The sequence below is a fragment of the Xyrauchen texanus genome, chromosome 4 (genome assembly GCF_025860055.1).
Source record: "Xyrauchen texanus isolate HMW12.3.18 chromosome 4, RBS_HiC_50CHRs, whole genome shotgun sequence".
In the NCBI taxonomy this organism is placed as follows: domain Eukaryota; kingdom Metazoa; phylum Chordata; class Actinopteri; order Cypriniformes; family Catostomidae; genus Xyrauchen; species Xyrauchen texanus.
In genome coordinates, this window is record NC_068279.1 from 28,629,711 (window position 1) to 28,757,630 (window position 127,920).

Consider the following 127,920-nt stretch of genomic DNA (forward strand, 5'->3'; position numbering starts at 1 on the left):
AAAAACACAGGGAAAATATTGTAATGTTAAACGATGCCAGTGACTGGGAGAGGTGTTGCTAGCTGTGTGGGCAGGCTGTGTTTTTGCTCTAAGAACTTGGAGCTGCTAAAGTAGTAATGTGTGCTCTCTCAGTGGATCTCTCTGGTGGGCAGACTGGATTATGGGCAGTGTTGGCTTCATACTGTATGTCCAATCTGAGCTAAATCAAACTGGAATGGTCTGAATTTCTCCATTAGCCCTCATAAAGGACAGTTAAAACATTACATGTCTTATGTGTTGCTGACTGTTTACACCTTCTGATCACTCAATGAAATACAATGGTAAGATTGTACACAAATTTTACCTAGCACGTTTTCTGATCTGCAACCTCAAATATTAGAGCAAATTGTCAAAAAAATCTGCTCTAAAATTCTAAAAGCTGTTCTGGGCTTCAGATGACACAAAGCCTCTATAAACATCATTAAAATAAACTCTCCGTGCCCATTAATTGAACTTTTCTGACCAGTGGAAAGATGACTTCTCTTAGCTGCTGTAAGTTCCACCCTCGTTTTATTAGTTCATTTTGGACTGGCTGAGAGACTTATCAGTCAGCTTGTGTGCATGCTGTGTGGACAACAATATTTTTTGATCCATAAATAAGCAGACACTTGTATTTTGTTTTTTATCATTAACAGACAGAGTAATTCACCCACCCCCAACCCTCCCAGCACTTAGGTGAGTGTGATGGCGTCAGGGTCAGCTATGCCTCATTGTCAGTTTTTTTAATGCTTTTTTGAGCTATGCTGCTGAAAATAATGTATAAGAGATTAAAGTAAAAAATAAATAATAATAATAATAATAATTTTGTGTAAACTTACTAAAACAAATGATAATAGTTCTAAGTGATAATAAAACATGGAGTAAAAAAACAACAAAAAACAAAGGAGTAATCCCCCACCTGCACTTGCCACATGTTGCACTGTGCAACAAAACAATTCACAATAGGAGGAGGATTACATTTATTCACTTAGAAATGCAACGCATAAAATGAGGTGTTAATCTAACAATATGGTCTTGATTCCAGCTGTCATTTCTGCAGTATTTGAACACAGTTACCCATAAAAGCTTACACAACAATGAAAACAGTTGGATAACCTGTAAATTTAGACTGGCTTAAACAGATAACAGCATTAATCTGCCCTTTCAATAAAAGAATATTGAGGAAGTGAGGATTTTGTTTAATGGCAGTCATTAGGTAAAAAAAAAAAAGAAAAAAAAAAAAGACTGTTTTGTTAAGAATAAGCTCCTCTCATGCTTATTCACAATTTACATTTCTGCATTTAAACATGTAGGCTATTTGATGTCGCAAATCTATAGATCACCTACATCGCATATTCTGTATATACAGAATATGCGATAAACCAATGGAAATTTTAAAGATTTTATGTCCTGAGGAGTAAAATTATCTATGATGGTTTGAGATAAAAGAGTACACTGTACTGTGTAAACATGTTGTAACATTTAGTAAAACCTCAAAAATGCTAAACTTCCTCCACCATCCAGAAAGACCATTTTAAGCTTTAAAATGTATTTTTCGGTCCCTTTTCATATTTCAGACAGATGAAAACACTAAACGATTGTCCATTTACATGTCAACAGTACCAGTTCAGTGTTGTGAAACTTGCTGAGGTAATGAGGACGTAGAACAGATTATCCCTGAACTCCAGAACCAATGATAAGAGTAAAATGTCGTAAAGTCTGTATAACTTTATGCTGTTCCTGGTTGTGTGTACCACCTGCAACTCTGCATTAACTTCTGAAGAATCCCAACGTTTGGAATAAGTGGTTGGCGTTTCTTTCTAAGTAAGTTTGACCGCAACAATTTGTTTGTCAAAATTCGGCCCATTTGCAGAACCAGCATCACATTTTTACAGGTTCACAAAACAATATGTGCTGGTATCTTTGTGCCAAAACTACAGTGGGAGGTGGTATTCAAAGTAACATGATTAACACTACTAACCTTAACATGATTCTCATAAAATGCCATTAAAATGTGGACCATGTTGAGCATGTTTATGCTCCCTGGATGCCTTGAACTAACTGAAATCGTCTAGGTTACGTATGTAACCTCCGTTCCCCGATGGAGGGAATGAGACGTTGTGTCAGAGAAGCGACACTAGGGGTCTCTCTTGAGCGCAAATGTTACTTCCCTACCAGGGAATTCCTTAAAATTCTTCTTTATAAAAGAAAAAATAGATATTTATATAGCTTTGTACATGTATATACACAAAGAATGGCCTAAAAGAAATGAGTCCTAAATTAGACAATGACATTCAATGATATTCACCTCTGAACTATGAAAAAAGGCCAATGAGAGTTGGCAACCAGTATTTGCATGTCCCGCCCCCTGACATACGGGTATTTAAGCGGCGCAAATACGGGAGTTCATTCAGGATTTTTCTGAGGAGCCGGAAATGGTCCGGCCACAACAGGGGCTCGGCTCAGCGACGTGGCAGGGGAGACACAACGCCTCGCTCCCTCCATCGGGAACGGAGGTTACATACGTAACCTAGACGTTCTCCTTCTGTCGCTCTCTCCACGTTGTGTCAGAGAAGCGACACTAGGGGTCCACTTAAAAGAGCCATGCGCTGAGCTGTGTACGTGATCCGCTGATACAGGAGCGAGCAGGTATTCCTATGTGCAGAATGACCAACTGTATCAGGCTGCACGTACCCTTCCCCAATGCCCCATTTAAGCCATCAGGATTCCTTATCGCTACCCTGGAGGGGGAACAAGGTGACGGCCGCCAACATGGGAACGGGCCAGCCTGGCTGGGCCTCTTTCTCTCTATGTTTCTCGCGATAGAGCAACCACGGCCGGGCCCTTACACGCATTGAGGGAAGGGTGTCTTAGCCCTTATTAGGGCGGAGAAGACCCTGCGGAGGCCACACCTACCCGGGAGGGGAGGCAAATTTTGAGTGGCAAATACATCGCATGGCCTATACTTAGGTCTTATGCGGAAAAGTAGTGCGGTGGTAGATCCAGCCTCGCAGAGGGGGGAAGCATACAGCACGGCAACCGAGGCAGCTGTAACTGCCAAAGGGAAACACGGAGTCAACTCGTGAAGGGACAGAACCGTGGTTTTACACAGGGGGAGTCCGAACAGGAGGCCTTACCTGTGGGGCACCTATACCAGTACAGGGTAGCTTGCGGTACCCGCAGTGGTTTGGGTCGTGCAGTTCCTCCACAGAACTGCGACCCACGAGGGCTAGGGAGGAGTCAACCAGTGTCCCAAACCTGGGATCTCCTGGGAAAGAAGGCGCACTGTTTCCCCTGGTTAGGGGAAGGGCTGGGTGCAAGCTGATTCACCCGGTCAGATCGTGGACATGCCACCGAAGTTCTCACGGGCTCGGTACCTGAGAGAACACGGACGATACTGACTCAACTCGGAGATTGTTGAATCTCGCAAAAGTGTTAGGTGTTGCCCAGCCCGCTGCTCTACAAATGTCTGCTAGGGCAGTGCCCCTAGCCAGTGCCCACGAGGACGTAACACTCCTGGTGGAGTGGGCTCGACCCTCAAAGGGGGAGCACGGCCTGGGTGTGATAAGCCAGGGAAATGGCGTAGACAACCCAGTGGGCGAGTCTCTGCTTGGAGACAGCATTCCCTTCTGCTGTCCCCAAAGCAGACGAGCGCTGCTCAGAGCGCCTGGTGCTCTGTGTGCGGTCCAGGTAAATACGTAAGGCACGTACTGGACACAGCAGTGAAAGGGCTGGGTCTGCCTCCTCCCGGGCAGCGCTTGCAGGTTCACCACCTGATCCCTGAAGGGTGTGGTAGGAACCTTGGGCACGTAGTCCGGTCAGCGGTCTTAGGATCACGAAGTGTCCGCCGGACCGAACTCCAGGCAAGCATCGCTAACAGAGAACGCATGCAGGTCCCCGACCCTCTTGATGGAAGCGAGCGTGATCAGCAGGGCGGTCTTGAGAGAGAGGGCCCTGAGTCCAACTGAGTCAAGCTGCTCGAAGGGGGTCTCCGGAGTCCCATAAGGATCGACCGAGAGATCCCAGGAGGGAAACAGGTTAGGCCGGGAGGGAGTCATCCTCCGGGCACCTTTTAGGAACCTGACGATTAAGTCGTGCTTACCAAGAGACTTGCCGTCTACCGTGTTGTGGTGGGCCGTGATAGCGGCAACATACACCTTGAGGGTGGAGGGGGACAGCCTCCTCTCCAGCCTTTCCTGAAGAAACACGAGCACTGACCTAACTGCGCACTTCTGCGGGTCTTCGGCTCGGGAACAACACCAGTCCACTTCAGGGCGTAAAGATGCCTGGTCGAAGGGGCTCTGGCTTGGTTAATAGTGTCTATGACGGCCGAAGGTAGGCCGGCTAGATCCTCCGCGCCCCATCCAGGGACCAGACGTGGAGATTCCAGAGGTCTGAATGCGTGCCCCGTCCCTGAGAAAGAAGGTCCTTCCTCAGGGGAATTCGCCAGGGAGGGGCTGTCATGAGGAGTGTGAGATCCGAAAACCAAGTCCGGTTGGGCCAGTAGGGGGCCACCAGAGTGACTTGCTCCTTGTCCTCCCTGACCTTGCATAGCACCTGTGCAAGAAGGCTCACTGGGGAAAAGCTGCATTGCGCTAACCCCACGGGCCAGCTGTGCGCCAGAGCATCTGTCCCAAGGGGAGCCTCTGTGAGGGCATACCAGAGCGGACAGTGGGATGTTTCCTGGGAGGCAAACAGGTCTACCTGGGCCTTGCCGAACCTGTCCCAAATCAGCTGGACCGATTGGGGGTGGAGCCTCCACTCTCCGCCGGGCAAGTTTTGTCTTGACAGCATGTCCGCTATCACATTGAGGTTGCCGGGGATGTGAGTGGCGTGCAGTGACTCCAGTCACTGCTGACTCCAAAGGAGGAGACGACGGGCGAGCTGTGACATGTGGAGGGAGCGTACTCCACCTTGTCGGTTTATGTAGGCCACCACCGTGGTGCTGTCCGTCCTGACTAGGATGTGCTTGCCACGAATCAAGGGAAGAAATTTCTTCAGGGCAAGAAACTCTCTTTTCCCAGTTGACCTGAAACCCTAAATGGCCGAGGTGCTCGAGCACCTGGTCTCTGTGTGCGCATAGTAATTCCTGCGAGGAGGCCAAAATGAGCCAATCGTCGAGGTAATTGAGTATGCGTATGCCCGCTCCTCGTAGCGGGGCAAGAGCCGCCTCTGCGATCTTCGTGAAGACGCGAGGGGACAGAGACAGGCCGAAGGGGAGGACCTTGTACTGATACGCCTGGCCGTCGAACACGAACCTTAGAAAGGGTCGATGTCGAGGGTGAATTGAGACGTGGAAGTACGCGTCCTTCAGGTCTACCGCTGCGAACCAATCTAGATGCCGGACGCCAGATAAAATTTGTTTCTGGGTAAGCATTTTGAACGGGAGTTTGGGCAAGGTCCGATTGAAAACTCGCAGGTCCAAGATCGGGTCGTATGCCGCCTTTCTTGGGTACAACGGTAAGGGCTGTAGAAACCCTTCTTCGTTTCGGTCGGAGGGACAGGCTCTATCGCGTCCTTGATTAGAAGGGAGGCGATTTCTCAGCGCAGGGAGTGGGCATGTTCGCCGTGCACTGCGGAGGAACGAACGCCCATGAAGGGGGCGGAGACCTGGCAAACTGAATTGCGTAACCGAAGTCGGATGGTCCGTGCAGCCACCGTGACGAGCTGGGCAGTGAAAGCCATGCCTCTAAGCTCCGTGCTAGGGGCACCAAGGGGACGAGTATTTTGGACGCATCCGGCGGGATTCGCAGCGGTGCGGAACAGGTAATGCAGCGCCGGAGGCGCTGTGGCGTCCCGAGGCTCTGGTGCTGAGAATAAACTCAAAGCACTTACCTTGTTCCGCGCGACCGCAGGGGCGGGTTCGTGACTGAGGAGGAGGTCTGATGCTGGCGCCCTCTGGACTCGCCTGAACCGGCCGGCCAGGGAACAGTCGTGGGGCTGAGGGCGGAGCACCGCATCCTGGGCGCTGAGACTGTTGAGACCTGAAAGCACAGTGCCGTGGAGAACGGCATTTGCGGGCCATGTGACCCAGAGGTAAAGGAAATAGCTCTTTATTGAGAATTTGGTACCGCGAGCCCCGGCCAGGGGTGCGGCAAATGAAAAACAAAAGATTCTCCTCCCGCCCTCCACCGGGGACGGAGTGGTCTTACCACCTCGGCGCTAACTTCTTGTCCTCTGGGTCCGCTGTCTCAGGGACGCTTGGGAGCCTTCCGGTCCTCGAAGGGGTCCGTGGAGGCAGGGGCGACGCTTCCTGCGGTTTGCTCGACGCCAGGGCTGAGAGCTGGGCCCAGGTTGGGGCGGAGCAGAAGGTCTTCTGGCCGCGGCAGGACGCCCTCGGGGAGCAGGTGGGGCCTGGGCCGTGGCGGCAAGCTTGCGGCGCGGCATGATATGCGAAATGGCCTCCGTCTGCTTCTTCACCAGGGAGAACTGCTGGGCAAAGTCCTCAACGGTGTCGCCAAAGAGGCCGAACTGGGAGACAGGGGCGCTGAGGAAGCGAGTCTTGTCAGCTTCACGCATCTCAACCAAGTCCAGCCATTTCTGACGTTCCTGGACCACCAGAGTGGCCATCGCCTGCCCGAGTGCCTGCACTGTGACATTCATCGCTCTGTAGCGCTGTAGGCCTTCGCGGTGAGCGAGGATGTTGCTCTACAGGACCGGGAAGGGAGTACAGGGCGGCCCCGCCAGGTGGTAGTGCTTCCGGGACATAAGTGGAGCGCAACAGCTCTATCCACCTGGGGATCTCCGTGTACCCGTGGCGCGCTACGCCGTCGAGGGCGGATGAGCAGGTGGCGGTGTGACGAGTGGAGAGGGGTGCTCTCCACGAAGACGCCAGCTCATCATGCACCTCCGGAAGAAAGGAACCGGGGCAGGCTGTGAGCGCGCTCAACGCCCAAGAACCAATCGTCCAGCCGTGATGGCTGTGGGGAGGATGGAGGGTTCCAATCCAGACCCACGCTGTTGGCTGCCCGAAAGCATATCGGACATCTGTGCGCCAGCCTCCTCCTGGGCGTGCAAGCCCGAGGCGGCAGCCCAGAGGAGCCCTCAGCATCAGAGCCCACGCCTCGATGTCGCTGAACTCATCTGCTTCCATCGCAAGAGGGTAGGCAGACTGGCTGTGAGGCGAGTCGCCGCCACCTCGAACGGGATGGGAGTCAACGAGCGTGCCGGGCGCTGGTGGTCCGAGGGGCGCATCCGGCGGAGCTGCACCTGCTGCCATCCTCGGATCGCCTCCATCGCCAGCCGCATCGCCCTCAATCCTGTGGGAAGGAGCGACGCTGGGGCGGCTGGAGTGGCCTGCTTACGGTTGTAAGCAAGCCGCGATCGCTAACGTTGTCATGGTCATGTTCTCGCAATGAGAACATGAACCATCCACAAACGCAGCCTCAGTGTGATCGCTGCCCAGACACACGAGACAACGCCTGTGGCCGCCGGAAGCGGAGAGTAATCTATCGCGATCCAGGAACAACACAGGGGCGGAAAGTCATCTTTATAAAGACGCCGTCCTTAAAAGGACGCTCAACGCTGCTGTGTTTTTGCTCTTTTAGAGGAAATTTCTCTTTAAATAAAATCACTCTTTTATGAATGAAAGAACTCGTGAGAGATCTTTCTTATCTGCAACTGTCGATGCGCTCAGGGCAGGAAGTGCACAGCCGCGTAAACAGGAGAAAGCCGCTGTTGTGCGCCGTAGAATCCAACAGCATGCAGCAGAGGATAGCAGGAACTCGGTGTGTAAAACGCAGCAGTCTGCAAACACGCACCATCGGCTCCAAAAAATTTCTGAATGAACTCCCGTGATTTGCGCCGCTTAAATACCCGTATGTCCGGGGCGGACATGCAAATACTGGTTGCCAACTCTCATTGGCCTTTTTTTATAGTTCAGAGGTGAATATCGGCGCTCAAGAGAGACCCCTAGTGTCGCTTCTCTGACACAACGTGGAGAGAGCGACAGAAGGGGAACAAAGGTTTTAGATCTCAGAAAAGGATGCAAGAAGCGTATCAATGAAGCGAGTTGGCTGGATACGTGCAGTTTAAAAAAAACTGAAGCATACATCTTATCTCTGGAAGGTGAATGGCATTAATGCCAACTAACTATAAATTTGTATAGTTATATATAGATAGGTAGAGTTCAAAAAAGAGATTATAATGAATGAAGCTGTGCAAGTAATTTACTATTTCATCAAGTCATTTAGCAGATGCTTTTATCCAAAACGACTTACAACTGAGTGACATAACATGGAATTTGTCACACAAAATTCAACAATATTTTCAGTATTGAACAGCAGGTTCTCAAGAGTAGCTGAAGTAGCAGAAAGAGACAAGAAAATTATATTTATAATTATATTTAGAAATCCTTACCTTGTCTGCCGGTTATGCAGACAGCTTCATTGAACGGCTTCATTGATTATAGGAGCGATCCAATTTACCCGATCTCTCTGTTGAGGAAACTATGAATATAAACTACATTTAAACTATGATACAATTTCATCACCTCCCTCCGCGTAGACACTCAGTATCAACAACATATCTGGATAAGTCACTATGTTAACACACAGCCTTATTTAAAGGGGTCATGACATGAGAAACCAAATTTGCCTTGATCTTTTGGTATATAAGAGGTCTTTGTATCATTAAAACGTCCTGCAAGTTTAATATTTTAAGACGTCCTCCCCATTCTAAACGAATCATTTATTTAATCAAGCTCAAAATACAGCTCGTTCTGGATTCATGGTTAGAAGTGACGTGACGGTCAGAAGTGACGTACCAGCGTTTGCATATGACCGCCTCCAGCACAAGATAACTACGCTTTAAGCGCAAGACAACTACGCTCATTTCAGTATCGCTGTCGCCTCACAAGTGTTCAGTAGATGGACAGCGAGCTCTGACAGAGACTACTTGTGCACAGGAAAATTACGATGCCACACAGATGTGCTGTTCCTGGCTGTGGTCAAACAAAACCTCTGAATAAGCTGCCGAAAGATCCAGACCTCAGGGAAAAATGGATGCAGTTTATTTTTTGCGGACGTCCCAGTCACGGCAGTGTTAACTTAAGCGTTTGTTCTGGACATTTTAAGGATGACTGTTTTGAGAACAAATCTCAATATGATGCTGGCTTTGCCAGAAAACTGTTGCTCAAAGATAAGTCCGTGTCGACTATTCTGGGAACAACGACGACGCAAACTGTAAGTAATCTATTTTAAACTTTAAACTACTTTTTAAAGCGCAATTTCATTCATTATGAATAATCACAGTGTTTTTACTTAGTTTACTTGCATATTGTTCTGGCTGGGAGCGTCAATAATTGATACATAGGCACTGACGCTAGCCAATCATAACAGTGGGCGTTAACACTGAAGTCTTAAATGGAAAACGCCCCCAAAACAGACTGTTTGAATCAGAGGATGAGAAACAGGGTGGGAAAAGGTCATAAATCACTAGATTTTAAAAGTTTTTCTTAAAAAAAAAATATATTAATACTATAATTGCACCTAAGGGAACATAATAATACAATAAAAAGCCCATGTCATGACCCCTTTAAAGGATCCGGTCATGAAACTGGATATGCTCCCAGGCCAGCAGCATTCTAATTCCGTTGTTATTGTTTACATCCTTGATATGGTCTATATTGTATTAGATCCCAAGAGCAAACCTGCAGCACGCAGATGATCTGTTGACATGTCGCCATGTTGAGTTGGCATGTTGCTTCCAAATGTTCGTGTACCCTGAAATCAATCCCATTCTGACTCTATTACAATTTAGTTAATTTACAACTGAAGATGCTACTTTTTGGTGTCACTTTTTTTTACATTTCACCAGGAAACTGGAGCTCACTTGTGCATCCGTTCAGTGACACTTCAAGCTTCGGCCACTGGAGGCACTGGTTCAGGTTTCAGAACGCACAAAAAAACGCAGCAAAACTGTTGCCGAATTCACAGTGAGATCAGGCTGCACTGAATCTCATTATTATCTCATCATGCAATGAGGCCCTTTATGTATTAGTCATAATGGGTGGGGCAGCAAAACACCGCCCAATGAATCGAGTGAGAGAGGAGACAATGTTCATACAGTAAAAAAACAAAATTATTTTTGGTTCCCTGTTAATAAAGCTATAAGTGGATTGCAGGGAAAGAATTCAATAATGAAAAAAGTGTGATATGGCCCTTTAATATACAAACTTTGAAGTTCCACAATCAAATTTTTTAGTATGAATGAATGTTATAAATCAGCATTTACACCCCATAACACATCTATCAAACAGTGCAAACCCATAATAGAATAAAGAGTCATAATATTCAACTCAATCAGATTTCTTAGCTTAAGTGGAAAATCTTCTTTTCGTGAGCGTAGCATTTAAGGCATGACTTTAAAAAAAGTGGTTTTACAGCCAAAGCCAGGTGCGTGAAATTTATTTTATGCCTTATTTCAAGGGAAAATGATGAGCCGCTCTGACCAGTATGAAGCTTTTGGTCACACATTGTTGGGGTATGGGGCACAGCTGCAGAGCAGGGATATGTATGAATTAACAAGGGCCTTGAGAGGCTGGATGGACAGAGCAGAATAAGTTTTTGTGTGTAAGGGGGCCTAGAATTGGGAGATGGACAACCTATAATGTCTCCAAATGATCTACATGAACTGACCATGTTAGCATGGGTTGTATAACAGAAAAGGGTGCAGTTCAGTACACAGCATTTGACCCAAAATGCATATTCAGAAAAAGGCATTCTAAATATTGTGCACTCAAAATATCTTTAGCTAAAGAGATCTGTACTTACAGTAAAACTACTCAGTTTATGTTACCATATAAGCAGAATTTGTGGTTTATGCTGTTTATTAAATGAAAAAAATCAAAAGCATATGAAAATATGGCATTTAATTACTAACTATAACTTCAATGTGTATAAACTGTGCAAAATACTCTAGCTACAGTGAGTAATCTGCTTAAGTGTGATGCCTGATGAATCATGTCAAATTCAGGGACACTATAGAAAGGACAGATTCATTTAAAAAATGTGCCATTTACTTGATACAAATTAAGTCAAAACACAAAAGATACAAACATTTCTGGATTTCACTAATGGCTGAAAGAGGATTTTGAAGGTGAAATTCATGACACAATCCTTAATCTGAAACATGATGTGTGCTGAAATGTTTTTGTGTTTATTGTGCTATAGCAGAAATCTACCACATGAAAAAGAAACCCCCCCCAACAAGCAGTAGTGGCCATGCTGAAAATCATGCTATTCATCTGTATCTGCTTCTGAGCATTGAGTGTCAAATTGCTAACAGTGGATTTGATTGTCATATGCTCTCTGCACTTGAGCTTATCAAATATATTCTTTGTATCATTTGATGTGGATAAGAAATAAGAGTAAGTAACAAATATCAAAACTGTAAAATTCATGCATGTAGTTTGCATAAAATATATAGCCCATGCCAGTATGTACTGACTGGCCTATTGTAAGGGCAAATTCCCTATCAACGCCATTTTGTACATCAATTTAATTTATATATATATATATATATATATATATATATATATATATATATATATATATATTTAGTTACTATTACTCATTTAGTAGTACTTTTTAACCACTACACTTATTAAATCTGATGAGCCAATATTTTAAGAACAAATTATGAAATGACATTACACTGGCAATATAAATAAACATATGGATCTAATAGGAAAACATGGTAGTTATTCCATATTTGTTTATAGACTATGAAGGAAATAAATTACAATATAAATTACATGCACTGGCCAAACTGCAGTGTGTACATGAGGCACACGGTCACCAGGGCTGCATGTACTACTGTAACTTACAAAATCAATATCAAAAAGGAGATTATTTTGGGCTTTAAGTACATTAAATAATTATCACTATTAATACATTTTTACTTTGATTTAAATTTACAAAACATTGTGCACAGTTGTCAACATTCAGTTGTTAAATTTTTTTTTTATAATTATATTATGCATACAACTTTATGCTGTAATCAACCATAACATATTTTATATAAAATACTACTATTATTTTTTAAAACTGGTGCTCTTAATTAAAAATGACAAATAATAAACAATATTCTTCACAAATATGACAAGTTTAAAATCAGTTAACAGTTAACATGATTTGGCACACACAACCATAAAACACACAAACAGAAACCTTACATTTACAACAGTCAGAGTGAATATAAATCATAAATATAAAAACATGTAAAAACAAACAAACAAACAAACAAAAAAAAATATATATATATATGGATAAATGGTAAAGATAACAAGAGAACAAGAGAAAAAGAGAATGCAATGTTCTGATGTGGCTGAGGTGGAAAGATGGTTATGTAAGGAGCTGGTTATGATAGTGAGCCAGGTTTAACTAAAATCTAATAAAAAAAAAACATAATAAAAAAAAAAACAGTTAATAGATATCCTGTGATCTCTGACATACATAAGGAAATACATACAAAATAATACTGAAAATTAAACTCACCTAGCTGTCCAAGAAGTGCAATTGCTTAACTTCTAAGTGCCACTCAGAGAATTATTTCAATGTTTAAACTTTTCTTAATATGTATATTGTTCAATCATTTATGGGGAGGGGTTGGGGGTGGAGGGGAGTAATAATGAATGTCCCTACAATTATGATGAGCAACAAAGGAATAATTAAACCAGGGATTTTTCCCCCAATGGTTCTGCCATCTTGCACACTTGCATGCCCACCAAATGTGAGCCACCGCGCCCCATTCTGTTCCCCCCTCAAACTTGATGGTTGTTGGACTTATTTTTAGTGTCATTTGATAAGCTTCTCGGCTTGCACCGAGACATCCCACTGACCCAGCCACTGGTCATTGTCTATACCACTTCCCGTCAAAGCCGGCACGCTTTGTCAGATTTCGACTCGAATATCCATTTTGCATCTGAAGTAGCGTATCGAAAGTGACTGGATCGTTCGAGCCTTTTTCTTCAGCTGCCGCCCCCTTCCTCCCCCACAGTGATTCTATTGACACTGACATCATTCGCGATCGTCGTCATGACAGCGCGTTAAAGAAATCTAAAATAAATATATATTGCTCGCTTTTCTGTGCGCAAGTGGAGGGGGAAGAGTACAATGTGGATCATTTCTGGAAATGAACAATATTTATCCATCCGTCGCCCCTTTCTGTTTGATCTTTCGAGTCAATTGGATGAGAGCTTTATGTTATCAGAGCTGAGAAGCTGTTTAATTTTTATTAAGGCAAGTCTTGTGAGAGGTCATTCAAAGATGTACCTCATAAAAACCTTCAGAGGCTGCTGCTTGCAGTTGCCTTTAATTAGTTCAATGAAACTTTCATATTCCTGTGCCAAAAACTTCTGGACAAATTTCTTGGGGGCCTGGTGCTAAGAGCAGTGAGCAGACAGCTGTATTTTGGTCTTAAATCCTTTATGGGCATGTGTATGAATTGTGATGGTCTATGTGTTAGTGAGCACAGAACAGACTGCCAAATAAGTGGAGAGGAAGCATCAACCAGAGGGAAATCTGTCCCTCAAAACCTTGCCGGAGCACTTTGGTCACAGGGTGTCTTGCAGTGCGATAACGCTCTATTAATTTCTCTGTGCTGTGCTTGCATAGAGCGAAGGTGTCTTCGCAAACTAAAGGGCAAAGTCTTACTGCGTCCAATACCTTAGGGTGTTCTGTCTACAATTTGTCATGCGTGTGCACTTCTCAGTGTTAAAATGACAAGATCTCCAGTCAAAGAAACCCCGCTAGGCATCCGTTGATAGTGGGCTTGGAGAGATTTTTGTGAAGAGACATTGCCAACAGGCAAAGTACTTCTGCACTCCGTGAGCCTACTGGGATTAGTTCTACTTCCCAGCCAACGGCAAACAGCCTTATCTCATTCAGTTTTTTTTTTTTTTAATAGCCGTCTGTGTCCGTCATTTGCCCCCCCCCCCCCACAATGTCTGTGCTGTGCATAAAAGCTAACCAGATCTGCAGCAAAATCAAACACTTTTTTTTTTATGTATTTGTCATCCCTTTGACATTAGTGGCATTAGCAATACCATATTATACTCATTTAAGTTTTAAGCAAAATGGATTTCCTTTGTGCATCACACCAACTAAAATATCCATATGTGGCCAAAGACAAGCTATGTCATCAAGAGGAATTTTTTTTTTCTGTTGTCCCATCTGATATAATTGGAAGTCCAAATATTGCAAGGACTGGAGATTGTCGTCTATTGATGCTGCACACGGCTGAAATTTATACACCGTCCCTAAAAGGAAAAGAAAGGTCAAGACGGAATAATTAATTGATTGCATTATTTTGTATTATCATTAGTAGTAATAAAACAATAAATGGTTACTATATTAATTATATTTTTAATAATTAATTATATTATAGAATTATTATAATATAATAATAATAATTCACCAAGTACTATGATTATTTTGCATATAAGTAATTCATTATGACAGGGTGGTAAATGTTCTGGGAAATAAAACACACAAAAATGTAAAATAATACTAAAATGTATTAATGTTTTTTTATTTTTTTTTATTTTTTTATTTTGCAAGCTCTTTGCAATAAAAACATTTTCCTCACAAATAATAAAAACAAATCATATGCTCTACCCTGCTAGCTGCTAATGAATACACATACAAATATTAAATACTTCTATATTAATCCACAAAATGTTTTGGCTCCATCTTTCATTATAGCCAAGTGTCTGAGTGAATCTCTCATTGTTGTACAATGTGTGTCTAAATTGAGCTCATGTAAATAGAATGTCCAGCTAGTACACACTCTATTGCTGGTCTGCTGGGAAACTCGGTGCACTGGCACCAAGAGGGAGCTCTCGGCTAGCGTATTGCTACCACCTCTACTACACACACACACACACGCACACACACACGCACACACTATCATTACACATTATTAATGTTGTACTAAACCCAAGCACTTTTATAACTGAGAGCTAATATATTTTTTCCTCACATGTATGTTTGATAACTAGTGTGCATCAACCAATGAAACGGCGAATAACTAACATAAAATTCCCTTGCCCTAGTTTCAATTGGCATTAGATATTGGAAGAAACCCAGAGAAATCCATGAAAGTGCGGCTTTACGTTGTCCCTGCACTGTAAGCCTAGCAAGGCGCACCCTCTGCGCCAGATCTCACTCCGTCAACAAATAAGGCGCACAAGATGAAGTCCTGGCCACCACCGATTGTGGGGCTAAGTTTATTGGATTTTGCTGGCTTTAAAGTAGGAACTCTGAAAAGCTGTCTCCCTCTGACACAATGGCTGTAAAGGGGCTCAGCCATAAGAGTCGGCCAGGTGTGAAGCAATATACTTGAAGCCAGATCCACAGTCGGACCCATTTTAACCCCATCGCTTCTGGGTAAGATGCAAGGATTTGGCATTAGAAACTATATCTATGCCATGTTGCATTGAGACAGGCAGAGCCCTGTGCCACTAGAATGGAAGGACCATGGGCTAGATGTAACCTAGGTCAAGGTGATCTTACTGAATAGTGTGTTATTAGTAAATGTAGAGAGATGGCAAGCGGAGACATTTTCTTGTTTTTTATTCTCTCCAGAGACATGCAAAATGCAATAGTCATGTTGTAAAGGGGAGATATCCAACTAATACATTTTGTTTTGCTACATAAAATATTACAATATGAGCAGAAATGCAAGCTTTTGATTCTCAATGTGGAAGAACTTGTGGAAGAATCTTTGTGCTAAATTGATAAATATGAAAAATATCATTCACAATAGAGTGCAAGAGTTGAGGAGAAGTAAAAATCCCATTCGTTTTGATCATAGAGAAACTGATTCTTAACAATAATGTATAAACATTTCAAGACAGACCTACCATGAGCGCTGAGCGAAGAAGTATACTATATGAATCCTGAAGAGAGCTCCACAAATTAGAGAAGCTGTAACCACAGAAATATCAACCACTGCGAAATTTAGTAGTAAAAGCCTGCTCCAATGAAGATTGTTGAAGGCGTTATTGCATCTCCTTACACTTTCTAACTATATTTTCAAATAAACACTTTGTACATATTTAAATATCTTGAAATCAACTTAAAAAGATTGTTTTTATGATAAATTAATATAAATAAATTTTTAAACAATTATTTAATTAGCATTTTAGTTAATTTCTTCATAAAAGACATCTTGCAACTTCGACTTTTTTTCTGATTTTCATAGCTTTTTTTGTGTGCTTAAAATCAAAGCTTGTAATGTTGTGATTCATCTTTGTTTCATGGCTTAGCACTCTTTATTGAAGAATATTTATCGAAAAATGGAAACAATCAATGAGAAAAAACCTTCAGAGCCACGGCTGCTGAAAAAGTGGCTGGTCCCTATTGTGCTTTATACCAAAAAGCGTCACATATCAAACAGTGGAAAGTTGTTTAATATAGAAAAGCCACAATAATTACACCACACTGAGCTTATTAAAAAATGAAAGACATTTTTTTTGACTGATCAGAGATTTCTCAAGGTTTCAAGCCATCTTTAAGAGATTACACAAGGCTAAGTTATTTAAGAGCTTCACCTCTGTTACATATGCTACACCTATGCAGATCAGTCGAACAGAGACTGTCTTTTGGGGCCATTATTAGCCCTACATCTCTGCAGAGCTCTCCATGCCACACCAGTTTGATGGCAACCAGACTTCATAGAAAGATGTCTGTTACACTTGGGCACCTGCCCAAAGTAGGAGTCTGCATGTGTTTTTGCATCTAATCTTCTGCTAGCCACTCTCTGGAACAGCTTGATTCCCCCAACCCCTAAACTCCCACAGGAGTCTTGCACTTTCTGTTCTGAAAGCGAGATCCAGGAAATGAAGGTGGAACTGAGAGCTTGGAGAGTAGCCCATGTCCTCAGGAACAAGCTTCCAAAATGCTCCCAAAAGACATACCATTATAATTGTAAGTACAGGGATTTTAACCATTGATAGGGGTTGTGATATGCATTGTTGTGGATCAATAAAAGAGCTTTGTGTCAAAATGGCATTTGTGTTTCTTGGAAAGTATTCCTATAGACTTCATATAAAAGCCCTATTAGGCTTTTTCTTTTTTGTTGAATCAGATAAGCAGTTTAATGTGGTAACCTGTGTTTATTTGATTCAACAAAAAAGTAAAAGCCCAATATTATAATGTAAGGTTAGCAATAATGTTAAATTGCAGTACATTTACCTGTCTTTTGTCTATGCTTCATCTGTAAAACAAAACTACTGTGACTTTACACAGAATATGGTCTTTCCACATATTGAACATTTTAGAAGTTTAAAATGGGACAGGAAGTGCAGCTGCAAACATGCCTAGGGAAAATGTGAGCAATCCCGCACTCTAGAGCCAGCCTCCACTACCTCCACACCCATAGTCCATACACGGCCCACATAGCACCGCCATCTGGTCTGGTGGAGATGCAGAACCAAGCCAAGAGAGCCTAAAATCTTATGCCTGCTGACAACTTGGATGCATTTTCCAGTCATTATAAAGTGATATAGGCACTGGAACAGTGAATACATTAAAAACCTCAAGAAAAAGACAGTTTGTGCTCTCAGAAAAAGTACAGAAGCAGCTCTTTATTTCTTTATGGTTTAGAAACTGTAGCTTTGTCAGTGCTGAATCAAAATGGATCATCTGATAAACTTTAAAGGGATAGTTCAGCCAAAAACTTTAATTATGACATACATCATGTTCTTTACCTGCTTGACTTACTTTCTTCCTTGCATCACAGAAAGCAGAATCACAGCCTCAGTCAATATTCACTTTCGTTGTATGGAGTAAATATCCAATTAAATAAAAAAAAAAATGTTCAATCTCCATTTGTGTTCCATGGAAAAAATAAGGTAATACAGGTTTGGAACACAATGAAACAACTGGAATGACAACAAAATGTTAATTTTTGGATGAACTATCCCTTTAAATTTTGATAAAAGCATACAGAAACAGCATGGACCTTAAAGGCTCTGGAGGGTCTAATACTGTCTACCTGGAGCTCGCTTTGAAAGTGCGAGCTAAATTTCGACAGCGTGGTGGTGATCTCTGTAATTGAACTCCATAGCCACAATGAGCAACAATGTCTTTTGGAGCTGCATCGGCACCATAATGTACAAGGGTATAAAACATCCCCTCTCGCTGATTTACAGCAAGTCCTGCTGGCTAAAATCAAGTCTTCTAGGTAAATAAAGTGGTATATGATCAGCAATAAAGAGCTGATGACTACCGGATTGACCCGTGAGACAGAAGGAGCATCTCCAGATGCCAGTAACATATCCTGCGTTGGCAATAGGTGTCATGATGTTTACAAATTGGTCATTCATTTCTCACAATTTTAGAGTAACATTAGAGGTAAAGTTTAGGGTAAACAAAATCAAACTCACCATGCCATTAATATGGCTAAAACTAATAAATATTTTGCTAATCGATTAATTGTACTTTCTTGAATGGCCTGGAAGACTCACTGACCCCGTTTACACCTGGTATTAAGATGCGTCTCGAGTGATACGATCACATGTAGTAAGAAAAGAGACATTGCTTAAATGCGTCTCCTATGACCACTTGTGTTTGGATTTCAAGAGGAGGGTCTCTGATTTCATGCTGACATAAATCAATCACTATGTCAGTGTGTTACTGCATGATAAAAAAAAATAGCATGCTGTTTCTTCCAGGTGCAGCTGAAATGTAATCTAATCACAAACGCAACATTTCGAACAGAATTATCAGTTATTGTAGTGGATTACTTGTATTAAACATCATCTGTGTTTTTGCATGTTAATCTCAGGTAAACAAGAAGATCCGTGAAGTTCTCTTGCATGCGTTTGTATCTGCTTTTTTAATTTTCCAATCCAACAGGTTTTTCCTTTTAAAGGAATGTTCCGGTTTTATACAAGTTAAGCTCAATCGACAGCATTTATTGTATAATGTTGATTACTACTAATGTGGAAAATTTTTGGAGGAGCTTATATTAAAGTTGTTTAAATTGTAATTTTTACAGTCGTTTTAAGGTTTGTTGATATTACATCATCATGGGAAGTTGTAAAATTGGCTCTAACTTTACACAGAAAAGTTTAGTAAGCGATTTTATCACACTAAAATCATGTTTATACATATTGTTTATGTCTTGTGGCAGTACTTTTGAAAATGTGTATATTTTAAAATTGGCCCCCATTCACTTCCATTTTTTAAAGAAAAGGTCAAAATTCATTTTTGTGGAAATCAACATTATGCAACAAATGCTTTCGATTGAGCTTACATTGTATTGAACTCGGAATATTCCTTTAAATTAGCTAAAAATCTGCAAAGTTTAAACTCTTGCTTTAGCATAGTGGTTGATTGATGGGTGAGGGGTGGCGCTTCGCTGCTGCCAGGCCATATAAAGGATGGGTTAGCATTTAAACCTCATTTTTGACTACCTTCATATGTGGTTTTTGTGATCCGATCACAAAGCGTTTTAGACCCTGTTTAGACCTGTATTTAATGCTGACCACATGCGATTGGATCACCTGAAATGCATCTTAATACCAGGTGTATACAAGGTCACCAATTAAGCATAATACTTAAGTTTCAGTCCAGCTAGTTTATAAAGATCAGTGTAGAACTTTAGCATTTCTTTTTTGTTCTATGGAAGAAAGAACATCATATGATTTTGGAACATGAGAGGAAGATAATGAGGATAGAATTTTTAATTTTGCATAAACTATCCCTTAAGAAGCAGTTCTTGATTCCAAAACCTACTTGAATCTTCTGTCCTCTAGGTCCCAACAAAAATGTATTGTGAACAATATTGTTGATCATCTGATGTCTGGAGATGATTATTGCTCAGTGGAAACAATGAGTTGGAATAGCTCAAGTTTACATTCCAAAGCTTGGCTTAGCATGTTCACCAGAAAAGTGTTTTCCTGTGAAAGCCGCACCACATGTGCAGATGTTTTTTCTCTCTATCTTGTCTATCTTTCCATGGTTTTGCCAGAATAAGAGCACATCATTGCCAGCTTGCAGCTCTGGGCACCATCCCCTGGTTGTTTGAGAGAAAATGCCAGTCATTTTGGCGGAGTGCGGGCACTCACAGACGGCACAGGGAGGCACAGATGGCACTAATGGACAAGCAGAATCCAACAGAGAGAGCAGGGACGAGCCACTGAGGAGAACTATTCCAAATAGTAGCAGTGTAAGCCAGGCCCTGCTCAGCTTTAGCAAGGTTACCACTGCAACGTTTCATCATAAAGAATTTAAAGTCATAAAATAATAATAAGGGGGAGAGAGAGAACTCTGTTTGGCAGGATGCCAATGGATCAAATGTGGAGGAAATTGTTCATAGTTATCAATGTTCCAGTGAAGCAAAATTTGAGTCAGCAGGTATCCACTCCAGTGTGCCGTTTGAGGAGCAGGGATTGTTGTTTGTGAATGACGTCAGTCAATTCACATTTCATGTTCCCAGGTTCTATACTTTAATGATGCTCATTTTAGAGATTAATGTACTGTTCATTATAATTTTGATTGATTGACTGATTGATTAAAAAGTGGCATAAAGAGCCAATTCACACTACATTCCAATTACAGTGAAACCACTGGAACAAAGATCAGATGCTTACTGCTTGATACAGGTATTGCTTTACCACAAATGTGGACTTTTACATCAATTTGATTTTAATTGATTTAACCCAATTCAGTTCAGTTAAATTTTTTTTTTTTATAAAATCTTTAATTTGATCAAATCCTCTGAAAGTTCTATAGAGCTCTTGTTATGATGGGTGTGGAAACAGGACAAGACAGACGAGAGGTGCGGATCCAAGCGCGGTTTTATTAAGGATTAACACAGAAACACAAAGGAAAGTCCACGATGGGAAAACAGGAAACTAAAACACCACGAAACAGATTTAACACAATGAAACAAAACTAAAACAAAGCTAAGAACTCGGTTAGGGACCACGGACCAAGCTAGACAACATAAAGGAAACGAACAACAATCGACAGAGACTAAACAAAGAACCAGGGTTTAAATACACAGACAAAGTGGAGACTGAACGAGACACAGGTGGAAACAATGATGAGTGCAGTCAGTGAGGGAGGCCGGGAATTGTGGGAAATGTAGTTTAACACACGGACAGTGAGACTCAGGGCGGACAACAGGGAAAACGTGACATGGACCGGGATCGGTGACGGGTGAGATGGGCAATTAGGCAGTCCACGGGGGCACAAGGGGCAATTAGGCAGTCCACGGGGGCAAAAGGGGCAATTAGGCAGTCCACGGGGGCACAAGGGGCAATTAGGCAGTCCGTGGGGGCATAAGGGGCAATTAGGCAGTCCGTGGGGGCACAAAGGGAAATGGGACAGTCCACGGGGGTACAAAGGGAAAGGTTTAGGAGACCAGGGAGGTATCGACCGGGCAGGGACAGGTTTCGGTGGTCTGGGAGGTGTTGCACGGGCAGGGTCGGGTTTAGATGGCCCGGGGGCTGGCCGTAAGGCAAGGGCCGGTTCAGGGGGCCTGGGAGGAGGCCACAGGACAGAGGTCGGTTTTGGTGGCCTGGGAGATGGCCGTGGGCCAAGGGCCGGTTCAGGGGACCTGGGAGGTGGCCACAGGACAGAGGCTGGTTTTGGTGGCCTACGAGATGGCCGTGGGGCAAGGGCCGGTTCAGGGGACCTGGGAGGTGGCCATAGGACAGAGGCCGGTTTTGGTGGCCTAGGAGATGGCCGAGGGGCAAGGACCGGTTCAGGGGGCCTGGGAGGAGGAGTGGCCACTGGGGAGGCCGGCGGAGCCGCATGAGGCGGCGCCAAGGAGGACCTCTGAGGCGGAGCCGAGGGAGGTGATGGCTTAGAAGGCTCAGAAGGCGGAACAGAGGGAGGCTCTGTAGGTGGAGCTGAAGGAGGCTCAGGAGGCGGAGCCGAGGTAGGCGGCGCCATAGTAGGCTTTAGGAGCGGAGACCTGGAAGGCTCTGGAGTCTCGGGGGGCAGAGCCGTAGGAGGCTCTGGAGGCAGAGCCATAGGAGGCTCTGGAGGCAGAGCCGTAGGAGGCTCGGGAGGCTCAGAGGGCGGAGCCGAGGTAGGCGGCGCCGTAGGAGGCTTTAGGAGCAGAGACCTGGAAGGCTCTGGAGTCTCTGGGGGCAGAGCCGTAGGAGGCTCTGGAGGCGGAGCCGTAGAAGGCTCGGGAGGCAGAGCCGTAGGAGGCTCTGGAGGCGGAGCCGTAGGAGGCTCGAGAGGCTCTGAGGGCGGAGCCGTCAGAGGCTCGGGTGGCTCGAGAGGCGGAGCCATGGGAGGCTCGGGTGGCTGAGCCGAGGAAGGCTCAGGAGGTGGGGCCGAGGAAGGTGGCACCGTAGAAGGTTTCAAAGGCGGAGCCCTAGAAGGCTCTGGGGTCTCTGAGAGCAGAGCCGTAGGAGACTCAGGAGACGGAGCCGTAGGAGGCTCGGGGGGCGGAGCCCTGGAAGGCTCGGGAGGCTTGAGGGGTGGAGCCCTGGAAGGCTCGAGAGACTTGAGGGGCGGAGCCGTAGGAGGCTCGAGAGGCGGAGCCGAGGGACGCGGCGCCGTCGGAGGTTTCAGAGGCGAAGACCTGGTAGGTTCTGGAGTCTCTGGGGACAGAGCTTTTGGAGGCTCGGGAGGCGGAGCCGTAGGAGGCTCTGGAGGCAGAGCCGTAGGAGGCTCTGGGATCTCTGGAAGAAGAGCCAGAGGAAGCTCTGGAGACTTGGGGGGCGGAGCCCTGGAAGGCTCGAGAGGCCTGAGAGGCGGGGCCCTGGGAGGCTCGAGAGGCCTGAGAGGCGGAGCCCTGGGAGGCTCGAGAGGCCTGAGAGGCGGAGCCCTGGGAGGCTCGAGAGGCAGAGCCCTGGGAGACTCGAGAGGCCTGAGAGGCAGAGCCATGGGAGGCTCGAGAGACGGAGCCGTAGGAGGCTCGGGGGGCGGAGCCCTGGAAGGCTCGAGAGGCTTGAGGGGTGCAGCCCTGGAAGGCTCGAGAGGCCTGAGAGGCGGAGCCCTGGGAGGCTTGAGAGGCGGAGCCCTGGGAGGCTTGAGAGGCTTGAGAGGCAGAGCCCTGGGAGGCTCGAGAGACGGAGCCGTAGGAGGCTCGGGGGGCGGAGCCCTGGAAGGCTCGAGAGGCCTGGGAGGCGGAGCCCTGGGAGGCTCGGGAGGAGGAGCCCAAGAAGACTCGACAGACTTGAGAGGTGGAGCCCTAGGAGGCTCGAGAGGCTTGAGAGGCGTAGCTCTAGGAAGCTCGGAAGGCGGAGCTCTGGAAAGCTCGGGAGGCGGAGCTCTGGAAAGCTCGGAAGGCGGAGCTCTGGAAAGCTTGGGAGGCTCGGAAGGCGGAGCTCTGGACAGCTCGGGAGGCGGAGCTCTGGACAGCTCGGGAGGCGGAGCTCTGGACAGCTCGGGAGGTGTTGGCCCTTGGATGGTCATGGCTGCTGGCGCTGGCTCTTGGACGGTCCTGGCTACAGGCGCTGGCTCAGGAACGGTCGAGGTTACCGGCGCTGGCTCAGGAATGGTCGAGGCTACAGGCGCTGGCTCTGGGACGGTCGAGGCTACAGGCGCTGGCTCAGGGACGGACGAGGCTACAGGCGCTGGCTCAGGGACGGTCGAGGCTACAGGCGCTGGCTCAGGGACGGTCGAGGCTACAGGCGCTGGCTCAGGGACGGTCGAGGCTACAGGCGCTGGCTCATTGACCTCTGAGGTGACAGGCACTGGCTCACTGACTTCTGAGGCGACAGGTTCTGGCTGGTTGACCGTGGTATGCGTGGGTACACTGTTCCTGGTCGGCGTGGCTTCAGGCTCGCTGGCCGTGGCTGGCAAGGGCTCAGGCTCGCTGACCGTGGCTGACGTGGGCACAGGCTCGCTCACCGGGGCAGGCGTGGGCTCTGGCTCGCAGACCGGGGCAGGCGTGTGCCGGAAGGCAGAAGCCCGTCTTCTCACCCTCCTCCGGGCTGACGAAGTGGGCTGCGCTGGCTCGTGGAAGGTGACTGGTGTGAGGGTCGGTTCGCTGACAGGTGGGGCTGGTGTTACTGGGGCTGCCGGAGGTGGTTGAAGGGACTCCACTGTGGATGGTGAGGTAGGGTCCTTCTCGGCAAGGCCCACGGTTAACGGTGAGCCGCAGACCCGCAAAGTCATCTCCACGAAGCTGCAGAGAGTGCACTCGTGCGTTGCCGGTGGCAACCGTTCCCTCAACGAGGCGTTCAGGTTGCCCCTGAAGTAGACCACCAGGGCAGAGTCCGGGAAGTCTGAGACGCTAGCTAGCTTGAGGAAGTCGCCTATGTGGTTCAACGCCGGTCGGTCCCCTTGCTTTAGACAAAGCAGCCGATAGTTGGCCTGTTGGACCGCTGGATCAATTCTTTGGTCGATTGTTCTGTTATGATGGGTGTGGAAACAGGACAAGACAGACGAGAGGTGCGGATCCAAGCGCGGTTTTATTAAGGATTAACACAGAAGAAACAAAATGTAAACACAAAGGAAAGTCCACGATGGGAAAACAGGAAACTAAAACACCACAAAACAGATTTAACACGATGAAACAAAACTAAAACAAAGCTAAGAACTCGGGTAGGGACCACGGACCAAGCTAGACAACATAAAGGAAACGAACAACAATCAACAGAGACTAAACAAAGAACCAGGGTTTAAATACACAGACAAAGTGGAGACTGAACGAGACACAGGTGGAAACAATGATGAGTGCAGGCAGTGAGGGAGGCCGGGAATTGTGGGAAATGTAGTTTAACACACGGACAGTGAGACTCAGGGCGGACAACAGGGAAAACGTGACATGGACCGGGATCGGTGACGGGTGAGATGGAAAATACGGAGCGGACAACAAGGAAACGTGAATATAATCGTGTTAGTTAAACCGAGAACAAAGGGCAGACAACACAGGAACGTAACGGCTCTTCACTACGGATTTGGATGTAAAAATCATATTCATTTAGATTTTTGATTGAATAGATTTTTTTGCGATAATGCATATACAATGCATATACGTTCAAGATAAACATACCAGGAGATTGTTTTGTGTTTACTAGCCAAATTTCCAATGAAGTAAACACTACCCATAATCCTGAAGAGAGATCAACCAAACAAGAGATGTTGCTGTCATTGTGGAAAATGATAAATACGTATACTCATATAATAACACTTTTATGTTCTACCGTTATTTTATTACGTCTTTCATCAATTAGCTTAATGGTATTTTACTTAATTCCTCATAAAATAATTATACAACATTATAAAATTATTAAACAAGTATATTATTAAAGGTGCATTCAGTAACTTTTTTGTTTGTGTCATCTTCGACTTACACTCGCACCTAGTGGCTTGGATGCAGCATCATTCAAAGTCAATAGTTTTCAGTTTCAGATGCAGGGAAAATTACTATGCGCACAGTCAGCCATTATTACTCTAATCCATGAGTAAAAGTGTCAATCAACAGGGAAGTTACTAAGTAGCATTCGGCCGGTCATGTGATTCTAACATGGCAGCCCCAATGTGGGGACCCTCTTCATGTAGAAAAATATGGCTTTTATAAGGTTACTGATATGAGTCTTAATCTCATGTGATTGCTTATGATTTTTGTACACATTTTAAAATTACAATTAATTTCTAAATGTGCACCTTTGAAATAATTATATATACAGCTTTGGGCCTTTTACCTTTTTCCGATTTCCAAGTATTTATTTATTTTAAGTCAAAGTTTGTTATGTTGTGATTCAGGCCATATCCACACTAATCCATTTTTGTTTGAAAACACCATTTTCAGTGTCTGGTCATCATTGTTTTTCAAAGTATGTGGTAATGGAGAGTGTTTCGAAACAAGTGTTTTCATTTTCAATGGAGGGAAACGTCTAGGTTACTGTCATAACCCTCATTCCCTTATGGAGGGAACGAGACGTTGTGTCGATGTAGTGACACTAGGGGTCTCTCTTGAGAGCCTCGGTTGCCTCTGAACTTTGAGAAAAGGCAAATGAGAATTGGCGAACAGAATTTGCATGTGCCTCCCCCGGACATATGGGTATAAAAGGAGGAAAAAGTAATTTTTAGAAAAGGAATCACTAGACCAATCAGTCATGTTCTTGATTAAACTGCTGATCTATGTTTTCATCTACTGACTAACAAAATCCCAAGACTGATAGTGGCAGATGTAGAGATGAAATTACCATATTATGTTAAATATCTATTTGAGTGCTTGAATCGGTCATTAAGAATGGCTGTTTATCAAAACAGGTGATTTAAAAGAATATTTTATTGTGCATAAAATAATTAATATTGATGAGTTTCACAGCACTGCCACCCAAAGTACAAATTTCCTAGAGTTTTTTTTTTATTTAGAACAAACTTTGTGTTAATGTTCCCTTTCAAATGGCTTATTCCAGCTGTTACAAAGTTGATAGGCCTACAGGATTTTAATAGCAGAATAACACTGGGTATGCATGCACAATCCATTTATGGGTACACTAATAGACTGCCATGTTTATGTCAAGCTAAGGAACATTTAGAATTTGTTGATGTGTTTAATAGACAATGTCTTGATACTCTGGAGATTTTGTCATGTTGACAAATCAGTAGCAGAATGGTTACTATGTGTGGTTCCGGTAGAAATGCAGTTGTATTGCAAATTCATGGATATTTATAATTTGTTAGTGATGCCAATTAAGGAACTAGTGCTTGTTGCAATGAAGTTTGGTACCTTGATCTATAAGAACTTAACATGGGCGCATGCTTTGGTGTTGCCACTCCTCATAGTCTGCATGCCACCCCCTTGCCACCCCATGAAGTAATTTCTAAATCTGCCCCTGCTTTGAGCTCCTCAGGCCAAAGAAAACTCAACTTCCTCACTCCTCTGCTTGTATATGACCATTTCCCCACTTCCTCAGAGCAATCTCACGACACAGCAAGTGAGCATCCAGAAAGCAATTGGGCTCATCTGTACTTTTCCATTTCTGGCCTGTCTCTGCAGCTTCAACTGGCCTGTAGTCAGGCCCCAAGACACCATAAACATTCCACTGCAGTGGCACAAAAACCATCCGCTTGCACACAGGCTCACACTCCAAGAGAAAGCATGCTAACTAAAAACTATCATCCATCCAAACAATCTTCTATAGCCACTTGCCCTATGCAGGGTCGCAGGTAGTGCTGGAGCCTATCCCAGCTGTCTCGGGCCGAAGGCAGCGAAACACCATGGACAGGTGGCCAGTCCATCACAGGGCAACACACACAGATATACCCATTCACACTCTCACTCACACCTACAGGCAAGTTAGGGTCTCCAATTCAAATAACCCACATGTCTTTTTGGACTGTGGGGAAAACCAGAGCACCTGGAGGAAACCCAAGCAAACATGGGGAGAACATGCAAACTCCACACAGAAAGGCCCAGTTGAGCCAGGGCTTGAACTCGGGACTTTCTTAAGGTGAGGCGACAGAGCTACCCACTGAGCCACCGTGCCATCAATAACTAATATCTCAAAGATTAAGAAATTCCACAGAGTAGTTGCTTAGAAGCAGAATATGCAAAAAGCAGCGAAAGCATCGGAGTGTCGTTGTGTGCCTCCCTTTCCACTCAGACTCCTCTGTCTCCCCTTTTGCTTCCTCCAGCGTGGCAGTGGGAAGGGTCACATGCGATCTGGGCCAGGGAGAGATGGGAGGCATGCGATAGGATTGGAGGTAATTGGAGGGAGCTGTCAGGATGGAGCAGCGTTGTGCCCGCGTGAAATTCCTGCCATTTGGATGCAAGCACTCACACGTGCCAGGGCGCCTACCATCCCGTTGGGTGGCATGCATTAAAGCTAGTGATGAGGCTAATGTGTGCGGAATTGTTTCTGGCACCCAGCCCACACAGAGGTCAATGGTTGAACTGTTAGAAAAGCTGTATTGTAAAGGGAAGAATACAGCTCATTAAAAAATACTTAAGGTGCTATGGATACTATGGATTGTGATACTCCATTTAACTATAAATACAACTTGTGTTTTTTTTGCAACAAGTCTTGCAAATAATAAAAATAATATGACCGTGGATAGTTTAGACATTAATATTGCATATCTTTAAATGTTATCTAAAGAGAAACTATCACTGGATGCATGCAGTTTAAACCTTAAAGAGCTATTTCTACTTGACCTGACACTTAAATTCACTTTCATTGTTGTAACTCAAAATAGTCAGGTTGATTTAGTCATATTAAATAATAAATGTGACTTTACTATTTAAAGTCATGTGTATAACTAAACTAGACTGAAAAAAATACAATTCTGAATCAACTGGTTTATTGAAGTCAAAAATATTATTAAGATCACTTAATCAAACTGAATAGATTAGGATACACCAAAAAAAATATTTTTAAGGGGAAATTCAGATAGAAATTATTCCTTAAGGTAACACTTGCAAGTTACCACTTACTGTCTATAGCAGGCAAATTATTTGAAATTATAAAAAAAATATTTTAATAAAATGTCCAATAAATTTTGGGTGTTAAGATATGAAATAAAATAAGAAAATATCCAAGATAAAATGCTTCCATATCCGTACAATAAAATGTTTATAAACATATTTATGATGCTTTTATGAACAAGTTCCCCTCCTTATTTAATGCAAAAAAAAAATTTAGCTTTAAATAACAGCAGAGAAAATGTATATTTACATGGTGCTATAAAGCATAGGAGTGTAAATACACACTGGCTGCACGCTAGTATTCTGTAGTAACCCTGGTGATAAACCATCTTGTTATGTCTATGGGGAAAATATGCTTATCAAGCCTCATGGTAATTTAAGCAGTAAATAACTTGATTATTGCACAGCAACAGTGGAAATCTAACAGCATGTAGCAGCTTCAGGCCACACTACATTACTAAGGAGTGCTGTATGTGTGTGCTTTTTCTTTTTGTAGACCACAACTGTGAGAACTGGGTTAATGTGACCTGAGTTGGTCAGACAACAGACTGGTCAGGCAGAGAACACCCACACATAAAAGCATAACACTAATACTTTAACAGGATATCATTCTTAAAATCAACACAGATATATCTAATAAAATTAGATATGTGAACAACTACATATTTTCAAAATTGACCAGTCATTGGGTTGTCTGAACAATTAGTCGACTCGTCTGTCTAAGGAAGCCTGATACAATAAGGGTCAACTGGACCCCAATCAAACATATTTTATAGGGCATTCACACAGGACACATTCTTGTGTTCAAAAACATCTAAAGAGATAGCAACAGAACAGAAATGTTTAAATGCATGTATTTTTTATGTAATTTTTTAAAAGTTTATTGTCTTAAAAAAATGCAATGCAATATTTGGTTGTTGGAATAGTTAGTATCAATAACCAGCATCATTAGCCGACTATGCTGCAAATGCCTAATTAATATTTTTGAAAGGTTGCAGAGGCCTGAAATCTACAATACCCATTTGAAAGGTTCCCTATTCAAGCACTTCATCTATCTATGCCAATAATCTACAGTATGTGCATAAGACTGGATCCCATTCAGCAAGTCAAAGCCTTCTAATCTACAATGTTTAAGACTCCATACGAGACAATCAGTGACATTTTCCTCTAGTGTCTGGCACCAGATATTATGTCACACCTACAAGTCTACTTATTTGCAGACCTTTCCTTTGTCTCCTCATCAGGTTCCATTCACTCGTACCCTCAAGCACAGCTGTATTTCATTGAAGAAATGTGAACAGATTCTACAGTTTCACTAATATTTACTTGACACAACACTGCACATGAGGGAAATGAACAAAAAATGTAGCGTTTTCAAAATGTACCTTAACTACACTGTTAGTCTGATCACTCTCACTGACCTAAAGTTGCCTGTATTCAACAGCACATGACTCTAAAGGCCGAAGGTTTGTGCAAACACAATGAAAATAAGGTGCTTTTCAAACTGTTCAGAGACCAGTTCCTTAAGTGTTCCATTCATTCAAAACAGTTGTCCCTTAAGCCATTAACTGATTAGACATTTTCAGATGCAGCCAGGATGTGGTAGATGAGTCGATAGTTGAGGAGTGTGGAGAGAAATGAAGAAAATGTTTGAATGGACTGGGGACAAAAAGTCATATATATTTTTCGAAAAGGTTCAAATCAAATTGCTGCCCGAGTCCGCCATGACAGTTGTTGATTGAAAGACGAAAATCTGCTCTAGCACCCCTTGCAGCAATGCTGAGAATGCAACATGTACTTGCATTGTGTTATGAATTGAGCGCTGACACATTTCAAAATGCAACGACGCGTGGAATCGAGCACGCATTAACGCACAGGGCTGTGGCTGCATGGGGGGCCCCGAACTTCCAATGAAGGGCATAGTCACAGCATCCACCACCGTTTTTTACCCCGTCGACGTTCACGGGAGGAAGCGCATGTAAATGCGCTCAATTGGAACCGTTCATGGAGACAGCAAAACTTGTCATTGAGTAGTGCATGGTCACAGAGTAAAAACATTCCACTGCCCACCGGATCGAATAAATATAACTTGAATATTTTATTGAGCTCTCTGAAAAGTGCAAATTCAGTATTCACATTGGGACATGCACAACAAAATATAATACAGAAAAATAAATTCCATAAAAAATAAAGTCAAATATATGTGATGATCATTCGTTTGATGACAGCTCTTTGCCATGTGGAATGAGGAAAACACTAAAGGGACAATTTGTCATCTCTACAAGTGTCAAGTAAGCCTTTCAATCCAAAATACTTACATACCCACAACAGGAGAGTATGTGGTATCCATGCTCTTCTTGGCTCCAACTTACAGTTTTTAAAGTTACAGTTTACTGTGAAAATAAATGTTAGTAATAGTTTATCTGCGCAAAACAATATACATGATTGTGTTGCAGAAAGAATGCATCTCTATGAGAATGAAGCTGTAACATGGCTCTGTCCCCATTGTATCAGGAGGAATGACTGTTTCAGCAATGCAGATGTCATGATAATGAGCTGCCCACTCAGGCTGGACTTATTGTGACTGCACATCTCTCTGCGTGTGTGTGTGTGTTTCTCCAACTAAACCAAACATTGTCTTTGTAAGTGGCAACGACCTGTTTCACAGTCATTCTCTTTAAATGCAGTTTGCAAATAGTATTCAGCCTGCTAATAGCACATGACAAGGGGGTGGGGTGAGCATGTGTCCTCTAACAGTAGCTTTGTTGGTTCAACCAGTGACAGTCTTTGAGACTGTGTATGTGTTAGCAAAGGAAAGACCCTATGTATGTGGATTTTTTATTGGGGGGAGGGGGGGTTGGCTATTAAATGGAGGCTGACGGGGAGCAATTATTCTAATGCGATACTTTGCAGTGCGGCTGGGTTAAGGTGTCAGCTGCGAGTCATTAGGCCTGACGTGTGCTGGATAGTGACGAGACAGCTGTCTCCCTCCCAGGTGGGCTGACCCACACCGCTGCCACCACACGCACCGGGCCACCACCAGGGTGCCCGCTAAAACCCTGGTAGCAGTTATACCCTAAGTTATATATACATGCAGTGCATCTGGAAAGTATTCACAGCCTTTCACTTTTCCACATTTTGTTATGTTACAGCCTTATTCCAAAATGGATTAAATTATTTTCCCATAATACCCCATAATGACAATGTGAAAGAAGTTTGTTTGAAATCTTTGCAAATTTATTAAAAATTAAAAATGAAAAAGTTCATAAGTATTCACAGCCTTTGCCATGACACTCAAAATTGAGCTCAGGTGCATCCTGTTTCCACTGACCATCCTTGAGATGTTTCTACAACTAAATTGGAGTCCACCTGTGGTAAATTCAGTTGATTGGACATGATTTGGAAAGGCACACACCTGTCTATATAAGGTCCCGCAGTTAACAGTGCATGTCAAAGCACAAACCAAGCCATGAAGTTCAATGAATTGTCTGTAGACCTCCGAGAGAGGATTGCATCGAGGCATAGATCTGGGGAGGGGTACAGAAAAATGTCTGAAGCATTGAAGGTCCCAATGAGCACAGTGGCCTCCATCATCCGTAAATGGAAGTTTGGAACCACCAGGATTCTTCCTAGAGCTGGCCGCCTGGGAAAACTGAGCGATCAGGGGAGTAGGGCCTTAGTCAGTGAGGTGACCAAGAACCCGATGGTCACTCTGACAGAGCTCCAGCTTTTCTCTGTGGCGAGAGGAGAAACTTCCAGAAGAACAACCATCTCTGCAGCACTCCACCAATCAGGCCTGTATGGTAGAGTGGACAGACGGAAGCCACTCCTCAGTAAAAGGCACATGAAAGCCCACCTGGAGTTTGCCAAAAGGCACCTGAAGGACTCTCAGACCATGAGAAACAAAATTCTCTGGTCTGATGAAACAAATATTGAACTCTTTGGCTCTTTGGCTCATCACCTGGCCAATACCATCCCTAGAGTGAAGCGTGGTGGTGGCAACATCATGCTGTGGGGATGTTTTTCAGTGGCAGGAACTGGGAGACTAGTCAGGATCGATGGAAATATGAATGCAGAAATGTACAGAGACATACTTGATGAAAACCTGCTCCAGAGCCCTCTGGACCTCAGACTGGGGTGAAGGTTCATCTTCCAAAAGGACAATGACCCTAAGCACACAGTCAAGATAACAAAGGAGTGGCAACAGGACAACTCTGTGAATGTCCTTGAGTGGCCCAGCCAGAGCCCAGACTTGAACCCGATTGAACACCTCTGGAGAGATCTGAAAATGGCTGTGCACCAACGCTCCCCATCCAACCTGATGGAGCTTGAGAGGTCCTGCAAAGAAGAATGGGAGAAACTGCCCAAAAATATGTGTGCCAAGCTTGTAGCATTATACTTAAAAAGACTTGAGGCTGTAATTGGTGCCAAAGGTGCTTCAACAAAGTATTGAGCAAAGGCTGTGAATACTTATGTACATGTGATTTGTTTAGGTTTTTATTTTTAATAAATTTGCAAAGATTTCAAACAAACTTTTTACACATTATCATTATGGGGTATTGTTTGTAGAATTTTGAGAAAAATATTGAATTTAATCAATTTTGGAATAAGGCTGTAACATAACAAAATGTAGAAAAAGTGAAGTGCTGTGAATACTTTCCGGATGCACTGTATATATATATATATATATATATATATATATATATATATATATATATATATATATACTGTATACAGTATATATCAGTCACAACATTAAAACCACCTGCCTAATATCATGTAGCGCCACCTTGTGCTACCAAAACAGCTCTGAAACATCAAGGCATGGACTCCACAAGACCTCTGAAGTTGTCCTGGGGTATCTAGCACCAAGACATTAGCAGCAGATCCTTTATGTCCTGTATGTTGGGCCTCCATGGATCGGACTTGTTGGTCCAGCACATCCCATATATGCTCACTCAGAAGTTGGAGGTCAAGTCAACACCTTGAGCTCTTTGTCATGTTCCTCAAACCATTCCTGAACAATTTTTGCAGTGTGGCAGGATGCATTATCCTGCTGAAAGAGGCTACTACCTTCAGGGAATACCATTGCCATGAAGGGGTGCAAGTGGTCTAAAACAATATTTAGGTAGGTGGTACGTGTCAAAGTAACATCCGCATGAATGTTAGGACCCATGTTTCCCAGCAGAACATTGCCCAGAGCATCACCCTTCAGAGGTCTTTTCTTTCCAGCCCAACGACACCACAGTGACCGCTCGAATCGCTGCCTGTCTGGCAGACATCTCAGCCTGGATGAAGGAACACCACCTTCAACTCAACCCAGCCAAGACCGAACTCCTTGTCTTTCCAGCCAACCCTGCTGTTGAACACAACATCACCGTGCAGCTGGGTCCAGCTACAGTTTCACCTTCCAAAACGGTCAGAAATCTAGGGGTAAACATTGATGATGAGCTACATTTCACAGACCACATTTCAAAGACTGCAAGATCATGTAGATTTACATTCTACAATATCAGGAAGATAAGACCCTTCCTCTCTGTACATGCCACACAACTGCTCGTTCAGTCCCTTGTCATAACTAGACTGGACTACTGTAACGCTCTCATTGCAGGCCTTCCTGCATGTGCTATTAGACCTCTCCAAATGATCCAGAATGCAGCAGCACGTCTGGTCTTTAATGAACCTAAGAGAGCACATGTTACACCACTTTTTGTCTCTCTCCACTGGCTGCCGGTTCATGCACGTATTAAATTCAAGGCCCTGATGCTGGCATACAAAACAGTCACTGGGTCTGCTCCAGCATACCTAAAAACATTTATGCAGAGCTACGTTCCCACCAGAAGCCTGAGGTCGGCTAAAGAACGTCGCCTTGTCGTACCAAAACAAAGAGGCACCAAAACACTTTCCAGGACTTTCAGTTTCATCATACCACGGTGGTGGAATGACCTTCCCAACTCAATCCGGGAAGCTAACTCACTCCCTATCTTCAAAAAACGGCTAAAAACATCTTTTCCAAAAGCACTTAACCGGTCACAAAAAAAATTAAATAATAAAAAAAAAAATATTATTTACATTTCTTGTTGCACTTAAATCTGTTTTGTATACTATTCTGATGATAGTGAAACTTTGTAATATGGCACTTTTTGTACCACTGTCTCTCTAAGATGATTCGCTGATGTTTTTCCTCTTTTGTAAGTCGCTTTGGATAAAAGTGTCTGCCAAATGAATAAATGTAAATGTAAATGCATCACACTGCCTCCACCGGCCTGCCTTCTTCCCATAGTGCATCTTGCTGCCATCTCTTTCACAGGTAAACAACGCAGATGCACCCGGCCGTCTACATGATCTAAAAGAAAACATGATTCATCAGACTAGGCCACCTTCTTCCATTGTTCCATGGTCCAGTTCTGACACTTACATGCCCATTGTAGGCACTTTTGGCGGTGGACAGGGGTCAGCATGGGTACTCTGACCGGTCTGCGGCTACGCAGCCCCATACGCAGCAAGCTGTGATGCACTGTGTGTTCTGACACCTTTCGATCATGGCCAGCATTTAGTTTTTCTGCAATTTTTGCTACAGTAGCTCTTCTGTGGGATCGGACCAGGCAGGCTTGCCTTTGCTCCCCAAGAAGATCCTTATGCTTGCCCATTTTTTATGCTTCTAACACATGAAATTCAAGAGCTGACTGTTCACTTGCTGCCCACCCAAGTGACTTACACCGTCAGTGTAAGGTTACCTTCTCTTCACTACCTAAAATTTCAATATCTACAATGTATTAATTTATAATAATAATAATAATAATAATAATTATTATTTATCATGTAATTATTATATTAATGAACATATTATATTATATTACTTTATATTGAAGAAATTTAAGTGTAGTCTGATATTAACACCGTTTAGAAAACTTAAATTTTCAGGTCCTTCTATAACTTCATTAATCTTGGGCAATTTAAACAAATTATCTAGGTTTTAAACAAATCAAAGTCTCTGTCTTTAAGAGCCCACAATATAGCAAGCACGATCTTAACTTTGAATAAGATAAAAATATCTATAAATATGATTTAATATTTGCATATGTTCTGATTCTAAAGAATCATTGTCCCTAGCCAGGCCTCAGACAACAAACAAAGCATTAGTGCTAATATTTGCAACCATAACAAAGTGCAGAACTTTCCATATTCTTACGTTACAGAGGATCATATCAACTCTTACCCGCTGGCCTTACTTATGAAAAAATCAAGTCTGTGCATATGCACCTCAGAGCAAAGTTCACAGAAGAGACCTAAGATGGTAAAACAGTGTTAACCTAACTGAAATGTGCCTGCAATATCTACTGACAGAGACGAAAAGCAAGTTGAAATGTTCAGAGAAAAATCTTAATCTTTCTGCTGTTCTTCATATTCTTCAGAGCTGAACTCAAATGTAAATTCAAAAGTTTTTGAAGGAAGGTACAGCATATTTTGCATATGATAACATGGGACAAGACTCAGGATTGTGTCAAAATAAACATCATGGGAAAATCTCTCAACCCTGAGTATAAAATGGCATTATGATGTAATGAAGATATTACTAACATGCAGATTAAAGTAGACACAGCTTTGATCACAAACAAACTTTGCCTCATGATTCCACTGCGCCCAAAATCAGAATACATGCAAGGCCTTCTGCTTCTAATCACCATAACTGTTGAAGGCTCAGAATGTGCAGACACACACACATATTTCTATTGTTTTTATATAAAACTAATTATATTTATTATATTGTAATGATATTAAGATTTTAACCCAAACCTACCCTTACAGAAAGACCATTTATGTATTTGCTCACTTATTCATATATGTATAATGTTTTCCAAATTATGACATCTCCAAGTGTCACGAAATGGATATTTTATCAAATTTTGCTCAATTCTGGGGTCAGATATGCCCCCAAACTACAGCTAAGTACATATGCGCGCACACGCATGCACGTACACACACACACACACACACACACACACACACACACGTTGGGTTTCCATGTTTTATGGGGACTTTCCATAGACATAATGGTTTTTATACTGTACAAACTATATATTATATCCCCTAATCCTACCCCTACTCCTAAACCTAACCCTCACAGAAACCTTTCTGCATTTTTACATTTTAAAAAAACATAATTCAGCATGATTTATAAGCTGTTTTACTCATTGGGACCGACAAAATGTCCCCACAACGTCAAAACGTTTGGGTTTTAATATCCTAGAAAAAACTAAAAAGTAACCTAGATTTATGTCTTTATTAGTGCCACTATCAATACTGGAAATGCAAGAAGACAGACTAAGACATTTTGAACTGCTTCGTCATATTGGTTTCTTCAGTATATTTGGAATAACTAGAGAGAAATGTGTGTAGCCTGTGTGAATGGGGATGTAATGTGCAATGCTGGATTTCTACAGTGTAAAGCATTTGTGTTGGACAGATAGAGAGAGCGGATGGCTAAAATACTCAGAAGACCTTGGGGTAGGAAATTTATGCGGCTGCCATTCTGAAAGGGTTTGGGCCATCTGATGGGTTATAACTATTAACACCACAAGAGCAGTTCTGCATCTGTGCACACAAAAATCAGGATTCAGAACTACTTAAATGCATTTGTTTTGAGAACCACAGATACATATCCAGATGATCAAAACAAAAGAAAGTAAATCTCTCTGCTGATGAAAAACACGGAGTCCTTTTGTTCCTACTTGATATGATGATATATGGTTTAATAGCTGGGGCAGAATGACCTATATAACTCATTAAGGTTGACATCATCATTAAACTTACTATGTGCGATTATAAACTGTTATGATGATCTATTATGATGATGAATGTCCTGTGGATTGCGATTCGCTGCTCTTTAATTTTGATAAACCGAGAGATCGTGAGCAGAAGTTTTCGAGTGACACTAGAGAACAGAAGCAGGACTTTTTGATTTTGTTTTTTGAGGGCACTAGCTTTTCTCCTCTGAGAGAATGTTTGACTGACAGGATGGAACAAATACATAAATGAATAAACCAATTTTTTCAACAGCTGCACGATAATTGTCACATCTGTGTCCTTTCTTCCCATCAATTATGAACCACAAGTTGTCATTTATTTATGGCCAATTCAAGCTCTAGCGATGAAATGTTAAAGACAATCCAAAAACAAAGTGATATAGGGATGCCAAACTTGCCATCTTAAAAAATACATCTTCTCAAAATTACATGCTGCATTGCATCAGACCTGCAAGAAAGCAACTTTCTGCCCACATTGAGGCACCAGGAGTTTTTCCTATAATATGATGTGATACAAGTTCTATGGGGAGACTCTGGGGTGCTGTTTCACAGTGTCTAGCCAAAAACATTGTTTAGATCACAGCAAAAATCAAGCCATGCAATTAAATTTACACTGTTAAAATCATGCTTTTATGAGCACAATGAATTAGAGTCTAATAAATATTAGAACTACATTTAATATTGCGTGGACCAACGGTTTAAAATAAAGAGGCCTCCCAAATTAGCATATTAAAATGAATTAGCATAATTGAGCCGCTAAAATCCAGTGCATGTATTAAGAAAGATGAAAATGTGCAGTTACATATTGAAATAACCCATAGTGTATTGTAAGCTGTGGTTGATTCTACCATCCAGCACTCTCTAGAGAAATTACTGAACATATTGCTTTACAAATACAGTTATTTTCTAAAGGTGTCAAAGCTCCAGGTTCAATATCCCTGGTATGAACATAACTTTTTTTTCTATGTCAATAATAGGTGGATGTTTTGAATTAAAAAAATTGCAAAATAAATTTGAATACTACCACTCTAAATTACTCTTTTCTTATTTTTTATTTTATTTTAATTTGACCATTGTTGTGAAATATGCATATTTAAATATCTTAAAAGCAAACCACAATATCAAAGTAAAATGCCTTTCAAGTAGTTGTTTTCTGTGTTCATCACTTTAAATATTCAAATTGATCAGACGGCGTGAATTACAATTACTGATTACCTGTATGATTTTCAGAAGTCTGTCACACTTAAGGAGAAAAATCAATGCGACAAAGCAGCCCAGGGAATGCCTGACACTAACAGTAATGCTGTTTAATTAAAGCCAAGATTCCAGCTCTCATTACAATGGGCATTTGATTTTAATAGACGATGAAGAAATGGCCCACGCGTTGACGCGACCACACTTGTAGCCAGTCTGGCCAAGGGAAAAAACAAAAACACACACGAGCACACACAAACGCGGCAGGACATCAACTCGGATTGAATCAGGGGGTTAAGGGGAAGTACACAGAAGCTTGTGCCTGTGTTAAACAGTCTGCTAAAAGGGGACAGGTACCAGCCACCCTGCTAATCGGCAGAATGCACTCAGATACTGTAAAAAAAAAAATTTGTGAGCACATGCCTTTGTCATATACATCGCTAACATAAATCTATGTAGGCTATAAAATGCTTGACCTCAATATGAAAAAAATGAGAATGCAAACCAAGAGGAGGGAAAAAAATATGATTGTTAATGGATTGTATTTTGTGAAACTCAAATCAAGCATACAATCCAGAGCAGAAAGTGCCATTTTAAGACAAATAAAGCCATGTTGAAAGCTTATAAAAGGGATTGAAAGCATAAAGAGAAATCGTAAAGAGATGACACAAAGAAAAATATAAACAATTGCTGATAAACAAAAAATGTTTTTAAGAAAATGGACATTTATCGTCAGCCTGCACTGCTGAAGATTATAAAATGACACTAATGACTATTTAATAGCGGTTAATGTACTGGAGACAATAGCTGCAGTCCTATCAAATAAAAAAAAAGCTCTCTATCCACATTTGTGGACATGGTAGTTCCTCTCCAAACCCATCTAATGTTTACTTCAACCCAAGAGCCCTGTTATCCTCCAAACCAGCTCACTGGGGTCCCCAATCTAATCCTGTTACCAGGAGGTCTGGCTGTTTGAGGAGGCTCACAGATTAACACGGCAGACATTGTTGAATTTACAACCATCCACATGGACATCTGCCCTACTTTCTGCAATTCGCATACCAAAACAATAAATAAATATATAAATAAACTGTGAGAGAGACCTGGTTCAAAGAGCAAGGGGCCATTTCATGAAATCGGAAAGCCAGTCATTGTTGAAGCTGTCATTTCTACTCTGGGGCCAGTGCGGTTTAACTGAACTGTCAGCCTTCTACTTAATGCTTGTTAAGGGTAATGGGCCAGTCTGCTGATAGCACTAATGAGGAGCAGAAAAAAAAGACACAGACACTGTTTTGCAGTGCACAACGATTGTCATAACAAAATACATTGCACACTAAAACACAATAATGTCCTTAATATCCAGAAAAAATTACTAAAGAATTATAGAGATGTGAAGATTTACAGCAGATGGTCAAAGACTCATACTTCTATAAATATGTTAATGTTTTATTATGCGGTCAGATCTCTGCTTTCATAAACAAGTGCTTTCTGCCGCTTTATTATTTGTGATGCTCTGATTTAATTCCAATTACCCCATTAATTAGAAATCTTGTGCCCTCTGATCTAGGGTATGTTTCAACTTAATAACATTTGCCAGATTCTTTTGTACACAGACACCAGTGCTTGCTTGCATTTGTTTATACATAGTGTAACATAAAGGGGGGTTGGGGGGGGGGGTGTTCTAGAGCAAAAAATCTGAGCTGTTTCTGTCTAATCACATGATAACACAATCAGAGAGGAGATTAACTGAGTATCATTAAATATTATTAAACACACTTATCTCCTTTCATTTGTCTTGAGATGTGATTCTACTATTTGTGTTCCTTTTTAATCAGCACAATGATTATACAAAATTTGCATAACAATAGGACACATCACAAAAGGACATTATAGGGATAGCTCATTGAAAAATGAAAAGTCTTTCATTATTTACTCACACTCATGTCATTATAAGCCCGGATGGCTTTCTTTTCTTCTATGGAACAAAAAAGGACATAAGATGCAGAAATGCAAAGTGCTTGCTGAAGGTGTCATTCTACCTCCTTTTATGCCTGCTGTCTCACCTCTTTTTGTGTTCCACGAAAGAAAGAAAATCATACATGTTTTGAACATCATGGGAGTGTTTTAGAACAGGAGATTGAAAGAAAATAAAAATATCACAACCTTAAATAATTTCTGATTTTCATTTCACAGTGTGATTCAGCACAGCTCAGTTCTGCTCATTAGGCAGTTGTCCCTCACTGTATATTGGCCTTGCTAGTTCATTAGGACAGAGCTCACTCTCTTGGTTGCCAGGGTAAAACACAAACAGTTCGGGGTCTGTCGCTCTGCACCCTAATCCAGTCATGAGACTGGGCTCTTAAACACTATTGCGGCTAAACCCAGCCATGTGTGCCTACGACCTAAGGGACCTGGCTTGCCAGCCTAGTCCCGTAATCTGTCCCCAACTTTCTCCTTTTTATCTCACTGCCTCATTCTCACTCTCTCCTCCGTCCTCCACCCCGTCGCTATTTCTCCATGCCAGCATTGCCTTCCTCTCCTGCCTCCTCCAATGGGATTCTTAAAGAGTTAGCCCCACCGTGCCGCCCGCTCACAGTCTCTTAATTAAAATGCTCCCACTGCTCTGTTTATGTGACCAATGACTGTTAAATTAAGATACTGTCACACTGGGCCACGGAAGCACATTCACATTTTTTTTTTATTGCCGAGGAGTTCTGCCATGAGCACTAGGCCTCGGGACCGCTAGCTGACATGTTGTCTTTGTCTGAGGTTGGAATTTACACCATTTAAAAATACACTCCAGCTCATTACAGCCCTGCCCTAAGGAGGCAAGCAGTCTGCATGGGCTAATAAGGTATGTGTTATACAGAGACTGATTTTAATAGGGTTTAATGTATGCGTAGCCTGCACTAAAGTGACATTATATGTTTTGGACATTAGTGAAGAATCCTTTGTGGGAGCTATTTTTTCTATATCTTCTGATGTGCAGATCCTATGTCTGTATTACACATCAAGTCTTCTTTGGCCTCCAAACATCTTACAGTAATGGCTCAGCCTGAGTAAGGTAGGAGTTGAAATCAGTAGGGAGGGGAAAATGAGGATTGAATTCCTAAAAAAAAAATGGTCCTGCCGAATGACTTCTTGAAAACTAACATAATCAAACCACCATACCCTAATCACCACTGGTTTTTATCATTACCCTCCCTACCACCCCCATAAGTCTCAAGTGAGGGAACCAAAGCAAAAGACTATGCAGAGATTCAGCTTAAAGGGATAATTACAGGATACTCATTTACTGACCGCCATTTTGATCCAAACCCGAATTACTTTATATATTCCATGGAACACAAAAGGAGTATGTTTGGCAGTTTGTAATTTCATATTATCATTGCATCTTTCTTCCATAAAATGAAAGTGAATGGTGACTGAAGCTAGCATTCTGCCTAACATCCCTTTTTGAAATAAAGTCTTATTGGTTTGGAAAGATATGTATGACATGTGAAACATCCTGAAGGTAAATTATGACAATTTTAATTTTTGGGTGAAATATCCCTTTTAGTTCCACATAACAGGAGAAACAAAAGCCTTTTCTGCTGGTCTCATCTCGACTTTGCCTTTGTGTGCCGGCTCTCTGGGGTTAATGTATGTTAATGTATCATTTTTAAGGTGCTTATTAGTGTGTTTTGCACACTGCTGCTTTGCAAAACAATACAGAGCCCTGCCGAGACCGTTAGAGGCCGAAAAAAAGAGAGACGGGTGGGCGGGCATTCAAAAGAGCCCCCGACAGTAATAGGCCACCCCTTGACGTGCTGCCACCTTCTCTACCTGCTGTCCCCCACCGTTTTTTCCGGAAACTTGACGGCAGATGTTGCAGTGCTAAGCTGGCTCTGAAGTGCCTCTCTGGCTCCCCGGTCTCCCTAACAACACAGTCAAACCACATTAGATCTCTTTTTTTGTGCCCCAGGCAAGTTCGGCAGTGCAGCTGTGTCCACCCTCCACACTACCTTTGGTGTTGGAGCCCCTCAGGCGGTAAATGGGAGAGCAGAAAGTGTTCAGGCTGTCTTAAAAAAACTGCATCTGCTGACAATCCAGCAGTCTGGCTGTGGGCAGGGTGGGAGGAGGGACCGGGGGGGTCTCCGGGCTGAACAGATGTCTGCGACAACCTGCTTCCTTACACCTGTACGAGTCCTCGTAACCCCACAGATCCGGCGCTGAAAAATTCATGACCCCAGAGGGTTCCTGTCGGGCATCAAAGCCCCCCCTTTCTCTCTAGCCGAGTGTAAGCAGCCCACCTTGGCTCTGGAGAGGGACTCCTCGGGCTTTGATAGCTCATGCCTGCGCCCAGTGCACTTGATCAAGGGCTTGAAAGTCTGCACAGTCGAGCTGCGTTCTGACTGAAGTGTGCCAGGGACCCGCTTAGAGGCCCCAGACCCTCCTCTCAGAGTTATTCTGAGTTACAAAGGTTTTAACAGTTTGTTTGAAGAAAGTAAAAATGAACAAGTGGCTCAAGCGTGACTGGGATGTTTTGGCTAATGGGAGTACAAGCATCATGGAAGCAGGGAGGACTTCTTCAACATTAAAAAAACTGAAAACAATTGCTTCACACTGTGTCCTACATTCCAAGCTAACATAAATTCAGGGATGTCAAAATTCCAAAATTTTTACAAAAGTCTTGTTGGAAAAGTATATGTCGGTATGAAGTCTGTACCAATGTAAGCATGCATCACAAAAATCAAATATGTGAATAAAAATTATGCATTATGCCTTTTGTTGTCTGTTATGTTGTTGTTAATATTAATTACAAAACAATACTGAAAAGAAAAAGAGAGAAAAAAAAACATCAATGCTCTTGGCTGGATTACTTCCAATAAGTATTAATGTATTATTGTAAACTAAAATTGTACTATTGTAAAAAGGTTGCATTTGTAAGCTTTATATAGGTTGCATATGTAAGCTTTATATAGGTTGTACATTAGTTGCATGTGTAAGTTGAGATGTGTGTTTTCTAGGGATGCACAGATACCACTTTTCTCTTCCAATCTGATTCCGATACTGGAAATCTCAAAAACGACCAATCCGATAGCAGTGTTGTTTTTTGCATAATCAGTTTAGAAAATCGTTGCATTATTGTGTGGAACTAATTGGGAGTACTCTTTAATATGTAAAGAAACACAAAACTCTAACTACACATAACTTCAATATAAATGTATAGCTTATAAAGAAACACTTTATTATTAACTAGTATACTGGATAATGTAGCAGCAAAATTAAAAGTAATTCCAGTACAAGTCATCAGTAGAAAAGAAACGCCATGGTTACTGTTGCAACCTCTTTTCCCTGATGGAGGGAACAGCATTTACATTTATTCATTTGGCAGACGCTTTTATCCAAAGCGACTTACAGAGCACTTATTACAGGGACAATCCCCCCGGAGCAACCTGGAGTTAAGTGCCTTGCTCAAGGACACAATGGTGGTGGCCGTGGGGATCAAACCAGCGACATTCTGATTAACAGTTATGTGCTTTAGCCCACTACGCCACCACCACCTCCAGACATTGTGTCGAATGTAGTGACACAAGGGGTCTTACTTGAGAGCCTCGCATACCTCTTAACTTGAGAAAAGGCCAATGAGAAATTGGCAGACAGAATTTGCATGTCCCACCCCCGGACATACGTGTATAAAGGGAAGCGGACATCTGTCAGTCAGGTTTTTGCACTGAGAAGCCGAGAATAAGGTATGGCCGTTTCAAGCGGTAGGTCTAGTGTCGTGGCAAGGGGGACACAATGTCTCGTTCCCTCCATCAGGGAATGGAGGTTACAACAGTAACCATGATATGATATTGTGTCAAATGTAGTGACACAAGAGGTCCAATTTAAAAATACCATGCACTAAACCATGTTACGTGAACTGCTGACACAGGTGCAAGTAAGCTACTGCATGCAAGAAGCAACTGTATCGGCCACAAGTAACCCTCCCCAAAGCCCCCAGAAAAAGGTGTCATATACAGACCTTAGGATCCCAGCACCCCTAAGGGGGGACAGGTGACATGACTATCATGGGAGCAAGCCAGCCAGCCGTGACCTTTTCTCTCTCTATGTTTCTCGTCATAGAGCATAAAGTGGCTGGGGCTATCTTAACACTATGAAATGCGTCGGGGAAGGCAGTCTTTTCCGTTCCTATTCTTTCAGGGGGAAAAGACCCTGCAGAGACCACAACCTGCCTAGAATGGGGGGAGGTAACATGTAGCCAATACGTCACATGGGATGTCAAGCCACACGTGGAAGTGGCGCAGTGGCAGGTCTTACCTGGTGAGGGAGGAGCTCTACAAACACAGCAACCAGGGGCAGAGGGACTGCCCAAGGGAGACACGGGTCTGCCGATAGGGGAAAATACATCACAGAGAGTTGTCTGAAGAGAAAATTAGGCCTGTGGAGCCCTACGCCAGTACAGAGCACTTGAGGCTCAATGTGGGTCTGGCCGCAAATTCCTCCGCTGAATTTGCAGGCCAGAAGGCTAGGGAGGAAGATAATTCAGGAAGTGAGATCTTAGTGGCTAAACTGGGAGAGAGAGCACACTGGATCACTTTGGTGAAGGGCGCTAGGTGCAAGCACAACACCCAGTCGGCTGTTCCGTATTACCGAGTTCTACCGGCTCGGACCTGACAAAACATGGGACAAGACCGACTCAACCCTGAGATTGTAGAATCTCGCAAAGGTATTGGGTGTTGCCCAGCCAGCTGCTCTGCAGATGTCTGCTAGGGAGGTGCCGTTGGCCAGTGCCCACGAGGATGCCACACTTCTTGTCGAGTGTGCTCGAACCCGTAAGGGGGCGGGCATGGCCTGAGTCTGGAAGGCAAAGGAAATGGCATCGATGACCCAGTAAGCTAACCTCAGTTTGGAGCCGGTGTTCCCTTTCTGCTGTCCACCAAAGCAGATAAGAGCCGCTCAGAACATCTAGAGCTCTCCATGCGGTCCAAATAGATGCGCAAAGCACGTACCGGACACAGCAACGAATAGGCTGGATCTGCCTCCTCCGGGGGCAGCGCTTGCAGGTTCCTGACCTGGTCCCTGAAGGGGTTCATAGGAACCTTGGACACGTAGCCCGGTCATGGTCTTAGGATGACGTGAGTATCTGCCAGACCGAACTCCATGCAAGTGTCGCTGACAGAGAACGCTTGCAGGTCCCCAACCCTCTTGATGGAGGCTAGCACTATCAGGAAGGTCGACTTCAAGGAAAGGGCATTGAGCTAAATTGAGTCAAGTGGCTCGAAGGGGGGTCTTTGAAGGCCACTGAGAGATACCAGGAGGGGAACAGGCTTGGCCGGGGAGGATTAAGCCTCCGGGGGCATCTAAGGAGCCTGATAATCAAGTTGTGCTTACCCAAGAACTTGCTGTCCACTGTTTTGTGGTGGGCTGCGATAGCAGCTACATACACCTTCAAGGTGGAGGGGGACATCCTGCCATTTTGCTTATGAACATCAGGAGTGGAGAGAAAACAGCCACATCCAGGAACTACACAGAGGTGGAAATACATCTTTAAAAAGATGTGTCCGGAAAAGGACGTTCAACACCTGCTGTGTATTGCTCTTTTGTGAATTAAAATACTCTCTTTTAGAGGGGAAAATACATATCTTTTAGAGGTATAAACTCTTTTACAGAAGCACCGTCGAAGCACTCAGGGGCGTGGACTGCACAGCGTGCAGAGAGGGAGAAAGCCACTGGTAACACGCCGTAGATCCAACAGCAATGCTCTAATAGATGTGAGTGGAGCAGTAGTGAGACTCAGCTTGCTGCTGCACAACCACTCGGCTCCGAAGAAAAAAGGGGGCGGGACATGCAAATTCTGCCTGCCAATTTCTTATTGGCCTTTTCTCAAGTTCAGAGGTACGCGAGGCACTCAATAAAGACCCCTTGTGTCACTGACAGAAGGGGAACCAGTGCCTTTTTTTTCCCCCCATAAATGTTTCAACTTATATCTGGAGTTTAAAGAACTCATATCTCTTTTTTGTTCAAATTAGTTGTAAGACATCAGCTACATTTTCATTCACACAGTTATATTTTGGAACCCAGTCAACTTATAAATTGATGACAATATTATTATTATTAATATTATATATATAAATATTAAATTTGTATTAACATTATTATTATTAATGACTTTTAATTTAAATTTTAAATACAACAGTAATATATTTAAGTTGTGCACTTTTTAAATCCTCACACTTTTATTTTGACATTCTAAACTCTCCAGGAAGTCCTGTATGTGTCTGTTTGTAGGCAAGTTCACAGTAGTTTAATTTGCTTCTTATTTAAATTCTGGTAAAATGCACCTCCGGTGCCATTCTAAATGCATATAAGTGAACTGAACAATTGAGCATCTACATCAGAGATGTTGTTCGTGAGTAGCATGAGATATTGCTCATCGCTGTGAAGGCTAAAAATAGCCGCAAGTGTGTGTGTGTGTGTAAACAGAGCAGCGCCATTCACTAACGTGATGGCGCTGCACATACTATATTATTAAACACAGCCTTTTGTGATTCACAGTGCTATCACACATCTTCAAGTGGCTTTGAATAAAATGCACAAGTCATATGAACTGCTTTAATGATGTTTTACTGGTTCGTTTATGTCATTTTTGGAGCTTGACAGTAACGAACATGACTAACACACATTATCGGATTTGGCTAGGGCTCGTTGGACCGATACCCGATCCGTCTAAAAAATTCAGTATCAGAGCCTATACCAATCCGGTTATCGGATCGATGCATCCCTAGTGTTTTCCATTATGAGGGGAGGGGACATATTTTAAACTGCTAGGGTATGCTTAAATACACCATGTAAATGTACTTAATTCAGAGAAAGACTGGTTCTTCAGAGAAAGATGAGAAATCAGACAAGATCATCACATAACATAATTATAATTAAAATGTCACCTTCTCTCCTATGTTTGATAACTAACAGAATTAAAAAAATGTACTACTTCTTGGCAAAGTAACTGGTGTTTGGCTCTTTGATTTCATAATGGGGAAAAATACATAAATTTAAAGTCTTCAATTATATAATCAAGCAGTGAAAACTACAGCCATGGCCAAAAGTTTTGTTAGTGACATAAATTTTTGCAAAGTTTGCTGCTTCAGTATTTGTAAATAATTTTTTCACTGTCTTCTATGGTATACTGTCTCGGGTTACATGTGTAACCCTTGTTACCTGAAAAAAGCGGGAACGAGATGTTGCGCTTTGCTAAGCGCTTTTGGGAACAATCCTACATTGTGACCAGCTGTGAATATGTGTGTAACACGTCAATGAACATTGACCGGAATTTATAGCCTCGGCTGGTGAGATCATTGGATGCACTTGTGGCCAGGCTATAAATAGACGCGTCACCAGCGTGTCATCAAATATCTTTTTCTGAAGAGCAGTCCTGGGACATCCCAGTGCGGCAAAGAAGCGCAGCATCTTGTTCTGCTTTTTTCAGGGAACAAGGGTTAGACATGTAACCCGAGACGTTCCCTTTACAAAAAGCTTCACTAAGTGCTTTTGGGAACGCAATACCCACGCCGCCGCACTGGGGCTGTCCGGACCCCTACGGTTGTGAAGTGTGCTCACAAGAATACGAGAGGTCTCAGATATGAGCTTGATATGTCAACTTAAGGACGTAAGAGCCCAGAGTAGCATAAACATCTAAACCATAAAATTTGATGAATGTGTGCGGAGAGGACCAGCCTGCAGCATCACAAACTTGTTCAGACGTGAGCTTGAGATGTCGACTCAAGGACGTAAGAGTACGGAGTAGCAAAAACATCTAACCCATAAAGTTCGATGAACGTGTACGGTGAGGACCAGCCTGCCGCATCATGAACTTGTTAAGGCACGAGCCTGCCATAAAAACTGATGAATGTGCGCGGAGAGGACCAGCCTGCCGCGTCACAAACTTGTTCAGGCATGAGCTTGAGATGTCGACTCAAGGACGTAAGAGCCCGGAGTGGCATGAACATCCAAACTATAAAAACTGATGAATGTGTGTGGAGAGGACCAGCCTGCCGCATCACAAACCTGCTGCAGAGGGACCCCTCTAGCCAAGGCTTTAGAGGAGGCGACCCCTCTGGTGGAGTGAGCCCTGACACCTACTGGCGAAGCTTGACCACGCGCCTCATAGGCCAGGACAATAGCATCCCTCACCCAATGTGACACAGTTTGCTTGGTAGTGGGTGCCCCCCTGTTGTGGCCCACATAGCAGACAAATAATTGCCCTGACTTACACCACTGGCTAGTGTGGTGGACATAAGTCTGAAGGGCACTGACTGGGCAGATTCCGTGAAGTCTTTCCTGCTCCGTCGTTAAAAACGGCGGGGAGCAGAAGGCTTCCCGAGTGACAGGACGTAGTGTCGAAAAAAGGACCTTAGGAAGGTAGTCAGGATGAGGATGCAGAATAGCTTTGGCCATACCTGGGGCAAATTCTAAACAGGCCGGCAAAACAGACAGAGCCTGTAGATCCCCAATCCTCTTGAGACCATCTTGAGAGTCAGAAGTCTGTCAGACGCTGACTCTAGAGGTTCAAAAGGGGGTCTCAACCAGACCCTCCAGGACTATTGCTAAGTCCCATGAAGGAGTTCTGGTCCTAACAGGAGGCCTCAGTCGCATGGCTCCACGAATCAAGCGAGCGAGTAGAGGATGCCTCGCCAAAGGCACCCCGTCCATCAAGGCGTGGCACATAAACCCTGAGAGTAGCAGGGCATATGCATGCTGACAGTTTTTCCTGCAGAATGTCCAGAACTGAAACAATTTGGCAGTTAACTGGATCTGCACCATGTGAACTGCACCACTTTTCGAAGACATCCCATTTATTGTTGTAGATTCTGATAGAGGGAGCCCTAGTACTAAGAATGGTCTCGATAACCTCAGGTGACAGCCCTGTGTCCCTCAGTTGGTACCCTTCAGGGGCCAAACATGAAGTTTCCACAATTCGGGCCGGGGATGAAATCATCCCCTGAGCCTGAGACAGAAGGTCCCTCCTGTCTGGAATCGCCCAAGGCGAGCCGTCGAGGAGAGATATTAGCTCCGAGAACCATACCCTGGCGCTATCTGTAAGAGGCAAGACCCTTGCTGGCGAACGCTGGTCAAGACTCCCGGGAGCAGAGAAACCAGGGAAAAACGCATACAGACGCATTCAGGGCCATATATGCGCCATCATGTCCAGACCCAGGGGGGGCTGGGTGACTCAGGGAGAAGTAGAGGAGACATTGCGCTGTTCATAGAGGCGAAGAGGTCCTCTTCTACCCTGTAAAATATCACCCAGATTTGTTCCACTACCTAGGGGTGGAGTTTCCACTCACCCGTCGGTATTTTCTGTCTGGACAGTAAATCTGCTCCCACATACAGGCATCCAGGGATATAAACTGCCCTGAGTGACAGGGGCTTGCCCTGGGCCCCAAGGAGAATCCGACGTGCCAGAAATTTTGCAGACGTGAACGTGGACCTCCTTGATGGTTCATGTAAGAGACTACCGCTGTATTGCCCACCCGCACCAAGACATGGTAGCCTCTGGAGGAAGTATTTCAGGGCCAGAAATACAGCCATCAACTCGAGACAGTTACTGTGACAACCGAGCTGACGACCCTCCCATCCCCTTGAGCTGGACGACCACTTAAGACCGCTACCCAGCCTGTCAGGGAGGCGTCTGTCATTAGCAGCCTGCGATGACGAGACACACCTAGAGTGGGACCCAAGGTAAGAAACCGGGGTCTGAACCACATAGCAAGGGAACGAAGCACGTGGCGCGTAACCCTTATTAGCCCTAGAGAACTGGCCCTTGGATTAAATCCCTGGCTTTTAGCCACAGCTGAAATGGTCTCATATGGAGCAGGCCCAAAGGGATTACCGTGGACGCAGATGCCATGAGACCTAGTATTTGTTGATACTGGAGAACAGTGCAACCTTGACCTAGCCTGAGTTTGCTCAGGGTTTTCTTTATGGACGTGATACAATCGGGAGACAACTGTGCCCGCATCATGATCGAATTCCATATAACCCTCAGATAGGTGATTCCCCGGTTGGGAGAGAGAACGCTCTTTGATGATGTGTCTCAGACCCGGAGAAACCAGATTAGCCAAGACAATATCCCTGTGCTGAACTGCCAGTTCTTGGAGCTGCGCTAAGATCAGCCAGTCGTCTATGTAATTCAGAATGCAGATGCCCCGGAGTCGCGAAGGAGCCAGTGCTGCATCCATGCATTTCGTGAATGTGCGGGGTGATAGGGCTAGGCCGAATGGAAGAACCCGATACTGGAAGGCTTCGTCCCCGAAAGCGAACCTCAGGAACTTCCTGTGCTGTGGCAGAATTCCAATATGGAAATATGCATCCATGAGATCGATCGTGATCAGCCAATCGTAATGTTGGATCAGAGACACGACCGTCTTGACAGTTAGCATCTTGAACTTGAACACCCTGACCGAGCGGTTCAAGCAGTGGTGGCTCAGTGATTGAGGCTCAAGGTTACTGACCAGAAGGTCGGGGGTTCAAGCCCTTGGTGGTGCTGGGTTCAAGCCCCAGCACCACCAAGATGCCACTGTTGGGCCCTTGAGCAAGGCCCTTAACTCCAGGTTGCTCCGGGGGGATTGTCCCTGTAATAAGTGCACTGTAAGTCGCTTTGGATAAAAGCGTCTGCCAAATGCATAAATGTAAATGTAATGCATAAATGTAAGCCTCAAAGATCTAAAATCGGACTCAGGTCTTTCCTGCCGCTTCATAAGCCCTCCCCACTAGCATGGAGGTAGTCCTGAATGGCTTAGTGGGGAGAGCGGGTTTCTTGAGTGATGATGCCGAACCCGCAAGCATCTCTTCGACCGCCGGCATCATTGAATACCTCTGTGTCTCAGCACCCACGATAGTCGAGTATAAAGACGTCGAGGGTACGTGAACATGGAAGTATATGGGTTCCTCCATGAGTGAGAAAGCTCATCATGGAGGTTATCAAAGGAAGGGACTAATATAGCGTTCACTATTTTTTTATTTTATTATTATTATTTTTGGCCTCTCTATAGCTTGGAGTGTTTGGGTTGGGGGGGGGGGGGTGTTGGTCTCTTGTTCGTGTGGCCAGTCTAGCTGTAGTCTGGCCACAGCCTGAGTAACCACCTCGAGTAATTTCTCAGCCGCTTTATTATTATGCGTGAAATGTACAGAGGTTCAGCGCCCCCCTCGTTAAACGAAGTGGATCTGGGGAGAGAGCGAGCGATAGGGACAGACCTATCATGCTCCTCAGCCAGATATATGCGAGAGCCCCACGATGAAAGACTGGGCACTGACTCCCGGAAGGCGAGCACGAAGCATTTCGCCAGAAAGTAGATCGCAATGCGTGCACTCGCCCTGCCCCAACGTGAGAGCAACATGCTCTTCCCCCAAACAAACAAAACAAAATTGATGAGTGTTCCTGACAGCCTTCAAGTTTGCTTAATTTGTATCTTTGTTCAATTGTTATTTTTTTCTATTACTTGTAATAGAGCTGTTTAGTTTGTAGTTCTCACTCCAAAAAGAGAATTAGCATGTTCAAGCCTGGGATTCCATTGGAACATTCAAATGGGTTTTTAGTACAGAGGGTTTTGTTTTTTGAGTGCATTTTCTGCCTCCTCTGGTATTGACACCACTACCCTTGCATTCTCCTCTGCAGACCCTTTCTCTCCAGAAAGGACCAATACAGAAATGTGAACACTCAGTCATTTAAACTTATGAGGGACAAGGGCTGTACCAAATCTGCAACCTAACATTTCATGAGAATTAGCATTTTCGAGCCATGGGTTTCACTGGAAATTTTGAATGGGAATTTAGAACAGCGGCTTTAAAATAAGGTCTGTGGTTAAAACGTTTTAAGAGACAAATTTTTCTGTTCTACAACACAAATTACACAGTCATAACTTAAACCCGCACATAAACTCACATTTACTTAACAAATTACATGAATGGTTTTTAGCCCTTCTAAAGCTAATTCTTTGCAACATACCTTTTCACATTTTAGGTATGACTGTTATGTTAACCAAAGCCATGTTAATATCTCATAAATTGAAATTTGTTCTTATTACTGGCTGTTTACTTGTCTTAAATAATTACTTGAGAACATAATTAAGAAATACTTGAAGGCTAAATATTATTGTTTTTATTGCATTTAATATTTAACATTAAATAAAGGAATGTGTTCAATAGCATATTCGTTTTTGAGAATCGCAAAATTTCTCTTTTTTCATTTTGATATAGACTACCGAATTTAGGGCAGCTTGACAGCCCTAAATCATAGGGTGTGCTCCAAAACCTTGTTTTGCTGTCTCCTGCCAACATAGGCAGTTTCCTAACTAAAATAGAGCCTCATAAGAGAATGATTTTGAACACTCTACATAGGCAGCAGTTATTTAAATAGCGGTCATCACACACAGCACATGGGAGGCTAGACTCGCAATAATGAGGAAAAATGCGCTACTCTATTGAGCATAAATATAAATAGCTAACATACACTTTATGCATAATAGTTATCTATTATTTTAAAAATATTTTAATGGATATTTTTCAGTACTGAATGGATTTTAAGAACTGTTATACACTACAAAATTTCTTTCAATTTGTCCGCTATTTTGGATATATTATTCCACTGAACTCACTGCAGTGGATTCTAGAATCACCAACCTTCGATAAAACCATCAAATTTGACAATAATGACATTATAAACAGACAGCAGTCTGTTTATAATTTCAGGCCTTGAAAGGCCATTAAATGTTGTTTTGGCACATTGATGAAAAGTAGAGGTACTCGTTTGTATATACACATCAATTGCATACAGTTACAATACAGGACGTGTCTGCAACACAAACTAATGACAGTAATAACCGGTTTTGAATCTTTGCAGCTAAAAGCTTTGTGAGAAAGCTCAAACTTGCACACACTTCTTCTTCTTCCACACACACACGCGCGCACACGCACGCACGCACGCACGCACGCACACACACTGTTGGCAGGTTCCCACAACTTCAGCTTTTACTATCCTTGTAAATTTTATCCCCACACTGAAAGCAAAACATGAATCAAACATGCACATCTTTGTTTTTCTATTGCAATTTATATTTTCTATACCCTAGCCCTACCCAAAAACGTCATGGTTAATGACGTAACCTCCATTCCCTGATTGAGGGAACGAGACGTTGTGTCGATGAGTTGACACTAGGAGTTCACACTTGGGAGCCCAGACATCTCTGAGCTTTGTGAAAAAGCCAATGAGAATTGGCGTGTGGAATTTGCATGCCACTCCCGCGGACATACAGGTATAAAAGGAGTGCCGATTGCAAACACACATTCAGGTTTTGCACTGAGGAGCCGAGCCATTTCATTGGTTGGTTCAGTGTTGTGGCAAGAGGGACACAAAGTCTTGTTCTCTCCATCAGGGAAAGGAGGTTACATCAGTAACCATGATGTTCCCTATCTGTCACTCACTCGACGTTGTGTCGATGAGTTGACACTAGGGGTACCAATGGGAAACGCCACAAGAGCTGAACCGTGTTACTCAGACTGGTGGTGTGATACTGGCAGAACTCTGTGTGCCTCGTAGCTAGCGCAGAAAGCTAGCCCGGTCATAGCCTTCTCTTTATTGTTCTCCTCCCAAAGAAAATTAACGAAATTGTTCAGCTGGGGGTCATATAAGTTCCATGTTGGGGGGTGTCCTTCCAAAGAGGAGGACACCGAGGAGACCACACCCGGCCCCAAGAGGGGAGAAGGCGGGGCTTCTTAGTGGAAAACAACACACGGTCTTACCGAGTCGAAGCGGAAGCACATCACATGGGGTTACCTAAGGAGACAACCAGCACATGTGGATCTCCAAGTAGATGTGAAGAGCACGCACCGGACACAGCAACGGCAAGGCTGGGTCTGTCTCCTCCTGGGGCAGTGCTTGTAGGTTCACCAACTGATCCCTGAAAGGGGTCGTGAGAACCTTGGGCATGTAGCTCGGTCGGGGTCTCAGGATGACTTGAGAGTAAGCCTGACCGAACTCCAGGCACAGTTCGCTGACAGAGAACGCCTGCAGGTCCCCAACCCTCTTGATGGAGGTGAGCGCCGTAAGGACGTAAGGCGGTCTTTAGAGAGAGTGCCTTTAGCTCAGCTGACTCAAGGGGCCTGAAGGGAGCTTTCCGAAGGGGTCCCATGAGGGAATGAGGTGTAGCCTGGGGCGGTTTAACCTCCTCGCGCCTCTCAGGAACCTGATGATTAAGTCGTGCTTCCCTAAATACTTACCGTCCACTGCATCGTGATGCGCCGATATAGCGGCCACATACACTTTCAAGGAGGAAGGGGACAGCCATCCCTCCAACTTCTCTTGCAGGGAGGAATGCACTGATCCTGCAGAGCATCTCTGGGTGTCTTCACCTCGGGAAGAACATCACTTAGCAAACAGATGCCACTTCAGGCCATAGAGGTGCCTCGTTGAGGGGGCCCTGGCCAGAGTGATCATGTCTACCACTGCAGGTGGTAGGCCACTTAAGTCTTCCACGTCCCGTCCAAGGGCCAGACATGGAGATTCCATGCTCCTCGGCCTCCCTGACCTTGCACAACGTCTGTGCAAGTAGGCTCACTGGGTGGAACACATATTTGCATAGCTCCAGGGGTCAGCTGTGGGCCAGGGCATCTGTAACCAAAGCGGGCAGTGGGAGGATTCTGGGGAAGCAAACAGGTCTACCTGTGAATTGACTCCAGATCAGCTGGACAGCCTGAGGGTGGAGTCTCCACTCTCCCCTGAGCATAACCTGCCATGACAGCACATCCGCTGTGCTGTAGAGGTGGCCCATAGCGACTTGAGTTCCCGTTGCATACGGTGCCAGCCACACTGGGAGGCAACTGACATTACCACGATGTGTGTGGAGACCTGGCATTGGGGAACTCCTGCCCATAGGAACACTAGGTCTGACCAGGTGCTGAATAGGCGGCGACAAGCCTGCATGACAAGAACGCAGTATGTGCCGTGGCACCATGCTCGTCTCTCGACTCGGGTCTGTAGCCAGTGCTGAAGTGGTCTCATATGCATCAACCCGAGCGGCATGACCATTGCTGAGGACGCCATATGCCCCAGGAGCCTCTGCAAGGGCTGCCTCTGCGACTTTCGTGAAGGCGCGAGGAGACAAGGACAGCCCAAAGTGGAGGATTTTGCACTGGTATGCCCGACCCTCGAAGGTAAACCGTAGAAAGTAAGGAAAAATCGAGACATAGATGTATGCGTCCTTCAGGTCTATCGCCATAAACCAATTCTAATGCCAGACGGCCACTAAAATGCATCTTTGCGTGAACATCTTGAACGATATTCTGTGCAGAGCCCGATTCAGAACTCGCAAGATTGACTGCAACCCACCGCCTTTTCTTGGGTACGATTAAGTAGGGGCTGTAAAACCCCTTCTTTATCTCGGCTAGAGGGACAGGATCTATCGCATTTCTACTTCCGTAGAAGTGAGGCGATCTCTGCATGCAAAGCAGCGCATTCTCACTTCTCACCACAGTGAAGTGGATGCTGTTGAACCTGGGCGGGTGCCTGGCGAACTGAATCGTGTAGCCGAGTTGAACGGTCCTGATCAACTTGCGCGACGGTTTGGAGAGCGTGAGCCACGCCCCCAAGCTCTGTGCGAGAGGGACCAACGGAACTAATGCGTTGGACGTACCAGCGGGCAGGGCCTCACACAGACACACACACACATATTACAAGCAATACTTCCTATATTGTTATAACACAAACTAATGCCCCATTTGCAGCACTGAAGTCCTCAAATTTGGTAGTATGTAAAAGTATAGAATCACGTTGCAAAAGCTTTCTGTATTTCACATCACGGTGAACCATCAGTGGCTAACCTGATCTGTAGTATTGGGACGCATGAGTGATACTCTGTCATATTGCCGCCGCAAAAGAGCCCACAATGCCTCAAGGCGGCCCTGTGAGGAAACAAGAGATATCAAGATGAGGGCACAGATTGGTTTCCTCTTTTCAAGCACAGGCATTAAACTAAGGCTTGTAGAATAACACTTTCAGGTTTATGAAGAAAGGGAGGTGAATACAAGATGTGTGGCTTGTCTGAATGGCGATGTCTTAATGTCTTACCCTGATAGGAGTATACCATTTGGATTCATACTGATGGTATGTGGTAGAGGATGGGGATGGCTTTTTGATCATAGGTTCTTCACCCTCCTCTGGCACTGACACCACTGCATTCTTGGCCTTTTCTAGTCTTGCCCCCTCTTCTGTGGACCCTTTTTCTCCCCAACGTACCTATGAAGAAATATGAACATAAGAACAAATCTGGAATCTTACATCTCGTGAGAATAATACTCATTTATTTATTCATGCTTTTTAGTAATGGTTATACAATTTAAAAATGGTAAAATCCAATATGTTTAGCAGAAAATGACATAACTGTTTATCACAAATGTTCAGTATAAAACCAACTAGAACATAAAGATTTAATTTCTACAAACTTGTTGTGTTTAAAACAACCTTGGTTAAAAAAATATCTTGGACAAACTTTTTTATCAATGACCCATGTATATTAACATATGCAGGACATTTAATCCAATAACATTAACTACTCTTCAAAGTTCTTAGAGCAATTACATTCTACAGTAACTGTCAAGTTGAGAGTCATGAGCAAAGGCAGCTTATCCTTCACGTTATGGATACTTTGTCTCATCATATCTCATTTTGCCATGCAAACCTTCTAGTATGAAAATATTGAAAGAGCTTAATTGAAACTGCAGTCCTATAGCTGTAGGTTAAGGCACAACAATATAGAACAGGTTTTCTACAATGTCCATAGACATGCCAAGCAGCAACAACAACTTGCAATGAATAAAACATTCCTTGCATCCCATGTTCCTCTTCACATGTCATCATTTGTTTTTAAGTAAAAAGGAAATAGTCCAGCTGATCTTAGGTACACCTTCTCCCCAGATTCAAAGAAAGTTTTAGAAATGGAGATGGTTGTCTGGATGAATGAAAGCTCTTAAAACATTTAAGAAAGTTGTGCCTGGGAAAGCCCTGAGCCAATCACGCCATTGCGCACTCATGGGAAGAGTCGGTGGAAAAGTTTTTCATAGATTTCAGAAGGAATTTCAGTGATAGATCCTTTTCTTGGGGGTTTGGAGGAGGAGCAGCTGAATATGAAACTAATATCCTTTTGAGTTAAAACCAGCTCCTTTTGAGATGGATACATTACTAAGTAGCACATTCCAGCTGAACAAAGTAGAATGACAGGACGGAAGTCAGCAACATAAATTCATCTCTTCACAGCAGTTCTCAATCCTTCATCGTCAACATGACTAAAGAAAGCGGGCATCACACAAGCTGAACTGGCAGGGCTCTGTCACATCAAACCATCAGTCTGGGCTGTGCTACATTTAGGGAGATAACTATTGAAATCTTTTAGGTGTGCTGTGCTTGACATCACAGAGTTAATGTCTTTCATACTGAGAAGAGTAAGAACTCTTGTGTGGCTCAGAGAACATTATGCTTTCTTTTCCAAGTTTATTTTCACATTAATACCCCACCTTATTATTTAGGTCTGGGAAACATATAGGACCCTCAGCAGATAAGCATACTTACATTAACATTTATTAATTTAGTATAAAACAAATGAGAATAATACAAGCAGAAGCAATTAATCAAACAGTCCAAACAGTCCAGAATGCGAAAATTCTGCGCAGGGTACAATCACAGCCAGTTATACATCCAAAATATGTGATGTTAAATGTAGATGTTGTGCGGAAAAGGATTTTGGACCAATCAAATCTCAGTAGATGGAGCTACCTAGTGTGAAGCTACAGAAATAGAAACCAAATGTTAAAAAAAAATTCCTGCACTCGTCACAGTCATATCAGGTAAAAAAATAAAAACTTAGATTTACATGGAAGAGATTTTATTGTTTGTCCAATTATCACTTTGCATTTGGTTTAGACACGGTGCAAAACAAAAAACATACAAATAGTGCTATTCCAATGGCTAATGCATCCTAGAATTATGTTAAAATAGTATTGTGTTATGTTAGTACCCAGAATTATGTAAATTAACCAAAATTATACGCTGATGTACTATATGTATATATACTATATATTTAATGCATGACTTAATAAACATACAAAGCATTAATAATGACAGGCAGGTCACGAACATTCCTGAGAGAGTGTTGGTGGACAAATGGTAAATGAACAAAGACAGCTGTGATGACATGAAAACCTTTCCTGCACATCATTATAGGCATCATTAAAGTGTAATGTCTCTGTGTTCACCTCCATGCGTTTGATTCCACCCGCTCCTCTTCCCCCATAGTAAGATGCATCCACAGTTGGCCACTTCTTCCTGGATTCAGGGTCTGGCTCTGCCATCTGAAGCAATAAATATTGACAAAAAATGTTTAACAAAATTGAGATGTTTATCTTCAAAGAAAAGTACAGTAAATATACAAACTATGTTACAAATACAAATACAAGAGACGTGTAAGTGATTTTTATGTTACCTGTAACTATTTCATGCATAGTCCCTATAAATAAGCAAGGTAGTTTACACTTTTTTTGAGTTTAGGTTAAAATTGCTATGAATATACTTTGTATGGTGAAGTTTATATTTTAGGTGCACCATTTTTTATTTTTTTAAGTTTTTCACCATATTTTAACATCTTTTTGCCTTTACTAATTCAGTTTGTTCCTGCAAATGTGATTTTTTTTAAATGACAAATGTTGCATAATGGAATACATAATTATTATAAAATCATTAGGAAAATGCTGTTTAAAATAGTTCAAGATGGCGTATCGCATATCACACCGCAAGACATGTCAACTTTCCAAAAGTGTTTTCTGTCAATAACTGAACAGTAAATACACGTTTAAGAAACATAGTTAAGTATTTACGTAATAATAATAATAATAATAAAATATTGTACTTACGGGAGGTGGTGGTGGTCTTTGAGGGGGCAGGTCTTTAATAACCTGAAAAAATCAAAATCATAGAAATTGAAGTGAGCTGCCGTTAGCACTAATGATTATATTTTTTATGTTACAGTATTGAGCACTCTAAGGGCCTAATTCAAAATTGAACAACTGGAGCCTGGTAACACCACAATTGATTAGAGATCTGCTTGTAAACTAACACTGCAGGCCCCTGGTGGAAAATAAATGAAGCCCCAAAATCAACTTGATGACATGGGGAGCCTTTGGGGGTGAGTATGGTGGTCCGATTATCTCTTAATTAATTGGCTGAGGTTCAATGCTCCCCAACCATCCCCCAATCATAAAGTCCTGAGAAGTTAATTAGCTCCAATGAAATGCAGAAGGGAAACTTGGGCTTCAATCCAGGCCGATCCCCAGTGCATAGAGAGGCAAGTTAACAGAATGAGATGTCTTCCTTCAGCATTTTCTGTGATTGTGTATCTGTCATGAGAAACACTAAGCTGGATTCAGCAGGTGATTCCCTCACAGACAAGATGCCTTTATCACTATAAAATGTATTTGGCAGCCTCTGGCTCTGCTGTTATATTAGTGATCATTCAGCAAAGAGCGTATCAACAGACCTGATGCAAACCACAGAACTATTAATTTTCATTGCATATTTTCTCCATAAATGTGAATGGTGACTGAGACTGTCATTCTGATAACCTCTCCCTTTGTGTTCTAAAAAAGAAAGAGAGGCATGTGGGGTTGGAACAACCTGAGGGTGAGTAAACAGTGATGACAGAATTTTTGAATTTGTGTGAATTATCCCTTTAATGGACTAAAGTGAGTTTAAGTTGGATCTTAAATTTGACATTCTTCTCATGTTCAGCAATGGAGCTGGTTTGGTTGAGATGATGGAGCTTGAATCCATCACCAATTGTCGATTTTATTGTCCTCCTCCTCTCTCTTTTCCTGTCTTCTCTCTGGTGACCAAAATATCAATAAATTGGTAAAAAGATAAAGGGATAATTCACCCAAGTTTCAATTATGTCATCGTTTAATCACTCTCATGCCCTTCCAAACCCATATGACTTTCTTTCTGTGGAACTCAAAAGGAGAAAAGAAGATGATGACTAGGGCTGTGAGGCTCAAAACAGTATAAAAGCAACATAAAGTAGCCCATACAACTCATGCACTACATCCCAAATGTTCCAAAGTAATCTGCTATTTTTTTAGTGAAGAACAGACTGAATTAAAGTCGTTGTTCACTAACAGTCTTTCTTGACTGCCTTGGTCACCATTCACTTTTCTGCTATAACATTCTGCTATAAATAAATCATTTTGTGTTCCATGAAACAAAGTCATACGTATTTTGATGGCAGAAAGATGAGTAAACAATGATAGAATTCTCATATTTTGAATGAACTATCCATTTAACAGGGCCAAAACCTAGAATAGAATGGCTACGCTAGTAATTTGAAAAGAACAGCATACTTCAGCAGACTTGGATGTTTCACCGGTCAACTATGTACTCCCTTCCACTGCAGACCCATTCCAAAATGGAAGCAAGCCTTGTCTCATTAAACATGAAAGATGGATGCAATGCCATTGCAGGTTAAGCATTTACTAAATTAAAATTCAGGAAAAAATGCCTTTTAATTATCACATATCATAGGGTAGAACAGCTGTTTCATTCACATAAAAGCAACTGGTACCATTTCACCATTGTTACCATTATAAAGATGGAAAATCGTCAATTAGAGTTAATTAATTGCTCTTTGCCTCATAACTGACTGTCGGCGAATCCAGTCATATCTATGCGTGAGGCCCCAGTGTGCAATGATTAACATAACTTTGGACAAAACCTTGTGCTAAAGGATTAGCTTATTGAGTAATTAAAGGGAATATTTATATTTCCTAGACATATTGTGGGATAAATAAGGCATTACATAAATTACATTCTGGGCTGTTAAGACTCTCAAATTACCTGACAGACAGATGTGATGCCAGGGCAACCCTTCAAATGCGGATCGGACGATAAAGTGCAGATAATTAAATCCAAAATGTCAGTATACTTAGCCATCTGACACTCGCATGAGAGGCTAAGAATTGGTGGCACAGCTGTGGAACCGACCAATCACAGTCCAGTTGTGCAATGTCCCCATATGGCTTTTGGGATAATTGTCCAATTGGAGTTTATAATCTGTCCATTTCACCCCTCTGAACATACTGTGGCGTCAAGCTGTTTCCAGGCTTAACATGATCACAGACAAGAAGCAGGTAGCATATTTGCAAATTAAAACAGTGCATTTCAATTAACATAAAATTAACCTGTTTGTAGTAAATCAGCAAATCTGAGAGGGTGTGTTATCAGAATATAAATAAACAGATGCTGTTATTCTAAGATGACGAACAATCAAAACTGTTAATTTAAAAACTAATTAGTGTTGGATGTTGTTTTGTTTTTGGTATAAAAATCTATCATCACTGGCAATATTCATTTATATTTGTATCCTCACTTCAGTGCATACTTTGTGACTTGGATTAGATAAAAAAAAAAAAAAATTAAAATGAGGGCATGCAAAGAAATATGCAACAAGGAAACGAGCCCAGTCAGTACATATATTGTACCTCCAACTTCATATCTTGTGAATAATAACACCTTATTCCTCATTACACCTCATCTGGTGAAATACATATTTATCAAAAACTCTTCATCTGGTGAATATACTGTATAAGCTATAAAAAGCTTAATTTTGTAAAAACTTGAATATAGAAAATTGTAACATGGCAAAGTCTCTGTGATCCCTTGAGTGTTTTTGGCTTGTTTATAGTTAAAAGTCCCTTGTTATGCACCAGTTTTTTTCCTGTTATTATTGTGATTTTGGTTTAACAATAAACTGCATGTGGGATTTTAGTAATTTTGGACTCTTTAAGCCTCTGTGTCTGTGCCTGTCAAAGTAAGTAAACACTACATTTATTTTTAACATTCTTTAAATTGATTTTAAAAACTATCAGCCAAATAATTGGTTATTGGCCTTTACCACCATCTTGGTTATCCATATCGGCCAAATCCACTGTCGGTCGACTTATATCTATTTGCCAACCAATGGAAGACAGGGTGTAAGGAAACCTGTTTGGACAAACAATGTCATTATTTTTGCACTTCCGTTTCGTGAAACTAATGGTGCAGAAATTAAACAATTCACATTTAAATAAACCTTCTTGACAGAGTGCTGTCTTGGCCTGACCACTTTGAAAAACACAAAACCACAAAACTTCTTTTGACCTTCAATTTTCTTACGACCAAAATGAAGTCAGAACATCCACATTTATTTTGAAATGTATTTGGCAAATAGCATGACTGTGAAAAGACGTGTTGGTGTGTTGGTGTAGCTGTTTATATTAATGTGTGTGTGTTTTGGGGGGATGCTAGTGCTTCTGTATTTCTCTGATTACTGAAAACTGGCAAGGATGAGTTTAAATATTAACAAAGCACACATGGCCCTTCTCTTGTGCCGGGGTCCCTGATGGAGAGGAACAGCAGCTCCTCCACCAAGACAAACAGGTCCGAGTCCAGACATGCTGCGGGGGGTTTACATTTTAATGCCTTTGTTGGTTTTCCAAAATATGCTTCCATCTCATCCTGGAATGGCTCCCACCAGGTTTTCAAAGAGAGGTGGTGCATATCATTTGGTGGTGCAGTGATGCTGATTTGAACAGCGATACTTGCCAGCCTCTGAATCCTAGATATATTGTAAGTGCACCATCTTTATGTAAAAGGTTGTTAAAGCCTTAGAAGTGTTGCTGCTTTTTTTCTTTTAATTATAATCTTAAGTACAGTAGAGTGAACTTTTCACCTTGTTTTGTAATGTGTTTCTATTCTGCAGCGAATATGTTACATTGTGTCTTGTATGTAGGTAAAAACTATTAAATCTGCTTCATAATGTAATATAGGCCTATTCAACTGGTACCCTGCTTTAAATTTTCAGTGGACTGCGTGAGGTAATTTCTTTTTCGCATTTCTCCTAGAAAAAAATGACATTTTCTATAGCACTACAATTTGCTATAAGAATATAACACCCACATTGTGGAGAATGTGTCTCAAAAAAATCAGTGTGGCACCTTGTACAATGTTGTCATGTTATTTTAGAAGCTGAAATGCTAATTAGACATTAAAACCATAATGGACTATGGACTGACAAATCCTCACTGAATGTTCTCATCCAATGTGTTTATGCAATGAGTCTTGAACCGTAGAAAATTAGTACAATGTGAAGAGCCACTGTAAGTCAAAGCACACTGTAAGTATGATCAACTATATGTCAATGCACAGCTCTTGCACCACTCTACTAGCCATCAGTCTGATTTATTTTCTCTGGACCAATTTAAAAAGCATCTTCTGGTTGAATTTGTACATTTATGTCATTTTTTAACACTCAAGTTAAAAAATACACAAAAAAAAAAGCAAAGCCATGAATATTGATGTTTTAAGGCTAATTCACACTGCCCCAAAAACGGTAACAAACATCAAATTCCAATGGTCGCTGGGATTTGTTGGATCAGTGTTATCACCTTATTGGTATTTGAGGCAGTGTGAAAAGGTCAGTTCCCTGTCTGTCACTCACTCAACTTTGTGTCGATGTATTGACACTAGGGGTTGCTTGGGAGCCCCAAACACCTCTGATTTTGAGAAAAGTCCAATGGGAATTGGCAAGTGGAATTTGCATGCCACATCCCCGGACATAAGGAGCTGGCTTGCAACCACTCTTTCAGATTTTTTCTTCGAAGCAGAGTGGGGTTGAGCTGCGAGTTCCACTGCCGTTCCATTCATCTCATAAACGAGAAGCGTATGCTGTTGGATTTATGACGCATTTCAATGGATTTCTCCCCCTCTGAGCAATTAATGCAGAGTATGTCCTTGCTGTGTCTGGTGCGTGCTTTGCACATCTACTTGGACCGCACGCAGAACTTTAGAAGCTCTGAGCAGCTCTTTGTCTGCTTTGCCGAACAGCGCAAAGGGAACACTGTCTCCAAACAGAGGCTTGCCATCTGGATCGTGGATGCCATCGATTTGGCATACCAGGCCCAGGGCGTGCCCTCTCCTTTGGGATTATGGGCACACTCCAAGAGGAGAGTGCTGTCCTCCTGGGCACTAGCCAACAGTGCCTCTCTAGCAGACCAAATACCTTTTATACTTTTCTCAACCCGGAGATTTTATAATCTCCGGGTTGAGCCGGTTTCATTCTGTGTTGTCAGGTATGAACGGGTAAGTATGCAGGAAAGCTGGCTGGGTGTACCGCTTGCGTACATCACCTTTCCCCTCCCAGAGGGGAAGACGTGCACATTTTCCCCAAGAGAGTTCACGAGATGGTGAACCCTGGATGTCTTTCCTTCCTATCCCTGTGGCAGGTGAATTTGGCGGAGGAATTCGTAGCCGGGCCCTGTACATGTGCTAGTATGCTAGGTGATCCACATGAGCTGGTTAACTGTGGTAACCCCTTGAGATGTATTTTCCGCAGTACGGTTTCCCTGTTGGTAAATTCGCATCTCCCTTAGGCAGAGCTTCCTCTGCCACCAGTTGCCGTGTTTGGAGAGCTCCTCCCCTCCGGGTAGGACCTACCACGGCGCCTCTTCCATGTGCAGCTGGTAAGCCCATGTGATGTATTCGTCACATGTTAACCTCCCGTTTGGACAGGATGTGGTCTCCATGGTGTCTTTTCCCCCTGGGGAAAGAACACCTTCCCCGACGCGAATACATATACACCCTATATCCACCCTATACAGATAGCCCCGCCCCTAATCCAAGATGGCAGAAACTATGTTTGTCCTGTATTGTTTGTTTCTTGTTTGGAAATGGCATCTCTTTTAAATATTATTTTTTAACCTTGAAAATTACAACACATGGACTTCTAAAGCATACTGAGTGGATTAAGGTGTTCCGCTGTGGAGATTACTCGCTTGATTCCTGGTACTTTTGGGCCTCTAGATCTCTGCACTACTGACTCACAGTTTGCATCATTCTTTGGAACAGCAAGAGGTACATCACCATTACATCTGTGTGTTTGCCTCGGATAGGCTTCTGCCTACATCAGCTGTGGCCCTCACCTCCTCACTACCACCATCTCAGTGGGCCTGCTTATTATTGGCCTCAGCTCCCTTCATCCCACCAGTTTATCATCTGCTGCAGGCTGGCTGTAGCCACTGGCTCTCATCTGCTACAGTCTCAGCTGCCTCCATCACTGGACTTGTCGTCTGCTACGGCCTCAGCTGCCTCCTTCACTGGACTTGTTGTCAGCTACAGCCTTAGCCGCCTCCTTCTCCACCACCTCATTTGTCGTCTCCTAAGGACTCAGCTGTTTTTTTCGCTGGATTTGTTGTCTGCTACAGCCTTGGTTGCCTCCACCACCACCAGGCTGTCGCCGGCTACAGCCTCAGCTGTCTCCAACACTAAACGGTCGTATGCTTTAGCCTCAGCCGTCTCCATCACCACTGTGCTATCGCCTTCCTCAACTTAACAGTCTCCTGTTAACTACTCACCATAATATCTTTTCACCTTTTGTTACACAAAGCTGTCTGTAGTGTTTTAAAAATGAAGTTTTATCTAGCCTTGTTTATGTTTTTGATCCCCCTTAAAGGATAACTAAACCCTAAACCAACTTTTTATAGTTAATGATCTGTAAGCATGGGGCTTTATTAGTACTGGTCATTGATTCAAGTAATTTTTTTGACATTTGTGTATAAAGTGTTTTAATTCTACAATATATGGTGTAAAAACGTCTGAGTGCTGCCCTCTTCAGGTTGAACGGTGGCTACTGCAGTTGAATTTTCCTATTGGCTGTTGCGGTACTTAAGCGGTGACAGCTGACGTAAGCAGGTTCCAGCTCACCACGCCAGATTCATGTACATGTCGTCTTGCGACCGTGTGAGGAATAATAATAACATAGAGTCTGACAGCAGCTGTCAATTAATCCGTCGCTACGAGTCTCAGGTGCCCCCCCCACCCCGCTCAGCCCCGCACTCGGTTCGTTCCCTCTATCCCCGACGGGGTCTGCCCACTTTTCCTGCATTTTCAAATATTTCTAGTGGGTGGAGTCAGACTCTGAGCAGGTGTTTAGTTACCCTTTAACAGTGGGGTTGTCCATTTGCAGTCAGAAAATGAGTCCATCCAAATGCAGTTCCCTATTGTAGTCTCAAGGCTTGAAAACTTTTCCACGGTCCAACTTAAATCCCAGGGGCCAAGTCACTCATTTCTGTTTGTTTACAAGGCTAAAAATCTACTCCACCTTCACTGCCTCTCCATTTTGAAGGATTGGTTTATTGTCTCTGCAGACTCACTTTCTGCTTTTTAGTCCAGACTTCTTGTTATTATTTTATTACTAATCTCTGGAAATGTTCAGCCTAACCGGGCCCTGATAGCGTTAAGCTATGTGATACACCTGAAGATTTTAAATCAAGGTCTGGCCTGGGTATTATTCACCTCAATGTTCGGAGTCTACTGTCCAAACTGGATATGGTTAATTTATGGGTTAGGTCAACTGATGCTGACATTGTTGTGTTATCTGAAACCTGGCTGACTAAATCTGTCCTTGATAAAGATATTGGCATCGAGGGTTATAATGTGTATCATTCAGATCGCCCAAAAAGAGGGGGAGGTGTTGCTATTTATATCAAATGCAAATTCAACTCTAGTTTAGTGCTCTCAAAATCGGTGTGTAAACAATTTGAGTTTTTGGCCTTAAACCTTGAAGTCTCTAAAGACCACTATATTAGGTTGGTTGGTTGTTATTGAACTCCATCTGCATCAAATGACTCTTCGTCTACACTATCAAATTTGTTAAGTCAAGTTATTTGTAATGACACTATTGTTGTTGGTGACCTGAACTGGGACTGGCTAAGGCCGATATCAGATGCTTTTAAAGAGCAGTGTGACAATTTAAATTTGACTCAATTAATTAACACTCCTACTCGGCCAAATCCTAAATGTCCGGAGAAATCATCACTCATTGATTTAATCCTGACCAATGCCCCTTTTAAGTACTCTGGAATAGGTGTTTTTGCTAATGATGTGAGTGATCATTGTGTGATTGCTGCTGTTAGAGATACTAAGGTGCCCAAGTCTGCACCTCGTATTGTTGAAAGGCGAAAATGTTTGTTGAGCAGGGTTTTTTATATGATTTATTTTATTTTGACTGGAGTGGAATTGCCTTGATTGATGTGGAATTAGCCCTGACTTTCTTTAAAAACAGTTTTCTTGATATTCTTGACAGACATGCACCTATTCGAAAATTTAGAATTAAGGGGCGGGACAATCCCTGGTTTACGTCAGAGATTTCTAATTTGCTCCATGAGAGAAATGTAGCCTGGGCAAAAGCAAGGAGATCAGATACTGATGCTGACTGGTTTGTTTTCAGACTGTTGCGAAACAGATTCACTTCACTCTTCAGAAAAGCTAAAGCTGAATTTTACTTATCTGAAACCACTGAGAATCTAAATGACCCAAAAAAATTCTGGAAAACGTATCGGTTACCTAACGTAACCTCGGTTCTCTCTAGATGAGGGAACGAGTATTGCGTAAGCTAGCTTACGCTACGGGAAAGATTCATCTTTTCTGAGATATTGAAGCCAAAAAATTATCCTTAATTTTTGTATCCATTGTCAACGCAGTGCGGCAGCTGCAGACCTTGAGCGGGCTATCTAGCGAGCTCATAGGTTGCTCTGCGGCAACTGCTGCAGCCTATAGACGAGCTTGGGCTGAACTCGCATCCAATGAGAGGCGTCCAGCGCTCACTGCATCAAAGCCCGCCAAAATGGGCGTGACTAGAGTGCATATAAGCGTAGTTCAGTAGGCTGGAACCCTGGTTTTCATTGACTGAAGCGAAAAGTCAGCCGTGGCGCTGAAGCACGGCCGGCTACGCAATACTCGTTCCCTCATCTGGAGAGAACCGAGGTTACGTTAGGTAACCGATACGTTCTCTTACGAGAGGTTCTCTCGTATTGCGTAAGCTAGCTTACGCTACGGGAACCCATTGTCAACGCCGTCGCGCCAAGCATCCACTGTATGAGCCCCAGGGAATTAAGGGGGACCCGGGGAGCCCTTATGAGTGGGGGAAATAACATTTGGCCGGCAAGAATGCGGGTCATTGATTGTGTAATACATAAGCACATAGTGGGAAGGGAACGACAGAGCGGCGGTGCCGGTCTGTGTGGAATGTGACCCATCAGTGCAGCTCACCAGGGGAGCTGTAGCGTATTAAACCGCTAGTAGTTTAGCCTGCAGAGCGGGCACTTCCATATTGTAAAATCTGACAAAGGTGGAGGGGGAAGTCCATCCCGCTGCCACACATATGTCGTGAATGGAAATCCCGCTGGACCATGCCCACGAGGATGCCATGCCTCTAGTGGAGTGAGCCCTAATGCCCAACGGGCATGGCAGGTCTTTTGACGCGTATGCAGCAGCAATAGCGTCCACTATCCATCTAGATAGTGTCTGTTTCGAGGCGGCGAGACCTTTGGTGCGCCCTCGAACGAAACAAAAAGCTGCTCAGAGCGTCTGAAAGCGGCGGAGCGCGCAGTATACAATCTCAGTGCTCTGACCGGGCAAAGGAGATTGGCGTCGCGTTCGCTATCGGGTGTTGGTAGCGGCGATAGGGAAATGACCTGTGCTCTGAAAAGAGTACCGATCACCTTGGGAACATAGTCGTGTCTAGGCTTTAAAATGACCTTGGAGTCACTTGGTCCAAACTCAAGACACGCAGCGCTGACAGACAGCGCGTGAAGGTCTCCCACACGTTTGACTGATGACAGGGCAGTCAGAAAAACGGTTTTGAGTGAAAGGTATTTCAAATCCACGGATTGAAGTGGTTCGAAAGGGGGCTTTCATAGTTTCGAGAACTATAGAAAGATCCCAGATAGGAACCGATGGGGGCGCGGGGTTCATCCTTCTAGCTCCCTGAGGAAGCGGATGACCAGCTCGTTTTACCCCATGACTGGCCGTGCAGGGGTTCAGCTGAACGCCGCAACGGCCGCCACATACACTTTGAGTGTGGATGGGGATCTGCCCTTATCCAGCAGCTCTTGTAGGAATACGAGCAGCGACGACACCCCACATGTCCGCGGGTCCAGGTCTCTGTCGGAGCACCATTTTGAGAACACAGACCATTTTGACGCATAGAGTCTTCTCGTGGAAGGGGCTCTAGTGTGTATGATGGTGTTTATTACTCCTTCTGGCAAAGCGACGGGTAGTCGCTGATCACCCACGCATGCAGCCCCAGCTCTGGGTGGGGATGCCAGATTGTGCCGCGAGCTTGAGAGAGGAGATCTGCTCTCACTGGGATGGGCCACGGCGCTGTCAGTGACAGCTGCGTAAGCTCCGGGAACCATGTCTGATTCTCCCAACGCGGGCTATGAGGAGCACCGAGTGACGCGCTTCCCTGATCCTCTGCATTACCTGTGGCAATAGCGAGACGGGAGGGAAGGCGTAAGCGGACGTCTGGGCCAATCCTGGGCCAGCTGCGCCTCGCTCGAGAAAAATATTGGGCAGTGAGAGTTCTCTTTGGACGCAAAGAGGTCTATCTCTGCTCTGCCGAATAGGTGCCATAACGCCTGGACTGTTTGAGCGTGCAGGGACCATTCCCCTGGGGAATATTGTCTCTGGACAGTCTGTCCGGGCCGTCGCTCAGGTGGCCTGGCACGCGCGTTGCCCTCAGCGAGCGCAGGTGGCACTGGGACCAACTCAGTATGCGTTTCGTCAGATGGAAGAGGTTCCTGGATCTGACACCGCCCTGACGGATTAGGTAGGATACCACAGATCTGTTGTCCGAACGGACCAGGACGTGGTGACCCTGAATGACCGGGAGAAAGCGCACGCGGCGTACTCGACCGCTATCATTTCCAGACAATTTATGTGAAGGAGCTTTTCCTGAACTGACCATAGGCCGAAAACCGGAGAGCCCTCGCGAGACCGCGCCCAACCCATGTTGGACGCCGTCTGTCGAGATGACTTTTCGGCGAGATACAGCTCCCATTGTCACTCCCCGCTGATACCATTCGCCACTGTCCAGGGCTGCAGAGCTGATATACAGGTCTGAGTCACCTTGATGGGCTGGCGGCCTGTGGCCCAAGCCCGGCGAGACGCTGGTGTTTAGCCAATGCTGAAGCGGGCGATGTGCAGTAAACCCAGCAGAAGTACTGCTGCGGCTGAGGCCATGTAACCTAGCACTCTCTGGAATTTCTTCAGAGGCGTGAGGCTGTTCATCTGAAAAGATGCGGCTAGTCGCTGAACACGGCGCGGCTGTGTAGATAAGCGAGCCGTCATTGCCACGGAGTCTAGTTCTATTCCAAGGAAGGAAATTGTCTGACTGGGCTGTAGTGAGCTCTTGGTCCAATTGACTGCAAGACCCAAACTGTTCAGATGGCTGAGGAGAACTGCTCTGTGAGACAGAAGTTCCATATGTGACTGTGCCATAATCAGCCAGTCGTCCAAATAGTTCAAAATTCGCAAACCCTGACTCCACAGGGTGCGAAGCCGCGATCCATGCACTTCGTGAAAGTACAGGGTGCTAAGGACAGGCCGAACGGGAGGACGGTGTATTGATAAACCTGGCCGTCGGCTGAATCTCAAGAATGGCCTGTGACGGGATTTATCTGAATCTGAAAGTATGCATCTTTCAGATCGAGAGAAATAAACCAGTCCTCTGGCGCACATGCGCGAGGAGTTTCCTGATTGTAAGCATTTTGAACAGTCTTTTTGCAAGCACCTTGTTCAAAACCCTGAGATCTAATATGGGTCTGAGGCCGCCGTCTTTCTTGGGAACAAGAAAATAACAGCTGTAAAGCCCCGACTCGCTCAGAGAGGGTGGCACTTTCTATGGCCCTTTGCACAGAAGGCTTGCTATTTCTGAACGAAGCATGCACGCTAGCTTCCGTGTTCACAGTGGTTTCGAGCCAGCTCTGAAGCGAGGAGGGCGGCGATCGAACTGTAGCAAATAGCCCTGTTGTATTGTGCTTAACACCCACTTGGATATCCCTGGAATAGCTTCCCACGCTTTGAAGCGTAACGCTAGAGGGTGAATGGCCAATTCGCTCTGATTGCCGCACACAGAGCTGAACAAAATGTGTGAGCGCGTTTAGTGTGTTCATGCATGATTGCTCGCAGACAGCATGAACAGGCTGTTTTGTGAGTGACTTCCGATTGGAATGAATGGGGAAAGAGTCACATCTGTTACATGATGCGCAAGCATAGTCATGGGCACGGGACGTACACACAGAGGAATGTTTGCTGGCCGTGTAACAGAGCGGGCAGAGAATGGGCGCAGCGACGTATTCGTGGGCGCATTTATTGACTCTAGCGCCGAGCGGTTCGTGAATCGCTTTATGTGAGCGTGCTCTGGTGGGGACACGAGACATGCAGTGCTTGTGTGCAGAAGTGAACACTGGATTGTGGGCACATTTTCTACACATAGGGCTGGTCGTGTGACAGAGCGGCCAGAGAATGGGCGCTACGACGCATTTGTGGGCGCCTTCATTGACTCTGACGCCGAGCGGTTCAGTAATCGCTTTATGAGAGCGTGCTCTGATAGGGGCACGGGATGTGTTATGCTTGTGTGTAGGGGCTAACACTGGGTTGTGGGCACATTTTCTACACATAAGACATGTTTGCTCTTTACAAGATTTATTTGGGTCGCCGTGAAAACGGCGCTTGAGTGCAGGCAAGCGGGCAGTGTCACCGGCTTGTTGGCTGCTAAATTCACCACTGTAGTAGCCTGAGAGAAGGGGACTGACAGGGGCAAAGCTTTGACGGTGGTCCGCCGCGGGCGGACTGAGCCGTCGCTTGTTCAACAAAGTTAGGAAGACTTCGATTGCTCTGGTTTCAGCGCTACCTTAAATCGAGGCCCGCTGGGGCGGCGGTCTGCGGCGGCTGTCTGAGCGCTGATCGAGGGCGGCCGCCCTGTCGACGCTGAGAAGTCTGAGATTGTTGAGCTGGGCGCTGTGAAGAGGCTCGTGCAGGAGGCTGATCACGTGAGCGGCCTGCAGAGGAGCTAAGCGACGAGGCAGAAAGAGATTCATGGCTTGTGTGGCTTTTTGGACCTCTGAAAAACCGGTCAATGATACCACTCACCGCTGAGCCGAAGAGACCGGATGGAGAGAGCGGTGCGTTGAGGAACGTAGAGCGCTCTGCTTCTCCCATGCTCGGCTCAGCAGCGCCATGCACTTCCCTATAGCTTGGGCTGCAGCTTTGGTAGCTGGAGGGCGAGGTCCGTAGCACTCCGTATGTCTGCAACCGCCTCTGGATGCCTACTTTCCTCATCCCACTCCCGCAGAAGGTCCGCTTGGAGGATCTGTAGGACGGCCATAGAGTGCAGAGCAGATGCAGCTTGGCCGGGCGGCGGAATAGGCGCGCCAACACAGGCGGAAGTTGTTCTGCAGACCTTAGACGGGAGCACTGGTTTAGACCGCCATCTCGCGGAGGGCGGGCAAAAGGTGTGCTGCTACCGCATCCTCGACCGGAGGGATGGAAGCGTAGCCCTTCTCAGTGGCGCCGTCCACCGAAGCAAGAGAGGTGGAGACGTGGGATCGGACCCTGGCCGAGAAAGCGCTGCTCCATGATTTGGAAAGCTCGGCGTGGAGTTCCGGCAGGAAGGGAGCGGCCCGGGTAGCGGGTGCTGCGCAGCGGCGGCTCTGTAGAAAGCAGCCGTCAAGTCTGTTGGGTGCCTGCTCAATGTGAGCCTGACCACTCCTCGTTGTCCGAAGCCATGATGGAACAGCCCTTATCCTCCGCTTCTTCGTCCGAGATGGCAGCAGAGCAGCCGCTCGGCGGCAACTACGCGGGTGGGTGGGGAGGGTGAAGGCGATGCTCGAGGGATGGGCTCCGGCGAGGCAATCGCTTCTACCATTGTTTCCGGCAGCCTTTGAGAGCGGCGCTTTTTTCTGCGCGGCTGAACGGAAGGCGGCGCGGCGGCTTCGGTCCTGAGCGCTGCGAGTCGAGCCCGCAGGGTCGACATCGGCAGCTCCTCGCAGAAATCGCATCCGCCTGGCGAGGGCGAGCTCTGCATGCCCCAGTCCCAGGCAGAGAGCGCAGATGATGTGGCGGTCTCCGGTGCTGAGAGGAGCGCGGCATGAGGCGCAAGTGGAGCGAGGCATCTTAAAAAGACGCCAGTACTCTTTTGTGAAGTTCTTAAGAACTAGCTTGCTTTTAAAAGGATACGTCGCCGGATGGCGTAGCTCGCAGGACGGCTGAAGGTGGCGAAGACAGCCGGCTTCTTCGACGCTGTCCACGCTTGCTTGATGCCCCTCGAACGGCGACGCGGCTTCCAGTTCAGTGATGCGAAGAGCTCGCTGAAGAGATGAAAATCAGGGTTCCAGCCTACTGAACTACGCTTATATGCACTCTAGTCACGCCCATTTTGGCGGGCTTTGATGCAGTGAGCGCGCGGACGCCTCTCATTGGATGCGAGTTCGCCCAAGCTCGTCTATAGGCTGCAGCAGTTGCCGCAGAGCAACCTATGAGCTCGCTAGATAGCCCGCTCAAGGTCTGCAGCTGCCGCACTGCGTTGACAATGGATACAAAAATTAAGGATAATTTTTTGGCTTCAATATCTCAGAAAAGATGAATCTTTCCCGTAGATTCTAGCTTACGCTACTTTCCCCGTAGAAGCTAGCTTACGCAATACGAGAGAACCTCTCGTAAGACAACTATTAATTCATTATCTGCATCGACTAAACCAACAGGTTTTCCATTGTCTCTAGTTAAGAATGGTGTGTCTATATCTGACAAAGTAGAAATGTTAAATTGTTTTATTGACCATTTCATTTAATCTGGGTTCTTGTTTGATTCTGTTGCCCCTATAGTTTCGGAGCCTGTAAATGACACCTGCCGAAAAAACTTTCAGTTTTAGCTCCTTCTCTGTTGCTGATGTTCATAAAGCCCTGAAGCAATTGAATCCTCAAAAACCTGCAGGCCCCGATCACTTAGAACCTTTCTTTTTTAAATTAGCTGCAGATATCCTAGCTGAACCTCTGACTCATCTTTTTAATCTTTCACTGGTCACAAACAAAATTCCCAAAGTTTGGAAGTCTGCTTATGTTTTACCACTTTTGAAAGGAGGTGACCCTACCTTGCCTAATAATTACAGACCCATTTCCAAACTTTCAGCATTGGCCAAAGTGTTGGAATCTTTGGTTATTGAACAAATGAAAGAGTATTTAAATGCTCAGTCAATTTTATCTAAGCATCAATCTGGTTTCAGGAAAAAACACTGCACTACCACTGCTGCTATAAAAGTAATTAATGACATAGTCAAAGCACTTGATGACAAGAAACACTGTATGTCTCTGTTCATTGATCTGTCCAAAGCATTTGACACTGTTGACCATAGAATACTAGTTCAGAGACTGATCAGTATAGGTTTGTCTCAGCACTCTGTGGGCTGGTTTATCAACTACCTCGCTGATAGGACTCAAGCTACGCAAGTTGATGGCCTAACGTCAAAATATTTATCAATCTGTAAAGGGGTCCCACAAGGCTCCATTCTGGGGCCACTTTTATTCACTATTTATATAAACTATCTGGGGGAAAATGTCCAACATGCATTTTTCCATTTTTATGCAGATGATACGGTTATTTATTGTTGTGCAGCTACCATTAGGAAGGCGTATGAATGCTTGCAAACTGCTTTCGATATAGTGCAAGCACAGCTTTATCAATTAAAGCTTGTGCTTAATGCAGAGAAGACCAAAGTAATGGTTTTTCAAACTCAAGGAAAAATTAGTTAGACCTGAATATTGTTACTGATCAGGGTAAAACAATTAAGCTAGTTTCATCTTATAAATATTTAGGATTTTTAATTGATGATCACCTTTCTTTTAAGCTTCATATACAGAATCTAGTAAAAAAGTTGAAATTAAAGCTAGGTTTTTTCTTTAGGAACAAATCTTGTTTTACTTTTTCTGCCCGAAAAAAGTTAGTCGATGCCACATTTCTCTCTATTATTGATTATGGTGATCTGTCTTAGATGCCCCATCTAAGTGTCTTCAGAGGTTGGATGCTGTGTTTCATGGAGCTTTAAGATTGATTTCAAATTGCAGACCCCTCACTCATCACTGCACACTTTACTCCACAGTGAATTTGCCTTCTCTATCAATTCGCCGGCTTACTCACCTTTATATCTTTATATATAAGGACATTATAGGCAGGCTTCCATGTTACATATCTGAATTTCTTTCTTTTACACAGAGTACTTATTTTTTACGGTCCCAGAAAACAATTTCATTGAATGTACCTCAAGCCCGGACAGAGTTGTTCAAAAAGGCTTTCATGTTTGTTGCATCTTCTACTTGGAATGACCTATAGAAAACGCTTAAACTACAGTGTCTAATTTCCTTAAATTATTTTAAAGGTTATGTTAAAACTATAGAACATGAGTCCATCCACACGTGCAAATGTTTTAATTAATGACACTTTTAATTTAAATGCACTTGAGTTGTCTTTGCCTCTTTTGTGTTTGTTTTGTGATTGTGTGATCTAATTTGTTCTGCTATCTTGGCCAGGTCTCTCTTGAAAAAGAGATTTTATATTTCAATGAGACAAACCTGGTTAAATAAAGGTTAAATAAAAAAAAAAATATGTCCCCAGCCGGAAAAAACATCACTCTGTGGGGAGAAAAAAATAGAGAAAAGGCCACGCCATTGTAGATACGTCTTGCCCTCAATGATGAGAAGAGGTGTTTTGGGCTCCCAAGAGTGACCCCTAGTGTCATTGCATCGTCACAACGTCTCGATACCTCCATCAGGGAACGGAGGTTACAACAGTAACCAAGAAGTTTTTTCTCATCATTAATTTTTTTAAAAACAGACAATAGAACTTTTACAGCAGATTTCCTATCTTATTATAAATGGATGACCTGCATCACAAGAGAATTTACAGTCAAATGTACTAAGCTGGAAATAATAGCATCAGTCATAATTAATGTCAATCCCAGTTAAATCTTAGTACTGATAAGTGAAAAGAGGAAACATTTCACAGGAAGATACACTCACCTAAAGGATTATTAGGAACACCTGTTCAATTTCTCATTAATGCAATTATCTAATCAACCAATCACATGGCAGTTGCTTCAATGCATTTAGGGGTGTGGTCCTGGTCAAGACAATCTCCTGAACTCCAAACTGAATGTCAGAATGGGAAAGAAAGGTGATTTAATCAATTTTGAGCGTGGCATGTTTGTTGGTGCCAGACGGGCCGGTCTGAGTATTTCACAATCTGCTCAGTTACTGGGATTTTCACACACAACCATTTCTAGGGTTTACAATGAATGGTGTGAAAAGGGAAAAACATCCAGTATGCGACAGTCCTGTGGACGAAAATGCCTTGTTGATGCTAGAGGTCAGAGGAGAATGGGCCGACTGATTCAAGCTGATAGAAGAGCAACTTTGCCTGAAATAACCACTCGTTACAACCGAGGTATGCAGCAAAGCATTTGTGAAGCCACAACACGCACAACCTTGAGGCGGATGGGCTACAACAGCAGAAGACCCCACCGGGAACCACTCATCTCCACTACAAATAGGAAAAAGAGGCTACAATTTGCAAGAGCTCACCAAAATTGGACAGCTGAAGACTGGAAAAATGTTGCCTGGTCTGATGAGTCTCGATTTCTGTTGAGACATTCAGATGGTAGAGTCAGAATTTGGCGTAAACAGAATGAGAACATGGATCCATCATGCCTTGTTACCACTGTGCAGGCTGGTGGTGGTGGTGTAATGGTGTGGGGGATGTTTTCTTGGCACACTTTAGGCCCCTTAGTGCCAATTGGGCATCGTTTAAATGCCACGGCCTACCTGAGCATTGTTTCTGACCATGTCCATCCCTTTATGGCCACCATGTACCCATCCTCTGATGGCTACTTCCAGCAGGATAATGCACCATGTCACAAAGCTCGAATCATTTCAAATTGGTTTCTTGAACATGACAATGAGTTCACTGTACTAAAATGGCCCCCACAGTCACCAGATCTCAACCCAATAGAGCATCTTTGGGATGTGGTGGAACGGGAGCTTCGTGCCCTGGATGTGCATCCCACAAATCTCCATCAACTGTAAGATGCTATCCTATCAATATGGGCCAACATTTCTAAAGAATGCTTTCAGCACCTTGTTGAATCAATGCCACATAGAATTAAGGCAGTTCTGAAGGCGAAAGGGGGTCAAACACAGTATTAGTATGGTGTTCCTAATAATCCTTTAGGTGAGTGTATACTGTATAGTGTGGATAGAAGAAGTGTCCCTTTCAGGACATGTTATGGCACTTACGACTTTGCAACAGAGGGGCCAGAACCACCAGATCAGAGCCAAAGCAAACAGAGTCAGTACCACCAAGATCAAAATGACCACCACTGTGCCATCTGACTAAAGAGAGGGAACATTTACAGTTAGCTTCAAAAAAAGTATAATACCAAAATGCTCATTTGCCTGTATTCCCTGTCAGAAACCTGATTTTAGATTACTTACACATGAGGAGGCAGTAATAGTGAAAGCACTTGTCAGATACGATGTCCCACTGTTCAAACTGATCAGAACCTCCATTTTTCTGTAGAAAAAAAAAACATAACAGCACATGATATTTGCGGTTACACACTGGCTTTGAATGAAGTGTGAAAATATTTTTCTGTTAATTAAAAGCTGCACTACAGAAGTCTTTTTAATTAAAAATGAAGTAAATGACTTCATTGATTGAGTTCATAAATAATCAGTGTTTAAAATATTGTCCTTGCCTTACCCTGATACACTTTGTTAAGCCTACAAAATTTTGAGCAATGGGGTCAGATTTGGAGCACAATCGCAGCCTTATTTAATGAATTTTTATGTTTTTCCGTCATGTTATTAACACAGAAAAAAGTACTGGCTGTCACATGTTCCAGCTGGGGAAACTACGCAGGATGCGTTTCCCAAAAGCATCGTTAGCGAACTATGTTGCAAGTTCCATAATTACTAACACAGTTCATCAATTTGGTGTTTTCCGAAACCAGCTCTTTACCTGTGATTGGAAGCATAGTTCCTTTTTAGTTTGCTGAGTGGACATAATTTGATATCACTGAGGCTTCTATATCTTTCATTCCATATGTTTCTTTCAATCTGTAAAGACTGTGTATGTGTGTATGTGCTCAAGTGCGGAACACCGAAGGCTTATATAGAGGGAAACCCCACTATTGCAGCACAATGCATCTTTAGGGTTACGAATTGCATGCCGCTTCGGTGTCTTCAACAGCTTTCTTGCATTAAGCAGCTTTCTGGTGTACCTGCTATAATACCATAATATTTGCAGAAGTTATTACTCCACCACCTGAGTAATGTCGTTAACGACAGCTCAACCAACGTGGTTTGAATGATTGGTGTGCGACGTAGTTACTATGGTTCCATAGTGAGTTACGTTATTGACTACGCTTATATGGACACCAGAGAGCCGCTTATTGCGAGAAAGCGGGTTATTGCGAGAAAACAGCATTCCTGTTTACATGCACTGTCTAAGCAGCATCATTTTTACTCCTTTATACATGTGGCTCAGTCAGTAAGCCGCTTTATCCACAGCAACGTAATTTCCCTGCAATGCTTGTTTAAATAACAAACGTGGGATCAGAGCAAGATTTCTTCATTGAATTAATTATATATTTATTATAGGTCATGCATTTTATATTTCTAAATATTTAAATTATTATGCATTATTTACATGAGTTATCTTTATTTGGGGGCATTTTTCAGAAAATAATGATGTATGTGATTAATTTTGATTAATTGTGATTAATTAAACGGCAAGTCATGTAATTAATTTGATTACAATTTAAATCAACTGACAGCGTTTACAGATCACGATGTATCAACCATTTCTGCTAAAGTTACTGTAACAGGTTTACTAATATTATTGACTTCTATCTATTTAATAACATTGGTGTTGTTTTGAGGTTACCTTAGTCCTCTTAGTGTGTGTGTCCCTAAGTGTGTGTGCCGCTGTTTTCTCAAATTTCCACAGTCGCAGAAATGCACAAGTTATTACTTTCCACATTCCATTGGTTTTGTTAGCAGAAAGTCTGTTTAAAAGTCTGTTTAAAAGCCACTATAGTTACAAGTTACAACAAGGTAGTTCCCCATCTCATGTTTTTTTATAATGTATCGATTTCATAGCACAGTAATGCACATTAATTTAATCAGTGTGTAACCATTTCTCTCTTATAACTTTACTGCTAAAAAATTATTAAATGAAACGTATTATTGTAATTGCTATAAAACACATGAATGATCACATTAAAATATACTGGTAACTGTTGGTGATTGAGGAGAGTCCCCTGTTCTCTATGTAAATGTGTAGTGTCAGAAAAGATCGCCATGAAGGTCACAGCGCGGAAACTCGGGGCAGGCGATGGCCACCCTCGTGGTCCATGAACGTCACTTATGGCTGAACCTGGTCGAGATGCAGGAGGTAGACAAAGCCCGCTTTCTCAACGACCCCGTCTCCCAGCTCGGCCTATTCGGAGACACCATTGATGACTTCGCCCAGAAGTTCTCGAAGGTGAAGAAGCCAGGCAGCTCCGCCTCAACCTGGGCCAGGCTCTCAGTGCCGAGTGCCCAGCAGGAAGCAGGCTTCCAAGCGTTCATGAGATGGATGACCCAGGGAACGAGACGCTAGCTCCGGAGCTGGTAAGCAGACAACTCCGTGGCCGGGAGGAGAATCCTTGTTTGAAGTTATTTCCTTTGCCCACATTCTTTTGCGCAAATGCCGTTCTCACAGCAACCCAGTGCCACACTCAAGGCAGTCCAGGCACCCCGGACACGGACCCCTCGCCTCCGGACCCATGATTGCGGCCCCCCGGCTGGCCAGATCTGATGAGTCTAGAGGACGCCTACACGGGACCTCCTCCTCAGTCACTAACCCGCCACCTGCCAGGTGCGCGGAGCAAGGTAAGGCACACTTTTGCCTCCCGATGCGACACTACCTGCTCCACCTCGATGCGAAAGCCTAGCCAGGTATGTCAAAAGCGATCGCCTGGAGCTTGGATATGTGGCTTTCACTTTCCAACCCGTCACGCTGGCTGGCCAGGACCATCCAACTCGGCTATGTGATTCAGTTTGCCAGACCCCCGCCCCCTTTGGGTGGGGTCCGCTTTACCTCAGTGCATGGTGAAGACGTCAACACCCTACGTGCTGAGATTGCGACCCTTTTACTCAAAGCCGCGATAAAGCCTGTCCCTCCAGCCGAGATGAAGAAGGGTTTCTACAGCCCTTACTTCATCGTACCCAAGAAAGACAGTCGATCTTGGACTTGCGAGTTTTCAACCGGCCCTTGCGCAAACTCCCATTCACACATTCTAACATGCGTCCGACATCAAGATTGGTTCACAGTGCCGCTAGAATCAGTCGAGATCAAAGCAATCTACTTGAAGACGGCCCTCCTGATCACACTCGCTTCCGTCATGAGGGTAGGGGACCTGCAAGCGTTCTCTGTCAGCAACACTTGCATAGAGTTCGGTCCAGCAGACACCCAAGTCGTCCTAAGACCGCGACCAGGCTACGTGCCCAAGGTTCCTACGACCCCCTTCAGGGACCAGGTAGGGAAACTGCAAGTGCTGCCCCGGGAGGAGGCAGATCCAGCCTTTTTGTTGCTGTGTCTGGTGCATGATTTGCGTACCTATGTGGACCACACGCAGAACTTTAGATGTTCTGAGCACCTCTTTGTCTGCTTTGGTGGACAGCGGAAAGGGAACGCTGTCTCCAAACAGAGGCTTTCCCACTGGGTAGTTGACGCCATCGCTTTGGCCTATCACACCCAGGTCGTGCTCACGGGTTGGAGCACACTCAACGAGAATTGTGGCATCCTCGTGGGCACTGGCCAGTGGCACCTCCCTAGCTGACATTTGCAGAGCAGCGGGCTGGGCAACACCCAATACCTTTACAAGATTTTACAATCTCAGGGTGGAGTCGGTCTCTGGTACGTGAATTCAGTGGAGAAATTCCCTGACCAGACCCACTATGGGTACTAAAATTACTCTGTACTGGAATAGGTGCTCCACAGGATGGGCCTTTGTGTATTAATCCCCCTGTGTGTATTTTCTGTGGTACGGTCCCCCTACTGGCGGATCTACACATGGCCTGAAAACCCATGTGATTATTCGCCACACTTTACCTCCCCCCAGGACAGGTGGTGGTCTCCGCGGGGTCTTTTCTCCCTGAAAGAATAGGAATTGAAAAAGAACACTTTCCCCGATGCGTGTGATAGCGTTAATATGGCCCCAGCCGCTGCCAGGGGCGGAGGAGTGTCCCCATGAGTCGCTGAGAATGCGGAGGGGCGTTCTGACCACCAGGGGTCATGAGTCTGACTCCGGTCTGCCCGGGGAGAAGTGGCTGTTGTCCGCCTGAGAGGGTGGAGGAGTGCTCGAGGACCATGCAACGGTATATCGGAGAACCGGCGAGTAAGAGTTTTTTTTTTTTCTCATCTCTCTCTCCTCTCTCTCTCACTGGACTTGCGAAGGCGTTGGCCTTTTCCCTCTTTTAAATTTTACAGTGTTTTTTTGGGGGGTACTACACTGTTACAGGAAGTACCCCCCAGTTTAATTATTTCTGTTTCCCTCCCCTTGTCCCCTCCCTCGTCCAGGTAGATGGGGATGACTTGCCTGCAGACGGGGCTTAGGGCACGCCCTCCCCCAGGGAAGGGGGGGGGGTGTACGTCATGCTGGGGGCTCCCCAGCCTGAGAGAACAAGGGAGGAATGTGGCAGGGCGGAGGGCGGGGCCGGGTCGTGATCCTACACACCCGGTCCCGTATTAGGCTAATCAAGCCTCTGAGGTATAAAGGTTGATTGCAGAGGATCGTGTGGGAGAGAGAGATAGTTTAAGAACATGTCCGTCATGAGTGTGTTTATGTTGTCTTTTAAGTTTATCATTAAACTATTATTTTTTTATCGCCTCCTCCTTTCCATTGATCCCTTTACAACAATTTAAAATAATGGAAACTAAACTGAATTGAAAAAAAAACTAAACAAGAATAATAAAAAGACACATTTTTAAAACCGATACAAACCCTGCCTTATAAGTAAAGGCGATGCTCACTGGTGGCATGAGAAATAGTTCAAGTTTAATCCAATCTCAGAAAAAATGTCTCTCTTATTTACAGAGGAGTTGAAGGTGGCTTGCAATTAAGGCACTAATGATGAACGGCATTGTAATTTCCATTTGTCTATTATGTAGAAGACAATTACCATGGGGCTAATGAGAATCCTCAAGCAGGAAATCGACTGACTGAATGCCTGAGATCCCTCCCAAAATGAGAGAATATGTAAAAATGACAGCCCAATGTCTGCAGAGCCAGGTGATATAGTAGAGACACAGAGGTTTGAGATTAGCTTTCACAAAGGAGAATGAACCTGATAGGTTCCTTCAACAACAACTGAAAAAGTAACTCTCTGAGAGGTGTTTCCTATAATATTCTAATTGCAGTACAGTATATAATCACTCACAATGTAATGTAATGTAACTTTTCATTGCACAAATTGTGTGTGTTTTTTATTTAATTTATTTTTTTTAGGACTTTTGATGGTATTTGCTTGAATTGTGGTAGTTCAGAGGTTGTGGGAAGCTTTCAAAGGGCTTTTTGCATGTTAACTAGGCTCATGTGTTGAATGGTTGAGAGGAGAGGCTAATTTAGCTGACACACTCAATACATGCAAATGGCAGGCAGGTTGTTAATCAAGTTGGATATATGTATGTTTGGTGTGGGGGGAAAGCTCTGGAGAGAAGCAATCAACCAAAAGACCCTACGAAATCAGGTTCTGTCCCTATTAGTACATGTGTGTTAGCACTGATGCCATCTACTGTATATGCTAGTGTACTCCTAAATGATGACAAAAATGTAGCAGATATAAACATTTACAATTTACAGTCTTTCTCTTCATGAAAAAATGGAGCAAAAATATAGACTCTGTGGACAATATATATGATGAGCCCTGCAACATGTCCTGCTCAAACATACAATAATACAAACAATAGGAAATGGCACTAGTCAAGTTCAGCAGAACACTTGGAAGCTGCAATTTGCAACAAACCCCTTAATGAATGAAGACTGTCTTGTTTAGTTATCAAAGGTACTCTGAAACAACAAGCCAAATGCCAAATCTCCCACATCTAAGGAGGAAACTGGGTGGTAACTTTAAAAAGGCACCCAATGATAACATTTACATTGAAAACAAATTAATCCCACCCTGGACAGATAACGTTGTTCCTGCCTCAAACATCTAAAGGTTTTATTTTGCCCAGAAGTCCAGAAGACTAAAAGAAAATGTGACAGAAGTTCATCAGAATGACTCAAGTCATTCTGGACATTAAAGTGCTCTTGCCGTCACAGAAGGCCACTCATAGCACCACAGGAGACAGCAAGTGGTCTGTGAGTTTGATTTCATGTCTCAAAGCACATGGTGATGGTAACTGAACGTGACATAGCTGAATGCGATGACATGGGTGTCACAGAGGGCTTTCTAAATTCCCTTACAAATAAAAGTGAACACCTGCATTATTGAAGGCCTAACATATGCATCAGCCGATTCAGCCCTGACATACTGAAAAACAAAGGCATGACAGAACTTTCAGCACATTTGATGGTGCTCCGGGAACATTCCAGAGGACAGTTAAATCTATTATCATGCTGCCAAGTAAAGAGTTTGCATGGTTAACACTAAACAGGGGCGTACTCTGTACTTTTCTTGATGAAAAGCTGGGAGTGGTAATATAAAAAAATGGAGTAACCTGATATGAAAAAATCTTGCGAAAGCTTCCAACGTGAAAAATAAATAAATCAACCTGTGTATCCATTTCTTACAGAGTGGAAGAGGTTATGTATAACCACAGAGTGGTGGTGGTGGCGTAGTGGGCTAAAGCACATTACTGTTAATCAGAAGGTTGCTGGTTTGATCCCCACGGCCACCACCATTGTGTCCTTGAGCAAAGCACTTAACTCCAGGTTGCTCTGGGGGGATTGTCCCTGTAATAAGTGCACTGTAAGTCGCTTTGGATAAAAGCGTCTGCCATAAATGTAAACGTATAAAGCACGAAAGTCCAATGAAGAAAATGAGAAAGAAGTGAGTAAAATATCACAATATATAAATGTTTTTAATCACAATACACTAAACTTAAAAAAAACTATGTTATTATCACATTGTGGCCCAGATATCGATATAATATTTTATCCCCATGTCCTTGATGATTTCTACCCCAACTGGCGGGTCTTTAATTATCAAAAGAGTGTAAATCTTTGTATCATGTAGCAGAGTAAGCTCTTGTGGAGGCAGTGCTGCCATGTTATCAGGGCACATCTCCCACCTCCGGCACAGATCGAACTAAAATGGCAGCCTGACAGATCCGATTGATTATTGATGATGCACGTTCCACTACTTATGTTGCAGGCAGGTGTCAAGTCTGTCCCTCAGTTATTTTTCTCACTCCACTGTTGTTGTGAAAGCACAGGTGAGGTCATGCTGCTGCCAGACAAAAGTCCTTCACCTCTTCCAGCCTAAGACTCAAAGGGACGGAGATGGCCAGCACTAATGGGAAGGCAGACAGATGCCCTAGAACCTGGTCTGATGAACCAACAGCTGTCACTGCAGATGAGACCCTGATATCTGGTGCTAAGGCAAAACCAAAAAGACCTTTTGAGTCACAAAAAGCCTTCACACCACTAAGACACACTTTGATAGTCCCTAGTGCAGTGATGCCCAAACCGCAGGAATGTGTACCCCAAGGGATACTTATGTAGGTTCCAAGGGGTTAATTGAAATAAATTAATTTGATAACATTATGATGAGAAAAAAATATACTGCATTATACAGCATGACATTAACAATGTACTAGCACTATTTTATTTATCTATTTATTTTGAAAGAATTGATTCCAATTATAAAGGCATAGTATGTTGTGCATTTCCTTGCTTGAGCTCCATGTGTTAAAAGAGCAATACACCTGTTCAATTAACTTTAAAAATATTTAAACCCAATAACAAAAAGTTATTCTACATATTTGGTTTATAGTTTTGTTTTCAAAATCCCTACACTGAGGCCAACATTTCTAACACTACTGTAACTCCTAAGCCATGTTTACACTGCAAAGGTGGCACAGAAACTGCATCTTAAGTGGCATTAAGGTGTATTTACAGCCTGTTTAATGTTGCTCAAAATAAATGCATTTACACAGCCATTAAAATTGCATAAATAATGAGTTCCCCGTCTGTCGCTCTCTCCACGTTGTGTCGGAGAAGCGACACTAGGGGTCTCTCTTGAGCGCCGAATATGCCTCTGATCCATTGAAAAAAGGCCAATGAGAAGTTGGCAGTCAGTATTTGCATACCCCGCCCCCGGACATACTGGTATAAAGGCGAGGCAAATACTAGAGTTCATTCAGAAATTTTCTTCGGAGCCGATGGTTGTACATGCTGTTCGCAGTGAAACACACCCGTTCCTGTATTCCTCTGACGCTACTGCATGCTGTTGGATTGAGGGCGCATTACAGCGGCGATTCTTCTCCTTGCACGGCAGTGCATATTGCCCCTGGGCGCTTAGGCAGCGCAGTATAAAAACTCAGACGAGTTTTAAAAGAGTGATTTTCTTTAAAAGAGTGATTTTCTTTAAAAGAGTAATTTTCTCTAAAAGAGCAAAATACACAGCGGCGTTGAACGTCCTTTTCAGGACGCGTCTTTTTAAAGATGACTTTCCGCCCCTGTGTAGTTCCTGGATGCGGTAGAGTGCTCTCCGCTTCAGACGGCCACAGGCGCTGTCTCGTGTGTCTGGGTAGCGATCACACCGAGGCTGCGTTTGTGGATGGTTCATGTTCTCACTGCGAGAACATGACCATGACAACGTTGTGGTCGCGGCTCGCTTTCAACCGGAAGCAAGCCACTCCAGCCGCACCTCGCATTGCTCCTTCTTCCCACGGGATTGAGGACGGTGCGAGTGGCGCTGGAAGCGATTTGGGGATGGCAGCGGGCGCGGCTCCGTCGGGTACCCCCCCTCGGACCACCCGTCCCCCAGCACGCTCGTTGACTCCCATCCGTGCTCGAGGCAACAGCAGATCGCCTCACAGCCAGCTTGCCTATCCTCTAGAGCTAGAAGTGGATGAGCTCGCCGCTGCATCGGAGAGCGCAGCGTCTGATGCGGATGTCTCCCTTGGGCTGCCGCCTCGGGCCAGCACGCCCAAGCCGAGGCTGACGCTCAGATGTCCGACATGCTTTCCTGGGCCGCCGCCAGCATGGGTTTGGACTGGCACCCCCCGTCCTCCCCACAGCCATCGCGGTTGGATGACTGGTTCCTAGGGTCCGGGCGCTGCTCACAGCCGCGCCCCCCCCCCACGGTTCCGTTTTTCCCGGGAGTGCAGGATGAGCTGACGTCGCTGTGGAGGGCACCGTTCACCACACGACATCACAAAGCCACATGCTCATCCTCTCTCGCTACCCTCGACGGCGGAGCGGCCCACGGGTACACGGCGATCCCCCGGGTGGATAGGGCTGTTGCGCTCCATCTATGCCCCGGAAACCCTACCACCTGGCGCGGTCGCCCTGTACTCCCTTCCAAGGCCTGTAGGACAACATCCTCGCTGACAGTGAAGGCCTACAGCGCTGCCGGAACTGCCGCTTCCGCCCTGCATGCCATGGCCCTCCTGCAAGTCCAAAAGGCCAAGGCGCTAAAAGAACTGCACATGGGTAGCCCTGATCCCGACGTGCTGCAGGAACTGCGCTCAGCGACCGACCTCGCCCTCAGAGCCACGAAGGTCACGGCGCAGTCACTCGGGCAGGCGATGGCCACCCTCGTAGTCCAGGAACGACACCAATGGCTGAACCTGGTCGAGAGACTGCCAAGCTTCGCTTTCTCGACGCCACAGTCTCCTAGTTTGGTCTCTTCGGCGACACCGTCGAGGACTTCACCCAGCAGTTCTCCGCAGTGAAGAAACAGACGGAGGCGATATCACATATCCTGCCCCGCCGCAAACCTGCCGCCCCAGGCCCTGCCCCGTCTGCTCGCCGAGGGCGTCCCCCTGTGAGGAAACGACAAGCTGCTCGGCCTCAACCCGGGCCCAGCTCTCAGCCCACGCGTCGAGCACCCAGCAGGAAGCAGACGCCCCCCATCTCACGGACCCCCTCGAGGACCCGGAAGGCTCCCAGGCGCTCCTGAGACAGACGACCCAGAGCCCAAGATGTTAGCTCCGGAGGTGGTAAGACCACTCCGTCCCCCGGTGGAGGGCCGGGAGGAGAATTTTCTTTTAAAAACTTTTCTTTTGCTGCTCCCCTTAACCGGGGCAGCGGTACCCAAATTCTCAATAAAAGAGCTATTTCCTTTGTCTCTGGGTCATCTGGCCCGCAAATGCCGTTCTCACGGCACTCTGCCCCCAGATCTCAACAGTCCTGCCTGCAGCCCCACGACTGTCCCCCGACCGGCCGGTTCTGACGAGTCCAAAGGACGCCACTACAGGACCTCCTCCTCAGTCACCAACCCGCCCCCTGCCGGATGTGCGGAGCAAGGTAAGTGCTTTGAGTTTTTTCTCAGCACCAGAGCCTCGGGACGCGGCCGCGCCTCCCGACGGCGTATTACCTGCTCCACCCCGCTGCGAAGCCCTGCTGGGTACGTCAAAAATAACCGTCCCCTTGGTGCCCCTAGCACGGAGATTGGATGCATGGCTTTCACTTCCCAACCTGTCTCGCTGGCTGGCCCGGACCATCCGACTCGGTTACGCAATTCAGTTTGCCAGGCCCCCGCCCCCCTTCACGGGCGTCCGCTTTACCGCAGTGCACGGCCAACATGCCAAATTCCTGCGCGCGGAGATCGCTACTCTTCTACTCAAAGACGCGATAGAGCCTGTCCCTCCAACCGAAATGAAGAAGGGTTTCTACGGCCCTTACTTCATTGTACCCAAGAAAGGCGGCAGCTTACGACCAATCTTGGACCTGCGAGTTTTCAATCGAGCGCTGCTCAAACTCCCGTTCAAAATGCTCACGCACAAATGCATCTTGACAAGCATCCAACACCTAGATTGGTTCGCAGCGGTAGACCTGAAGGACGCGTACTTCCACTTCTCAATCTTGCCGCGACACTGACCTTTTCTACGGTTCGCGTTCGACGGCCAGGCGTTCCAGTACAAAGTCCTCCCCTTCGGCATGTCTCTGTCCCCTCGCGTCTTCACGAAAGTGGCAGAGGCAGCTCTTGCCCCGCTCCGAGAAGCCGGCATTCGCATACTCAACTACCTCGACGACTGGCTCATATTGTCCCACTCCCGAGAGTTACTATGCGCTCACAGAGACCAGGTGCTCAGGCACCTCAGCCGCTTGGGGCTTCAGGTCAACCGCGAAAAGAGCAAGCTCACCCTGGTCCAGAGCATCTCCTTTCTCGGCATGGAGTTAGACTCAGTCTCAATGTCCGCACGTCTCACCAACGAGCATGCGCAGTCGGTGCTGAAATGCCTCGCCAAATTCAGGCCAGGCACAACGGTCCCTTTAAAACTCTTCTAGAGGCTCCTGGGGCATATAGCATCCTCCGCTGCGACCACGCCGCTGGGGTTGATGCATATGAGACCGATTCAGCACTGGCTTCAGACTCGAGTCCCGAGACTAGCATGGCGCCACGGCACGCACCGTGTGACGATCACCCACGCCTGCCGAAAAACACTACAACCCTGGACAGACCTCTGCTTTCTACGGGCAGGAGTGCCCCTGCAGCAGGTGTCCCGACGAGTCCTGGTCACTACCGACGCCTCCAGATTGGGTTGGGGCGCCTTGTGCAAAGGGCACGCAGCCGTGGGCCATTGGAGAGGGGCCCCGCTGCGCTGGCATATCAATTGCCTAGAGTTGTTGACTGTCTTCTTTGCCCTGCGGCGGTTTCTCCCGTTAATTCGAGACAAACACGTCCTAATCAGGTCAGACAGCACCACCGCGGTAGCGTACATAAATCGCCAAGGCGGCGTACGCTCCGCCACATGTCACGACTCGCCCGTCGTCTCCTCCTTTGGAGCCAGCAGCGTGCCACTCACATCCCCGGCAAGCTCAATGTGGTAGCGGATGCACTGTCACGACAGAGCTTACCCAGTGGAGAGTGGAGGCTCCACCCCCAGTCGGTCCAGCTGATTTGGGAACGGTTCGGCAGAGCCCAGGTAGACCTGCTTGCCTCCCGAGAGACCTCCCACTGCCCGCTCTGGTACGGCCGAACAGAGGCTCCCCTTGGGACAGACGCGCTGGCGCACAGCTGGCCCGCGGGGCTACGCAAGTATGCTTTTCCCCCAGTGAGCCTTCTTGCACAGGTGCTGTGCAAGGTCAGGGAGGACGAGGAACAAGTCACACTAGTGGCTCCCTACTGGCCCAACCGGGCCTGGTTCTCGGACCTCGTGCTCCTCGCGACAGCCCCTCCCTGGAGAATTCCCCTGAGGAAGGACCTTCTTTCTCAGGGGCAGGGCACGCTCTGGCATCCGCATCCAGACCTCTGGAAACTCCACGTCTGGTCCCTGGACGGGACACGGAAGATCTAGCCGGTCTACCACCTACCGTCGTAGACACGATCAACCAAGCCAGAGCCCCTTCTACCAGGCAGCTTTACGCCCAGAAGTGGCGCCTGTTCGCAGATTGGTGCTCTTCCAGGGCCGAAGACCCACAGAGGTGCGCAGTTAGGTCAGTGCTCTTATTCCTGCAGGAGAGGCTGGAGGGGAGGCTGTCCCCTTCCACCCTAAAGGTGTATGTCGCTGCTATCGCGGCTCACCACAATGCAGTAGACGGTAAGTCTCTTGGTAAGCACGACTTAATCATCAGGTTCCTAAGAGGCGCCCGGAGGTTAAATCCCTCCCGGCCAAGCCTGTTCCCCTCCTGGGACCTCTCGGTAGTCCTCGCGGGCCTCCAGAGACCTCCCTTCGAGCCGCTAGAATCAGTTGGACTCAGGGCCCTCTCCCTTAAGACGGCCCTGCTGATCACGCTCGCTTCGATCAAGAGGGTCGGGACCTGCAAGCGTTCTCTGTCAGCGACACTTGCCTGGAGTTCGGTCCGGCAGACACTCATGTGATCCTAAGACCACGACCGGGCTATGTGCCCAAGGTTCCTACCACGCCCTTCAGAGACAAGGTAGTGAACCTGCAAGCGTTGCCCTGGGAGGAGGCAGACCCAGCCCCTTCGTTGCTGTGTCCGGTACGTGCTTTGCGTACCTACCTGGAACGCATGCAGAGCTTCAGACGCTCTGAGCAGCTCTTTGTATGCTTTGGGGGACAGCGGAAAGGAAACGCTGTCTCCAAACAGAGGCTTTCCCACTGGGTTGTAGATGCCATTTCATTGGCTTATCACACCCAGGCCGTGCCCCCACCCTTGCAGGTCCGAGCTCACTTGACAAGGAGTGTTGCGTCCTCGTGGGCACTGGCTAAGGGTACCTCCCTGGCAGACATTTGTAGAGCAGCGGGTTGGGCAACACCCAACACCTTTGCGAGATACTACAATCTCAGGGTTGAGCCAGTCTCATCCCGTGTTTTCTCAGGTCCGAGCCAGTAGAACTCGGTAACACGCTGATGGGCTGGCCGGGTGAATCGCTTGCGTATACGCCCTTTCCCTCGCTTGAGGTAAAACAGTGCATCTTTTTTCCCAGGAGACTCCACTCAACGTGAATCCCTGGTTGATTCCTCCCTAGCCCTCATGGGTCCGCAGTTCGGCGGAGGAACTTGCCGACCCAAGCCACTGTGGGTACCCTGATGGCTACCCTGTACTGGTATAGGTGCTCCACAGAGTAAGGGCCTCCTACGCGGACTCCCCCTGTGTGTATTTTCCGCGATACGGTCCCCTTACGAGCAGACCCGCGTTTTCCTTGGGTAAGTTTCGGCTGCCCCCCGGTCGCCGTGTGTAGCAACTCCACCCTCGCTGAGGCTGGATCTGCCACCGCGCCACTTCCACATGTCGCCTAAGAACACATGTGAGGTATTCACCACCATACCTCCCCAGTTGGGCAGGGGTGGTCTCTGCGGGTCTTCCCCCCCTGAAAATAGGGGAAACTGGGTAAGACCCCCTTCCCTCAGTGCGTGTAAGGGCCCTGGCTGTCTATTGCTCTATGCAAGAAACATAGAGAGAAAAGAGGCCCAGCCAGGCTTAGCCCGTTCCCAGGTTGGCAAGCGTCGCCTTGTTCCCCTGATTAACCAAAAGGATCCCGACGACTTTTCTGGGGCATTGGGGAAGGGTACGTGCCCTGGCACAGCTGGTCGTTTGGCACGTAACAAATACCTGCCCGCTCCTGTGTCAGCAGAACACGTACACGGCTGAGCGCATGGCGGATTTAAATTGGACCCCTAGTGTCGCTTCTCTGACACAACGTGGAGAGAGCGACAGACGGGGAATGTCTAGGTTACGGATGTAACCTCCGTTCCCTGATGGAGGGAACGAGACGTTGTGTCTTCCCGGCCACGTCGCTGAGCCGAACCGCTGTAGTGGCCAGAACCATTTCTGGCTCCTCAGAAAAATCCTGAATGAACTCTAGTATTTGCCTCGCCTTTATATCCGTATGTCCGGGGGCGGGGTATGCAAATACTGACTGCCAACTTCTCATTGGCCTTTTTTCAATGGATCAGAGGCATATTCGGCGCTCAAGAGAGACCCCTAGTGTCGCTTCTCCGACACAACGTCTCGTTCCCTCCATCAGGGAATGGAGGTTACATCCGTAACCTAGACGATTCATGTTTTAAAAATAAAATTATAAATATAGAAATATTAAATAAATTAAAATATGAAATTAAACGTTTAAATATGAAACTAAATTATGAAATACACTGGCAGCCAAAAGTTTGGAATAATGTACAGATTTTGTATTTATGGAAAGAAATTGGTACTTTTATTAATCAAAGAGTCATTCAACTGATCACAATGTATAGTCAGGACATTAATTACTTGAAAAAATGACTATTACAATTACTTAAACTACTTCAAAGGGTTCTCATAAATAAATCCTCCACATGCAGCAATGACAGATTTGCAGATCATTGCATTCTAGCTGTCAGTTTGTCGCCCCACACTTCCTGTAGCACTTGTGGCTTTCTTGTAGGACACTTCTCACGCACCTCACAGTCTAGCTGATCCCACAAAAGCTCAATGGGTTTAAGATCCATAACACTCTTTTCCAATTATCTGTTGTCCAATGTCTGTGTTTCTTTGCCCACTCTGATGTACTTGTTTAGTTGTACATCCGGCTTTCCACATCTCTTTCTGTCCTTGTTAGAGCCAGTTGTCCTTTGTCTTTGATGACTTTAGTGTACACCTTTGTATGCAATTTCAAGCATTGTATAGCCTTCATTCCTCTAAACAATGACGAGTTTCTAGAAAAAGCTGTTTTTTTTTTTGCCATTTTTGACCTAATATTGACATTAAAACATGCCTGTCTATTGCATATTTTGGCAACTCAAAAACAAACACAAAGACAATGTTAAGCTTCATTTAATGAACCAAATAGCTTTTAGCTGTGCTTGATATAATGGCAAGTGATTTTCTAGTAACAAATTAGCAATTTAGCATGATCACTCAAGGAAAAGGTGGAAATGGGGATTGTCTAGATTGGATAAAAAATTACTTTTTTCAAATAGGGATGGTGCTGTTTTTTTTTTTATATCAGTAATGTCCTGACTATATTTTGTGATAAGCTGAATTCCACTTTGGTAAATTAAAGTACCAATTTCCTTCACAAACAGCAAAATCTGTTTGTCTGTCTGTCTGTCTATCTGTCTGACTACAGTATCTTTTTACTTGTCTGTCTGTCTGTCTGACCATCCGTCCGTCAGTTCGACCGACCGACTGATGGTTTTACTATCTGTCTTTCTTACTGTATGGCCCGTATAACTTTTAAACGTAATTCTTTGTCTAGCCAACATCAAGTTTGTCTTGACAAACTAGTAACCTTACTCAAACACATACTGTATATATGCAAGATTAATCAGCTACATGCACACCATAAACTTCATTTTTCAACTCACAACTGCACAGTCCATGAAGCGAATGGCAGGTAAACTTCCTGATGTAGCTGTGAGGTAATATAAGACAAAAAAGGTTGGGACACTCTGCTCTGGTGGTCTATTCCAGGTCAGCAGTCTTATGATTTGTGGTCTGAAGAAAGGATTGTTCAGGAAAATTCATGCTTACACATTAGGTGTGTAGCGGTTAGAATTTCTCATGGTTTGGTTTGTATCATGGTTGAAGGGTCACGATTATGGTATGGTATTTGCTTTGTTCAGAAAAAAAATATTACTGCGAAATCCAAAGAATAATCTATTTGGTAAACACTTCAACAGGTTTTCCCTTAAATAACAATCATTGTTTTACAACAGTAACCATAGATTAACTATGGCATTTGTAATAAAATGATAGTAACCACAATATAAACATGGTTACTGTCCTGGTTATAGTAAAATCATGATTACTATATAGACACTACAGTATTACTGTTATAAAGCCACGGTTAACTGTATCAAAACCATGATTTCTGATCAGAAAACCATGGTGACAGCAGTCATGGTTACTACAATATTACTATAGTAAAAACCATGGTTAATTTTCGTCAGGGTCCTTAACCAATAAAAACTGTTTCTCTAATTACTAAATCAACAATTTAACTTAATACCTGCACTAATACACAACATGCATAAACATAAAGTGAACTTCCATCTCATCTCAACATATATTCAATATTCGGAAGCTGAACATCACTATAAAAGGATAGAATGCATTCGAGAAGGGATGTTGTGATAATGCTGCTCGAGTATTTTAATCAGATACATGGAAATCCCACATGAACACCACAAGCGCTTTAATTATTGTTTCATGTCTGTCCGAATTAGCACTGAGTTTCTACTTAAAATGGAAGGGAGTGTGTGCAGTTTCATCTCACCTGCGGCTCTTTCCCTGGGTGATGTCGATGTAAAAGATTAATCATGGATCAATGTATTACTATAACAGTATTATAATGGTATTAATCAAATCACATTAATGACACTCGCGATAAGATTACAGCCTCACGAAGAAACAGGAAGGATTGCGTGCACGTTTTAAATAAACCCTCTTTATTTAAATTTATTTAAACCCTCATTATTGACATATGTGCATTACTAGTATACAGCACTCATGCCGAGCGATGTCTGCAAATAGTGCCTGTTTTGTAGACGTATTTTGACAAACGTTGTAATTGACTGCAAAAATAAAATGTTCCCAGAAAGGAGAAATGCAGGGGGCTTCTCTACCAGCAACTCGTTTTCTCCAGTTGCCATTTTCAACTACACACAACGCTTGCAGTGATGACATCAAGTTGACCCACATGAAACACAGGTGGAGCGTCCATCTACAAAGCCATACAGGAGCATTAGCGGAGGTTGTAATTGTGCTTAATTGTGTAATTGTGTTTGATGCTTTGTTTTCTTGTGCTCCCAATGCGCCATTAAACTTGAGGTGAAGCGACCGCACAGTGCCAAAGCTTCCCGAACCGTGGGTGGCAAACCGTATGGTTTGTTTTTTACTGCGAACAGTTACACCCCTATTACACACATGACACAAATATGTATTTCTTTTTCCTCTAGGTAAGAACTGGCATACCCTACAGTAGTATGATTCTAATCAGAGATGAGAATAATTTTGCATGCAAACTGGACAGATGAAATGTAAGGTTCAGAGTGTGGTAGAACAGAGAGGCAGATAAGAGAAATCCCTTACACTCAGATGTTGCAGGTGTTTTGTGGTGCCTATTGTTAGAGCATAGTAAATTATTTAAATCGGAGCATGGAAAAGAGAATCGGTGCATCTGTTGAACATTCTTTTACCTAAAGCCCTCTACCAGATGTGTTTTCATAGCAGCAAACTACTTAATGGGTCACAGTTGCCAGCCAAGAGTTAATTAAGCAAGTCTTTAGAATGGCGACCACATATAGGGGTTCAAACATCCCGAAATTATAATCAGACCATAAATCTGATTATAATTTCACACAAGCTGTTCACAGTTAATCCCAGATCTACACAGGGTGCTGTGTCTCTATCTCACTTCAAATATAACATGACATTGTAGGCTGGTATATGGCACAATAACTTAATGGGTCACAATCTTTTCCCTGATATTATGTATGATCTGTAGGCTGTAGCAATCTGTTTAGGGTTTGAAATCACGTGCGATACATTTAATTAAGCAATAGGTCACATGTAACCACAGCCGTGTTACATAAATACATTATAGACATAAAATGGCAAGTAATTTTGTCTTTTTTTGCTCCACCAATGAAAATGGTTCAGAACAGAGTCAAAGAAATCGAGCAATGCTCAGCCTGTTTGGAACGTCACAAAACAGTCAAGCGGAATGTGACAAAAACTGTAGCATCCCAGTACTGTTATACTAAACATGGGCACGCTTGGAACGCCACTTGTCCAATCAGATTAAAGAACCGGACCTACAGTAACTGTATAATTGATTTCAATAAACCATTTTGTTTTCAGCACATTTTTAAATCTCAATGACACTGACAGTTTCCAGTGTGGCAAACAAAAAACAGACCTCAGCTATTTGTAAATGACACTTGCTGCTTTAAACACATATACACATTTTGGAATACTTACTGTCCTACTGAATACAGCACAGGAGCGGGACACAGGACATAGTCATCCTTCACCTTGCTTGGCTTTTCATCTGCAAAATGAATCAAAAGTTTATTGTGTTATGGTACGCTGCCAAACTAGTTGGAATTTTTTTTTTTTTTAAATGTGTGTTAACAGCTTAATTATTCTTATTCTCTTTTTTCTTGTCATTACTTGCTTTGAGTATTGATGCTATGGAAATAATAAATGTAAACACATTCATGCCAATAAAGTACTTTGAAATTGAATACTCAAATCCACATTGATTTGGGTTTTGTATCTTTTAAGGCCAGAAATAATTGTGCACTCAGTGTATCAGTGACTAATGGGACTATTCTGCAATTGCCTAAAGTATTGTACTGCTCTGCAAAGGTAGATACTATTCTATCAGGCATTAAAAAATATAATAAAGGCTGAGTTTATTATAGATTATTTATTTTACCATCTCTACTTCCCTGTTAATGTATTATTCAATTTAACACTCTCTACATCAGAGGTCTGTTTTAATTAAATACAATTTAAAATTATTCAACTTTTAATGTATGTCGAAAAATTGGGTGAGTATACATATTTTATTCTCAAAACATTACCCGTTTATATGCTAAACGGGTCATGATGCGGGTCTCGTCAATGGTTTGACTTTCCATTTAGCACAAAACAGAATAACACAGGCTGCATGACTATGATAAATGATTACTGTAAGAGTTAGATTAACATGCATGTGTGAGGGGACGTCAACATTTCTAAATTACATATTCATGTATACGCTTGATTTTGCTTGCGTGTTAACATGGCCATAGCTGGTGGGGTGAAAGGTGGTAATTATTCTAGGGGCCTAAATGTCCAGGGGGACCCCCAACATATTCTAAACTGTATTTTTTAATAGGAAAAGGGCCCAAAGCAATATACAGTTGGGGGCCTAGATTACCTTGCTATGGCCCTGCATGTCAATGATTAACCCTCCACATGTAAATGATGCTGAGATCGACTTTTATATTTAATTTCATCACTGAGAAGGTTTACCTGCAAACTTAATAGCACCAAACATCACAAGCAGCCCCAAGAATGGACACAGAGTGGCTGTATAACAATTTTCTTTGAGCAGAATATTGCATTAGAGATTGAGAGCTAGAAAGAGCTCACTTGCGTGCATGGTTGCCAGATTGCACATAATAAGTATAACATTAGGCAGAATATTTCCAATTTGCGCAAGTATAAATCTCAAATTGGGGGATGCTGCATCTCTTGTCTGGCAACCCTGAGCATGTTAAACACTTGTGGAGGCCAATTAGGTCTCAGTGATATATAACTGAAATATCCAATGAAAAGAAAAAACTTTAGGATAAATGAGCCATTGGCCATATTAAACCATGTGGAAGGCCAGATCCATCCAACTGGCCGTAAATTGCCCAGGTCTAGTGTAGAGGCTCACTAGTCACTGCTGACGTGTGCAGTTGAGTCTAGGGAGGAGAGGTATTATTTCATTCCAATTAAAACAGATTCTTTTGTCTTATCACTACTGAAGGCACCCAGAATTCAACATTCAGTCTATTTCCTGTCTGGTTACATAGCCAGTAAGAGAACATGTGTATCCCATGGAGGTTATGATACTTCACTCGAAAAGGAAGCACCATTCAGGGTCTGCTTAAATCTCCTGAATTGAGAATAGTTCACCCCAAAATAAATATTCTGTCAACATTTATTTACCTTAATGTTATTTCAATTATTATTCTGCCATCTGTGGGTCACAAAGGAAGATCTTAGTAAGTATGTTAGTCTAAGTCACCATTGAAGTGCATTGCATCTTTTTCCCATACAAGCTGTCACATCTCCTTTTGTGTTCCACGGAAAAGTCTTGTTTTGGATTTGGAACAACGTTATGGTGAGTAAATGATGACAGAACTTAATTTTCAATTATCATTCCTTTAAGAAATTGACTGCAGTAGCTCTATATGATTGGCAGTAAAAAATATTGTAGCTTTAAAAGTCAAAACAGTGCACTCATTGTCTAGTTAAATATTTCATTCTGCTTTTAAAGGAATAGTTCACCCAACATCTAAATTCCAGCATCATTTACTCACCCTCATACCATGCCAGATGTGTATGACTTTCTTACTTCAGCAGAATGCACATGAAGATTTTTAGAAGAATATCTCAGCACTGTAGGTCCAGTCATTGCAAGGGAATGGTGATCAGAGATTTGTAGCCCCAAAAGTCACATAAAGGAAACATAAAAGTAATCCATAAGAATCCAGTGTTGAAATCCATATCTTCAGAAGTGATTTAAAAGGTGTGGGTGAGAAACAGAACAATATTTAAATCCTTTTTTACTCTAAATCTACACTTTCACTTTCAGATGTGATAGTGAAACTAAACAGGCACCACATGTGACTTTCAGATGTAAAAATTTAAAGTGAAGATTTAGCGTAAAAAGGACATTTTGATCTGTTTTTCATCCACACCAATTATATTGCTTCAGAAGACATGGATTTAACCACTGGAGTCTTATGGATTACATTTATGTTTCTTTTATGTGATTTTTGGAGTTGCAAAGGTCTGATCACCATTCACTTGCATTGTATGGACCTACAGAGCTGAGATATTCTTCTAAAAATCGTTTTTTGTGTTCTGCTGAAGAAAGAAAGTCATACACATCTAGGATGGCATGAGGGTGAGTAAATGATGAGAGAATTTTCATCTTTGGGTAAACTATCCCTTTAAGGACCTCAAGTGAACCTTTGTAAGCTGATCCATTAAGCCACAATAAAACTTGTCATTATTTCAAGCTTGTCATTTTCTGTATGAACAATTCTCACAAACAGACAATCTCTCATATATCTTGTAGTGTATCGCTGCAGTATACAGTGGCCTCCCAAAACATTTGGACAGTTAAAGGGACAATTCACCAATTTGTTTTGTCATCATTTACTTACCCTCATGTTGTGCCAAATCTGACAGCTAGGAAATGACAGCAAAATTTCTACTTTGGATGAACTAACTCTTTAAGCCATACTTAAAAATGCATGAATGTTTATATTACATTATATACAGTAACAAAATATCAATCCAAGTGGCATTTATATAAAGAAAGATAACACAAGCATCCTTTTCAAGTAGAATGAAAAAGATAAATTAGTCAAGTCACCAGTTACTTTTATAGCATCATATTTTTAACCTACAATGAAAGTGTTTGTGGTCCAAGGAAGAAAGAATGTCATACAGGTTTGGAAAACCATGAGGGTGAGTAAACAATTATTTTTTTTTATTTTTTATTTTTTTTTAGGGGGGCGGGGGAGTATCACTTTAAGTTTGACGCAATTGTCCAAAAGTGTTCAAATACTTTTGGTGCCCCTGTGACCTTAGGGTGAAGGTGAGTTCAAGATATGAACTCTAACTACACTTACTGTAAGTATCTCCATCCACAATGAAACTGCAAAGTACTCCTTCTTGTCTCCCCAGTGTGAACCCGTTCCCCCTCAAAACAATATCAAAGGACTCTGTGGTATGTAAACCAGATGAGGACATAATGAGAAGCACTTCTGGGCGTTCACCCAAATCAACTACCACGTACACACAACACACGCACACACACACACACACACACACACACACACACACACACAAAGAGACAATTTCATCCACATTAATAGCCGTAAAACCTCTTAAAATGCTTACGGTTCATGCAGACACTGGATGGCTCCACCGTGAGGATCTCCGTGCATGATTGCTTGAGGATCTGCATAATAAAATATGGATTCAAATCATTACTTTTCCCCGCTGAATCACTGTATCAGCTATCATCAGCTATCGTCTTTTTTCCATGCCAAGGTCTTTAATATTCACGGCGGGATGTTTGCTATGCCAAATCAAGCTCAATGAGAGGAGCATCATACAGTGTGGTGCGGGATAGACCCATGTCAGCCGTTATGGGGAAATTATGCAGTGCCATTCTACCTCTTCAGCTCTATTAAAGAGTGCAGGCTGACATTATCATATAAACAGGCCTGTGAGAGGCCACCGTCGCCGCTCCCATCATCCACATAAATCAACAGAGGACAAACTATGCAAATGTCTGTACACAATGGCAAAAAGACAACATTAACAGGAAGATATGGTCCTCCGAATCACCTGCATTTGAGATTAGGCTATAGACTGAAGTGGAAGAAGCGTATGAACCAGACTGATTGAATATGACACCTGATAAACTGTGCCATCATTAAAGGGGAGAAGGAACACTGACTGAACGTCGGGAATAAAAGATACTGGGGATGGTCTTTATAGCTCTTTAATGAGTTATGAGTAGGCACAAGACAAGGGAGTTCATTGCAAGACCTTTCTACTTATTTTCTATGGCAGCTATCTATACACACAGTAATAGACTCAAAATATTAGTATTACAGTAAAAAATAAGAAATGAATTTAACTTAAAAATTGTTTAAAATTGTTTATTATTTTATAATAATATTGTCAAAATTATGGTGGGAATTCAATAAGAATTATTTAGTGCTAAAAACAATCTTAATGGTACAATTTCAGATTTTGCCTTTTGGTACTGAGTTCTAGGTTGTAGAAGACTAACACGATCTGGCCTGCTTTACTAGGACTGTCCAGCATTCCCTCCACCACTGCAATCCAGTGCCCGCTTGCATAAATCACCTTAAGTGTAATTTTCCCTTAAGATCACCTTAATGTTCCCCTTAAACTTAAGGGTGTTGCAGGAAATAACCCTTAAGTGTTATTTAAGGGTTTTTATGGGTAAAACGTCACAACCCCTTATGATTTCCTTCAAGTATTTATTTTTTACTTAAATGTGCACTTAAAAGTGTTGCATAAAGCCCCTTAAATGTCATTTTCTTCAGTGTTTCCTGAGGTTAGAAGTATAGGTAGAGTTTCAAGGTTTATAAAAATGAATAAATAGCTACGTTTATACAACCAATTGAAGAGTATAGTGTGCTAGGGTGAATTATATCTTATCTGTGTCCTTATAAACTGTTCAAATGGGTGAATTAAAATCATACCACAAGTTAATTTGCGATATATATCACTCATTTTTATATACATCCTACACCCCTACTGACCACCACTAATATTCTTAATTTGGGATGGCAATCAGTTCTCTCCAGAGTTAAACAAGCATTTTGCACCTCTAATCCAACTCTTACCAGGCAGTCTTTCAAAATGTCTTTTTCAAAAGTCTGTAAAAGCAGAATCCTCCATTAATTGGTCTGCATGCAAAACTCAGGACGTTTACACAGGAAAATGTTACACAAAAAAGTGTTTAAATCGATTAAACACAAAGTGTTTGTACCTCAGACACCAATGGAAATCCACCTGTGTATCCTCCAGAAAATTAGTTTGAAAAAATATTTATGCAGTAATCGTAAACTACTGTGATCGGTGCATACTGAAAAAGTGCCGTAAAAACAGGTGACACGTAACAATGGCATTTACACGCTGCTTCAGAAGAGGTTGGGCAATAATTTACACATGATAATGATACAGAGAAATTTTAATAATCATTAATATTAAAATAAAAGTAAAGTTAAAGTATGTTCTATTTGGTAAAATTGCCCAAGTGTTGGTCAGGACATTTCCGATCTTCTGAAAGTTCGCAGAGACATACCGTGTCCATGGTAAAACCTTGCTCACTGTAGTAAATCCCTTAATGGTTTCCATTACCTAAGATAAGTGTCTAAGGGATTGTTTGCAACACCCTAAAGTCATTCCCTCAGGTAATGGGAAATCATGATTTAAGTGTTATATACTTCAGGGAAAAACTTTTATGCAACTGGGCATAGGCACCTGATTCGACTCTTTAAAATACAGAAAGAGTGATCGCTACACTGATTCTGGAGATATAACACTCTTCTACATCATTTGATAAATGATTGCTGCTATGATTCATAGAAAATAGGACATTTTAAAAACTAAAAGAAACTTAAACACTTTAAAAGTGTGAGAATTTGCACCACAAATACAACTTTCAATTTTGGCAAAAAATATTGTTCACCTCATCAGATTGTGTTTTTACTCCAAACACGCTTGTAGATCTGTCTGTCCTTTTGAGAAATAGCTTATTTTGTGCCACCCTCCCATACAGGTCAGTGTTATGTGGAGTTACGTATATACATGTGCACCAGTCAACCATATCATCCAGATATTCAAAGTGGTTTAAACAGGAAATGTACAGTATATATGGCTACGTTCCCAGTCAGTGTTCAGAACTGAAAAGTGACAACCATATTTACTGTACCACCAAGCGTGAATCCCCAATTGCCTTGTTCATACAACAGCATGGGTCCATACCTACATACCAATGAATAACGCTTATAACCATAGTGACAGTGACTAAAATAAATATCAAAGACATCCATAACATCTCATCTAACATCTATATAAATAAATAACATCAATTGAGAAGCGAGATGCAAGATCATTCATCAAATCTTACGGTAATTAACCGACAGCTGTTTTGAATGCTTTTTTATTTTTTACAACAAAAAAAAGCAGAGTTTGAGTTGCACCCAGACCACAAAACTGATGGGATTTGTTCTGATGGAAGACAGAAACTGGATCTACAGTCTTCGGATAACACACAGCTCATATAACCATCTCTGCGAATTACACACACGAGTCAAATGTGTGTGCAGTACAGAGTTGCAAATGCACAATCTGACATGACAAACAATTAGCTGTCCAGTGCGGTTCTGTTCACACAGCACAGGTTTAGCTAAGTCACTCTCAAAATGCAGCTTTGAGTCAAAATTAGCAACCAGTTTGGTTATAGACAGCATTTTGTATCTAAAATGTGTGTGACCATAACAATATTTAGCACTGTAAAACAGGTACCGTATTCTGCTGCTGTGTGAACTTAGTCTATGAAGCCACAATACATAAACTTAAATTTTCTCTGCCCATCAATCAAAACATTCTTGGAATATTAAAAAAGGCCTAGCTAAATTTATTCTTTAGGCTTTTGCTTTCTGCAAAATCTCTGTTAAGTCTACTTTATGTCCAGACTGCAAAGCTGCACAGATGATCTCAAATCCTGGAAACCTTAGCAGAGAGCAACATGAGTCCAACTACCTCAGCCTCCAGGATTACTAATAACTGGAGAATGCCTGTTTTGCTGGACCTGAAACTACATTTGGCCAAATCAGCAAGTAATAAGGCTCAATAATAAGATGAATTGTCCATTTTTCCATGTCCTCTCTCTGGACAAAACATATTTCAAGAAATTACAAGAAGGTGGTTTCCCTTATCTTGCATGACTAATTCTGAAAAATATCCCAGAAACTGATTCCTGTGGTCACAAAACAACACACCCTTGTGGAACAACACTGACCTCAGCTGTTGCTGGCTTATTCAAGGCCAAAGATGCTCTATGCTTGTACCAAGTTTACTCAATTAAACTGCATTATTGCTAAATACCATATACATGTATGGGCAAAAATGCCACTTCAAGATGGTCATTTCAAATCATCATGAAGCAAATAAAATTGCTGACATGTTTGTGTGGGATCAAGCTGCTTTTGCAAAATAATAAAAACGCCATGCTTGAGAACTGTCCTTTATAATCTTACACAATTGACCAAAAAATAAAAAGATATATTTTATACAGTTGCTTGATAAAACATTGTTTTTCCACACTTTGATGTATCCAAAGAGCAGACTTATAGTATATTGTTTTAGCATCATTATATATATATATATTGAAAGAACAAAATAGAACAGAAAGACTGTAGGTTCAAACCCTGCACCATTTCTCTCTCCATTTTCCCTTTTGCATAGCATTTAACCCCCTTCCAAGGGACTGTTCATTCAATTAGTGTACTATAAATGACTGTTTACTAGTTCAGTCAAAGGATTTGCCTTAAAGCACAGCGACATATTTTACACCTTTTGGGATGGGTACCAATGGCATGGAGAACCTACCGAGTTAACGATGCCTTTGAGAGCTTGAAAGCCTCCTTTGACTGGGAACACTTGCTCTCTGGTATCAGCAACATCGGCAAGCTGTTGGCAGGAAAACAGAGATAATAACAACAGGGCAGATAGCCAAGCAAGGAAAAAAAAACCTTGTTGAAGTTTCCTCTCCTTTAACTCAGTTTTGCATCACTACAGAGACAGGAAGAAAGCTGTAGTACAATCATTACAGGCAACTCTGCAAAACTCCATGCATTTAGTGAAACACAGAAAAGCTTTATATAGTTTATCATTCTCACATGCACTGTGTACACATATACAGTGGACAGGAAGCAAGAATTTGAATCTGAACATATTACATTTTATATTTTAAACTCTGTAATGGCAATATTACCTGTTCTTCATCAAAGTCTTTAACACCAACACAATACACACGAGCCCCAAACTTCCTTGCTATATCAGCCTGTGTTCACAACATACAGTCATTATAACAGAATTGTCTGTTCTATAATCTTGCAAAATGGGCTTCAAATATGAAATACCAGCTAACCTCATCCTTAGTAAGTTGGTGGATATATGGTTCAAGCTTTCCATCAGTCAAGGCCACAATTATACTAGATGACTTTTTAACCTGTCCATTCATTTGTTCACATGCCTGGGAAGAGGAAGAAATTGTTTTGTAAATCTTTGTGAGAAGAAATGACAGTAAAAATCATCTCTTTTTCACTCAAAAAACAGGGATATAAAAACAAACATACATTCTATATCATTGTAGCAAAAACAGGGCTCATACAGAACTTGTAAGAAGTCCAAATTCAGAATGTTAAATGTATGTTTATGTAAAAAGATAAACATGCAATTATGCCTTATATGGTCATGAGTGGAACAAAAGCACAGAAACAGCTGGCCTAGTTTAATTACGCTGCCTCAAGTACAAACATACAGAATAGGGCTGCACGATTTGGGGAAAATGTCATATTGCGATTATTGAGTTTAATAATGCGATATGCGATTGCGATATAATAAACAAATGGTATCACGAGTCAAATTTCTTGGTTATAAAGGAAAATGCACAAATAGATTACAGATAATGTTGAAATGTGTATTTTTCAACTCAAACATACAAACTAGCAACAACAACAATGTCTAGGTTACGGATGTAACCTCTGTTCCCTGATGGAGGGAACAAGACGTTGTGTCGAAGAAGCGACACTAGGGAACTCTCTTGAGAGCCTTTTGCATCTCTGATCTATGAGAGAAGGCCAATAAGAAATTGGCAGACAGAATTTGCATGTCCCGCCCCCGGACATACGGGTATAAAGGGAGGGAAATGCGTCTGTTTCATTCAGGAGTTTTCTGAGGAGCCGACAATGAGGTTCGGCCGCAACAGTGGCTCGGTTCAGCAACATGGCCGGAGGACACAATGTCTTGTAGAAACAAGCCAGGGGTATACATAGTACACAATACTACAGTTATATTTTACAATAATGCCAAGACATTATATTCATTACATAGTGCAATGGTTTTCAATGCTTTGGAGTTGTTGCAGGTACAAAGAGTATTTAAATAATATTTTAAGTCTTTACAAAAAAAGTGCAAATAGGGGCTTTATAGACATTAATTTACACTTATGTATAAAAAACTTGGCAAGAAAAATAAACAGATTAGTCAGAAAATATTAACTTAAGTTACCAAAACTGTGGAAACCAAATAAAACGTCTTTATAAAGCAAAGAATTGACAGATTAACAATCATAAATCAAACTTTCACTTTTTAATACTTGGTTGCAAATCCTTTGCAGTCAATTACAGCCTGAAGTCTGGAACGCATAGACATCACCAGACGCTGGGTTTCATCCCTGGTGATGCTCTGCCAGGCATCTACTGCAACTGTCTTCAGTACCTGCTTGTTCATGGGGCATTTTCCCTTCGGTTTTGTCTTCAGCAAGTGAAATGGATGCTCAATCAGATTCAGGTCAGGTGATTGACTTGGCCATTGCATAACATTCCACTTCTTTCCCTTAAAAAACTCTTTGGTTGCTTTCGCAGTATGCTTCGGGTCATTGTCCATCTGTACTGTGAAGCGCCGTCCAATGAGTTCTGAAGCATTTGGCTGAATATGAGCAGATGATATTGCCCGAAACACTTCAGAATTCATCCTGCTGCTTTTGTCGGCAGTCACATCATCAATAAATACAAGAGAACCAGTTCCATTGGCAGCCATACATGCCCACGCCATGACACTACCACCACCATGCTTCACTGATGAGGTGGTATGCTTTGGATCATGAGCAGTTCCTTTCCTTCTCCATACTCTTCTCTTCCCATCACTCTGGTACAAGTTGATCTTTGTCTCATCTGTCCATAGGATGTTGTTCCAGAACTGTGAAGGCTTTTTTTGATGTTGTTTGGCAAACTCTAATCTGGCCTTCCTGTTTTTGAGGCTCACCAATGGTTTACATCTTGTGGTGAACCCTCTGTATTCACTCTGGTGAAGTCTTCTCTTGATTGTTGACCTTGAGTGTTCTTGATCTGGCCAACTGTTGTGAAGGGTGTTTTCTTCACCAGGGAAAGAATTCTTCGGTCATCCACCATAGTTGATTTCCATGGTCTTTTGGTGTTGCTGAGCTCACCGGTGCGTTCTTTCTTTTTAAGAATGTTCCAAACAGTTGATTTGGCCACACCTAATGTTTTTGCTATCTCTCTGATGGGTTTGTTTTGATTTTTCAGCCTAATGATGGCTTGCTTCACTGATAGTGGCAGCTCTTTGGATCTCATATTGAGAGTTGACAGCAACAGATTCCAAATGCAAATAGCACACTTGAAATGAACTCTGGACCTTTTATCTGCTCCATGTAAATGGGATAATGAGGGAATAACACACACCTGGCCATGGAACAGCTGAGCAGCCAATTGTCCCATCCCTTAAAAAGTGGGAGGCACATATACAAACTGTTGTAATTCCTACACCGTTCACCTGATTTGGATGTAAATACCCTCAAATTAAAGCTGAAAGTCTGCAGTTAAAGCACATCTTTTTCGTTTCATTTCAAATCCATTGTGGTGGTGTATAGAGCCAAAAAGATTACAATTGTGTCGATGTCCCAATATTTATGAACCTGACTGTCTAAATATGCTCAGCTGTCGAAGCGCCCAGGGTGTTTATTCAGCACAACCTTTGTGTGTGGGGGGAGAACCGCTGTAATGCGCCATAGATCCAACAGCCTTTCAGACAGAGAGATGAATGGAACAGCAGGAGAAATTCAGCTCTGTGAATATGTCCGCTCGGCTCAGAAGAATCTGAGTGTGTGTTTGCAAGCAACACTCCTTTTGTATGTCCGAGGGAGTGGCATGCAAATCCCACAAGCCAATTTTCATTGGCCTTTTCTCAAAGATCAGAGATGTCTGGGCTCCCAAGTGTGACCCCTAGTGTCAACTCATCAACACAATGTCAATATTTAGCTTTGGACAATATTTTTAAGCCATGATGAATCAGCTATTTTTCATTTTTGTTTTGGGGCCAGTGAAAATTTTGGCAGGGCAAGTAAAAGTCTGAAGCACTGGCCCGACCAGGTCAGTAGAAATAAACCTTAGTGTTGAGCCCTGCATAGACTACCAATTAATTACCAACAAAACCCTTCATCAGCCAACTAACAAAGGACAATGCAGCTATGTGAACTACTGCAGTTAATCCTGGATGGATGTCAAAGACATTAGTCATTTATCTTACAGTTCATTCAAAACCTTTGTTGAAACACTGGCCCATAACACTTACTTAGTTTACAAATTTAAAACCATGACTTGCACTGTACGCAAACAACAAATATTGGCATTATATTTAAGCTGTTTAGCCAGAGGGGAACTGGACCCCACAGTGTGTCTGGTTTCTCTCAAGGTTATTTTCTCCATTAACCAACATCTTATGGCGTTTAGTGTTCCATGCCACAGTAGCCTTCGACTCACTGGGGTTCTAAACACAATTATTATTTAACTATTTAATTACTTATTTTTATTCACATTTTACAATCATATTTAATCAAACTACAAAATGATCACTCTACAAATTTATAGATATTGCAGTTTAATTTTCTGTTAATGCTTGATTTTCTGTAAATCTGCTTTGAAACGATGTGTGTTGTGAAAAGTACTATACAAATAAAAATTACTTGACTTGACAACCATGCAAATTCAATTAAGCTGTACACATGAAGTAAAACAAAAATTGTATACTGGTAATAGTATTATTTACCAATTTCAGTCCTTCGTGCATATAGGTTTCACCTGTTGGTTTGACCTCACGTAAACGCTTCAGGCCATCATCAATTTTTGCTCTAAAAATGAAAAGCAAATACATTTCTGATCAGCATGATCTAAAGAGATATTCTTGTTATGTATATGTAAAAGTCATGTCCGGGAAAACAAATGAAGGTAGCCTTGACTCCATAAATACATTACTTATCCTTATAAAACATAAACACATGGTGTATTATTTGCTTTTTTTAATGCAAACACTACAAACACTTCACACTGATTCAGTACCTGTCTCCAGTGAGAGGTAACATGAGCTCTGCTTTTGATGAAAACACTATGAAGGATACTCTCATGTTTGGACTGCAATAGTGAAAAAAGGAAACATTTAAAACACTGTAAATAAGTGATAAATCATGTTAAATAAATGCAAAGTCCACCTTAGTTAAATTCAGTCATTGTCATTCATTTTTGAGTAAAAACACTTCCTCTGTATGTAAATTATTCTTATTGTATATTAAGGGGGTTTGATGCTGTTGTTTGTTGAGTGGCACATCCAGCCTGACAGAGCAAAATTGGCTCGACCAATGATCTGAGTTTGGGATGGGAATATCGTCTTGTACAATCAATGGAAGACAGAGCTTTCTAGAACCTGTTTGAAAACTTAAAGATTATATTTGCAATTCCCTTTGGTGATGCTAGTGGCTCAGAAATTACTCACTTACATTGTGCTAGTATTGTCAATACTAGAAAACAGGTGATAAACAGAATTTTGTTTAAAGAGATGTTGATGTATATTTTCTAACAATGATGGCAAAAGTAATTCTTCAAATCCTAATTGATCAAATGATGGGAAAGACCCAGGCATTTCTCCAAACACTGCACCTTCAGCATTTTAAAATGCTAATTCAGGTGTCTGGATTGCAGATGTTTTTATTTTTCCCAAGAATGACAGATTTTAGTGGTCTGCTGCATCCTCCACAACAAAGCATTAGCAACTGGCTTGCAAGATCGGACATTGCAGTGTGCAAATTGCAGGTGTTTTTTTTTTTTCTAGACATTGCCTGATTTGCATAATTCCTTTAGTGAATCACTGGCAATTCATTCTTTGTGATTTCCCCCCACATCTGTTTGTTAGGAGAGACTTAATTATACACATTATTCATAAAGCTAAAGATAAGCATCAGTGTTAAGGTTTGTAAGCTTAAGAGGATCTTAGAATCCACTGGCGCCAATGGTCTCTACAATCGATGCTTTTGGGAAACGCAATGCTGGTAAGTGATTTCAGAGAAATCCTGTGATGTTGCAAGAGGACAACTAGAGTTTCAACATGCTCATCTCAAAATCATCAGTTTGTTTATGACTATGCTATCCAATGTGACTAGCTAATAAAAACTTGTCACTGACAAAAATTCCCTTCTGCTTGGACCAAGGAAGTGATTAATTGATAATCAGACATGAAACATGTTGTCATGTGTGATTCATATAGACATCCTGTTGGTGATTATATTTATACCTGTCACTTTCTATATTTATCGGTGCTTGTGAAGCAAAGCATCACTATTATAATCTCACATACTTATGATTACATACACTATTTCGGCACCTAACTCATCCCGCAACGTTTGTCATAGACCCACAAATGAGGTGTTAAAAAGACCAGCCTATTGAGGACACCAGTCCTATGACTTTTCTAAGGGATGGGGGGTATGGTGCATCCCTGTGGGGGGAAAAAAACATCTCAAAAAGTCTGATAGGGTACTATAGGAAGGGAGTCAATGCAAGAAATTTGTCAGATCATATATCCCACTCACAATGTTGTAGAGACATGAGGGTGGGCTCATTTCACTCGGGCTACCAATCAGTCTTTAAGTGTCATATTGGAAATGGCATTGCCACACCCTAGCAACCACTCCCATAGACCTCCATTCAAAATGGCTCAGAATGATATCTTCAGAACAGAATGTCGTAGAGACTTGGAGATTGACTCTTTTCAGTCAGGTTATTAAGCAGCCAACAAGAATCACTCTGATTACTGGCTTGCCATGCCCTAGCAACCATTTAGAGCACCCTAGCAACACAACCCCCTTGACTTCCATTCAAAATTGCTTAAATGGGTATCTCAGGATCAGAATGTCGTAGAGACTACATTGTTGGCTTGTATGACTCAGGACAGCAATCAGTCTTCTTAGTATCAATCTGGCAACTGCCTAGCAACCAGATGGGGTTAGCCTAGCAACCAAGTATCAAAACACATATCTCATAGATATTTCTGGGTTGGAACATTTGACTCAGTCTAGCAATGGGCATTTTAAGTATCACCCTGGTAACTGCCTAGCAAGCAGATGGGGTTACCCTAGCAACCAAGTAACAAAACCCATATCTCTACACCAAAACATCGTAGACACTTCTGGGTTAGCTCATTTGACTCAGGCTGGCAAGGAGCCTTTTGAGTATCACCCTGGATATTGCCTAGCAACCAGATGGGATTACCCTAGCAACCAAGTATCAAAACACATATATCTGCAATAGAACATCTTAGACACATCCGGGTTTGCTCATTTGACTCAGGCTGGCAAAGAGCCTTTTGAGTATCACCCTGGTAACTGCCTAGCAACCAGATGGGGTTACCCTAGCAACCAAGTAGCAAAATGCATGTCTCTGCACCAGAATATCCTACTGTCATGGGGTGGCCTCTTTCCACTTGGGGCAGTTGGTGGGACATTGTGGTGACAAATTATGCCACGGCAAGCATCATTCATATTTTCTTCAGAAAATGTACATATCTAGTTATTCCTCCTACCTTTCGTTATAACAATAGGACAAACAAGCCATACAACTTTTCTGGAATACTTTGGTGCAATTTGGGCACAACAAATTTAGGAAGTAAAATACAATCATTATTGTAATAGTATGTAGTATGTTTATTTGTTTTATTTTAGCATGAATTTCTCAAATTGTTCAAACATTTACAAAACCTGGAATTTTTATCTTCAAAAGATCTTGGTTCTGCATTCCTTTCTCATAGACAACTGACAAATAATTTGACAAAAATATACAGTATATATATATATATATATATATATATATATATATATATATATATATATATATATATATATATATATATATATATATATATATATATATATATCATTATGACAAGTACATTTCAATGAAGCAGTTGGTCTTTTTCACAACATTCTGTTACGAAAGCTGATACAGCATAGGAGCATGTTGGGTTCTTCTGCACATTTGAAGTTAAGTCTCTGGACTTTGAACATAAGGAGAGGTGCTGCTTTATCTCAAATAGAACGACATTCAATCCACAACCATCCCCCACATGAGATACTCAGGGAGAACATCCAAGTATGTTCAAGCAGCCAAATTGTGGTAACAAAAAACAAATGGGTTATTGGAACATTTCACTGGCTGATAACTTACATTTTGATAAATACAAAATGCTATTACTCTCCAAAATGTATTAAAAATAATTGCTGAAACATTCAAACTGACCTCCAGTGTCACTGAAGTTGAATAAAGATGTGCTGTATATGTGTTCTCCTTGAAGACTTGTTTGGTCCCTTGTGATACAAAACAACATGGGAACTCCTCACACAGTCCTCAAGACAATCAAATGGTCTATACTTACAGCTGGTCCATACAACGCTTAAAAGAAGGACCCTAAATTGAGCCAGTGCAAATAACCACATGGCACAATAGAAGTCTATGGCAGACTGCACTGGTCTTCCTGCACTCATGAGTTAAAGTACAATGTCTGCATCCTCTCTATTTATGTATGAGGGATATGTGTGCTGTTGGATGCTTGCAGTGCAAATGGCCATTCTCACAGCCCAGAAGACTGAGCCTCTTTGCCACCCACTCCCACCTGCTCCCTTTGCTATTTTCTCAAGCAGACTGCTTTCTTCTGGATAGGTCGCTACCATCTGTACTCACACACACATTGAGTCAACGTTACATAAGTTCACATTCATCTGGTAATTTTTTATGTTTATTTTTTTCTTGCAACAGGGCCATTTCAGAACCGGATGTGTAGATACTGTGTAGACAAGTTAGCATTTTGCTGAGTTGTGATGGATGACTTCCTGTGATGTGGGTTAAGTGGGAATTACAGTATATTCACAACCATTACTCTACAAATTACTTGTTTAGTAGCATAAAGTAAACATCCTATTGTCTCGTGCATATGTGTTTGTTGCGCACATATTAAAGCTGAAGTGTGTCATTTCTGCACCGCTAGCAACACCAAACAGAAGTGCATAAACAATTTACATTTATTAATTTAGCAGATGCATTTATTCAAAACGACTTACAAACGAAGAATACAGCAAAAGCGATTTGTCCACAGGAGGCAAAAACAAGAGTGTTGGAATACAAAGTTTCAAATTGCTCGGAGAAGTACAAGCAGGGAGGAAGGTGAGAGGCAGTGGTAAAAGATTGTAGTTAGAATTGTTTTGGGTTTTTTAGGAAGAAGGAAGACAGCGGATTAGGATTGGGTCAAGTCCTCATGAAAGAGATGCCTCTTTAGATGTTTCTTGAAAGTAGTTAGATAGTCAGCAGCTCGGGTGGGGTTTGGAACATCATTCCACCAGTTACCAATGGTGAAAATGAAAGTCAGAGAAAGTGATTTTTTTGTGTTTTTGAGATGGCAAAACGAGGCACCACTCACCAGCCGATAAAAAGCTTCTGGAGTGCACAAAGTCTTGAAGTAGTGAGTGTTGATAGGGTGGCGCGGAACCAGTAGCTTTTCTGTATGCAAGCATCAATGCCTTGAACTTGACGCAAGCAACCATTTGTAGCCAGAGCAAATAATCAATGATTTCAAATAGATTCTAGATTTTATAAAACTACGCCTGACTCCATTGGTTGTACAAGTAGGTAGTCCCACCACAAACTCTCACCACTGTTTCTGTTGGGCTGGATGGGCCCCTTAAACAAACAGAGCAGTGTTTTGATAGTGCCATCAAGCCACAGTTACACTATTAAATGACCCAAAAATGAATTTTTGTCATCATTTATTTGCCCTCATATTTTTCCAAACCCATATGACTTTCTTTATTCCTTGAATTTTTTAAACCATGAATTCAAAACTGACCATTTTTATTTTCTTATTGGATGTTGTTATTTGTATTAAAAATTATTTACCAGTGCACGTTATTTACAAAAAATAAGATTAAATTAAAAACAATAAATCCCCCACACCACGAATCGACTTGTTTTATCTGTTGACCTATGTGGTATAAGGTGTATTGACAAATTTCTAAAGCTTTAGAAAACCTTGTCTGTATTGAGATCATTTCTAACATTTTCCCGGTAAGCTGCTCCATTCACTTTCATTGCATATTTTTCCATTCAGTGATAGTAAATGGTGACTGAGGATGTCAGTCCACAACCTTCTGCCTAACACCTCCTTTTGTGTTCCATGGAAGACAGAAAGTCGTAAGGGTTTGACACTATGGTGTTCCCTTGGAATGAGGGTGAGAAAATTATGATAAAGAACAAAATGGAAGAGCTAACCTTTTAAAGGTTTGGTTACATTTGCCATTTGTCTTTTGATTGAAACAGTAATAGAAAATAAAAACAGTGTAAATTTAAAGTTTACCTCACAAATCTGTCTGTAAGATTTTTGACAAAGTCATAAATCTGATCCCAGTCAGTCCAAACACTCCCAGATCTGTAACAAAGTGTATGAGAAACAAAGTCAGCACTAAAAAAGAAACAGGCTCCAGCTTGATTCAATAACACGAAGTCAAATATCTGCATTAAAATGTGGCTGGTGGTTACTCGGTTACTTGTTCTGTTAATTACACTGTGGTAAAGAACCTGTTAAGTCAGCTAGGTTAACACTATCTGTTTATAAAGGGCTCAGCAGAGACCCTGTGCTCTGATAACAACACATGTCAAAACTGATGACCAATTCATTTCTCAGGAATGACTGCATCATTCCAACATCCAACAACAAAGTGGTCAACCCATTTAGGTTTTTAATAGCAAATGTGCCCTTGCTAATATCTAGAGAGGAGAGTGGCTGATGGCCAGTTTTATGCTGATATACACATTATATATGGAGGCCCAAACCTGCAAAAATAATAAATAAATAAATGTAATAATACAAAAATAACTAAAGGAATAAATGTCTTGATAAAACAAATATAATTTGTTTTTAATTTAATTTATTCTTGAATTTATTATTGTATGATTTTATTCCTTTATTATTTTCTATATTTATTTGTAACTTTTTTTTATTTATTAATTTATTTTGCATTGTTTTTTAATTTTTTTAGTTTGTGTTCATTTATTTTTTATATTTATTTATTTCCACATATATTTAAACCACATTTATTTTGGGACTGTGGCTCAGTTGGTAGAGTGGGTCGACCACTATTCGCAGGGTTGGTGGTTCGAATCCCGGCCCACATGATTCCACATGCCGAAGTGTCCTTGGGCAAGACACTGAACCCCAAGATGCTCCCAATGGCAGGCTAGCGCCTTGCATGGCAGCTCTGCCGCCATTGGTGTATGAATATGTGTGTGAAAGGGTGAATGAGTCACAGTGCAAAGCGCTTTGAATACTGTTAAGGTTAAAAGGGCGCTATATAAGTGCAGACCATTAATAAATTTCCATATATATTTATTTATACATGTATTTATTTTTACTTTTCTGTGTGCAACTTGGAAATGAGGGAGGCGGTCTTTACGTAGCTGCAGTGCATCATTGGTTGAGAGCTCAATAGTACTTATCGAAAGCAAATAAGATGAATGTCCCACCTTAGCACCCTCTCACTCGCGCAGATTTAGAATATGCTGGGAAACGTTTTGCAGAGAGTTTAACAATCCAGGATGTGCTTCGACATTCATACCGGCCTACAGCTCTCCTAAACCATCAATAAGCACCTCTACTCTAAATGAAACATAGTCATTTGATGCGTGGTTATCGAATTAATTTGCTAAGTTGCGCAACTCTCTAGATATATGTGAAGCGTCAGCTATATATATATATATATTTTTTCTTTTTTTTTTTTATTGCAGAACTTATATATACATACATACATAAACGATCAGGGAAATGAAACATGGTTGTATCTTTTACAATGAACAATCATAACAACAGAAAACAATATTATGAATTTACGGACATGAAAATATGAAGTTATATACACAGAAAAAAAAGAAAAGTATAAGGCTAAATCATATAATTTATGAAACTTGCTCATTTTGTGGTTTTGTTGAAGAAACAGCTCCCCATTTATTTTGTGATTGTAGTATAAATCTGCCAAATGCATAAATGCATAAATGTAAATGTAAATGTAAGTATAACCAATAAATCTTGGATTGACTTAAGCTCTTATGTTTTTATGACTATGACCTGACATCACATCAAAACAAGTCAAGAGTAATCGAGCACAAGCTTCAATCTACGATAAACCAATGGTAAGCAGGACCAGCCCACATAATTATCATACAAGAGACAGAAATGTAAGAATAAATATAAAAATAAATACATGTAGGAATATTTAAATATGGAAATAAATACAGATGGGAATAAATAAATATAAAAATAAATGAATGCATAAATAAATAATAATAATAAAAAATGAAAGAATTAAAATATTTTTAAAGAATAAAAATAAAAAGAGAAAATAATAAATAAAGGAAAAAAGTCTACAAAAATAAATTCAGGAATAACTTTAATTAAAAACTAATTTGTTTTACCAAGACATTTATTCCTTTATTCATTTTCTTATTATTACATGTATTTATTTATTTATGTATGTATTTATTATTTTTGCAGGTTTTGTCTTCCATAATAATGCAATTTATTAATGGCAAATGTTAAATGACACGGATAAGAGAATAAACAATGTTTGCCAAGATAGGATTCAAAAGTGAAGAAGGAGACTGCAATAATAGAAAACAAGATGAATACCATACAATTCAACAACAAATTAAGTTCCTATACAATACATTATAAACCTGTACTGTCCACAACTATAGTTAAGTATGAACATAACAAGATCATTTTCCATTATTAAGAAATTTCACAAAATAAAATGCATGAAACACTTCAAATGGAATGATGCTAGAAAGAAGACTTCTGAAGCCTGGACTTTAACTTCAATGCAATGCGGTGTCTTTAATGAGAAAAGTGTGTCAAATGTGCCCTTGATGTAGTAGCTACAAGGTAATTGACCAAATAATTATAACCCATTGCGTGTGCTGAGAACATAAAATACAACCGATAGGTAATTTCGAAAATCATTTTCTTCTTACTTGTCTCAAACCAAGGTCAGAGAATCTAGATCTAAGCTTTAGAGAGACCATCAGATAATACCAAACCACATTTAAGTGAAACGTCCTGTTACTTCCGTAACCTCCATTCCCTGATGTAGGGAACGAAACGTTGTTTTGATGAAGTGACACTAGGGGTCATTCTTAGGAGCCCGAGACACCTCTGAGCTTTGATAAAAGGCCAAAGGGAATTGGCGAGTGGTATTTGCATGCCACTCCCCCAAACATACAGGTATAAAGGAGCAGGTGTGTGAACAGCTCATTCAGGTTTTGTGCTGAGGAGCCGAGAGAGAAGGTCCTGGCTATTTCAGCAAGTAGGCCAACATTGTGGCAGGAGGGACACAACGTCTTATTTCCTCCATCAGGGAACGGAGGATATGGAAGTAACTCACTCAACGTTGTGTCGATGAAGTGACACTAGGCGTCCCAATACAAAACGCCACAACTAGCTGAACTTTGTTACGTGAACTGGTACAGGAGAAGTACGTGTCCTTCAGATCTACCGGCGCGAACAAACTTTGAAGCCAGATGCTCGCTAGAATGCGTTTTTGCATCAGCATCTTGAACGGGAGTCTGTGTAAAACCTGGTTCAGTAGTCACAGGTCCAAGATTGGCCGCAACCCACCACCTTTCTTCGGTACAATGAAGTAGGGGCTGTAAAACCCCCTTCATCTCGGGGACAGACTCTATCGCACCCTTCTGTAGGAGGGTAGCGATTTCCACGTGCAAGGTAGCTGGTGCCTGGGCGGGTGCCTGGCGAACTGAATTGCGTATTAGAGACAGACGGTCCGGGCCAGCCATCACGACGGGTTGGACAGCGCAAGCCACGTGTTCAAGCTCCAGGCCAGGGGGACCAAGGGCCTGAGGTGCCACGTTGAAGGGGCTTGAGTCCTGTGGTCGTGCTGAGTCAAGGGACATCGAAGCACTTACCTTGCTCCTGATACCCACCAGGGGATCGCTTGGGGAGGGGGGAGTAAGTACATTGTACATAGAAACCGTCCGGGTGTGCCCGGGCAGGGGCGGGGACGGGCACCGCTGGAGCGCCGGACCTGCCAAAATGGAATGGTGGACGGTGGTTGTACTGACAGCCAGGCACACTGGATATGTGACACAGGGAATGAGGAAACTAAATGAAAATTAAACAAAAGATTCTCCTCCTGGCCCTCCACCGGGGGATGGAGTGGTCTGTTCACCAGCTCCGGAACAGCGGGTTCCCTGGGTCGCCCATCTCAGTGGCTCTTTGAAGCCTTCATTGGGTTCTTGGCGACTGGCCGTGAGACGGGTGGTGTCTGCTTCCTGCGGTGGGCTCAATGCCAGGGAGGGAACGCGGGAGCGGATTGCGGTGGAGCCGGTGCAGTCACTGCATGAGGATACCCTTGGCGAGGAGCACACGGGATGTGGGAGAATTGCTGGGCCTCGACAGTGTCGCCAAACAGGCCAGCCTGGGAAATGGGGGCGTCAAGTAACCGTGCATTGTCAGCCTCTCTCATCTCAACCAGGTTGATCCAAAGGTAACACTCCTGGCCCAACAAGGTGGACATCGCCTGCCCAAGAGACCGCACCGAGTATGGCTGCTGCGTTGCATGCTCCGACACAACACTGCACTTTATTGTTATTTTTTTTTACAGTTTTTTGTTTTTTTGTCTTAGATGTTGTCTGCCTTATTGTATACGACAGACAAACGCATTTGGACATTCTACAATTACACACCATAAAGTTAGTTAGTCCAGCGGCACCGTAGGCCTTGGCCGTCAGGGGCGACATAAACCTACAGGCCCTGGACACCTTATCCAGACACGAAAGACAGCGATTGTGGCCGCCAAAAGGCGAGAGATAATGGCCGCAACCAGGAATAACACACAGATGGAAAGGCATCTTTAAAAATAAGTTTCTGTGTGTGCCGCTCTTTTAGAATATACTCTCTTAGGAACATCGAGTCAGTAACAGATAGGGAACTGTCTGTTGTGCAGGGAAGATTCATTTCTGGCCATGGCTACTAAAGGCCATGATGCCTGGCTAGATCAGTGCCCTCCTCAGTTCATTAAAAAGAGCATATCTGTGCCATCAACTTGTTATCTCCCCCAACAAGGTGATGGGCAGCTCTTAGGCGAACACCTCTAAAAGGGGTGTAATATGAGTCTGAAATGGCATGTGAAGCATTAGATGTATATAGATTGACAGAGAGACAGACATATAGATGACATATGGAATGATGGATGGATGAACTGATTGGATGGATGGATGGATGGATGGATGGATGGATGGATGGATGGATGGATAGATAGATAGATAGATAGATAGATAGATAGATAGATAGATAGATAGATAGATAGATAGATAGATAGATAGATAGATAGATAGATAGATTGATTATTGGATGGATGGATGGATGGACGGACAGATGGATATAGGTTCAAGTAGACTTTATTTCAAAGTTTAGTGTCTTGCTGTGTGGCCTGTCCGTCGCACACACGTCGGACAGTTCAACTTCATCAACTTCAACTTTAACTAAACAAACACAACTCTATTATAATTTGAACAATATACACCTTTACAAAAGTTACTTTGTAAAATATACGTTGATACATTTTGTATTCAGAATGTTTAATTCAGAACAACAGAAATAGGGACAGAAATTAACCTACCTGTCCAGAACAAAGTAAAGGTCGTAAGCTCCATGACAAGATGGGTGTTCTGCATTAAAAGATGACATGAAACACAAGGCAAGCACCGCCGCTGTTGCCACAGTCCAGTGTTTCTTTGCGATTAGACTTTCCTTTGTCATGACGATGAGATTTTGGCACTAGTCGCATCCGCGGGACAAAATGTAAAACAATAAAAAAAATTAAAATTATCTGAATGATGTTTTCTTAAATGTTGTGAAACAAAAACAGTACAAAGTAAAGAAAAACAGCACAGCATTCACCGGTCCAGTGGATAGCTTTGCAGAAAAGTGCAACTTCTTCCTGTGAAACAGAGGATGTGCGACGTCACTAACTCCCATTTGGACCCAGTTTACGTCATCGCTGAAACAAACCCTCAGCCTGGTCCCACTTTCGCGGACGATAAATAACAAAACACATTACTTGTTTTAAAAGTTACTTGCGAATTCGTGTATTGCTCCTTGTTTTAGTGCGCATGCGCGTCCACCCAGCTGTGCAACAGAGGTTCTTGAGGACAAAATGCCGTTTGGCTCGCTCACACACCCAGCAGCTGTGATTAAATTCTCCTCAAACAGGATGTGTTTAAATAAGTACTGGTGAAGTTGCTATGCTTATTTTTTGTGGGACAGGATTTATTTGGTTGCTATAATCTATTTATCAGTGATTGCATTTTAACTTTGTGCAGTTTCTGTTTAGTTACTGCCAAGAACCATGCACTTTTTAATTCATAAATGTGGCAAGGCATTGAATCATATTGTTTTGTTTGATATGCATTGGGGGATTTTTATGTACGTGCAATAAGCCTGTATTCACGGTAATAGCCTGTGAGTTATCGACAGACATAATATCATTCTAAGAAACTATGATAGAAGAAACTGAATAAAGATGCTAAAATGTAGTTCCTGAAATAAAAACTTAAAGTCACTTCCTGCTTTAAAGTATAGGAATTGAAACAAAGTATTCTGTCTCAAAATAGAAATGATTAGCCAAGAGCCAGATTAATTTGAAAACGGCCAAAGAAGTCCATCTTTTCTTTGAATGTACATTAATACTGAGAACCTTTTGTTAATCCTCCCAAAATAATAAATAATCCTCCCAAAACAGCTTTTAGTATGTTTTATAATAATAATAATAATTATTATTATTATATAAAAAAAACAACCTTGCTTTGCTGGCCCCCCTGGTGGCTCGGGGGCCCTAAGCGGCCACTTATAGAGCTTATTGCAAGAATCAGCCCTGTTCTGCAATACAGTTAGAGGGCCGATATCCAGTATTGTTGTTTTTTGTGTTTTTACTTTACAGAGGATATTCCAGTAATATTTCACAACCGTCGTGTATGCAAGCTTGTTAGACATTAGATGAGTTAGTACATGTTGTGGCTTTATGCCTTGCTAACTATCCCTTCATATCTGTTATATCTGGGAAATCAGTGTAATCTTTAAAAATCCCCATGGTATTTCATTCAGAAAGATCCAGAGAATATCAGGAATTCTCAAACAAAGCAGACATACAGTATGATTTGAAAACATTTTTTAGAATAATTTCGGAAATAGATCCTGGCATCCAATGAATAATGAAATTTAATAAACAACAAATGAAATAAATAAATAAATAAATAATTTTTAATTGATATCCCAGAGCATTCATAAAGAGGACTGCTAGTGTTATAGTTTGCTTTACTAGTCTGCTCTTCCACTGAATCAATGATAGGACTTACTTAATTAAGTTATATTCATATTGTTAATTGCCATACTTACCAACATCGATGGAAGTATCATTTTTTATTTTCCTTTGGTTCAAACTGTTGAAACAGTTGTGATTTAATGATGGAGTTGTGTGAAATACAGTGTAATGTCATGCTTTGAGTTTCAGTACCCACCATTAATCATCATGATTAATAAGACCACGAATCAAACTCAGTCAAATCTTCGAAATTAGCATAGATTATATTGATAATTGTTATATAGCCAGATGATGGATCTGAAGTGGTGTGCTACTGTAAACACTGTTTGTGTTTTACATGCTTGATTATGGTAATGTACTGAAAATTTAAATGTAATGTTTGTAGTTCTATTCCGTTAGTTTCTCGTGGACATTTTAGTGGTAAGGATAATTGGATATGACAGGGAAAACAGTTCAACTAATTGTGAAATGCATTGAGGTGTTGAAACTCATTACCAGGGGAGTCCATAACAAAATACAATGGTGTATCAATCCTTTTCATCTCCTGTGAAACAGTAAACAAATGTCAAGAAAAAATAGGTATATAAATGAAAAGCTCTTTTTGGTTCAAAACACTTTATCACTGCTTTATGTGCAAGACCGATACTGTAACTGCTCATGTGAATGTGAATATGCTATAGAAGTGTGTGAACTGCAGAATTCAGACTCAATAAGTGCATTAATTTGACTTAACTTTTTCTTTCAAATAAATTCATTCAAAAACATGTTGCTCTTTGATAGAACCTACATGCCACAGTTTGACTGGAGTTTAGAAACATTGGCCCAAAGCAGGTGAAGGAACTTAACATGTCAAACTATTGGGGTAAAGTATTGATTTCAGTGCTAGTAGTCAATACTTGCTTTACTTTTAGAGTAATTTACTACAATAGTTCTACAGTTAATAAAAATTAAATTACTATTAAAACAATGTGGCTTTACAGTGAACAGGGCCATGAAAACGGCAATTGTTAATTCTACTAGTTAATTGTAATAACTGTAAACGTGTGCAACTCTATAGCCAGAATTTACTGAAGGGAAGATACTGTAGCACATGTGTAATTAAATAATAATTCCATGAGTGTGCATGGGAAGTTATAACTAGGTTTAGGATCAGTAGTTGAGCCATATTTCTCATTACCTCTCTCAATGCAACAAAATCAGTTAATTATTAATGTGTTTGCCGGGAAGGAACTACACTAAATAGTGCTAAAACATTTATTCATTCTAAATAACAAGCAGGCATCTTTAAGTTTCCTCATAAGTCACCAAGCTTTGCCCAAGAATATATAATAGAATTCTTAATGTTTAAGGGGTTATTGGTATGCCACAATGTAGTTTATGTATAGTATTGTTTTCTATTTTATTACTGTTCAATCTTGTAAACTCTTGCTAATACTTTGCAATACATCAACAAATTGCCAACAAATGTATTCAGCGTCCTTCATTCTTTGTTCTGATGTACACCATTTCAATAAATGGCAGGTGATTTTCAAGGAATACATTTTAATGAATGAATCAATCACTGAATCTTACAAGTGATGATGAGTAATTGCAGCACTGTAACTATCAAACCTCATAAATGTGAAGTAAACAGCCCATGTAAATTTGCAGTGTCCTGCTGGACAGGTTGCCTTCATCAATGGTGTTTATGACACAGTACTTTGGAGTATCTTTCACAGAGCGAGATAACACTCAGCTAAGTCAGAACATCTCTTCTCTTCACCCTGAAAAGAGGGATGAATTGTGGCTGAATGGAGTTAATTGTTGCCATGGTTGGGCCTGTCATCTTAATGAAAGTATTTTGCTCTTCCTTCCTCTTCTGTTAGAAGCAGGCGCCCATGAATGTGCTCAAGTAGGACTGAATGGAGGAAAATCAAAGCCGACAGGGCTGGGTTTATGAAGACTGACCTGTTAAAAAGCTCAATCAGAGCAGATAAAAGATGTCCAAAGAGTAGAGAGCTCAGATGAGCATGACAAGAGAGAATTCCACTACACATCCTTCCCGGGTTATGGTATTTATTTGGCTATACAGCTTTTCCCTGATAAATTAAAATTAAAATACAACATTTATATAGTGCATTAATATTTATAAAATAAATGAAAATACAGTGGGATTCAAAAGTCTGTGTCAACATTAAATATGTTGTGCTCAAAATCTAATTTAAACCTTGAAATAACCAAAGGATGTTTCCAAATGTAAAACAAAGATATGATGACGTCAAATTGATAAGAAATATGAAAATCTCCTTTTTATGAAATGGTGTAGTGGTCTAAGCACATAACTGGTAATCTGGTAATCAGAAGGACACTGGTTCGAACCCCACAGCCACCACCATTGTGTCCTTGAGCAAGGCACTTAACTCCAGGTTGCTCCAGGGGGATTGTTCCTGTAATAAGGGCTCTCTAAGTTGCTTTGGATAAAAGCGTCTGCCAAATGCATAAATGTAAATGCTATTACTCACTATGTATATCTACTATTCTTTTTTTGCAAAGTTCTACTCAAAAAAAAAAGAAGAAAGTTGAAATTCATGATAATTTTTATGCTGAAAATATCATTTGCATTGGGAAAAATTGAAAATGCAAAACAGAATAATTTTTACTGTCAGACTTATAAATTCCACTGTATATTATGCAAAACTATCTATTTGTGGCTTTTATAAAGGAAAACTAATCCATCCCAGATCCTATAAAATTATTTGGTGAACCACACTACCACCAGATCTGTCATCTATCTGTCCAGTGAACAGCAGTTGAGAGCAGTCAGAGAACAAGCAAATTGAATATGTCATTCCTTCTCTCTGTATCTTTCTCTTTGTTTACTCTTGACTAGCAGCCTGTGCTGGCAGCTTTGTCCATCAAATGACACCCGCTTCCCCTGATTGTTTGCTCAACTTCCTGCACAGAGCTTTGTAGATAAATGTTGATAAATGTTGTACTCTAGTCATCTTTACGTCTTCACTTTTTCCCATCTTATGAAATGTCCCATTGGTCCTTGTGGATAAACAACTGCATTAAAATCTGCATTCACAAACAAGATGCAATGTATTTATTCATTCATTAACATTTTAGTTTTCCTTCACAAGGAAACAAATAATCATATTTATTACATTACATACATTACATACATTGAAGTAAAGTGCAGCAGAGTTAATTCTGTGCCAGCAAACACATTTTATTGTGTAGTCATTCAGAGAATACTGCTTTGCGGGATCACAATATGGTAGAATATTTCAGTGCAGTTTAAAACAAAATTAAAAAGATTTCTTAATGTGCACATAAAGCCAGTTGGGGTTTCAGTCCAAGAGTTATTTCTAAATGAATACCATAAGTAAGTATTAAGATATATTCTACAGTATATTTTCATATGTTCTAGTTGTGCTTGATGGTGGTGTCAAAGTTTAGCTAAACAAATTTCTGAGATATCCGGCAATAACGTTTCAGACAATAAGAAAATAAGGCACTTGAAAATAAATGTGCCCTATGTTCTTGAAAATAATATAGTTTATAAGTAACACTAAATATTATTTAGCAGATGCAGATGCACAATCAATTAACAATATCCTATCACTAATAAAGCTTTTGTTATATTCATAAATCAAAAAATTCTTTGGAACATTGTTAGAGACAATTTTTTATTAGTAATCATAAGGAATGGGTAAACATGTTTCAATTGTTTTCATTGCTATCGACATTGACAGCTATGACTTTCAGAATTCTACTGGTCACAATTGAATGGTTTCAGTACAGAAAACCCCTCTGGGAAAATACACATGCAAAGCATGAAGTTCAAGACTGACTGATGTAATACAAAATAAACAGCAATTTAACACTGTTCTCTTTAATATATGCTCTAGTTACATTTGTCCAGGGCACTTTTCCACATTATGAAATGTATATTGTTGTCAAGTCTTTACAATCAACTGTGCTAAAAGATCTTGCATCAAAGCTGCCTTTGTAACATATACTGCAGTGTATTGTATTTGTTTTCTTCCGATAAAACTATCTTTGTTATATGTGGTGCACATAATATAACTTTACATATTTGGTTCACATTGGTTTGGAATTATTTTTGGATAGTTCATCCAAAAATGAAATTTCTGTTGTTGTTTCTAACCTGTATAAATTTCTTTCTTCTGTGGAACACAAATGTTAGGCAGATTGTTAGAGACTGACAGCATCTGTCATCATTCACTTTTATGGAGAAAAGTAGCAATAACACCAGGCTACAATTCAACACAATTATTTTGTGAGTTTGTTAAATTGTTGCAACCTCAAGAACATCAACAGTTAAATTCATACAATGTGTTTAATTAACGTGCACTTTCAAAAATGTTTTATCCAGTAACCAGGGGCAGTTATAATCTTTTAGCAGTACTCGGGTACAGGTACCCCATGATGATAAAAAGTGTAGCCTTAGCCATTACTGTTTTACTGAATTAGAAACCACTCCAGACTACTCAGTCTGAGAGTGAGCTGTTTAAATGATTTAAACTGAACTGTGAACCCATTCGGACTGTTTTGCTAACATGTTTAGCCAATTTGTTGGATAGCACAAACTCAAAAGAGTGATTCATGAAACAAAAAAAGCTTACAGAATTACAGGACACATGACATAATTTCTGAAATGTTGATGGAAAATGTTTCTCAGGTGAGTGGTTATATCTCCCTGGTCATAAAAGTATTTATCAGTAAAATTGTACTGGGACACATTAGTAATTTAATGGAGAGAAAATAGTCTATAGGGAAACCCCTGCAGGTACAGGTAACTTAAAAATTGTGCTTCATGTTGTTACATCAAATTAACTGGTTTTATTCAAGATCAAGAAAAGATCAACCTAAATACATTAGGTAACGCAGATGAAAGTAATTTTTAGAAATGACTTTCTTCTGCTGAAAACAAACAAAGATTTTTAGAAGAGTATTTAAGCTCTGTAAGACCTCACAATGCAAGTGAATGGTGACCAACATTTTTAAGATGACCAACGCCATTTTAAGTACAAATTACAAAAGCACAAAAGTAATCCATACTTTAGATAACTCTAGTGGTTAAATACTTATCTTCAGAAGTGATCAGATAAGCGTGAGTGAGAAACAGATAAATATTTAAGTCCTTTATTAATATCAATCTTCACTTTCACATTCTACTTTTGTTTTTAGCGATTTGCATTCATCATGCATATCGACCCCTACTGGGTAGGGAGGATAATTTATAGTAAAAAAGGACTTATATATAAAAAAAAATCTTTGTTTGTGTTCAGCAGAAGAAAAAAGTCATACACATCTGGGATGGCATGAGGGTGAATAAATGCTGAGAGAATTTAAATGTTTGGGTGAACTATCCCTTTAAGGTAACAAATGATCATACCCACTTTTTAGTGGCATAAACACCAAGTTTGCTTCACCAAATTCTTTTGCAAAACATTACATACTCAAATGCAATATTTAGACAAACGCAAAAGAACACGTATAATGCAAAATCTACAAAATATTTCCATAAATACTAAAATGTTCTGCAAAATGGCACAAAAAAAGGAAAATAATACAATAAAAATCCTCCTCTTAACACAATTACCTAGGTGGTCACACATGAGTTCACTTGTTGGGGGAATATCTCCTTTAATAAATATGACAAGCTTGCCACCATGGATCTCCTCTGAACCCGTTGAAGTTTCTACAGCATGTGACAAAGGCTTCAGACAGCAAGAGGCTGCATGAGTTCCTCTCCCTGTCAGCCTGCCTTGACAGCTGCCATTTTCAGTATACCAGCATCACTCCCACCGCCTGCACAATCACGCTCTGCATTTGTTATTTTTTCCACCACATCCTTCACAGGAGTGCAGGATAGAAATTACAACAGCCAGAAAAACAGCAGTGTCACTTTAGATTAGTGCAAAGGAGAGTTTCTGAAAGCAACATCTAACTTTATGAAGTGCTTTAGAAAGTAAATTTTCTCAGAGGTTTTCTTTATCACACTTTAGCTCATCCCTCCAAATTGTTACAAATGAAAAAAATAAATATATATATATAGTACACTAAGCCAACATACAGGGAAAGTTCACCCAAAAATATTGTCATTATTTACACTCCCTCATGTAGTTCCTTACCAGTCTGACTTTCTTTGTTTCAAGGAACATGTTGGTTATATCGGAAGAATGTTAGTGACTGTTATTCTCAGTCCCCCTTTGCTTTCTTTGAAACTTTTCTCCCTACAATACAAGTAAATGATGACAGAAGCTGTCAGTCCCTAACATTATGCCTAACAACTCAATTTGTGTTCAACAGAATCAAGAAAAGTCATATGGGTTTGGAACAACAACAGAATTTTCCTTTTTGGGTGAACTCTCCCTTTTGAACTATCCATTTACGTGTGATTCCAAACCAATGTGAGCAACACATAACCTGCAATTATCACTCGTTGTGAGGCTCTTTCATTCTCTCATTCATTGGAGGGTGCTGTATGACATGTCAGTGCATTTCACAGACGATTATATCAGTTATTTCTGCCAAGCATAACACAAATTAACAAAACAAGTGAGAGGCAGTCGTAGCTGCAATAGTCACCGTTCTTCCATATTCCTCTATCTAGAGTCTGGACAGAGACCCAGCACATTTTCCATACAGATGGACATGCACACCTGTTTGTTCCCTTTTTTGAGATGCCAATGGGATACTGGATATATTTAAATGCACAAACAACCTTTTAGTGTGCTTCATCAATACACCAGATATGCACCAAAAAGCAATTGTTGCCTTGCCAGGTATACATGTAGAATCATAGCAGAGGGAATTAATGCACTGCAAAGCATTCCTGCATTTGCAACTGTTGTGTCTTTAGGCATCATTGTACATTGCTTTAGTAAAAAAAATCTACTGTAATGTCTGTCAACATAAAGCAAATAGAAAATGTTAAGCAGTTATTGATATTGTACCAACATAATAGCTACACTGAGCATAGATCACATTTGAAAATGTAAGCATTTACTCAGAAACAAACTATTTTGTCAAACTAAATTGATCATTGCTTGACATTTATCCATTGTTCCTCTAAGCCTCTAAAAATCATCTCAGACGTTCAACTTTAAATAAAAAGATGGCATGACTACTTGCCTAAACAAGAAACAAT

The 127,920-nt window shown here is 42.6% G+C and overlaps 1 protein-coding gene across 1 annotated transcript; it reads right to left on the reverse strand.

Annotated features, from left to right (window-relative positions):
• Positions 1 to 11,540: 11,540 nt before the first annotated feature.
• Positions 11,541 to 119,561, reverse strand: antxr2a (ANTXR cell adhesion molecule 2a). The gene is made up of 18 exons (XM_052125628.1): positions 119,339 to 119,561; positions 119,058 to 119,215; positions 113,726 to 113,797; positions 108,394 to 108,465; positions 108,104 to 108,185; positions 104,406 to 104,510; positions 104,250 to 104,318; positions 103,865 to 103,945; positions 99,605 to 99,665; positions 99,334 to 99,426; positions 95,912 to 95,981; positions 77,814 to 77,892; positions 77,616 to 77,711; positions 59,322 to 59,363; positions 58,668 to 58,763; positions 56,488 to 56,655; positions 56,241 to 56,321; positions 11,541 to 14,278 (listed from the first exon to the last, which is right to left on the reverse strand). Exons 1-18 carry the CDS (start codon positions 119,414 to 119,416, stop codon positions 14,240 to 14,242), a joined length of 1,542 nt encoding a protein of 513 aa, XP_051981588.1. The 5' UTR covers positions 119,417 to 119,561; the 3' UTR covers positions 11,541 to 14,239.
• Positions 119,562 to 127,920: the final 8,359 nt, after the last annotated feature.

Coding starts and splice junctions, on each gene's coding strand:
- antxr2a (XM_052125628.1), bottom strand. CDS start 119,416: ATGGGAGTTAGTGACGTCGCACATCCTCTGTTTCACAGGAAGAAGTTG. Junction 56,656..58,667: donor GTGGAATCAAACGCATGGAG/GTGAACACAGAG, acceptor ATTTCTTCATAG/GTACGTTGGGGAGAAAAAGG. Junction 56,322..56,487: donor AATGGTATACTCCTATCAGG/GTAAGACATTAA, acceptor GTTTCCTCACAG/GGCCGCCTTGAGGCATTGTG.